General features: G+C 31.7%; 18 protein-coding genes and 2 non-coding genes across 25 annotated transcripts; 7 read left to right on the plus strand and 13 right to left on the minus strand.

Annotated features, from left to right (window-relative positions):
* Positions 1 to 505: 505 nt before the first annotated feature.
* On the minus strand, positions 506 to 3913 carry LOC124841241 (ras-related protein Rab7). The gene is made up of 7 exons (XM_047317480.2): positions 3668 to 3913; positions 3319 to 3345; positions 3091 to 3190; positions 1880 to 2026; positions 1695 to 1775; positions 1410 to 1555; positions 506 to 841 (listed from the first exon to the last, which is right to left on the minus strand). Exons 1-7 carry the CDS (start codon positions 3718 to 3720, stop codon positions 775 to 777), a joined length of 621 nt encoding a protein of 206 aa, XP_047173436.1. The 5' UTR covers positions 3721 to 3913; the 3' UTR covers positions 506 to 774.
* Positions 3914 to 10824: 6911 nt separating this feature from the next.
* Positions 10825 to 19996, plus strand: LOC124820357 (coatomer subunit gamma-2). The gene is made up of 18 exons (XM_047292026.2): positions 10825 to 11061; positions 11537 to 11634; positions 11736 to 11786; positions 11894 to 12007; positions 12109 to 12309; positions 12381 to 12482; positions 14682 to 14789; positions 14868 to 15101; positions 15360 to 15610; positions 15726 to 15897; positions 15982 to 16137; positions 16251 to 16301; positions 16402 to 16542; positions 16618 to 16815; positions 16909 to 17040; positions 17122 to 17295; positions 17490 to 17729; positions 19475 to 19996. Exons 1-18 carry the CDS (start codon positions 11016 to 11018, stop codon positions 19667 to 19669), a joined length of 2664 nt encoding a protein of 887 aa, XP_047147982.1. The 5' UTR covers positions 10825 to 11015; the 3' UTR covers positions 19670 to 19996.
* A 536-nt stretch (positions 19997 to 20532) lies between these two features.
* AGB1 (GTP binding protein beta 1) lies at positions 20533 to 24390 on the minus strand. The gene is made up of 6 exons (XM_047292028.2): positions 24121 to 24390; positions 23882 to 23976; positions 22827 to 23251; positions 21493 to 21850; positions 21267 to 21380; positions 20533 to 20771 (listed from the first exon to the last, which is right to left on the minus strand). Exons 1-6 carry the CDS (start codon positions 24224 to 24226, stop codon positions 20736 to 20738), a joined length of 1134 nt encoding a protein of 377 aa, XP_047147984.1. The 5' UTR covers positions 24227 to 24390; the 3' UTR covers positions 20533 to 20735.
* A 914-nt stretch (positions 24391 to 25304) lies between these two features.
* Positions 25305 to 25376, minus strand: TRNAE-UUC (transfer RNA glutamic acid (anticodon UUC)). The gene has a single exon. It is a non-coding gene; the product is annotated as a tRNA-Glu (tRNA).
* A 754-nt stretch (positions 25377 to 26130) lies between these two features.
* LOC124820356 (O-Glycosyl hydrolases family 17 protein) lies at positions 26131 to 29274 on the minus strand. Its single transcript, XM_047292025.2, has 5 exons — positions 29125 to 29274; positions 28087 to 28751; positions 26898 to 27230; positions 26513 to 26789; positions 26131 to 26424 (listed from the first exon to the last, which is right to left on the minus strand). The coding sequence occupies exons 1-5, from the start codon at positions 29228 to 29230 to the stop codon at positions 26387 to 26389; spliced, it is 1419 nt and encodes a 472-aa protein (XP_047147981.2). The 5' UTR covers positions 29231 to 29274; the 3' UTR covers positions 26131 to 26386.
* Positions 29275 to 31260: 1986 nt separating this feature from the next.
* Positions 31261 to 35421, minus strand: CAP1 (cyclase associated protein 1). Its single transcript, XM_088110412.1, has 10 exons — positions 35074 to 35421; positions 34397 to 34565; positions 34258 to 34322; positions 33542 to 33842; positions 33320 to 33467; positions 33102 to 33211; positions 32959 to 33014; positions 32805 to 32861; positions 32448 to 32591; positions 31261 to 31723 (listed from the first exon to the last, which is right to left on the minus strand). The coding sequence occupies exons 1-10, from the start codon at positions 35347 to 35349 to the stop codon at positions 31637 to 31639; spliced, it is 1413 nt and encodes a 470-aa protein (XP_087966538.1). The 5' UTR covers positions 35350 to 35421; the 3' UTR covers positions 31261 to 31636.
* Positions 35422 to 37325: 1904 nt separating this feature from the next.
* Positions 37326 to 41031, minus strand: LOC124847500 (Protein kinase superfamily protein). Its single transcript, XM_047325008.2, has 7 exons — positions 40140 to 41031; positions 38874 to 38978; positions 38642 to 38764; positions 38352 to 38522; positions 38132 to 38261; positions 37688 to 37897; positions 37326 to 37613 (listed from the first exon to the last, which is right to left on the minus strand). Exons 1-7 carry the CDS (start codon positions 40667 to 40669, stop codon positions 37497 to 37499), a joined length of 1386 nt encoding a protein of 461 aa, XP_047180964.1. The 5' UTR covers positions 40670 to 41031; the 3' UTR covers positions 37326 to 37496.
* An 8414-nt stretch (positions 41032 to 49445) lies between these two features.
* Positions 49446 to 52359, plus strand: LOC148201815 (BTB/POZ domain-containing protein At3g50780-like). Its single transcript, XM_088108978.1, has 2 exons — positions 49446 to 50813; positions 51859 to 52359. The coding sequence occupies exons 1-2, from the start codon at positions 49557 to 49559 to the stop codon at positions 52141 to 52143; spliced, it is 1542 nt and encodes a 513-aa protein (XP_087965104.1). The 5' UTR covers positions 49446 to 49556; the 3' UTR covers positions 52144 to 52359.
* Positions 52360 to 55190: 2831 nt separating this feature from the next.
* On the minus strand, positions 55191 to 58320 carry LOC148201816 (uncharacterized protein At1g01500-like). 2 transcript variants are annotated; one of them, XM_088110320.1, is made up of 3 exons: positions 57891 to 58320; positions 56257 to 57091; positions 55191 to 55765 (listed from the first exon to the last, which is right to left on the minus strand). In XM_088110320.1, the coding sequence occupies exons 2-3, from the start codon at positions 56950 to 56952 to the stop codon at positions 55538 to 55540; spliced, it is 924 nt and encodes a 307-aa protein (XP_087966446.1). In that variant the 5' UTR covers positions 56953 to 57091; positions 57891 to 58320; the 3' UTR covers positions 55191 to 55537. The 2 variants fall into 2 exon arrangements, with proteins under 2 accessions (XP_087966446.1, XP_087966447.1); XM_088110321.1 differs by lacking the exon at positions 57891 to 58320 and adding an exon at positions 57453 to 57851.
* Positions 58321 to 60629: 2309 nt separating this feature from the next.
* On the minus strand, positions 60630 to 63484 carry LOC124847503 (uncharacterized). 2 transcript variants are annotated; one of them, XM_047325012.2, is made up of 3 exons: positions 63329 to 63484; positions 63126 to 63244; positions 60630 to 61121 (listed from the first exon to the last, which is right to left on the minus strand). In XM_047325012.2, the coding sequence occupies exons 1-3, from the start codon at positions 63451 to 63453 to the stop codon at positions 61102 to 61104; spliced, it is 264 nt and encodes an 87-aa protein (XP_047180968.1). In that variant the 5' UTR covers positions 63454 to 63484; the 3' UTR covers positions 60630 to 61101. The 2 variants fall into 2 exon arrangements, with proteins under 2 accessions (XP_047180968.1, XP_047180967.1); XM_047325011.2 differs by lacking the exon at positions 60630 to 61121 and adding an exon at positions 61634 to 61949.
* A 134-nt stretch (positions 63485 to 63618) lies between these two features.
* LOC124847502 (phenylalanine--tRNA ligase alpha subunit, cytoplasmic) lies at positions 63619 to 68734 on the plus strand. Its single transcript, XM_047325010.2, has 17 exons — positions 63619 to 63924; positions 64001 to 64093; positions 64507 to 64563; positions 64981 to 65036; positions 65152 to 65244; positions 65358 to 65448; positions 65946 to 65983; positions 66089 to 66127; positions 66768 to 66844; positions 66928 to 67012; positions 67111 to 67207; positions 67456 to 67552; positions 67675 to 67746; positions 67857 to 67923; positions 68011 to 68136; positions 68299 to 68353; positions 68456 to 68734. The coding sequence occupies exons 1-17, from the start codon at positions 63655 to 63657 to the stop codon at positions 68507 to 68509; spliced, it is 1467 nt and encodes a 488-aa protein (XP_047180966.1). The 5' UTR covers positions 63619 to 63654; the 3' UTR covers positions 68510 to 68734.
* A 25-nt stretch (positions 68735 to 68759) lies between these two features.
* Positions 68760 to 72282, minus strand: LOC148201817 (transcription termination factor MTERF2, chloroplastic-like). 2 transcript variants are annotated; one of them, XM_088108980.1, is made up of 7 exons: positions 71467 to 72282; positions 70730 to 71138; positions 70305 to 70520; positions 70017 to 70124; positions 69595 to 69869; positions 69327 to 69502; positions 68760 to 69089 (listed from the first exon to the last, which is right to left on the minus strand). In XM_088108980.1, the coding sequence occupies exons 1-7, from the start codon at positions 72132 to 72134 to the stop codon at positions 69079 to 69081; spliced, it is 1863 nt and encodes a 620-aa protein (XP_087965106.1). In that variant the 5' UTR covers positions 72135 to 72282; the 3' UTR covers positions 68760 to 69078. The 2 variants fall into 2 exon arrangements, with proteins under 2 accessions (XP_087965106.1, XP_087965105.1); XM_088108979.1 differs by having other exon boundaries at positions 68760 to 69502; positions 71467 to 72280.
* An 82-nt stretch (positions 72283 to 72364) lies between these two features.
* Positions 72365 to 72436, minus strand: TRNAQ-CUG (transfer RNA glutamine (anticodon CUG)). Its single transcript has one exon. It is a non-coding gene; the product is annotated as a tRNA-Gln (tRNA).
* A 4639-nt stretch (positions 72437 to 77075) lies between these two features.
* On the plus strand, positions 77076 to 78089 carry LOC124847505 (small RNA binding protein 1-like). Its single transcript, XM_047325013.2, has 2 exons — positions 77076 to 77266; positions 77518 to 78089. The coding sequence occupies exons 1-2, from the start codon at positions 77153 to 77155 to the stop codon at positions 77932 to 77934; spliced, it is 531 nt and encodes a 176-aa protein (XP_047180969.1). The 5' UTR covers positions 77076 to 77152; the 3' UTR covers positions 77935 to 78089.
* A 9072-nt stretch (positions 78090 to 87161) lies between these two features.
* LOC124837002 (protein RADIALIS-like 4) lies at positions 87162 to 88664 on the minus strand. Its single transcript, XM_047312281.2, has 2 exons — positions 88204 to 88664; positions 87162 to 87344 (listed from the first exon to the last, which is right to left on the minus strand). The coding sequence occupies exons 1-2, from the start codon at positions 88482 to 88484 to the stop codon at positions 87317 to 87319; spliced, it is 309 nt and encodes a 102-aa protein (XP_047168237.1). The 5' UTR covers positions 88485 to 88664; the 3' UTR covers positions 87162 to 87316.
* A 13823-nt stretch (positions 88665 to 102487) lies between these two features.
* LOC148201819 (transcription factor bHLH63-like) lies at positions 102488 to 105069 on the plus strand. The gene is made up of 7 exons (XM_088108374.1): positions 102488 to 103031; positions 103128 to 103376; positions 103481 to 103615; positions 103761 to 103820; positions 104051 to 104281; positions 104360 to 104468; positions 104877 to 105069. The coding sequence occupies exons 1-7, from the start codon at positions 102669 to 102671 to the stop codon at positions 104912 to 104914; spliced, it is 1185 nt and encodes a 394-aa protein (XP_087964500.1). The 5' UTR covers positions 102488 to 102668; the 3' UTR covers positions 104915 to 105069.
* An 11880-nt stretch (positions 105070 to 116949) lies between these two features.
* Positions 116950 to 118907, plus strand: LOC124828158 (phenylcoumaran benzylic ether reductase Pyrc5-like). Its single transcript, XM_047301388.2, has 5 exons — positions 116950 to 117202; positions 117325 to 117459; positions 117549 to 117786; positions 118000 to 118203; positions 118391 to 118907. The coding sequence occupies exons 1-5, from the start codon at positions 117020 to 117022 to the stop codon at positions 118603 to 118605; spliced, it is 975 nt and encodes a 324-aa protein (XP_047157344.2). The 5' UTR covers positions 116950 to 117019; the 3' UTR covers positions 118606 to 118907.
* Positions 118908 to 121605: 2698 nt separating this feature from the next.
* Positions 121606 to 123508, plus strand: LOC124828154 (phenylcoumaran benzylic ether reductase Pyrc5-like). The gene is made up of 5 exons (XM_088109320.1): positions 121606 to 121854; positions 122037 to 122171; positions 122272 to 122509; positions 122721 to 122924; positions 123112 to 123508. The coding sequence occupies exons 1-5, from the start codon at positions 121672 to 121674 to the stop codon at positions 123324 to 123326; spliced, it is 975 nt and encodes a 324-aa protein (XP_087965446.1). The 5' UTR covers positions 121606 to 121671; the 3' UTR covers positions 123327 to 123508.
* A 325-nt stretch (positions 123509 to 123833) lies between these two features.
* LOC124828155 (putative pinoresinol-lariciresinol reductase 3) lies at positions 123834 to 126437 on the minus strand. 3 transcript variants are annotated; one of them, XM_088109321.1, is made up of 5 exons: positions 126186 to 126437; positions 125971 to 126105; positions 124706 to 124949; positions 124218 to 124433; positions 123834 to 124067 (listed from the first exon to the last, which is right to left on the minus strand). In XM_088109321.1, the coding sequence occupies exons 1-5, from the start codon at positions 126363 to 126365 to the stop codon at positions 123901 to 123903; spliced, it is 942 nt and encodes a 313-aa protein (XP_087965447.1). In that variant the 5' UTR covers positions 126366 to 126437; the 3' UTR covers positions 123834 to 123900. The 3 variants fall into 3 exon arrangements, with proteins under 3 accessions (XP_087965447.1, XP_047157342.2, XP_087965448.1); XM_047301386.2 differs by having other exon boundaries at positions 124218 to 124421; positions 126186 to 126434; XM_088109322.1 differs by having other exon boundaries at positions 126206 to 126346.
* An 867-nt stretch (positions 126438 to 127304) lies between these two features.
* Positions 127305 to 133033, minus strand: LOC148201820 (adoMet-dependent rRNA methyltransferase spb1-like). Its single transcript, XM_088110010.1, has 11 exons — positions 132477 to 133033; positions 132333 to 132380; positions 132075 to 132233; positions 131921 to 131967; positions 131310 to 131466; positions 131146 to 131207; positions 130847 to 131039; positions 130343 to 130432; positions 129206 to 129345; positions 128966 to 129092; positions 127305 to 128524 (listed from the first exon to the last, which is right to left on the minus strand). Exons 1-11 carry the CDS (start codon positions 132948 to 132950, stop codon positions 127523 to 127525), a joined length of 2499 nt encoding a protein of 832 aa, XP_087966136.1. The 5' UTR covers positions 132951 to 133033; the 3' UTR covers positions 127305 to 127522.
* Between the last annotated feature and the right edge of the window lie 4070 nt (positions 133034 to 137103).

Raw genomic sequence — 137103 nt, forward strand, 5'->3', positions numbered from 1 at the left:
TTATTTCAGAGGTAGTTATTCTTGTTTTCTTGCTTGTTTAGACATAAACGATTATGCTTTGACCAAAAGTCATGCATCATTAATTACTTCCAGTCTGCTATTCAGAAAGATCATTCCACACTGGCAGTTTGTTTTCTCAAACCAAGGAAAGTCCACGGCAAAAGTAATTTATAAAAGACATGAAAGCTTAAAATCTAAAATATAATGTTTTCAGGCTGTCATAATTTAAACTAAGGGGTCGGGAAATTCGCACACCATGATTATCATCAGACAAATTAAAGATATAAATTGTAAGGTCTGTAGCTTCCATTTCCTGTTATAGAAAATCACCATATCTTAAGGTTTCAATACCTCGAGAGATTTACCCAGCAACATCTGAATCCCAGCAAACCACTGCGTTGTGAGGTTGGTCCATCAACAAAAGCTCGAATCATGACCACGACAATCAATCATTGTTCACAAATTTGTGGAATAACGAAAACAGTCGTACAAAATACTGCCTATGTTGAGTACGAACAATGAGGAATGCAATACATAACTTCAAAAAGATCTTAAGCAGTTTTCTTTTACAATATCGGAATAGCATACATGTAGAACTAATATGATCAATTATATAACATACCAAACAAGTACCAAATATAGCATTGGATAAATTTGTTTCTTGAGCAAACACTAATGTACAATGACGCCTCTTCATAGACAGCAATGACTAAACACAGTGAAATCATTTTGAAGTAATGTACTTTATTTGTTTTGAAAAGAAAACCTATATATTCAGCACTCGCACCCTGTTGCCCGTGGCTGACTGCTGTTTCCAACATCAATTGTGTCTGGCAGGTATCTTCAATAAGCACGGACAGCAAAACCCAAAATTAATATTAATAACACATGAATGAATAAATGAAGTTTCAAATAATAAGAACCATAACCAAGAAATAGAAATACTGCAAACAAAATACACAACAAAAACCAATTGCAGGACTTAATCCTATTAAACAAACTAGCATCTCCAAAACTAAATCCCGAAGCAGTCGTGATTATGGTAAGCAACGATCTTTCAATATTACAAAAAAAATCCATTTTACCAACAAATTAAAAACAGAAACATGCACTTTACAAACAACAAGCTTAAAATTAATAATGTATGCCAATGACCAATTATTTTTTGGGTACAGTATAAAAAATGGTTTGTCTCAAATATCAATAAGGAAACATTAACCACAGATAGATCTTCCAATTTGAATATATGGACATTGTAAATTAAGACACTGATGGGACCAAACTGTGCTCCTCAAACAATGAATACAACTTCATAAACTAAGACATCTGGTTTAATGTGACTCTGGTGATAAGTTCAGTTGGTCAGTTGACAAATACGAAAGAAGAGATGCTCAGATATAGGAACTTACAATTCTTCTTCTTCTCCACTTTTCAGGGCATTCTTTGCTATGCATTGGAATGCTTCTTCAACATTAATGCCTTCTTTGGCAGATGTCTCAAAATATGGAATATTTCCTTTTGATGCACACCAAGCCCGAGCCTTCTTTTCTGACACCTGCACATAGGAACTTGTCGAGTTCATATCTTTAGCATTATGCATTTGGTGTTTTACGAGTCTAGGAGGGTCTGATGCGGGATATCTTTTTAAAAATAGAAAGTAAAATTGAAGACAGCAAACTTAAGGGGGGAAATACCACTCTGCTGTTCCCACCATCAATATCTATTTTGTTTCCTATGACAACAAAAGGAAAATTCTCGGGATCGGAAGGACTTGCCTGATAAAGTGATCACAAATATTAGAAGTTGCAAATTCTGTAAAATAGTGCTTGCCATAATAGATAAAAACAAGATTTACACATTTGAAGGAATATAAGCATACTTGAATCAGAAATTCCTCCCTCCAGTTGTTAAGGTTGTCAAATGATTTCATTGAATTAACATCATATACAAGAACACAACAATCAGCACCTCGATAGAAAGCAACTCCAAGGCTTTGGAATCTTTCTTGGCCAGCTGTATCCCAAATCTGTAAAGTTAAGAACAAACAATTAACAACAATAAAATTTTGACCGTCATAACTTGTTTAAAAGTACAGAAATAGAATGTGAGAAATAGAATAAATCCCCAAAATAATATCAACTAGGAACAAAGTTACATAGGCATCTCCGACACTGCAAGCGTGTGACTGTAGTACAACTACACTGGTCACTCACAAATCACAATCTTTAACTGGAAATCCTCCATAAAGGCTCTTAAGAAAGCAACAAAACAATTATCCTTTCATCATTAGTAATCTAGTAATCTTTAAAATAGTTTAGTTATCTATCCCATCAGATTCAATCCATACAACATCCCAAAGATGCTCAATCATATTAATAAAACCATTTTATTGTATACAATACTATGAAGTCCACGTTAAGGTCACAACTGTCACATGTACAAGACATACTACAATGACATGAAAAATAATGGGATGATTAGTTTCTCAGAAATTCAAGAAATTGGTACCCTGCACAACCTACATCCCATGTACAAGAGTATTTCCATAAAGTCCAAGAAACTAAATATTTCAAAATAACTTGAGTGTATCTGAAACCTACTGATTAGCGTTAAATGGAGGTTTACACGTTCTGATGCACAAAGTAAAAGTAATTCGAGCGTTGGATTGGCGTTACATTGAAAGTGGAATTCCGTACACACTTGAACATTCTAACATTATTAGGAGTAATAACCAGAGAAATTTAATCCAATAATCTAGAATAGACTAAGTACGATGTGAAAGTATATACGATGCCTCGGCAATTAGACAATTTGTTCCACAGGCTTTATAGCTTGCAAGATCAATACATGAAAACCATTATTAAGGAGGTTACAATCAACGAATTATTCCGCCAAATCAGTACATAACATGACACATAATAAGATAGGGAAATCTATGCAATAACATCAAAAAGGCGAGACTCCAACATAATCAGTATCTTCTACCCCCCTTCCTAGCATCCCCAAAACCCACCACTCACCCAAACTTAAGGCCCAAGCATGCATGCACTTCCACGCATAGCAAAAACAAGCTAAGCACTATCGACAAACCTGTAAGGTGAAAAGCCTATCTTCGAATTGCACTTCTTTTGTCAAAAAATCCGCTCCAATGGTTGCCTTGTACTGATTACTAAACTTCTTATTCACATATCTAAATTACATAGGTTAGGGGAAATACATAGTTTCCATACTGAACTGAGCACTAGAAAACAAATAGCATCGAAGATTAAAACAATAATAAACATAAACAAGGAGTATCTAGACAGAAACGAAGGATACTGGTTCATCAAAGACGTCTTCCCCACCCTGCGAAACATCAACAGAAGCATCATACAATGATTTCAAAAGAAATAAAGAACTAATAACCGGTAGGAATGGTAAAACTCTGTAACTAACAAATCGACTAAGCGCAATTGCAAATGCGAAAGAGATTTAAGTAACGGAAGCAACGGTTATTGTGATCCAAACATAAACACGAAAAATTCCACAATATAATCCAATCGGAAGTAAAACGAATTAACGTAACGAGATTATCGAAGGGAGATTGAAGAAAGAGGTTGAATAGCGCGAAAAATGAAGAGATCTGTGTAAAAGAAACCCTAGAAATGGAAAAGATGAAGCGACGAACCCACTGTCACCGAGAATGATGACCTTCAGGAGAGTTCTTCTTCGGGAAGGCATGGCGGTGGCGAGCGATGCGATCGGAGAAAGTAAGAATTGAAATAAAGTGTTACAGGGTGTTTGACTGAGTCGTTGCGATGCGCTACGATCTCTCTCTCTCTCTGTCTCTCTCTGCACCTCCAAACTCAACTTCTCTCTCGTCTCTCTCTACTCAATATTGCAAACGCCTTCGGCTCTCTCTTCGCGAATATTCCCTCGCTGACAGCTGGACTAGTACAAATGAAAATCAACAACTATTTCTCTGAAGTTTATTTATTCATTATTTATTGTGCACCATATTTATCCATATATATATATATATATATATATATATATATATATATATATATATATGGTATATGTGAATTTGTTAGATTTTTGTTTTTTAGTTGGTAAATTTTAGTAATGTGTATCGAGTTTTAATAGACAAAAATACTCTTATATATATATATATATATGGTATATGTGAATTTGTTATATATTCTAAGTTTTAAGGTTAAGATTTTAATAATTTTTATTCTCAAAATTAAAAAAAAAGAAACTCTCAAATCCTTACTTACCTCTCTCATTCATCTCTCTTCCTGTAACATTTTTCTCTCTCATCCTTACTGTAGCCCAATTGAAAAAATAAGAAACACTTGCCGTTAAACAATTTGTCTTTGTAAAGAGTTGAGTCATTGACATATTCACCTTCAAGCAAAGGTTCATTTAAGATCTCTTCAATTTCATCGTCTTCACTAATCTCTCTAATTTCATCATTTGCATATGTTGAATCATCATCTCTAAGAAAACCCTCCAGGCCTATTACCATGTCATTATGCTTGTGAAAATTAGATAAAATTATATACAACAAAAATTATAAAATGAAAACTCATTATAAAATCATTTTTTGTAAGAAATTGTTTAACGAGTCTTTCTGATTTTTTTCCATGCCAATTACCAATTTATTTGATTTTTGAAAATTAGATAAAATTAGATAAGACAAAAATTATAAAATGAAAACTCATTATAAAATCTTTTTTGTATGAAATTATTTAATAGCGAATATTTTTTATTTTTTCCAGGTTAATTACCAATTAACTTTATGCTTATGAAAATTGGTGAAAAATTAGATAAGACAAATTATTAAGGGTTTTAGGGTTTATTAAAATACCCTTAACCTTAAAACTTAGAATTTATGATAGGTATTTTTGTCTACTAAAACCCGATACACATTGCTAAAATGTACCAACTGAAAAACAAACATAGACTCATTAGCAAACCATATATATATATATATAAGAAAGAAGAAAATATTGGAAACAGAAAAAAAAAAAACTAGTTACAAAAATATGTTTTGAAAGACATACTTTTATTTATATTTTTTTCTTTTCATTCCTCAATTATCAAATTATTTTTACGGATTTGATCTGTGATAGTTCAATAGTACACTCTTAAACTATTAACTAATTATTGAACAAATAAATAATGACATGATAATGATAATGCGATAAATGAATCTAACTTATTAAGTTGATTTTGGTAAGCTATTGTGTGATATGATTTGATAGATACATTTCGTTATTACCGTGTTAATGAGATTTTATCACTCTTAACTTTTATTTTCTTATTTCGTGAAATTCACATCTTTATTCTTTTAAAACTGAAATATATATTTATTTTGATGAAATAAATGAGTTTGTATTATTTTTTTTGTGTGTGTGTGTGTATATATATATATATATATTGTCGTGAATTTAAAATTGTATTTTACTTTTTATAAAATGGATAAATTTTTATAATACTTTTTTAAAAATCAATTTCTAATACAATCGAGATATAACTCACGTTTGATGCAAATGAACTATACTTTGTTAATATTTTATTTTTCTTTAAATACGTAAAATTAATTGGTGGCCCATGGTATAAATTTAATTATTCTACTCAAGTGTCAAAAAAAATATACACAAACAAATTAAACTGTTGAGGTAGAAACATCTCTTACACAAAACTATTTTAACATCATCGTTGAATATCTCCAACCAACAAAATAATAATATAATAATATAAAGTTAATAATTTACCTCTTTAAAATTTGTTCGTTCAACACGTGTCATCACCGTAAAAGCACACTACACACAAAATTCCAACTCTCACCGTCTAAGAACTGAAATAATAATTGGAATATTTAAATAGTATTTCATAAACTAACCTCATAATTGGAACCCATGAAATATGTTTGACCGTCATATATCCCAAAACACACACACATACATATATTTGTATAATATTTTATTTTATAACTATTTCATTTTTAAATAACTTTATTTAATTATAAGAACAAGTATTTTTTAAGAGTTTTTGTAATAAATAATAATTATGTATAATAATATATTTTTATCCACATAATTGTATCTTAATTTTTAATGAATAAAAAACAAAACATATCACAGAGAAAAAATAACAAAAACAACAAATAACAAAAGCAACAAATAACAACAACAAAAAAATAAAATTAATTATTCTTTATGAAAATAACATGTAAAACAATGAGGTGTACAAAACAAAAACAAATAAGAGAGAAATAAGGAGTTATAAAAAACTTTTTAAGTGGGAAAGACATGAATGTGGATGAAAAAACAATAAGACCTAGTTGAGTAAAAACTTTCATTAATAAAAAATAATAGATACACCACAAGTTTTTTAGAATTTTGAATGATCAATAGAAAAATGTTTTCTTCACCAAGTATATAACAATACAAGAAAAACTCCTCGATGATAGTTCTCTTCTTCCATTATCTAGTGGATTATTTTCTCTTTCAACTAGACGCAAATCATTGTTACTTTGTTTTGAATAAAAACAAAATTCTTTTTATTTTGAATTTTTAAAAGAATTATGAATCCTTAATCTTTTAGGAATTTTTCGTTAATGATTGTAAATGGTATATCTTTTTAATATTTGATTTGTTCTTACAAAATCAAGATTGAAAACATTAAAAATAAGAAATAAAATCATTTAATTCGTTCTTAATAGCTATAAAATGATCATATTAGGCTGATCCTTTTGTTGACAAATGCCCATATTATACCTATAATGGAAGGATGAGAAGCCATTAGTGAGATACCACTTTGGGAATAGTTAGAATTCTAACCTTGTGTCAAGACTTATAGATTGGGGACACTTTCATGCTGTCAATTTGCATGGGGGGTGTAGATCTCCCTAAAGATAATAGAGGCATGCAAATGTTTCCTTATAAGGCAGAAGAAAGTTTAACTACAAGACCCACTCGTCGAGTAGGGACAGAAGTCAACCTTATTGATCTGACGATGTAGAATGAAAGGAGTCATCGCTCAACGGATAAAAGTTATTCTGGGGATATTAGGTTAACCTTCCCCTAATAACTCACATTGACAATAAGGTTTGATACCTTGATCTTGGCTCTTTTCCACCTGAGGTTGTAGTATATTCCAGAGGTTGGGTCGTTTGCCTATTAAAGCGGTACGTGAGTTGGGTTTAGAATATTGTGAGACAATTCGATCTGTATTTGATGTGGGTGTGAGAGCATTTAGAGGACCTTTTCCTAGTACGAGAGGACAAGAGAATGACACACATTTTTTGTGCTAGTTATTGTGCTCAAGGTAGATGTTAGGTGGCGACGAGAGAAAAGAGAGAAAAACTGCTATAAGTAATTAAGTAGGAAAGCCACCTAAGATTAATGTTATCCTATTACGACCTCCCCAAAGCCTTTAGTAGCACAATCAAAAAAGGGTTCTTCGTCCCAACGAGGATGAAGCAAAATAAGTTTTGAGAATTTTGAAAAAGGTCACAATGAGATAAGTCCTTTACCTCTGATGGATCTTTTGTAGGAAGATCACCAAGGAGATGCAATTGTGATATTAGAGTCGAGTCGAAAGTTTGTTTTGATGACCAACTCAAATAAGTTTTTGTATCAAAATCATATTGATGAAGGGTTGGGTTATTACATGAAACAAAATTGTTCATATTATAATATACTTTGACATGTTATATTAACACTTTAAAACACGATTACAACTTGTTATTACATTTTTTTATCAGCAAAATAATATATATAAATAATGAAGCATTTGTGGTTGATACAATTTGTATACAAGATAATACGCTCCAGAAAAGAGTACCATCGTTCTATATTTGAATTCTCACAAGACAAACAAAAATAAATAAGAAAAGAACGTGAAATAAGACAAAAATGAAAACACCACAATTTAGTAGAATGACAAGTCAATGAAAATTCACCATAAAGATTGTCTTCTTTGATAAAAACCAAAGTTAAAGACCTCTAACACATTAACAAGTTAAGGAAGATTTGTCACAAAGAATTCAACCTTACACAAGAACCAAAGTTCTATGATAAGAACCAAGATAATCTTTCTCTCTTAATGAAAAACCAATTTCATATATTGACCATCCAAGGTGTTTACAATTGTATTTGATGCTTCTATATATATAGAGCTGTCAAAACGGGTAATCCGGCCCAACCCAACCCGACCCACCACGGGTTGGTCACTTAGTGAGCCAACCCAACCCGGCTCATTTATTAGCGAGCCGAAAAAATTCGAACCTGACCCGACCCACCACGGGTTGGTGAGTTAAACGGGTTGGCTCATTGGCTCACTTAATTAACTTTTTTTTCACCATCTTCTTCTCAGATTCTTATAACATGTTACTTTGATCGATCAAATTGAAACACTAATAATTGGACCAATTGATATAAAAAAAATGAAACAAAAGAAATATATTATTATATATATTCTAAGCTATCAAGGATAAAATTTTGCCAATTTAGTTTAATGAGACATACACAATCGTTTGATCAAGAAACTACATATAGCCGTTAACAAAAATATACAGCACAAGATAAAACTGTCATACTTGTAGATAGGTCTGAAAACAAGATAAAACAAATGATATATTCCTGAATTATCCAATTTATAATATTATACATGTATTAAATTAGAATCTTGAATGGAGAAATCCACACTATTATGCTCTCCTGAAACATTTTTTTCTTTATCTCCATTTATAATATTATCAAATCTATAATCTTAGGGTTTTATTTGCAAAGGGGAACTTTTGGAAAGATAGCAACGTGAAAGACTCTATTACTAAGTAAAGGTTGTGCATTTTGAATAATTAATTTAATTAATTTGATTTTAATAAAAAAATAGAATTTGAATAATTAATTTAATTAATTTAATTTCATTAAAAAAATAGGTGGGTTGTTGAGCCAACCCAACCCACCACGAGTTTAACCCGTGTGAGCCGGATTCTTAGTGAGCCGGGTCAAAATTGGCTCGCATCAAAATTTTTGCATTTTTTTTCAAGCCAACCCGGCTCAAACTCATGATGAGTCGGATTGGCTCACGGGTTTCAACCCATTTTGACGACACTATATATATATATATATATATATATATATATATATATATATATATATATAGACACACACACACAAATGTTTAAGTTATTTCAAAATTTTAAAAGAAAGTTTAAAAACACCGTACTCAAAAAATAACTTGAAAATTCAAAAACAAAAATTAAAAAAAAATTATAATTACCTGTAATTACTTAAAACTATTGTATAATTGTGTTCCAAACCATAATTTTCATATCATATCCATTGAATTGCAAAAACTCCTCCTTAAGTTCTTTTCATATTAAATCAGGAGATAATCCTTTGTAAATATACTCCAAATCGTATATATAGGTAAAAAGAAACATAAAGACTAAACAAAAGAACCATTGGAACATTTGTACAGTTAAAACTTAGTTTTATAGATGTTACATCACAAGTGTCTTTATAAAAGTTCAAACCCCTTTCAAATTATTAACTTTGTGTGGCCTACTGTTAGTTCAAAAAATACAAGTTGTTGTACAGATGAAGAAAATAAATTGACGATAACAAGTTATCTCTAAGGGATGATTCAACTTTAGTATTATGTGTGCCTAGCATATTCATCAACTTAGTCTGGTGTTGTTTCTCCTTTGCCTTTTATACTCCTTTAGATATATGTAAGTTTCCAACCTATCTTCAGCTGCACTTTTTAGTGTCTTCTTCCAATTTCGTACTTTTGTATTCCTCCTCTCTGCACAGAAATAAATGAAACACACGTCTCTATTTTTATATAGATAATGATATTTTGACAACATTTTAACATCATTTACGTGTTATTCTGTGATTGATCCATGTTGGTGTTTATGATTATTATTATTGATTGTAGAGTAATTTTGGATCAATCATAGAATGACACTTGAATGATGTTAAAATGTTGTTAAAATATCATTATCCATTTTTATATTCCATGTCCCTGTTTACACTCAACATTATATATTAAACATATATTTAAGTACATTCAATATTCAAACGAGCAATTTAATATGGATGAGACAATTTTAAAAGACACCGAGTTACGTTCCTCAAAATCTACTTCATATTAATTTAATACATGATATAAATTGAATACATCATTAAAAAAATAAAAATCTTGCCTCTGAGTATGTGTTAATTATCAAACTCCACACTTTTACATGAGCTAAATTACTATTGCATTTATCCTAACATTTTTGAAGATGCAATATAATAACATTGAATTTTTTTATTAAAGAATAATACAAAAATAATGAATATAATAACATTGAAACCAAATCAAACTTATGAAAATAAAAATCGACAATTATGAACAGTGGTTGAAGAAGATTCATCCATATATAAAAGGAGTTTACGTGTTATATTATAGGTTTATTTATTTTTTATGTTTGCATTTTCCTTTTTTTTCTTCTAATTTATGCTTATTTTTCATCTTTAGTTTTTTCACCATTTTCATTTTCCATCTCTTTATGATGATGTGAAGCTATCCTTCGTGATATTAGAATGATGTCATACTTACACAATGCAATATCTCAAATTTAACATTCTTTAATAGAGTTTCACACACTAAGAATGGAAGTTTGAAACTAATAAGGTTGATTTTGAAAAGAAAAAATTACAAAAACAAATAATGAAAAAATCATAAATATATTTATTATTTTGAATGCATAATTAGTTATGTTTTATTACAAGTTATAAAAAATATAAATTTGACATATTTACGAAGAGGGAGAGGGTAACACGGTAGGAAGCAGTGGGTAGAATCCACTCAATCTCATACCACGACTACAAAGCCTTGTTTTCTGTTTTCTGTTCTGTTGACGATCCATTCTTCTTCTTCTTCTTCCTTCTTTGCAAACTTGAGTGGTGCACTCGCAGTGCAGGGGCAACTAAAAAGTTCCCTCTTTACAGATCTCGTAGATTTTGCTCATGGCGCAGCCTCTCGTGAAGAAGGACGATGACCGCGACGACGAAGGTGGTTATTTCATTCTTATGCTTTTCTATCTCGCAATTCGATCTGCTCTTTGTTTTCCTTGTGCTTTCCTTTTAGCTCTCTATTTGTTGCCACTGCCGGATCACTCTCTCGCTACCAGATCCAATGTTTAGTTTCCCTTTCCCATTGCGAATGAGGCAGGGTTTGTTCAGATCATGATGGTTGGATTGGATTTGAACTCTGACTCATCTTTCATATGTCGGCGTTTTAGAAACTTCAATTGATCCAGGCGTATAGGTTGCAATGCAGATCATTAATCATGTGCAAATTGCAATTGCTTGTTAGTAGGATTATGTGATGATACGAATTTATACTTGATATATAGTCTTTATTTTTGCAACTTTTCTCCCTAACCTTTTTTTCTCCACAAGTCAGGCTGGTTTATTGTGATTAGTCCTGAATATATTATAAATGACTCAATGCTCGTTTTTATTAATTAGTTTTGACTATTTAACAGCTGAGTATTCTCCCTTTGCGGGAATTGAAAAGGGAGCTGTTCTTCAGGAGGCCAGAGTTTTTAATGACCCACAACTAGATGCCAGGAGATGTTCGCAGGTTTTTCTTCGTTCTTTTTATTCAATTGTTATCTTTTAATTCTATAATTCAATGGCTGAGTTCGACATTGCATATGCTTGTTGTGTTTTGTTTTTTTCCAGGTTATCACGAAACTTTTATACCTACTAAACCAAGGAGATACATTTACAAAGGTCAAGACTTATTTCAAACATTTCTGGTTGATAGAATGACTTTGTTGTACTATGCTAGAGTTGTATGAACCACTTTTAAGTAGTATGTTCTTGTTGTAATCTCATAGGTAGAAGCCACAGAAGTTTTCTTTGCTGTGACTAAGCTTTTTCAGTCTCGAGATCTTGGGTTAAGGAGAATGGTCTACCTGATAATAAAGGAACTTTCCCCCTCTGCGGATGAGGTTCAAAATTCTCATAATTTTTATTAACAGTCAGATTCACATATATGGTCTGCATATGGCATACAGAGATTGTGACTGTTCTGTCTCCCTTGTTTTAATAGGTTATTATCGTTACAAGCTCCCTCATGAAGGACATGATTAGTAAGACTGATATGTACAGGGCTAATTCTATTCGTGTCCTTTGTCGCATCACAGATGGAACACTCCTCACCCAAATAGAGCGATATCTGAAACAAGGAATTGTAGATAAGAATCCAGTCGTTGCAAGTGCAGCCTTAGTTAGCGGCATTCATCTGCTTCAGGTATTAATAGAATCTATTCCTCGATTCAGTATATTTCATATATGCCCGCTTATTTTGCGACCCCTTATCAGACGTCTCCAGAGATTGTAAAAAGGTGGAGCAATGAGGTTCAGGAAGCAGTTCAATCAAGGGCAGCTCTTGTGCAATTTCATGCTCTGGCTTTGCTCCATCAGGTATGTTGCCTGAATGTGTTTTTGAATCTTACAACTCAAATGATGTGTCTGATACAAATGACGTATAATGCACAATGTAATAATTTTAAATTTAAAAATCACAAGTGTGGTCACAAAACAAAATCTCAAGTCATACATGAGCATGTCAAGCCTTTATTTAGAAGATTAAAAATAGAGCAATGGAAGAACCTAGTATAGTACATAAAACAAATGAGCGACCATGTGCAACCCAATTTTAGAAAAATAAAAAATGGAGATCTGAATAATGGAATAGGGTGATCAAAGGTGTTCCTTTTCATTCAACTGTTTAAGCTTTTATCAAACATTCAATTGCTTTGATTAGAAGTGGTAAAATTTAGCTTGAAATATATCATAAACTATGTGTAATGCTCATCATAATAAATTAAAACTAAAAAAATAGTCACGAGTTTCACAAAAACAAAGTCATATGTAACATTCTTATTTGAAAACATTATTTTAGAAGATTAAAAATAGAGCAATGAAACAACCAAATATGGTGCCTAATGTGTCCTTAGGTTTCTTTTCATTTAACAGTTTAAGCTTATCAACTCATTTGCTTTGATATGAAGTGGTAGAAGTAAAGTAAAGTAAACAAAAAAACAGCGAATTGTTGAGCTGCATCATTTATATTGTTGATGCAGAATCATTCCAATTCATTCATGTATTTAAGATTTATGGTTATGTGTGATTCTTCACAGGATATGAATGATGACTAGTCCAATTATGTGATTCACATCATGAATTGTAAGATTCTAATAATTATGTTTCTTGGTGTATTACTGTAAATTTCACTTGAAAACCAAAATCTTAGTTGCCCTGTCAGATAATTTTGTTAATCATTTGTAATAGAATTCATCAGCCACTGGGATATGTTGCAAGAGTACTTTTTTTTATGTTCTGCTTAAGCTTTTGGGATAATTGTTTCATGACAACCTTTCAATGATCTACCAATCAAATACATTTTTACTAGTAGTCAGTAGCGCAATAATGTTGCACCATGTGGCATGGCACCCTGCCATTCTTCCAATGGCTGTTGTTTGAGTTGTCCTTGGTCAGAGAAGTGCCTTTTACAGCTAAAATTCCGGCCCAAGCAGGTGCTACAAGAAGATGCATTAAAACTTGCTTTGTTTCTGAAAGCAGCATTGTTTCAGGAATTTTCTTGGGATCTTGATTCCTGAAACAAGTGTTGTTTTTGTGGCTGCAGCCCCTTCCTTCTCTTCCTTCATCTGCAATATACATACACTCCACAAATCTGTCTACATTTTTCCTCCATTTGCAATTTAATCTTCTAAGAAGGGGGAGATCATGCCTATCTGCTGGGGTCTTAGGGTTACTGTAAACAAAGTGTAGGGTTGGGGGGATTGTGCCAATGTTTTTTTTATTGGATTTTCTCCTCTTTTATTTCGGTTCACTGGGCCTCACGGAGTCTAGTTTGACTTTTTCATTTAAAGCATAACAGTAGGATATACTAAACTAAATAGTAATAATAGTAACGGACATCATGATCCATGATTTTTGTTGTTACTTATATGCTTTTCTTGAAACACATGAATTTTCAATATTTTTTATGATTGTCATAATTTGAGTAATTTTAATAATTTTTTAGAATTTATTTATTGTATATAAACTGAATTTTTTTTTTTTGGAATACTGGCCATCTAATTATTTGCCACCTTGATTTAGTGTTTTTGGGGTCAGCTGCTATGTACTACGATCATGCATTGGTAACTATCCGTTTTTATCTTAAGGATTTGACTTCTGTATAACCTCAATAAGTGATTAAAGGAAAGGCAATATTTCTTAAAACAGAACTAGAGTTTGTATTGATATTTTTTGGTTTCTCACCCATTGTATGGGTTTATACTGCCTCCTGTGACTGAGAGCTTGGCATACTCCTTTTCGTACACTTAGCTTCAACTACAGATGTAGTTTATAAGTGGCCCTATCATGAAAAGTTATGGTATCACTTAGGTTTATATGCTTTCAACCTCTAGTGTAAATTAGTGTAAACCTTTGCACATTGATTGTATATTGTCTTGTATACTGTTTGCACATGATTCTGGAGGAAATTATACATCTCATAATTTTGATTTTACCTTCAGAGGATCCTATTTCTATTATTGTAAAAATAAATAATTTAGTATTGACATTGACACGTGGCTGAATACAACATTACAGATACGGCAGAATGATCGACTAGCTGTTAGCAAACTGGTTACCAGCTTGACCAGGGGGAATGTTCGTTCTCCTTTGGCCCAAAGCCTTTTGATTCGCTATACAAGTCAGGTGTGTTTTCCTTAAAATTAGTAGCTCCAACTGATATGTTATTTTTTCCATAATCTTTATATGGCATAATAACTGCAGGTAATTCGGGAGTCAGGAAATATCACACAATCAGGAGATCGCCCCTTCTATGATTATCTTGAGAGTTGCCTTCGTCACAAGTCAGAGATGGTGATTTTTGAAGCAGCCAGGGCAATTACAGAGCTCAATGGAGTAACTAGCCGAGAATTAACTCCTGCAATTACAGTTCTTCAGCTCTTCTTAAGTTCGTCTAAGCCAGTCCTGAGATTTGCTGCTGTCCGCACCTTAAACAAGGTTAGCACTTTTTAATGACTTTAATTTCAATGAAAAAACCTTTTCATTCTGCTGTACAATTTGACAAAGCATATACGACAGCCTCCATTCTGATGTGAACATTTTGCATTTTTGCTTGCTTGATTTTGGGGAAGTTGATAGAAAATCATCAAATCTGCTCATTTCCCTTAACATATTGATGTAGCTAATTACATAAGATATGTTCAACTAGATTCATTGTTTTAGTTACATGGTTGAGTGTGGCTTTGAACTTTGCAGGTGGCAATGACACATGCAATGGCAGTGACTAACTGCAATATTGACATGGAAAGTTTAATCTCTGACCAGAACAGAAGCATTGCAACACTTGCCATCACTACTCTATTGAAGACAGGAAATGAATCTAGTGTGGACCGGCTTATGAAGCAGATTACAAATTTCATGTCTGATATTGCTGATGAGTTCAAAATTGTTGTTGTTGAAGCAATAAGATCACTGTGCTTAAAATTCCCTTTAAAATATAGATCTTTGTGAGTATATATCATTCTATATGTTTCTTTCCCCCTAGAAGTTACATTTTTTATTTGAATATTTTCCTAGATAAATAATCTAAATTACTGATTTATTTTCTCTTATTATTTTCAGGATGAATTTCCTAAGTAATATTCTTAGGGAAGAAGGTGGTTTTGATTACAAGAAAGCAATTGTAGATTCGATTGTGATTCTTATCAGAGATATCCCTGAGGCCAAGGAAAGTGGGTTGCTTCATCTTTGTGAGTTTATTGAAGATTGTGAATTCACTTATTTGTCCACACAGGTAGTAACTTTGGTTTTGTCCTTTGTCATTTAATCTGCATTTTTGGATTTTTATCTTGTGTTAATTTTTCTCTCTATCCTTTAGATTCTGCACTTCCTGGGAGTTGAAGGACCAAAAACATCCGACCCCAGCAAATATATTCGTTATATATATAACAGAGTACATCTTGAGAATGCCACTGTTAGGGCCAGTGCTGTTAGCACTATGGCAAAGTTTGGGGCTTCTGTTGATGCATTAAAGGTGTTACTCTCCTGTGTTTATCAATAATTTTCTCTACATTTCTTCTATGCTTTTTTGTTTTTTAGGTTAATATTTGTGATTAACTTAAATCCCAATATTATTACTCTTTGCAGCCTCACATATTTGTACTACTAAGGCGATGTCTTTTTGACAGCGATGATGAGGTGATTTTCAGTCATAACAATTGGTGACTCTGTAGGTGTTTAAACTTTAAAGCTATCCGTTGCTTTGATTTATATCTGAATGATTTCTATTTTTTTGCAGGTCCGTGACAGAGCAACTCTTTATTTGAACACCCTTGGAGGTGATGGCAGAGTGGTGGAGACAGATGAAGATGTGAAAGATTTCCTCTTCGGGTCATTTGATACCCCACTTGCCAATCTGGAGACTAGTTTGAAAAACTATGTAAGTTCTCCCTAGTATATTCCCTTTCATTGGTTAAGATCTCACTGTCATTTACATGTTTTTAATGTGATGCAGGAGCCTTCAGAAGAGGCTTTTGACATTGGTTCGGTGCCCAAGGAGGTTAAATCTCAACCTCTTGCAGAGAAGAAGGCCTCTGGTAAAAAGCCTACCGGTTTGGGTGCTCCTCCTCGTGGTCCCTCATCTACTACAGATTCCTATGAAAGGTTGCTTCTATCCATTCCCGAGTTTGCAAACTTTGGGAAACTTTTTAAGGTTGTTATACTCAATTATTCTCACAATCTTTATTTTATGTTTTCTTTTTCTTTCCATATGTATTAAGTATTCTTATGACGTTACTCTTACCAGTCTTCAGAACCTGTGGAGCTTACTGAGGCAGAGACAGAATATGCAGTTAATGTTGTTAAACACATTTTTGATAGGCATGTCGTGTTTCAATACAACTGCACAAACACGATACCAGAACAATTATTGGAAGATGTAATGACAAATACAGATACCGTACAATTTCATAATATGCTGCAAATCCGGTCTTCTGAATAATTTCTTCCTCTTTTCCAGGTTATTGTAATTGTGGATGCATCCGAAGCAGAAGAGTTCTCTGATGTGTGCTCAAAACCTCTTAGATCTCTTCCTTATGATTCACCTGGCCAGACATTTGTGGCTTTTGAGAAGCCTGAGGGATTACCAGTTGCTGGAAAATTTTCTAATGTTCTGAAATTTATTGTTAAAGAGGTACTTCACCTTTTATCTTTGGGAAGCATTGCGGTTTTTTTTTTCTAGACTTAAACCCTGGTGTATATCACGGCGTGTATACTTTTAAGCATGAAACATATTTGATTTTTCTCTCAGGTATTTTTGTGGAAAATAAAACCAATAATACTTTGTTTGGAAATCTAATCATGCTACATATATGGGATATTGACCAGGTTGACCCAGCCACTGGTGAGGCAGAAGATGATGGTGTAGAGGATGAATACCAGCTAGAGGATTTGGAGGTTGTTACAGCAGACTACATATTGAAAGTGGGGGTGTCTAATTTCAGGAGTGCATGGGAAAGCATGGGCCCTGAAAATGAGCGAGTGGACGAATATGGTCTTGGTCCCAGGGAGAGTTTGGCTGAAGCTGTAAATACTGTCATCAATCTTCTTGGTATGCAACCTTGTGAGGTAAGCCAATGATGTCAATAGCTGCTTTGGTAAACGTTTGTTTTTAGGAGATTGGTCCCATTACATTAAAATGGTCATGAGTCATTTGTACAATTTTTACTGCATCACGAGGTAATTCTTGCTAAATTAATTTTCTGCTTGACTTGTGATAGCATAGACCAAAAGTTGACATTTCATACACATTTGAGGTTTAATATTTGCTCAGATGTGGTTTTGCAGTGGATGCATCTGTTAATAAACCTAATTCCTTGAAAAAAATTAAAGTTGAACTTTGTCACATTGCTAAACTGAAGCCACACTAGCACCTGCATGCATGTGTATGCTATTGAGATGGCGAGCACACTCATGTAGACATGGACACGTGACCTTAACTAGAAGATGGTCTTTGGTGATTTTTGGATAGGGGGTAATTATATCAAATGGTTATTGAAAATTTGACTATATCCTTCATTAACCAGTTAATTGAAGATGGCCATCGAAAGTAGGCACACACACATAGGGGTTTGTTAACATGCGTACGCTTTTTTTTAGTTGGTACATTTTAGCAATGTGTACCGGGTGTTAGTAGACAAGAATACCCTTATATATTATGAATTCTAAGTTTTAAGATCAAGGGTATTTGGATACTTTTCATTCTCAACTAAAAAAACAAGAAACCCCAAACCTGCACTCACCTCCCTCATTCCTCTCAACCATTTCTCTTTCATCTCTTTCACTCAAACCTTTTCTCTGTCATTCTTACTGTAGTCCCAACTAAAAAAATTAGAAACACTCACCTAACCCTAATCTACCTTCCTCACTTATCCAATTTGTTTCTCTCTCATCTCCATACTCACTTAAACACCATACTTAGTGTTTGGATGTTTTCTTCATTTTCACGATGAGAGGTGGTTAGGTTAAGGATTGCAGACAATTCTAGGAGAAAAAAACTTGACATTAAGACATTGAAAAAAACACAATCAGTCAATCCATCAATTATTTTGTTATTAAAGTGGAAAACAAATGAACGAACAGAGTAAGAACAACAAATTGCGGTGTCACGGGTTGCTGTGTGTGAGTGAGTGAGAGTATAGAGATGAGAGAGAAACAAATTGGATAAGTGAGAAATGTGGATTAAGGTTAGGCGAGTGTTTCTGATTTTTTCAGTTGGGGCTATAATAGAGATGACAGAGAAATGATTGAGAGGAACCAGGGAGGTGAGTAAGAGTTTGGGGGTTTCTTGTCTTTTTTTTTAGTTTTGAGAATGAAAATTATTCAAATATTCTTGACCTTAAAACTTAGAATCCATAATATATGAAAATATTTTTGTCTATTAAAACCCGGTACACATTGTTAAAATGTACCAACTGAAAAAAGAGCAGAAGTTAACAAACTCCATATATATATATATATGTGTGTGTGTGTGTGTGTGTGTGTGTGTATATATATATATATATATATATATGTGTATATATATGTATGTATATATATGTATGTATGTATATGTATGTATGTATATATATGTATGTATGTCATGTGGATATTATAATCAAAAGATAACCGGTTTTGGTTTGGTAGAATATGTTTCCATTTCTAAAAAAGCAGTATTAATAATAAGAACTGGCTCTGACTTTTAAAATAATCAATTTTAAGCCTTTAATTAAGTAAACATTGTACGAATATTAAAGCATAGAACCGTTGTAAAAGTGTTCTGAATATAAATGAAAAAGAATAAACCATCTTGATTTGTTGTTCACTATTTGCAGGGAACCGAGGTAGTGCCACCCAATTCAAGGTCACACACATGCTTGTTGTCAGGAGTATTCATAGGGAATGTGAAGGTGCTTGTACGGTTGTCTTTTGGACTTGATGGTCCGAAGGATGTTGCGATGAAACTGTCTGTCAGATCCGAGGATGAAACTGTCAGCGATACCATCCATGAGATTGTGGCTAGCGGCTAGTGCACTTGACTCAACTCGGCCTTTTTTTGGTTACTGAGATTGGAGTTTAGCTTCCTTACAGATAGGCGTGTGTAAAGAATTCCAAAGCCGTACACATAGTAAATGCAATTTATTGGCCACCCACTGCATGCTTGTTAGACTAGCAATCATACTTGCAAGTCGGGTTTATTGGAGTAAACTTCCGTGGTCATATGATCATACTTCATTTATTTGTAGCAACTGTAATACGAATTTTGGTGATTTTCATAAATATTTGTTTCCTCGTGATTTGGATACGTTAAAACGGAAACTATTAGTGCATAAGAAATCTCACTATTTTATTGAATACTTGTGATATTTGGATACACTATTGTTCAATGATATATGTGTTTTCAGTAAGAGATTCAGTCACTATAATGATCCTTTTTTTTTTCTTTTTTGACGATTCCTTCAGCTAAAAAGGATTCAGAAATTCGCACACGATCAGGTTTTTCAATGCATGCTACAACTTTAATCCCCACACCCATATAAAACCAAAACTTGCATACAGATCACTGGTTACAAAAGTTTCATCTTATATGAGCATCGGGCATCGTATTTTGCTCTACAATTTTCTCTGGCTACAGCATAAGCGATTGAGTAGGTTTTAACGACTGCATTCAATGGATAACACCATTGAGTCGACAGACTACTCAATCTAATAATTGAAGAGGGATACCTCGTCGTAGTCTACATTATGGTTTTGCTGGACAAATACCATTTATATTCATTAAAACAACTAAAATATTTGATTGAATATAGTTTGGGACACTTTCAGGTCCTTTAAATAGAATACTCACAATCATCATAATTAAGAGGAATCGGTATGTATAGGCGTGCTACGCTGAGACCAGAAAACAAACAGTCCTTCATTTTGGTTTAAGGTATAGTTACCGAAGCGGGTAGTACAATGGAAAAAGTACTATTTAGATCACACGTTGACAAACAGATATGAGCATAAACAAACCGCTGCACTAGTTGCAAGCCTAAAATGAAGGGTTATGTGAGAGCACGCACTTCATCTCCAATTTTATCATCCCCTCAATGCTCAAGTTGTCTTCCTATGCCCTCCAAAAGCCCATATCTGCAAACGGACAAGTAGTTAGCAAATTTATCCAGTGAACCAAAGCTATCTACAATCAACAACCACTCTTACACTTCATATAAAATTAACCGTTAAGCTTTTCCACATTTTCATTGTGGGATACAATTGACAGAATGCATAATGGTTATCCATGCGTAGGTTAGACAATCCTAGAACATAATGTTCCCTTGACATTACTAATTAACCAATTCTTGTATGAGTATGTTAACTTTTGGAAATTACAGACTCCTCAAAATCTCCATAAAGTCATGCCCTTTATATTTCTAAAGGAATCATGTTTTGATGTTCCAACTTTCGGTTGTGGTTATTAAATCTCTAAAACCTCGTAAGGAATAATATCAACATGTTCTTTTTGGGTAGTGTTGGAGGTAATATCTAATTATTTAAAGTTTAAACCATGAAGGAATTAAGGCTTACATAACCGTGAATCACATAGCCTAAGATTTATTGAATGTGCACAAAATGCATGCTCACCTTTAAGTTTGTGTCCCAACTTCCTGTACACAAAGCACTCCCATCAGCTGACAAACCTAAACAGCTGATCCTGTCGTCATGAGAGTCTTGAAGAGATCCTAAATCCAAGACCACCTGCAAAGAAGCAAACAAATGTTCTTTTAAAATACTACACCGATTTCATTCATAGCGCAACCAGAAGAATGGAACCTAAAGTTGTTATATGTTTCACTAGAGTACCAAGTACCTTTGCCAGTAAAGTGTCCCAAACATAGCAATCTCCATTTGTGTATCCAGCAAAAAGAAGTCTTCCTGATGCAGAGAATGCAATGGAAGTCACAGGCGGAATGTCATTGTCACTGTGCTGCTGATAATATACTTGAAGTTGGTGTCCAGTCCTAATGTCAAACAATCTGCAGGTACCATCATCCGAGCCGGTTCCAAATCTATTTCCATCCGGAAAGAATTTAACTGCATTAACATCTCCCTCATGCCCATGAAATGTCCGCACTGCTCGACTTGCCACGCGAGTATCCCACAATCGAGCAGTTGCATCACAAGAACCGGATACAAACATTCTTGAGTTGGATGCATTAATGGAGATACTGAGAGGATAATGAAATAATATATTTCTCAGAAAAGATTTAATATTAACAAGTAATATTGGAAAGAAACACTAATTAATCAAGATTTCATAATTTGTGTGTAGAAAGAAAGTTATAATTTTATGTAGATGCCTTGCATTTTGAAGCAGCAGTGGTCATCCTTTTGTAGATTAATTTATTCAATAAAGTAAAAGCAACAAGAGTAAGTTACTACCGCCTCTCCTTTATTTTTAATTAATAGCACAGATTGCTAGGAGTTGAAACTGAAGTGAAGGTGAAATACGTTGGCAACAGATAAAGTAGTTAGTCCACAAAAGGGGATCAATTACTCAGATAGAGGAAAGAAGGTATGCAGGCAATTAGCAAGTTCCTAAGAAAGGGGAAAGCCTTGGTCCTTGGAGGAGAATTCTTTTTCCTTATTGCTATTTAATTTCATTCAATCAACAAATTCATTCTTTAGATCCCTAACACAGACATCCCTTCATTCTGAAAGCAGGCAAAGACCTCCATTGAATTCACATAAAGGCTGAAACTTATCCAATAAACTATTATGTCAAACAGATTCTTTAACTAACATATTATCATGAATGTGTTGTGGTCAAATCCTACTCTTACTCAAACTTATGTAACAAGAAAAAGGGAAGGGAAAAGATGCAAGATTGAACACTGATAACATTATCCACTGCACCACCAAATGAATGAACTCTTACCTTTTCTTCATCAACTGAAAGGTTGAACAGTGTATGAAAAATATTTGATCATAAAACAGACATTCATGATCTGACAAATTCGCTAGTCTTGCCAGTATTATGAAGTTAGTTGTACAGTTTCGTTTTGTACAGAGACAATAATTCCTTTTGTAGGTTTTCATAATAGATGGATGGTAGGCATATTAAAAATACAAAGGAAGAGATAATTAATTACTGAAACAACAAAATTTGGTTCACACTAATACAGTAAACAACTAATCAATCACCTGTATACATCTGCAGTGTGTCCAGACTGGAACTCCCCTCCAAAGACAGATGTTTTAAGGCCAGTAGTTATATCCCATAAAACACATGTCTGATCACCAGAACCAGTAATTAAATGAGTATCTTCATCTGGAACATACTGACAAGAGGAAACATAACCCTTATGTCCACTAAGCATCCGGGAAACAGGTAGATTCCCATCTTTGTCAGTGGGTGAATTAAGATGGAAAATAGAACACACACTGTCAAGACCACCACATGCAACAGACTGACCAGTTGGTGAAAAAGCACATGTCATGACCCATGCACAAGGCAGCTTTATGGCATGGATTTTCTGCCTAGTTAGGGCATTCCACACTATTAATCGTCCATCTTGAGATGCACTAACAATCTGACTTTTTTCAGAAGTCCAATCCAACGAATACACCTGCAAATTTGAAACAAATTCCAAGTCAACCTAAAATCTGCAAGTTTGATAATAAGAAGAAATCTACAATAATCACTAAGCATTATATCAAAAGCATGATGATTCCTCTATGTATACAGGAAAAGGCTATCTCTCCAGTCACAGCTGACGAGGAACAGGTAAAAACAAAGCTAGATAGCATTTGATTTCATACTGACCAATATCCATCACATTCTAGATATCATTCAGAACTAGAAACAAAATGCAAAGGATTAGTCTAATAAGTTATAGTCCTCATCTATGGTTGGATAAACCTCTCCACAAATGTTTACTGAAGAAAATAAAATAAGAAGAAATCGAAATAAACTTCTCTCAGAACTTAAAATTAACTTGGGGATGATCTAATGGTAAAAACCTCTCATTTTAACATTTCATATAAGTAATATCCTCTTCTACAATGCTTAGAGAGAAGTTTATTCAAGTATTGAGAGGTAATTGATTCCATAATCAGTCAAACAAGTAAAGAATTGTCTAGCGATAAGCAGCAACCATGATGTTCTTGAAACTAAGTCACCCAAATTTAACAACCAAAATCGAGGAACAAGCGAACTCATGCATAACATGTAAAAGAGAAAAGCATAAAAAAGGCACCTTTCCCGTGTGACCCTGCAAGGTTCTACAGCAAACCAGATCCGTAGGTCCAAAGGTCACAGGTGTTCTACCCTGAGACCTCGCATACTCACAGACTGAAAAATACCCATCAAACAAAGTATTCAATCAGCAAGATCTAAGACCAATTATTAGCACCAAGTTGTACAAGTTGAACCTCCACAAAAAATTATCAATAACCCCAACAAAAAAAATGAAAAAATGGAGAGAAAGGGTTATACTATCTGTGTCGAGCAAAGAAAGACGCTTCTGCTTCAATTGGTGCCTGAGATTGTTGACTGTGTCGATGGCAGAGGAGTGGCGCTCTTTGAGCTCCGCAACAGACATTTGGACTCCCTAAACAAGCACACCAATTAAGGAAGAAGGGAAGAGGTTGTTGTTGGGAAGACCATGTTTCTGAACATGCTTTTTATTTTAGTTTTACAACAAATTAATGGGAAAGGTTAATTATTTGTAAGATGAAGTTGGGTTGAGGATGTTGGAGTTAAGGGAGTGTTTGGTAGCCTTCAAAATAGAGACAGAAGAAGACAATGGAAATGACAGAATATTGTTAGATCGCGTGAGAAGTGAAAATAATTCATCTTTTTACAGAGACTGACGAGATCTGCACAGTGAAAATTTGGCACAAATGTAGATAAAATTGAATAAATTTAAAATCTTTTTATTATATTTATTTTATATTTTTTAAGTGTATTAATTATACTCTTTTTTTTAAGTTTTTCATTTATTTATTTTTTTCTTTCTTTCTAACTCGTTCTTGAGCCAGACATTGTTTTGCTTCATTGAAACTCTAACGTAAACATAAACATGTACATGTATGTCCAAGAACATTGATTATTTTTTATTTTTGTTGTTCTCAATCTTTGAATTTTAGTTTTAAATATGAATAACATTTCAATGATAAATTCCTGCCAATATTTGAAATTCGTTTAAAATGTCAATAATAGTTTTTGGTGACTGAGGTTTGTTAACTAATTGATATTTTTATTATTTAAAAATTAAGATATTTATTTTTACACCTTCTCCAATATGAAACATCAAAATTACCAGCTCAAAAGTAATATAAATAGGCCTAATATGGTCAAAAGATAAGAAATTTCTGTTCAATTTTAGAGTTCTCAATTTACATACTGTATAACTGTATCCTTCAAATTCAACCCGTGCAAATCTAAAAGGTTTCATTCCAATATTTGACTTGCACAAATTGGGGGCATAAAATATTATAGAGTGTTCAACTTGGTTTCAAACCTATGTTTTTGTTTTGAAACAAAGTAAGATGTGAGAAGGTTATACTCTATAATTGTCTTGTCTCATTCCAAAAGTCAAATGTGAAACCTACCCAATTAGGAGAGGAGGCTGTGTGAAAGTGCCCAAAATTTATATAACAAGGAAAAAATAAAAAAAATTCCGTTGCCGGGAATCGAACCCGGGTCTCCTGGGTGAAAGCCAGATATCCTAACCGCTGGACGACAACGGAATTGATGTTCATTAAATTGAAAATAGCATACTAATATAAACAAATTCCTAGTAATCCCAAATTCACTCCTCGGTTAATTACATTGGATTGAGTTTTATCTACATTTAATTAATTGATTGACTAATAAGTTATAAATTTGAGGTACATAATAGGGTCAACACGTTACTTTCTTTAGTTATTTTTATTTGCTTTCTTTAAATTTTTTTGAAAAACAAATTCTATATTATAATAAAATATTTGTGTACTTTTTCTATTTTACGTTCTCTTTTTATCACATGTAATACAAATGTACAAGCAAATTATTTAAAGGTTAAGAGACACATAAATATAATCAACTAAAGAAAAAATAACAGGATTTTAACTATATCAAATGAAAAATATATAGAAATAAAAATTCTTCACAAGTCGGACACTCAAGAAACAGGAAGGAATATTTTTCAAATAATATTGTATTTTATCATATGAATATTATAAATACTATTTTATTTTATATTCTTTAAAATAATTAATTTTGAGGTATTTTTTCTTATTGAATAATTATTAAAACCATTTAAGTCTATTTAATGATAATTAGGCTGCAATATATTTTTTACACCTACTTCACTTAATATAGTGAAATAATTTGAGAGATAAGTCAATCAGGATGGATATTTTGTAAAAAACATGTTAATGCATATTGCAGAATGTTACAGCCTATCTTAAATATAATTAAAAAAATGTATAAAAAGGCATAGATTATTGTGATATAAGATAATTGACAGGAACATAATTATGAACTGTAACTTTCATTAAGTTAATGTGCATCTTGCTTTCTAAACTCACATTTAGGTTACCAACACACTTGAGAGATATCAAGCACAAAGAAGGAAGATTGACATCCATTTAAATTGATTCATTGAAGCTATTTGAAATTGAAATGCCATGAATAAAAGAGGCCAAATGATTGACCCTTATTCCTTGATCCAATTCTAATGTTAATAAAACTTTTAGCAGACAAAGTTTAAGTCTTTTCAGATACTTCCACCAGGATAAACACAATCACTGTAACCTACAAGTTGGAGGAAAATGAAGTTAGATAGCTCAGACATAGATGTATAAGAACGGTTAGATTCCAGAGAAAAGGCAAGAAAACTTACTTGGATTTTGAGAAGTAAGCATTGCGGTTTGAGAGAAATCACAGTTCCATGGATTTCTTCCAAAGGTCTGGTAGTAGAGATTCATAGCAAAGGCAGCATGAGATAAGACAGTGTTTGGTTCATAACAAGCACCTCCTGACTGAATCGGTCCACAATCTATAACTTGGCTACCACATATATAATCAATATTTCTCTGCAACTCAGCCTCACCCACATCATCTTTTGATATGCACCATTGTGTTTCCCTTTCTGGAGTAACAGGACTAGTAGGTGGATTCTGGGAAAACACAAATTACCATGTTACTAAAAAAGAATTAAGATTGTAACATGTTTTTAGTCTTGTCGGAAACTTTGATACATCTTAATATCCAAATTGTTTGTTGACCTTATGGGTTGAAGCAGAGTTGTGTAGGCCAACATCATATGCCATGGTGAGATCAGTTTTGAAGAGGCCAAACGCTCTCTCAGATTGTGGACCAGGTTTGAGATCCTCATCATAGAGTGCAAAGATGAATGTGTCGACAGATTTGGCAGGCATGGAAGGAGTTCCAACCATTGATCTAAGGTGTGCAATGAGGTTTCCATTGTAGGCTCTGGCGTTTTCAACAGTAGCTCCTGCTTCATTTCTGTCCCCACGAGAGGGCCATCCTGTCTCGGCAATCACAATCTCCACCTCCTCAAACCCCATCCTGCTCAATGCACTATGCACAGCATCCACCTATGTTCATACTCCCAAACATCAATCAACAATACTTTTCTTATTTATTTATGCTATCTTAATTACCATTTCCTATTAGATGTCTTGTTAAACTTCAAATGTATTAATTAAAAATAAAAGTCACGCTTAAATTTCCAATAACTTGGAAGTTGAATCATAACTTATTGTCATTAAAACTAAATAATTTGTCATCATGTCAAATAATTTACATATTTCAAATTTTCACATCTAGACCGCCGAAAGTGAAGTGGCATGAGGTGGAGAATCTGATATATAAAAGTTAATTATATTCGCATTGGTGACGAAAGTTAAAAAAGGAATATTAAATTGAAATTGTGATATACCATATGGGATGCGTATGTAATTTTTTGTTAAAATATTAGAAAAAGAAAAAATAATAATTGACTAAAAAAGATCGTAGATGATGGAATAAAGGTAAACTGGAGGAATAATTTGTACAACCAAACCCTTTACACTTAAAAACCAATTGATAAAAAGATTTGAAATTTAAAAGTTGGTTAAGCATCTTACATTTTACGATTTTTTTTACAACCTAAATGAAAGTGAAGATTATCGGACACGTAGAATGCATGTAAGTGGGTACGCGGAGAACATGCCACAATTTACATCGTATTTCTTGCATGCTTGATGAAATTACACAAAATAATTTTCTTATCGTTGCATTACTTTAATCTATTTTAATTCATAAATGTTTTATTCCTATTATATTATATTTATGTAATTTAACAAATAGGAAAAAAAAGTTTAAATTTTTACTTGATAAGAGGTGGTGGGTGTGAGTATAGTTTGTGGTGTCAAATTTATTAAAATAAGAAAGGGAAAATAAGTTGCTGACCTGGGCGTCAAACATGTTGGAATAAACCTTCCCGCTAATCTGATCGACCCGACCCGAATTTGGTCGAAATAGACAGAATGCGAGTGTTTCGGGTCTCGGGTCGCTCCGGTAAGCGAAGAACGGGTATGGGTTGATGGCGAAAGGTGACTCGTTATTCTTCAAAAACGCTACCAACGGTTGGAGGATATCCATCAAACCTTGGTCGAACGACCCGGCCGAGGGAGGCTCCGACTGAGTCAACACAGCCATAGAATGCACCGTGGAAACTTTTATTTTGCCACCGAGTGAGGCCGAGTTGAGGGCGTTCTGGACATTTTGCATCGCCGGGAGTAGCTGCGAGACGAGGCCATCTTCGCCGGAGCTCATGATCTCGTTGCCGACGGCGATCATAGTAATGTTGCTTTCGGGGTAATGTGGCAACACGTTCGCGTTGACCCACCGAGTCGCCGAGTCGGGATCAGATGCCAAACTCGGAATGTCGCCGTTGGCCACGCCGATGACGATTCCAATGCCGGAGTTTGCCAGCACCTTTATGATTGCCGGATCCGCGCCGTAAAGACGTACTTTCCCGACCGTCGTAGACTTGAGAAGCTCCGCCGATGCCTCTGGCGCTGGAAGATTGTCGGCAACCTGGCCGTAGTTGACGCCGATGAAGGGTTGTGAAACTGCAGTAAGAAGAAGATTCAGTAAAAAGCCACTACTTAATGACACAATAATTTACACATATTTCTTTAAAAATGTATTTACTAATCAATAATGACTGTAATTGGGTGAAAGCAAAACTCATTTTCGTGGCTAATATTCACTGATACATTACATTCTTCAAGTGAGACCACTGACCATGAAGCCAAATCAACAAGAGAATTATAAAACAGTTTAAAAATGGAATCAAAATCCAACTTGAGTGAAGGGTCGTGGTGCTTGAAAAACGCTGAAGAAGTTGCACTTGAAAACATGTTGTTCATTCACAGATTTTCTCGAGAAGTTTGAAACATAAAATGGAATGGTTAGAATGGATATGGAATTGAGAGAATATACCAGCAATGTAGAGTGCATTGATGATGAAGGAAAGGTGCAGGAGGAATGAAGAGTTGGAATGTGTAGCCATGGTAGTTCGAGAATATGTTTTTATGAAAGACAACATGAAATTGAAAGCCAAAACGACTTTATATCATACATCACAGACATGCAGATAATGATGTAAAGAAGAATTTCTAACTATAGAAAGAAAGTGTTTTGAAAAACGACTTTAATACTGATGGGACCAAGGGTAAATATTAGGGTTAGGATGGTGATTAGTAAGACAGATAATTCCAAATTATTAACATGTAATAGTAATGTGTTTCTCTTTCATCTTATTTTCACTCTGTTTTTTTACTAAATTATAGTTTTTCTCTGTTCCTTTATTTTTGTTTTGTTTTCTGCCTAAGTATTTCTCCCACAATGAAAGAAAACAAGAAGAATAAGGAGATGAAATGTTTTGAGTTTTCAAACGTCAAAATTCTATGTTTAATGTTTGATGAAATGTTTTAGATGAAATGTTTTAGTATGCATGTATATACATTAAGAGGAACAGAACATAAATTCTTCGACAGAAGGACAAAGGCGAAAAGAGGGAAAAATATTCGGGATTTATGGTTTTAAGCTGGTTTTACACAAAGCTTCGAATCAGCACGCTCCTTCGAACCAGATAAAAGGTTCCTACAAAAGAAAGAAAAGACTAAAGAAAAATAAAGAAGAATAAACTGTGATGTTCATAAAGAAAAAAAAATACTTTTCTTAAGAAGATTATAGAAGACGCTTTAAAAAAATGTCTAAGACATTGATACAAATATGTTGCAACTGCATATAAAGTGTGTGAAAAAAACTTTGAGCAAATTTTACAGTTAGAGCATTAATTAATAATTGCCTCATACAAAACCAATAACACAAACAAGGATTATAGATATTTTTTTTACTTAAAAGCTGGCATAAATTTTTGTGATATTCATTAGTTTTATTAAAAGACATCATATTTTCTTTCGCAAGGACATTTCTTAGAGAGCAATTCAATTTTTAAGTAAATTTTAAATACTATTAATCAAACTGACTTGTTTAAATACCAAATCTAAAGACTTTTAAACAATGGAAACATTGATATAATAAGCAAATCGGATGAATTTAAATTATATCATAAAATGAAAATATAAATCATAGAACACGCAAAATAAAAAATAAATACATAAATTATATTACTTAAAAAGTATAAATTTATAAAAGTTATATTACTTAAAAAGTATACATTTATAAAAATTTTATATATATATATATATATATATATATATATATATATATATATATTATTTATAAAAATTGAATTCAAATACAACGGAATTTATATTTGACGTTCAACAAAACGACTACATTATTCTTCCAATTTTTTCTCTCACTATATTATGTTCTGACAACAAAAGTAGATTATCACTTATTTAAAATAAAAGGAAAACGAAATATGAGATATTGAACCATAACTGGCAATTACATATTTAACATGATAGGATAAAATTGCAAATGGGCAAGTGATGAAATGTAATAAAACTAAATGAAAAATGATCTAATTTGTTTCATGTATCAATTTAAGTGGACTTTGAAAGTGTAAGGAAACAAGGGATGTAAAAATGGAGAAAAAAAAATAATAACCGACATGAAAAGAAAAAACAAGTCATGAATTAATTAATGAATATGAAAGAAGAGTCAGAGTCAAAGAGGTCAACACTTATATATACTTAAAAATGAAAAGTTTGTGAGCCTTGAATTTGTAACTTCACTTCGTTTCTATTTGCCTTTAGAAACGTACGTATAAGTCATCTTGAAATCGTTACGAGCTCCGTATGTGTTTTCAAACTCAGTTCCAGGAATTATATTAAATCCTCGTCAGACAACAAAAATTCATTAATGTACCAATCAAAGCTAGTTAAAAAAAAGGAAACTAACAGCACTTTAAAATTGATAAAAATAACTTATTAAAGGTTGATAAAAATATCATGGTAAAATTATATAAAAAGATAATAAAAGAAAAAACAATTTGTTGAGTTTCATCTTCTTAGTTAAGACTCTCTCCAACAAATTTATGGTTCAAACAATTGAAACATTGAATATCTTAGATAATGACGAGCATTTAAGAAGCCAAGAACGTCCATAACTCTTCTTTTCTCATTACAAACTGAGAACAAAATACCTTTCTGAATGAACCGAGTACATCATCCTTGCTCTATCCTCAAATTACGCAAGACACCAGAACAAACCAAGATATTCAAATTGTAATGGTCCTCTGAAAGCTAAAAACCCGATTGCATGATGCAACTTAAGACAGAAACATGCTCAAGCAGAACCAAACTATCAAAACCAAAAATCACATGGAGGATTCCAATGGTTCAATAAACCCATGGAAAAACCGCTAGCATAAACCTAATTCATATGACTGTATTTGTAAATGAATTAACGAAACAACAAATTGAAGCCACTCCCACAGCATTCCAAAATAAATAGAAACTTCAACTTGCGAGTCAATTTAACCTCCAGAATGAGAAGCAGGTGTTGTTTCAAAATGTCCATCCTTGAACACATGAATGTATTGTTGTGGCAAAGAATGCTCCACCTGAAACAGAAGACGTCGTTACAATATGGGTGTCACTTGACTTAGTCCACACCTAATATCTAACCAAGATCACGCTGTTTAACAATTTTACAATTTTTAAATAAGATTCTAAATATAGACGGATTCATCCATCGCTGTGTGAAACGTGAGGATAGGTAAGCAAATTCAGATCGCCAAGTCCAGTTGAGGTGGGAGAAAAACAACTTCTAAAAGTAGTCAATATCACACGCTATAGTTTTGTTTTGTGTAAGCTGTTTCCTTCCTTCATACCCTAATTTTCATCTACTGCATTCTATGTTATTTTTCACCATCTTTAATTTTTAACTTTATTCATGTGTTCTTATTGCTCCTAGCTTGACGGTGATTGTGTATTGTAACCTATGACCTATATCATGAGATTATTTAATTTTGGTTTTTTGGAGTAAATATTTAAAAATTATTCAGTTCGAATAATAATATTTAAGCTGGTAATCATCCCACTTTCTACTATCCCACTAGAGCATTTTTGGGCCTGGCCGCCTCACCTTGCTATTTTCTAAGTTGTAGTAAACAGCATCTATAACAATCATAAAAACAGACTCTAGTATTTAATTTTCAATTATTAAGACATATAAATTATCTACAAGAAATTAGGGGGAATACAACTCTTTAACTAGTTTTTGCTCAGATGATGAGGAATCAAACTTTTAAACATCAAATATAGAAGAGGAAAACTAAAACATACCCAGTCACCATCGGTTTCAGCACTAGGAACCAAGACATTGATCTCGCTTGACTTTGCTGTAGTTATGGATGTTTGTAAAGAGTCTTTGCTCAGATATAGCTGGCAGCCAGAAGTGTTGTCCACTAAAATTGTAGGAGCTGCACCCTATGATTAGTAAAAGAGAGAAGAAGTATAACTAAATCAGTTTTGACATATGAAGTATTTATTTAGTATTAATTTTAAACTCTTATGATGTGCATCCTATCAGCTATTAAGATATTTACTGGGAAGAATAATATGATATTCAACCTAACACGCCAACAGCATTGGAAGACGTTATGGATTGAGGGAAAAAAATAGAAAATGAAGTCTAGGTACCTGGCATTGAACCTCAACCCCACTACTGTTTACAATCTCAAATGCTGCAACAACATCCTACATTTTAAGACAAAAAAAAAATGAATTTTCATCTCTCAATGAATTGATTCCGTTTCTAATATTATTAAATATCAAATTCTCATGTTTCACAGACCTTAAATACAACTCCCATCTTTGTGCATTTGTCAATAGTTATATTGTTGACCTTGCCTGCGAATTGTTTAGAAGTGATTACTTGCAATATTTTCACCAAGTGATAAGTTGGATACCAAATAGGAAAAGAAATGAAAAAACTACCTGGAATCTGCAAAACAGAGTTTTTGCATCCATAAACATATACAGACTGTTTTGCATCACAATCTCCAATGACCAAATCTTTCTTCTCAATTTGATTTTCAACAACCCATCTCCATTGGCAGGATAAGTAGGGTTCGGTTAGGGAGATTGAATAGTGAAATTATTGGCATTAACTTCTATACACATAGTAACTAAAACCCAAACACACATAAACTTACTTGCGGCCCATTTGAAGTTCAAATTTTGGAGGTCCTGCTTTAGAAGGCACACGTGAAGTTGCATGACTTTCTTTTTCAATAGTGCCAACAACTCCAGTTCTATCGGCGCGATTCTTAGTTTTCATATCAGCCGTAACCTTTCTCAAACCTATTAGATAAAACTTATAATTCATAGATGTTGACTGCTGAATGCTCAATCAATAATGTACAAGAATAAGCTACCTGAAGTGACGTTTCCTTCACTGATTTGCTGAAAAACAGCTGACATACCCTCTTTAGGTTTAGAAGATGAAGCCTGAGATGATTGAGAACTAAATAGAGAAGCAGATGGAGGGGGAGGGGCGGCAGGTGCAGCAGGAGCAGAAGCTTTTGATGGAGCATATACTTTTCCTTTTGGACTCCAAACAGGGCCCAAAGGATGAAAGCTCTTGACATAATCTCTCAATCCAGGTAGATACATCTCTTTAAGAGCTTTTGCCCATTCAACATGATTTGGGTCTTTGTTTCTGTACTCTACAAGCACCTAAATATTACAACCAAGAGTAGGGAAGATCATTATCTCAACCCATGAAATAGCAGGCAATATGAGATAGGAAGTGCAAAATAAGACTAATAGGCCAATGCCTGATCTAATACACACCCTTCCATACGTAATTGTTACCAAAACTAAATGGTAAGTCAGACGTTTAAAATCAAATTTCTGAGACTAAGCATACAAACATTAAGGTTGCTGATCGTAACTTATTTCCTTTCTCATCCATAAAGCTTACGTAACGCAGCGAGTGACTACACCTATACATTTGATTTCAAAGTAAAAATGAAACTTTTTAAATGGAAGGATATACTACAAATTACTAAAATTGTCAGGGAAGATCACTAACGGGGACTTCTTTATATGCAAGACAAGTTAATAAGATTCTGACAGGTATCAAGAATACCTTGTTGCAGTAAAACTCAGCCATTTGCCAACTTTCTTCCACATGCGCAATTGGCATACTCATGCCTTGAAAAAACAGAAGAAACATAAGACACTGAAGGATAAATATTCATCCAACAAAAGAATCATTTATCACTTACCACAATCCTTCCCTGTATATGCAATCCATGCTAGAGCTGAGAGACTGTCAGCAGCAGCCTTCAAGTGATTAAAAAAATCAGATCTCCTTCCCTCTGTCAATTTGGCAGCTTTCGTGATCACTTCATTCAATGGTTTGAGAAATGACCCCAACCCAGCAAGGTCAGGCTTCTGCACAGTAAATGATGACGAGAGATGCTAACTCAGCATTTGCAAATACAGGTGACATACAGTCCAAAAAACTAAAACATCACAGCACGAGCAACTGTATGCACTCCCTTCTCTACAAACTAAATTCGATCTCTCTTGGCGGTAAACCTCTTATTGCATGAGCAATTGCTTCTGAATTTCGCTTTACAAGCAATTGTATACTCAAATACCCCACGGAACATGGAACCTTCAACATTTGTCAAACATGACAGGTAAAACAAGCATCGAATCCACAACAACCACCAGAGATTTATATTTAAAAACATACGCAAGACTCCCATAAAAAACCACACAGAGAATGCCACCACATTTTGTTCAATCGGTATCAGACTCTATTCCATCAATATTCTCACTATTTTTTGGACATGACAATATTATCACACACGATGCAAACACACAAATTCTTCAATCCCGCGCCAAAACAAACAATCCTCGCGACACGCAAAAAAACGATAGAGCAATGACGAACCTGTGTTTGTTTGAGCTCAACCAAAAGTTCTTTCTGAACATTGAAAGCTTCCTGCACAAGTTTCGACACATCCAAGACCTGTCCTCCGATTACCTCCGCAGCGCGGGAAAACCTAGCGACGTGCTGGTCGATCAGATCGGCGAACGCAACGACGGACGGATCGCGCGCCACATCGTCGGCGGCGCTGGCCGGCGAGGCCGATGGGTGGAATCCGGAGGAGAGCGACTCTAAGCGCGACACCGCCGATTCTAACCGCTGTATGAGCTTCTCGTCCATGCCTCTGCGGTTGGAAGAAATGGCACAGATCTGATAGCACCCTATGAAGATGATGCTTGAACCGTTAACCTTTTTAAAAAGAAAAACTAAAATATATAATTATGGGAAATGAGAGGGATAAAATTAAAGGAGGGAATTATTGCCCCCACGTGTCATTTTCTTTAGTCCAATTCTTTTAGATAATTAGATAAGTAAAAGTGAATGAAAGCAAATTGGTTCTGCTTTCAAACACTTCCCATTTCTATCATTAACTAGTGAAATTTATTGAAAATTATAATATTGCAAAGATTCTAATTTCAATATAGAAAAATTAGAAGCTAACAATACATTTTAAGCATTATTAAAAAAATTAATTTGTTTTCATTGTATCTATTATCAAATAATAACTTATGCTTTAATTCTTTTTATACATTTTTTTTTCATTCTTAATTTTTCTTCTATAATTTCTATCATTTAATAAATTACTAAAAAATAAGTTATATTTAAACTGCTAACTTTCATATTACTTTCTCCTTTTTATGTTTTGAATTATTAATAAATTCAATTCTATGGTAAATCAATTTAAAGAAAAAACAAATGAATGAAAAAGTAAAATAATTCTTTAGAGATACAAATTTTTATATGAGAGTGTACATAATTTATATTATTAATAAATATATATTATTTTCTTAAATAATATATTTCAACTCTAACATTTAATATCTAATAAAGTATTATTTTAGTTCTTAAATAACATTGTTAGTTTCTCAAATTTAAAATTTACATATCAATCTTTAAATATCAATTAAGTCAAAAAATCTAAATTATATTATAAACCAAATTGATCCACATATTTCTAAAAATAATTATTTTTTCTGATGTGTCCTTAGACACATTTTAATGGTCAATAAAAGTTTTTTTTTCTAACGTGTTTTCAATATGTCTATTACTAAAGAATAGCTCATATTTATAGTACTATTTTTTTTCTATATATATTTTTTTAATTTTATCTTTTCATAATTTCTAATTATTTGATCATTTAATAAATTATTAAAAAATAACTTTTAACAAAACAAGTTTTAGCATTCAATGTAAAAATAAATTATTTCTGGAAGAAAACAAAATCATGCAAGTAAACATTTTTAACAGATAATGTTAATATCCATGAAATTAAAATAATATTTAAAAATATGAATATATGTTTTGATATTGTGTTCGGAAATTTCAAAGAACACTACAAACATAAAGAATGTTTGAACTTTCCTGACATGAATTATTATCCTAATAATAACTTTGAATGATTTTCTTGTTGAAAACAAGAGGCTAATGATGGCCTGATTTATTTACTTCAACTTGAGTTTTGAAGAAGTTTAAAGTTGTCAATGAAGTGTTGAATACAAATTGGGCCTGTGTTGTAATTCCTGAACCAGAGGCACAAATATAGGTAGCATCTGTCAATTCTCTCATCTAGGCAATGAAGCGTGTATGAGGAAAATGCGAACAAAACACAAGCTAACGAAAGTGTACCAACTCTTTGGTGGCGTTATGCTAATTATGCATATGATGTTCAGTACTGAAAGAAGATCAATACCTGCCCCGACAACTCATGCATCATGCAGGGGTAATAATTGGTATGAATCAGAAACACCGTTTTTTTACTTGCAAGAGCAACTTGCGGTGAATCGTGCTTGCAGTACGTAGGACCGTCGTGGAAGTTAAGGAAAACATCTGATTCGTAGATTCGGTTTCATATCAAACATGGCAGCAGCAGAGTCATCATTGTCGATAGTGTCGGAAGTATCATAAATAATTGCAAGTTAACATTTTAATTTTACGGTGCTGTGAGAAAATTGGATTCAGGCTGAATGTTTAAATGGGAAGCAACGTTAAAGACCAAACGAGTGGTTTTATGCCTAAAATCAGATTAAACAATGCTTCAAGGTTCTTGAAAACGTGCTCTAAGGTTCTTGAATGTGTCCACAAGCAGACAAACAAAATCGACAGATTGTGAAGTTCGTATTTACAATAATGCAATACAACAAAATGCATGGTTGAAACCCGAAGAAAATAACTAAACCGTATAAGATATGCACAGCGATTCATATAACTTGTTCATAACATCATGAAATCTGAATACAAATGAGTTGCTTGACCAACAATACAAAAAATCATCTCCATCTTGATTTTTCTACGGTTTCTGCATGCTTTGGTGGTGGATAAGGAACTTTAATGGAAACATCAGCGTGAGAAGGCAAAGGATCTTTCTCTCTAACTGTGCGTAGCTCCTATTCAACAAGTTAAAGTTAGTGATATAAGGAAGATGAAAAACTGAGAAAGAGTGGCTGAGTGTGGTGCTTACAGAACGAAAGGGGAAATCATCTGTCTCAAGCATATGAACAATTTGACCCATCTTTGGTCGTTTAACGACATCCAAGTCTATACACCGCAGACAAATCAGTAAAACTCGTTTCAAAGATCTTGGAGAGGGTGGAATCTCAACCAACGGATCAACTAGCTCCTCACTGCGACGGCTTGCTACCATTGCCTTGAACCAATCTACTAGATTCATCTGAAGCACATTTACAAAAACTATGTTAAGTCTTGACAGTCACTTCTAAGATAGAAAAATGAAATAACTATGGATTAAAATGAACTTATGCATGGACTAACTTGTAAAAATGATTTCTTGTTAGCTTAAAATATGATTTTAATTCATGTTCAAGTTAATTTTTGCTTATGGAGAAGTTTCCTCCAAACATGTCCGTAATATATTGATGAAAACATGAACAAAACCCAGAAGCACCTCTCCAGGTGGTCTTGAATAATCAATGGGGCTTCTTCCTGTGATTATCTCCATGAGTAGAACTCCAAAGCTATACACATCACTGCGCTCATTAAGCATACCTGAGCTTGCATACTCAGGTGCAACATATCTGCAGAAAATTAGTAGTAACAAATCATAAGATGATTACCATTTATGGAAGTTGAAAAACAACTCAGATTGTCCAGTAAGAAAAAATCACCCGAATGTTCCCATTACACGCGTCGTCACATGGGTTTTCTCAGATCCTAAGAGTTTGGCAAGTCCAAAATCTGATACTTTGGCATTCCAGTTTTTATCCAACAGAATGTTACTGGATTTTATATCCCGGTGCACAACTTTGGGTTCTAAGCCTTCATGCAAATAGGCTAGCCTGTTTCAAATGCAGAAACTTTAACTGTTGTGATGGAATGTTTAAGATAGCATAATCAAGGATAAAACTAAAGAGCATGATAGCATTAGTCAGAAAGAGTTTCAGCACATTAAACACACCCTTTTGCTGTCCCAATAGCAATTCTCATTCGAATCTCCCATGTCAAGGGGCTAACTGGTCCTACATCACCATGCAGCCACTGTTCTAAGTTTCCGTTGTCAACATACTCATAAACAAGCATCCTGAATGATAGTAAAATTGTTACTGAAGAAAATTCATAGGAATTCTGAACTTCTATGGTCTGAATGACATTGAATCAAAAGAATAGCAGCCATGTAAACAGAGCAATACCTTCGAGCACCTTCAGCGCAATATCCCACCAAACGAACCAAATTCTTATGCCTTACTTTCCCAATAGCTTCAACCTCTACCTTAAACTCCTTCTCTGCTTGACCCCTAATTAGGATACAACAACACACGAATTGTTTCAGTAAACTTAAGATTTTTATATGCACAACATTAAGATTGTGCAAGTATAAAACATACGAGTGTACTTGAATCTTTTACAAAATTAAAGTTGAAATCATGAAACAAGCCCTTCTCACATTGTTGTTTCTTAATTTATGATGGAAGTTTCAAGAATTTTGGTAAAGACAACTTCAATTTTTAGGTGACAGTGATTAACTTTAAAACATTTTTACCATAAATATAAGTTACCGATATTAATTGATAGTTATCTTTGAATTTGCGTTTAGAAATCCCAAAACACATAGAAGGTAATTATTCTTCCTATATCAATAAACTTGCAAAATTACTATAATAAACTAAAGTTTGGGGGGATTAAGCTAGTATTTCAAAAAAAGTAAAACAGAAATTATATACAGACAACATGATAATAAAGAAAAAAGTAAAAGTAAAGAGAAAAGTAACATACTAACATTATTACCCAACCAAAAATAACACTAGAAATAAAAACCAAGTAGAAGAGAGGCAAGTGACTATTATTATAGGTTAAGAACGCTTAAATTATGAGTAATCATGGTAGTAGTAGTGGTAATATTTTAACTCTCTCAAACAACGCGAAAAATAAAAAAGTAAACAATTGTTTCTCAAAAGCAAAACAATCAGCCACCAAACTCGCTTCACTTTTCTGAAGACAATTCAAAGCAAACAGACTGCATATTTCCCAGGCTAAGACAGTGTTTGGACGTTTGGAATGGGAATTGAGGAAGGTCAAAAGTATACTCATTTTCAAAGTAACAGATTCTTCTTTTTCGTTTCGTCTTGAACTTGGAGAATGTGTATTGGAATTCCAAAATCACGTCAGTGATATCTATCCAAACATGCAGTCATGCACTATACGTATCCGCTAGGATTAAGTTTGGGTTACAAAAGAAAAGTGGAAACCATTTCATAGACACAGAATAGGTAGAAAGTTAGAGAGAAAGAGTTTTTTAGGTTCAGTTGAAAGAAACAGAGGACTGTAAAAAATTGAGTAAGGAAAGACTAAAAATAGAGTAACATGCAGCAGAATAAGCATAAAAAAGGACACAGAGAAGTAAAATTAAGGTATAAAAAATAAAGTTCGGAGTTTAGACATGTGGGTGTGTGACATACTTGTTGTTTAGAAGATTCTTGACAGCAACGACGGAAGCATCGTGCAGAATTCCTCTGTACACAACACCGTACCCACCTTCCCCAATAACATTCCCTTCTGCGAAACCGCGCGTGGCGAGTTCCACTTCCTTCATGCTGTACCACCGACCCCACCCTATGTTCGGATCCTCCACCGACAACTCGCTGCGGTGGGCCCCACCACCGGAAACTTCGCTCTTCGTCACTGCTGTCACCGCTTCAATCTCGACCTTCATGCCCGCCTCCTTCTTCGGATCACCCTCCACGTCACCAATCTCGCTCGTCGTCGCAGGGGTGAGATCCGAGGTCTTAACCACCATGATCTCCTTCGACACCAGAGGGATGCTCCCGGAGCTGAGTTTCGCCGCCAACTTCCGCCGCTTCCAGCTCCGGCCGCCCCGCAAGCACAGGAAGAAGACGAGAACCAGAATCACCACCGCGAAGACGACCAAAACAGCCACCAAGACGAGAAGCTTCAAGCTGACACCCGTGGTTGTGGCGGCCTCAGTCATCGGTGTTACTTACTTACTTTTCCTTAACGTGGGAGGAGAAGGTTAAAGGTTGTTATTTGTTACGAGAGCTGGGTGGGTAAAGCTCTACGATGACATGGTTGAAAATGGGAAGAAAAAGCTATAATAAGCATTGAAAAGGGTAAGGGAATAGGGAGTGGTGTTGGCGTTGAGAAGAGTGGAAGTGGGGTTTCAACGGATACAAATGGGAAAAACAGACAGAAACGAAAGTAAGAAACGAAAGAGGTGTTGGGTTGTTGTTTTCTGGGAAGAGAGTGGGGTCATGATTACGAGAATGCCATTTGCTCTGTGCTGGATCCTCTTCCTAAGTTACTCTCACTCTCACTCTCACCACAAACCACAAACGAATGAAATCCAAAAAAGCGTTGAAAATACCCTCTCGAGTAAACACTGTTCGACGGTGGGGTCTGTTGGGTAATTAGGAGGCTTCATTATTGCATCATTTTTCTACTATGCTCCATTCCATCTTCTTATCACAAACGCCATTTAATATGATATTTTAATCTATTCCTTGTTTTAATACGTGGGACTTTGAATTGTAGCTTAACGAAGGACTCTCTTGGAGCATAATCACTTCCATTATATATGTCAAAACGAGTGGATGGTGATTCCACGTGAACGTGATTATCAAACGTAACCTAACCACCACCAAACCATTTGCTGATGAATGCAATATTCTCTTGCTTCACAATTAATTTCACCAGCATTTATGCTTCTCCACTACCCCTGCTTTTGGATTTTCCCCGTTTCTTAACTAAAGCTGTAAGATTTTAGTTTCGGAATATGACGTTTGTCAGAATCACTGCAACTGCCAACGTTTTATCAGTTTTTATTAACTTGTTCACGAAAGTCATATATAACGACAGCGTACAAAATTATACGTGTCAATGTCATAAAACTACGTATTTAAAGTAGTTGTACAAAAATAACTGTTAAGTAATATCCGAAACTCGTGAGACATCACATGTTTTAATCTTTGCAAAGCAACACATTAACCGCGATTATTACTTATATCTCACTTCAAAGTTTATATATGGTTAGATTGGATCCAACAAACCCTGTGTAAAACGTTGCCCGTTTGAATTTTAATTGAAAAGGTAAAACGGGAAATTATATTATCGATACAACGGACTAATTTGAATTCTTTTAGGCACTTTATTGAATAATTTATTCAACTTTTGACTTGGAATACTTTTCACAATTTTTGGGACTGAATATTTTATTTAACAGAAATAAAAATCACCGATCAGATATGTTATTGTTATCGTTATAATTAACATTATTAGATTTGAATGTTTTTTTACACATGGCAAGTGTAATGATTTCGCGCTTCGGTGCACTGTGCCAAATTGTTGTGCTCAAAATCATTGTCATTTTGACTATTGAAACAATACAATCAGTGACCACCCAAACACTGCCCAACGCGTCGAGTAAATTTCAAGAGGAGTTGACCAAAATTTATGTGGTGACAATGAGCACATGTTTAGTTTAAGATTGTTTCTTCTTTAAAAGTTTTCTTATGAAGAAGTTGTTCAGGGTAAAGGGAATTCAGTGACAAAGATAAATTAATTAAGGACTATTCTGAGTGAAATCTCATAAAATGATATTTGCAAGAGTTTATTTATAAATTTTGAAATATATGTCTATGAGAAAGGAGTTTATTTGAAATTTTTAAAATATGATTATTATGAGAAATGTATTATACTTAGGGTGGGACAAAACCACAGTTCGTTTAAACTTAATCTGGTTTATTAAAAATGGATGAAATTGATTTATTTGTTTTTTTATTTTTGACTTTTTATATGAAAATTATAAATGACAAGCGTTGGGTTGATTATGAGATTATCTTTTAAATTATTGTAGATTTTAGTCGAGTTATATCATAACTCGATCGAGTTGTATCAAACTTCGGTCGACCTATATCAGACTATGGTCAGGTTGTATCAGACCTCGATCGAACTATATCAGACTTTGGTTGAATTGTAACAAATTTATACCAAGTTATATCAAATTTTGAGTGAGTTGTATCAGACATCAACCAAGTTGTATCAAACATAGGCCAAGTTATATCAAACATAGGTCGAATTGTAACAAACCTCAGTTGAGTTATATCAAACATTAGTTGAACTGGTAAACTGACCTGCGAGATTGGTCCGTCAGACTAGATTAGACAAGTTTTTCATACTACTAAACTGGACATGATAGGCTGTATCAGGTTACTAGATTGAAAAAATTATTTTAACCTATTTCTTTTATTAAACGGATCCATAATCTATAATAAAATTACTTTAATGAAAAAAAGATTATAATATTATGTGTATGTATAAGTCATATAGTGTAAATATTATTTTAAACTCCTTAAAGTAAGTTGTATTAGATTTACGTTAATTTTGTATGAACATAATAATTATGTTAAACTTAATCCCAATTATATATTTTTGAAAATAAAGTTATGTTGACGGAGTTTGAGTACAAGTCAAAATATACCATGCCCACCCTACACAATTTCGATAAAATAAAAAATAAAAAAATTAAGGTTAATCAAAATGGTATTTGATCCGTACAATTTTTTTCATTCATATAGGAATCGTGTTAGTCTAACAATACAACTTGACTTTGAAGATTCTGAAATCGTGTTCAGATAATCATACAAATACAACTTACTCATATGCATAAAAAATTAAAATTTTGCCTGTTTCGATAATTTTGATGTAAATTACACTACCACGATAATTTTATCCTAATATATTTTAATGATGATCAGCCTTATAAGTAGAATATTACCTATTTCGGAAGTTTATCACATGGAATGAAATATCAATAAAAACTATGCATCTCTTGATTGGAAAAAAAGAATGTAAAGAAATCTAATCCTAGCTACTAAACTACCGACAAGGTAAATTATTCAAAGAGCAAGGTTTCTCAATTCCTTCTGCATCTGTTTGATTATACATTACAACATTTTAATATTATTTACGTATTGATTGATTCATAATAATATTTATGATTATTTTTATTAATTATAAAATCATTTTAGACTAATAATATAATCACACGTAAATATGTTAAAATATATATCATTATTTTTTTTTCTTAACAACTAAGTTAGATAATAAGAAACAGTAATACTTGTAACCTCAGGGAGATTGAAACCTCCTTATCATGCTACATCCAATCATTTTCTTCTTTGTTTGTCGCGACACAAAATCTTGCAAATATCTCAATAACTAATTAGTCATAGCACAACAGATAATTTCAAAAGATAATATATATATATATATATATATATATATATATATATATATATATAACAATTTAAAATGGACATTTCAAAATCGTAGAAAAATCTCCAAAACAGAGGATAAAGGATTCTCACAGGAAAAAAGAAAAATAATGAAAAGTTTATTTTATTTAGTTTGTATTTTAGATTGGTTTTACATGCAACTGTTGAATCTTTAGATGCACATAAATTCAATTGAAAATTATAAATATATCCGTTGTTCCAATAAAAACTGTAAGCCTTAAAAAAAACAAAAAATATAATGAACTATTTTGACTCCAAGTAATAATCACTAAACTTAAAATAGTTTTTTCTCTTGACCATTAATATTTTATTTATAAATAAAAGAGTTAAAAATCCCCTTTTCTCCAAATAATAAAAAAATATTTCAACTAAAATAAATAATGACGAAATACAAAGATGATTTTTATTTCTTTTGTTAAAATATTTCTTATACTATAGAATATATTAATTAAATCAAAAGCACTTATAATACAGGTTTAAATATAATTTCTGAGTGTATAAACTTTAGATCGATCTTTAAATGTTTCATTATCCCACACTGTCAGAATGGTACAATTTGGTATAAAACAATTGGCTTTTTACAACAAATACTTTATATAAAGTTTACTCTCTAGACTGATTTTTTTTTTCTTTTTTAAAAATGTGTTTAGTTTAGTGAATTATATACTAGTTTTTATTTTGGTATTATGATTACAGTGTTATTGATTTGATGAATATTTTCGCATTGCTAGAGTTCATTATGGAATTTTCTATTGAGTAGGTTATATTCACAATATACGTGTACAAAGTGGGATTTTTTAAAGTATATTTAAAGATAAAAAAATAAATAAATATGGTTATAGTTCAAAGAATGTGTTTATTTCCTTATGTGTAATTTTTATAAATTATTCTATTTTTTAAATTAATCGTTTAATTCTATAAAATAAAACATTTTGGTTTTGATTTTTAAAATATTAGTTATTTTGATTCGTAAATAATATAAAATTATTATTATTCATCCCCATTATATTAAGAGATTTATCCATTTCTTGTATATATGTTTTCGCAATTTTATCTTTTAACGAGTATTTTTTTAATTAAATTAATCATCTTACACTTTTATCTTTAAACTGTTTTTTTAAATATAACCATTTTAAATTAAAATAAATTTCTACAATAACAAAAATACTATAAAATAAATAAATTTTGTATATAATAAAATTATAAAAATTATTTATATACTTTTATAATTATAATTTTACTATTTTTTAAAAAATACACACATATAGTGATATGTTTTTAGTAGTTACAAAATGAACTAGTTTTGCAAGAGGTTTGGAACACTGACCAGTTTATCTATTCGTCATTTTTATTTTATTTTATAATTAATTACAATTGATTTTCTATTTTTAAATATATATATATATATATAAACATTTAATTTTACAATTTTTTTTAGATTTAATTGATTAGATAGTAAAGTAATAAATACTATAACAATTTTTTACAACATTATTATATTGCTTTATTATTTAATCAATTAAATCTAAAAAAAATTCTAAATTAAATGTTTATATATATATATATATATATATATATATATATATATATATATATATATATATATATAACTTTAAAAAATTGGTTTGCCAACTCTTTCATACTTGTTTTTAAGGTTAAAACAAGATAGAATGGAACATTTTGTCACCACTGTTTTTTTTTGTCACTAAAATTTATACTAAAATGGAAGAACTATTTTTAAAATACCTATGTAATATTTTCTATATATGAAATGATGATATCTTAGACAATGGATATAAAAATAGTTCTGATTAAGTGAACTTTTTTAAATAACTCACATAAGTTGGTTAGATTTACCTTTTTAAGCTAACGGTCAAATTCAACTAAATTTAATTATAATAGTTATAAAAAAAACTATGGAATTGAATAATTTATAAAATCATGATCAACTTTTAATAAAATGACGTAAAATATATATTTTCATATCTTTCCGTGTTTTAGAAAAATATTAATAGTGATAGTTGTATTAAAATAATATCACGGATTTCTGGTCGAGGATAGACGTGATTTAGAACTCGTTTTATATTTAAAAATTATGAACTTTTCTTTTAACATTTTATTTTTAATAGTTTTTATATTCTTATGGAATTTTACATATTAATAAACAAGATCTGTTCACTTAAAGTAAAACATAAGAGCATCACATTCGTTCCAGTATAACCATAACACAAAAATTATATACAAGAACCTCTACAACTAAAAAGTATTTAAACTATGAAAATTATTCATAAAGAATTAAAACTAGCTATAATCTCTGTATAACTTCCTAAACACGATTTTCTCTATTAGCCAATTCAAATTCAATTAAAATATCATCCTCTCATTTCATTTCAACAATTAAGCAATTATTGCAAAAGAAAAGATCAAACAAACACAAGCAGAAAAATAAACTAACTCTTATAAAAAAGCAATCACACAATTAAATAATTAAATCGAGTATACATGATAATTTTATTTTCAATTTAAACAATAATTTACACAAATCATAACATATAGACTTATCATTCGAATATGTATATTGATGTAAAAATATGACAAGTTTTGCATTTGTAATGGTTGAACACTCTGTCCACCTAAGCTATTATACAAGGTGAATACATCTATCATTTATAGTCAAATAATCAAACCATAGACTATGACCTCCTATTACTCCTCACCACATAACTCTTCTTTTTTACTTGAGATGAAGTGATTATCAGAATAACTTTCAAGACCGAGTCCATACATTAATAAAACACACTACTACACGTCACCATAGAATCTCACCACGAGATTCATGGAATTACGTTAAACATTGATACTATGCACATAATCAATAACATACTTGTCATCATCATCATATCACATGAATAACCACCATACATGCTCACAATCATATTATAAACCAATTATTGTTTTTAACATTCACATAATCACATACAAAACACATAATAAGAGGTATATAAAAAATTTGTTAAAATTCCGATATTTTCGCTTAGCCATTAGGTCTACTCGCTCAGTTAAAGCCCTTTCTCTTAGCCACCAGATTTGCTCGTTCAACAACTAAGTATACTTGCTTAGTGAGAAAACCATTGGAACTTACAGACATAAACTCTCCCAAAAGTCGTTGAACGAGTATATTCTCGCCCAACAACAATCAAGTCAGTGAACTCTTTGAATTTTGGTCTCACCTAACAAGATTTTGCTCACATAGTAACCACCAAGTCAATAATTTTTTTTTTACTTTGCTTATCAAGTATATGCTCGTCGAGCGAATCTATGTAATTTTGCTAAACAAAATTTCTGCAAAATTTACGTCATTCCAACCATACAAAACAGTTTAACACTAACTCTAAATGGCCAAAACAACCAACTAGTCACATTAAACACGAATCAATGACTCATTCCAAACATACAAAATAATCTAACACTACTCATCTCTTACCCAACCACTCATATTTATAATGGTGATGATGGACCTATACCCTTCCCTCATTTTAACAAATGTGAAATCATTACTTAATCATGATTTGTTGCTAAAATGGTATTTTAACGTGTTAATCACATCCTTAATCCAACATTACAAAGGTTTGGTCTTGTTGCATGTGTGTGGAGGTTTATCGAGATCTTTTGTTGTATATTGTTGAAAGATTTGAATACATGAGAAGTAGTCACTTCCAAGTATTATCAAGACTTTTTTTTATATATACTATCAATGTTGGGTTCCTAAATTCGTATTCTCAACCCTGATAATACACTATGTCCGTTCTTGTTCATGATATCGATTATGCAAATATTGCTTGTTTTGCAAAAGAGTGTTATATCTAAACAACAAATAAGAGTGATAATGAAAGAAAATAAAAGACAATTAAAATACCATGACTAAAAATACACATACTTTTTTACTATAATTTCTTTCAAAATAATACGTTTTATTGCTAAATTTCATAGTTTTAATTTTCTTTTGGTAATTTTGGTAAACTTGATGAAAAGGAACGAATACCATAAACATTAATAATTTTTTTCCTAAAATATCATATCAATAAATCATTCATACAAAATGTTTCGGTATAAAAGTATGGGACCGAGAGACTGACCTGTTGACGTGGTGAACAGCTCGCTTGCTTCCAAAACTCCTGCTATTGGCCGATTGGTATTGGCATCGACCGATCGGTCTTCTTCTTGACGAGGAAGGATGTACCTGCAAAAGGCACTCCGACGCTCTAGTTAGGCATGTGGTTGAAGATTATTTACTCTTAATAAGACAATCAATGCTTGATTAACACTGTTTGAATATTTGGAGAGTAGGGGAGAGTGAATAATGTGTAAGTGAAAACGTAACTGGCTTTCGGCCTTGACTTTGTATTTATAATTTACCTCATGGATCTTGAGTTGATATAAGCCCAATAAAATATAAACAGATTACATGAAAATCTGACTGGTTGTTTATAACCTGCTTTATTAATATCTTTAATTAGATATTCTTTGATTATTTTATCATCTGCTGGACTCTTGGCCCAACAATAGCTTAAGCTGGTTCAATTGCGGTTCGATCTTTGACCTGAGTGGATGGACCGAACAATGCTAAATGTTAACCGTTCAGCTTCCACTGGGTACGATACACAAAATATTTGTTTTGCTTAAACTGTAGCAATATGCAGCTCTTCAGTATATGAAAAGGGGGTACGTTGAGTAATTCAGATCGGTGTAATTAGTAATACTGTCTTGAGTATAGAGTGTTTGAGGTTGTGTGTTCAGCCAAGAAGCCTGGTTTGATCTTTTAAGCCCATTGGGTAAGGGTAGCGGAATCCATGTTAGAAGAAAGGCTATAATGCTATCCGAACCCATTGTCTTAATTTGTACACCTGCATTACTTGAAGCAACTGGTACCTTTTTTTTAATATAAAAAAAAAGAAAAGCAGAAGGAGAAGGGACCCAGCATCCTTGTCTTGATTTGAGACGTGGCGGCATGTGATTGTTTCATTTCTTTTATTTCTTAGAAAAGAAAACAACTCATGAGATGAGAGATACCGTCTAACTGCTGATGGTTTTGGATAAGATTGTTTTGATTAATAGAATTCACTAGGTGATCCTAGACAGGTGTTTTTTTATTTTTTATTAATAATAAAAATTAATATTTATAATTTCTGCATATTTACAATTTTATCATTACCTACTCATTTTGTGTGTTTTAGAAATTACTTGTAGTATTTCTGGACAATTAATTATGTTGTACATAAAAAATCTAAGATTATATTAAAAAATTACTAAATTCATCTGGTTATTATTAAAAAAAAGAAAGAAAAGAAAAGTAAAACATATCCACTCTCTCTTAATAAAGAAAAAGAAAATATATTTCATTTTTTTTAAAAATGATAAAAAAAAATGGACAGAAAGGGTTCTTTCTCACCTCCGTCCCCACTCTCCAGCACAATCGTGATCCATTACCTTCCTTTTCCCTCAATACACTAAAAAAAGAAAAACTCTAAAAAAGTATTTTCCTCCATTTCGTTCTAATCCATTCCGATGATTCCCAGCGCCGGAATCCCTAAAAAGCGGCAACGAACCGCCGCCCGCCGTTCCTCCTCCACTGTCGGCACCATCTCCTCCGTCTCAGACGTAACCCTAACCGAAATCTCCCAACAACAACACCGTCCCTCTTCCATGGCTGATGACCGTCCCGCTCCAATGGTGGATGACCGTCCCTCGCCCATGGCGGACGACCGTTCCACTTCCTCCACAGATGAAGCTTTCCATTTCAACGACGCTGTCACTGCTGACGTCTTCCTCCGCCTCTTCATGGATTCTCCCTCTCCACTTCAGTCCTCCCCCACCGCCACCGCCACCTCTGATTCTGTTTCCAATTCCGACTTCCACGTTTACCTCCACTCCGACATCCTCCGTCGCTCCAAATATTTCTCTGCTCTCCTATCCGACCGGTGGATTGGCCACGTCCAAGCATCAGATCACGCAACCTCAACCGACGGCGACCGCTTCCTCCTCAACCTCGGTGTTCCCCCCGCTACTGGCTCGATCCAATCTCATCTCACCGTCCTGGAGCTTCTCTACACTAACGACTTCTCTGCCGTGGTGGATAGCGCTTCAACGGCGCTAGATCTGTTGCCGGTGGCGCTGGAGCTTCTGTTCGAGGAGTGTGTGCGTTGGTGCGTGGATTTCCTGGAGGCGGTGCCATGGACGGAGGAGGAAGAGAAGCGAGTGGTGAGATTAATCCCGTTCCTGAGCGAGGAAGAGTCGAAGGAGCTCGTGGCTAGGGTTTCGCCATCGAGAGAGGACTCGTGCGAAGCGATGCTCGAGGGTCTGGTTTCGTCGGCGATGAACAGTTACGGCAACACGGCGTTCGTGAAGGCATTTGTAGGGAAGATACTGAGGGATTTGTCGTCGAGGGAGACGGCGAAGAGAGTGTTGGAGAAGGCGTTCGCTAGAAGCTTGAAGACGGTTAAGGAGTCGTTGGAGGATTATTCGAGTCCAGTGTTCAGAGGGGATCACAACGAAACGGAGGCCATTCAGAAGCTGAATCTGCACAAGGCTTCGACGAATGGGAAACATCTTCTGTGGCTTGTGGAAAGAATGATTGAGCTTAGGGTTGCGGATGTGGCCGTGAGGGAATGGAGCGAGCAAGCGTGTTTCACCGCAGATTTGCAGAGGGCGTTTCGTGATGATTCTTGGAGGAACATTGTGCCTGGCCTTCCTGCTGTTATTCTTAGATGTACCTGCAGGCTCGCCAATGCTGTTTCTGCTGGCACTATTCTCGCTTCTAGACAGGTAGGTTTAGTGTTCACTTTCCTTTGTTCATGAGTTTATTATTCTTTGATTACGCTGTTTACTCAAACATACTCTGGCCTTTGGTGAACAATTGTTGATGTTGTGGTGTGTGGAATCTGATTGCTTAGGTGCAGAAATAAGGGCAATTCAACTTTTGTTATTTCAAATTGTTATGTTGTGCTGTTTGTCTTTGTTGAAATTTAAAGGTTGAATTCGTGAGTTGAGGAGAATGTGGGATTGGAAACATTATGTTCGTACCTGGTATGTGGAATTCATTTACTCCGCTCCCTTCCAAAAGCATATTTGATGCTAAGTTCTCATATTTGGGTAGGAAATGCTGGCTATAGAATTTCTTTTTTTAATCGGAAAAAAAGTATTCTATTGGAGCCCCCCCAATTGTGCTGCTGCTGAGTTGCTCTAAAGGGATTCAGTACCCCTTGAGGGTTGAAGCATTTGATCATCGAACTTGCTAATTGCAATGCCAGATGTGTAAAACTAGATTGAATGGTAATAATAGGTAGTTCATTTTTGGCCTGTTAGACTGGCTTTTTAAATGGACCATTTTAAGCTTTAATTTTTACTATGAACATTTTTGCTGCAACATATAATATAACTTAATAGCAAATTAATGCAAAATAGTCAGATATTCACTGTTTTATTATTCTCTTTTTAATGCACTCTGGCACGTTTGAAGCCTTTAAAATTATCCTGTACAAACCTGGGATGTATTTCTTTACGTATTTTTGGTGGTGTTTTTTCACCAAAGTTAGAGTTTTACCATGATCATAGTGTTGACCTTAAATGTCAGCCTTTATTGTGTATGGAAAGTACTCAAAGAACTGTAATTAAGTTTGTCCAAGTGCTGCAGCACCTTTGTTATTTTGATTAGAAGATTTCACTGGCATTAAGTATGAGTCTCCCTCCATTTGAGATTGATTTTAATCACATTGCATACCTTCTTCACTGATATTATTGTTTGATATGTCAATATTAGATGTTCTAATTGATTGCTGCATATTGACGCTTACTTTTTTGGTATGTTAAGGTGAGAAGGAAGCTGGTAGAAGACTGGCTACCCGTTTTAGTGGTATGCAAAGATAATGTTTCCCCAATTTCACCGAGCAACAAATCGTTGTATCTGGAACTGGAAGAAACATTCTTACGTATCATCTCCACGTTGCCCATGTCCGATGCTCAAGAATTGCTGCAGCGGTGCCTCAGCTTTTCAACCCGAAACGTTGAAGATTGTCCTCATTTGGTCACTGCATTCAACACCTGGTTCCGCCGTGCAGCCCGACCCCTCAAACCAGATTCTCTCTTTGATCAATAAGTACTTGCTTCGCATGCTGTCAAATATTGTGCATATATGTAAATACTATGTTCAGAAACTTAAACTTTAACACCAACATTGTACATATAAATCCAAATTCCAAAGTAAACTGTCTTGTCTTTTTAGGACAAACCACAGCCAAATTACATAGACAATTTCCTGGTGCTAGTGACTAATGGCTTTCTTGGAAAACATGAGTTTAGTTCTGAAGTTGCATGTATTTTCCAGGGATGAAACGATGCTCGAGACTTTTTTTCACCAAAATCAATATACCTGTCTTGCTATAACTCGTTGCAAATAAAATTATCCCCCCATTTAAAACTCAATTAAAATATGTCGAATATACCAACTTAATATGGAATATGAATATTTTTAATTTGAATTTGACTTTGAAATTCTTACCTGATTCACTCTCTTTATCCTAAATCCGTTTTGGGGGCGAATGTGAACAAAATGGTAAACTAACACTCAATCATATTAATAGTCAAAAGTAAATTAAGTTGTACCATTTGTTACAAAGAAATAACAATATTTATATTTATATTATTATCTTTTAATATCTTATTCACATTTAAATGACATAATGAAGAAACGTGTAAAAAAAAAAATCACCTTTTAAATTATTCTTAAAATTAGGGAAAGTAGGGGTTTTATTTTTTACCAGAAACAAACATATATTGTTTTTCTTCCTATTTGTTCGATCCAATTGTCAGAGTCATCTGGAACAAAAGTCACAATAGGAATAGTCTCTCGAGGGGTATGATTAATACTTTCTGGAGGATTTGAAGAAACGGATCTTCAACCGCTACACCAATCCGCTACACCAAAAAGATATGTTTAATCGTGTTAAGAAATTACCTTTAAAAGTAATTCAATCGACTTGTAAAAGATATGTTTAATCGTGTTAAGAAATTAAAAGTAATTCAATCGACTTATAAGATAAGATAAGATTTGTAATTTACAAATAAAAATAAATCATCATAAAAATTTGAAGTATTTAATCATTTGAATTTAAGTAACAGAAATAATGTGTCAGATTAGTTTATTGGATTTGTCATATTTTATTTATAAATTAACAACATTGATTCATACAGCTGATGATATCATTCTCAATTAAAAGAGTAATTAAGATAACATCTAATTCTTTTAATTGTGCCTCTGCCAAAGCATTCTTAAGACCCTTTATTTAGTTACATCTTCTTCTCACCATTGTAGCAGAAGGTCTAACTTAGACTTACGAGGAAGTATGTCAGAAGGGCTGAAATTAGAGAGATTGGTATAAATTAAACTATCAAGGATATCTTCAGGAACTTTGAATTAGTTTGAATCTTAAAGTTAATTTTTTTAAAAGTAGATGTGAAACAATTGCAGTGGAAGACTCAAAAGTTGTAGCATTAACCTCATTATTAGACTGCAAGTTTATTTTTGGACGGTTTTTGTATTTGGGAATTCCTATAAAGACAAGTCCCACAAAATTGGATTCATGGAGTCCTATTACAAGGAAGTTCGAAAAGAAATTAACTCTACAGAAATATAAGTAGTTATCCTTAAGAGGTAGAGTTGATTTATCAACTCTATCTTAACTTCTTTACTTGTTTTCTTCCTATCAGTTTATAAGGCTCCAAGTGGAATAGCTAGGATGATTTAAAGTATTCAAACTAGATTGTTATTGGGAGACAGAGGAGAAGAGAGGAAGGTGACATGCATGAGTTAGAAAGATATTTGTTGTCTAAGGAACTATGGAGAATAAGAGTAAAAGAAGTTAAAATATTGAACCATGCACTGAATAATGGTCCATCTGGAATAATAAGCTTCGATCTTAAGACAGATACATGAAATATGATATATTTGGATATCAAAATTGGACTTGAATGAAAAAAACCTTACTGATCTTGTTTTACAAGATATATTTAAATATATAAATACCTTCACACATAATTATAGACAGGATACTGAATGTTTCCAACTTAAGTTTCATTCAATTTTGATATTCGGTTATGGACAAATACATACATTGAATGTTTCTAACTTAAGTTTCATTCAAAAACCATCTGTCATATGAAACTAGCTAAATGAAATTATGTTTAGGAATGTAGACTTTTTGTGAGGAGATTTGATACATCACATTAACTATATGGCTATATGGCTTTTTCTTGGATTAGATTGAAGAGTAAAACCTTTCATTACATTTTTTCTGGTTTGGAATCTTAATCCTGGTCTAGGCCTTTATGTTTGGGAGTTGTTGTTAGAGTTTATTTAGGCAGGGAATGATGTTTTCAAATTTCAGATGCAGGTTTACATACACAGACAACATAGGAGTGTAGCAGTAATTATGTTTCTATTGCTGCTATGCAGTAATTTAACATATGTAATTGGAGAGGGGTCACATGTTTATACTATTGCATTGATGGTTTCTATTCCATTTGTGATATGTCAATCTTGATACAACTTGTACTTTTTTAATGAAATGTCTTCTATTTGCTTCATACAAAATATCTACTTGTTTTCAAAAACACAAGTTTTGAAACTCAGCAAAAAATTAGTTGACAGTTGAGAGATAAGGTTGAATGTTTGATCTGCATAGCCAATCAACATGCATGCCTACTGCATGAAGATTGGTCACTATTATGCGTGAACCTCAAGCACATACAGAACCTCACTACCTTTAAATTATAAGGTACGCTATTAATTTGGACCAGGAAGGAGGAAGGTCACAATAATTCCATGAACAAACTTTGCACAACCATCCACCTAGGCAGACCTGTAAAGTTCTCTTTTACTTCACCTGTCTTAAACTTATCTCATTCCACATATCATTCTATCTTTTATTTTAAATTAAATTTCAATATAATAACTTTACTGATTTGAAGAACCAAAATAAATGAATATCAGACAGAATTGTCATGAAAGAAAATACATCTATGTATAAACACATATTTTTTTCCCATTTTTGAAGAGTATGGATCCTCATGTCACCTCTCTCCCATGGAATGCAACCTTCCTCTGCAATTTCTAATTACTCTGTTGAAGGAGGATTATTACTGTCATTAGGAAAATCAAAATTAAAATAATTCTCCCCTAAGTCAAATGGTGATATCACTACCTCATCAGTTCACCACCTTCATAAATAGATACAATATTGGAAAACTTTTTCCTGCTTTACTTTATGTCATCATATAACTGACACATTATGGCACTAAAAATGAACTATTTTACATACAACAACTCCAAAGAAAAAAATAAAAAATAAAAACTCCACTCAGTAGGACAAGATATTTAGCCTCTTGCCTCTGGACCAAGAGGGATATGGACAAAAATAAGGTTAGCTGTCTATGGATTAAGAGGGAGATGGACAAAAAGCAGAGAATTTTAAGCTTTAAAAATAAAACACCAATCAGAACAACCGTCTTCTAAAGTGGCTAGTGGTGCCTTGGTAGGTTTTAACAAGAAGGCCAACTCCAATGCCAATGCCAAGACAAACACTAAGTCCAATACCAACACCGACCCTAACACCAGCATTGAACCAAGAAAGCTCTCCATCTTCACCATCAGCATATGTTGTTCTTGAGTAGAGGCTGTTATAATCTTCATCTTCATATTTGTCGCAAAGGTAATCTGGAGCCTGCATGATTGACATGTAAAAATATTAAGATGGATGGTCTTTAATTTATGAAAAAGAAAAAGGATCTTCTTCAAATTACAATCTTGGTTATCAAATTTCCACATATTCAAGGGAGAAAATTCAACACTCATTATGTAATGCTGATTAGCTAATTGCATTTGTTACAGCGGGGACCAAATTTAAATGAAGAACTAGACATGAATGGTGTCCTTTTCTTGACAGCTAGCCATAAAAAAACAATACATAAGTGAACAAAATAATTTTAGGAAGCAAAGTAATACGATGAAAGCAGATCATAGGTTATTTTCAGGTCTGAAATCCATCAGATATAAATGCTGTGTTAAACCATCCTACTTTAAAATGACTCAACACAGGTGAATTAAGGCAGTAAAAGCAAAGTCATACATACATCAGTTAACTTATGAAATGGCAGACCAAAAGATGAAAATATAAGAAGATCGCTAATATATAACTGCACAGACACTACTTACCTCAAAAGCAAGTGTAGAAGAATGATGCTTCCCATTTTCACTGGCCTCATGCTCTGGAATTACATCCAACACCCCCTTCTTTGCATGCTTTTTCTGAGAAAGCTGCAAGGATTTTGTTAAGATAATTGGAGTACCCAAGAAGGAGCCTGTAATGTAGACCTCAATTGATGGGAGATTTGAGTCTGGTGATGGCAATTGTTTTCCCTTAAAGAAGCTAGTGCCTGGAATTATGTATGACTCACAGTTCATGCTCCACCTTTGTCCATTATAACTTTCCCTAACAACACCATTGGTATTCCATAATTCCAAGACACCAGAGAGCAGCAGAACATCTCTATCAAACACTTCAAACTTCACACTCCCACTCATCCTTATGCTATCGGTGCTTACAAAAGTCACTTCTTCAGATTTTCTATCTACCCTGTCTCTTTTGAGAAGTGTTGACATCCCATCAGAATATATGCTAGTTCGAACACCATTAACTTCAAGAAGAGTGTCGGGATTCAAAGGAACATGGTTCAATGTAAGAAACCCAGGAGTGGAATCATCAAGCTCACACTTGCACACTCTTACATAGAATACCTTTATGTCCAGCCAAGGTAATGACCCCTTCAAGGAGGGTTGATAAGAGTGCCTCGCAATAGAGTATCCATCCTCAGTTGATCCATTTCCGTTCGCCTTAGAAGAATTCTCCATAGCCAGACAGTCTAATTCTCCTCCTCACTCAAATTCTTAATTTCCATTGGGACAATAACTTGTGTCAACACTAATCCACATGAAGCACAGACGCCAGCAACGAAGTGAATTCAGTTCAGTTTCATTCACAGAAGAAAATCTGGACAATAGGAGCACAAAAAAGACAATCATCTATACATCAGTATGACAAAGGGAAGGGGAATTAAATCTAAAAATAAAGAACCAACCCCATTAACCTTATGAGACATCTAGATTTCTGAATGAAACAAAGCATAAGAAATAATAAACCGATAATAAAGATTAAAAGCAAACTAATACTAAAATCAAACAAGCACAGTTCCACTTAACACAAGACACAACCCAGTTGAGAAAGATAAAGAAGATGACAGCATCCCACCCAATCAGATAAGGTAACCGTAAAAAAGAAATTGATTCAGAAATCGATATAGTAGATGAATCGAAGAAAGAGAGAACAATAAAGCGAATGTAAAGGTTCGAACCTGAAGAAAGAATAACCAAAAAAGAGAGGATAAGAGGGAGTGAAGGAGATAAATCAATAAACTCCTCTAGTATGTACAAATTTGGAGGCTAAATCAGCAGAAAACAGTGTCTCTTTCTATAATTCCGTTGATACCCATTTTTTTTAACAGTGAATTATACCACAACAAGACAATCCACCAATTTGCCGAAGTAAAACCATAAATTCTAAGTGTTTAACCACACACGTACAGTGAAACAAAGAGGAAGAAACGGATCACACACAAAAATCACAAAGGAAATTAATTTCCTTTCTATAGAATTAGACAGAATAGCCGGCAAAAGACGACAGAGAAACACGACAAAAGTATCACTAGCAGGAACCACGCATTGGTGCGAATACATCACCAAAACCGGAAACGCATTATTTAACACCAACCACCACACCACAAGGCACTCACCAAAGGAAAAAGAAAGGAAATTTGTAATGGAGCAAAGGAAAGAAAGCTTTTTGGCTAACACCCAGAATCGGTGCCAGGCACGAACGCCGAGGAGAGAAGCGGAGGATCTATCCGAGCACGGAGATCAGACCCAAGTCCTCAAAACAAGGATTCTTCTCTGTTTGGTTGAACACGACAGAATGAATCCAGATTATATAGAAATATGGGAAGAATCCAGATTTCATGTTTTTTTTTGGTATTTTGAAGTGATGAATATAAAATAAAAATTGTTATTTTAATGGAGGAAGTGGGGTCCTTCGGTATCTGTTATTCTCAAGATCTTATCCACGGAAAATAATACATCCATAAGCACAAGGAGAGGGAGATGAGAGAATGCATTGTATGAAGTTTTAAGGGTTGGTGTGTGGGTGAATTGAAAAAGACGTAAATTCTGATCTGTTTGTGTTTCTCAAAGCCTCGTCCTAATAGCTGTTGAGAGATGTATTTGGATGGATACCTTGCAAAGTTAGAATTGCTAACAAACAAACATACTTTCCGTTTGTTTCTTAATTTTCATTAAAGACGTCAAACTTAGTCTAAATAAGTTTATTACATCTGTCTAATTTGCCCTTCGTTATCATAAATTATTTACATTTTAAAAATAATTACCAATAAATAAATAATTACCAATAAATAAAATTGAGGCGACTTTCCTTCGCTAGTGTGAATAACATGTGATATCACGAATGACTAATTATTAATTTGTTTGATGACATAAAGAAAATGAAAAAGTTGAAAATAAAGATGTTTCTGTTTTAAAAGTCATTTGTTCTAATCAAATAAGAATTATTGCTATTCATGTCTTTCTTTTGCTTTATTTTATTTTTCCTTTTCACCGTAAGAGACAAAGTCTATCATAATCTACTGTACAAAAACTTTAATCCACTGTTCAAGAGTAAATGAAATAAGTTTTTTATTTTGACCTTATTTACTCAATATTTAATAAATATATTAATTTAGTTTTCATGGTCACTCTGTCTATTTTGTTAATATTAAATATCAGTATTTTAAGATAATTATTTGTAAGCAATATTAATTTAAGAGTTAAATTCGTATGATAAAAATAACATATTTATTAAATATTTAGTATTAAAGTACTAGAAAAAAAATAAAAATACTAGTTTTAGCACATGATAATTTGAAAATTAAAAAAAGTCTTTAACCTTAGCTTCATCAATTTAAACGGACTTAGGTTTATGCATATCCTTTTTCTGGTCTTGGTTTTGGTTTAGTTGTTTTTTTTATAGTTTTGGTTTAGTTTCAGACAACTACATAATAAAACTGATGGAGAAGACCAATCTTTCTCTGTTCGTCTAACAAACATCTTCTAATAAAAAACCATTCACTTTCTTTGAAAAAACATTCACTTTCTTTATCCTAAATCCGCTTTGAGGACGAACGTGAACAAAATAGTAAACTAAACACCAAGTCATACTAATAGTCAAAAGTAAATTAAATTGTATCATTTGTTATAATTGAAAGTGTTACATCAACTAAAATAATATTAATTTTAAATATACAAATAAATACGAACCTTATTTTATAAGACTAAAAATAATATTAATTCAGAATATATATTCATATTATAAACTAATTTTATAAACTTAAATTAAATTTAAAATTCACTTCTTAATATAACATTAGTTAATCACCTATCATCAAACAATAAATATGCAAAAGTAACAATATTTATATTATTATATTTTAATATCTTATTCACATTTAAATAATATAACGAAGATTATGACTAAAATTTATTCTCATAAGATTGGTTAAACATTCATCATCAAACAATATATTAATATTACGTTCGAAATATAAAAAAATAACAATATTTATATTACTATGTTTTAATATCTTATTCACATTTACATAATATAACGAAGATAAATATATATTGAAGTCTTTAAATTTTCCATCAGGTTTAACGTTAATATGCAAACTTTAAAAGTTAATTAATTTTGAAAATTTAAAAATATTTGAATTTAAACATTTTATCAATTATGTGATGGTAAAAAAATGTTACTAAATATTATCTTTATAAATAAATAATAACTAATATCAGATATTAAGTTAAATTATTCATTCTATAAATTTTTTATTATAAAAACTGCCACTAAAATTTAAATTTAGAAATAAACAGACTAATATTTAATATTTTTAAATGTTTAAAAGACTAAAATCGTCTATTAAAAAAACAACTAAACCAAAACCAGAAATGGATTGAATGACAGCCAAGATAGTAGTAATGTTGGACTTCATTTTCCAAATTTAGGAATGTAAGGATGATAATTGTGCACATGCCTATATTGAATTTCCATTTTCCGCTAATCCCTCATTACAAAATTCAAATCTGGAAAATTGGACTACTTCATTCCCACAAAATTACATTAAATGTCTTTTTAGAATAAATGGTTCTAGTACCTCCTTCATTTAAGAAAAGAAGTGTCTTATAATACCTTGTAAATGAGAATTCAAATGGGAACTAGTCTCTGACCTAACTGAAATACCAAACGAATTTAATCAGCAAACCAAACCTTTTGCTAGAACCTCACCCCACCAAAATAGCATAACACTAAGTGCCCGGCATGCATGTGCAATTGGGAAAGTTCGACCCTAACATCATAAAAATAACACCTCCCCATTCCCATAACCTGGACAAAACGTTGAAAAAGAAGAGGGGGAGGATAAAAGCATGGCTCACATAAAAGTCTAGCAGGATGCTAAATACTATACTAACGAAAAAATAAATTCAGCTAAAACTGCCTCCAAATTCTTGGCCGACCATACATGTTTGTGTAATGAAAAAAATCTTCGAAAATAAAAAATCAAATTTTAAGAAAGTTACAGACAATGCTTTCTAGACCAACTGGAACTGGTAAAGAGTAGCTGGGCATTTTATGAAGCATAACTCGAATGGGAGGTGAAAGATTATTCAGCAATATTTGGAATCGTTACCTTATATCACAATCTGGAGGAAATTGATAGGAGGTTTAAATTAGTAATAGAACAGCATTGTTTTTCAAACTGGATTTTGATGCTCCAAGGTGGTATGAAGGGACTCCAATTCATGTGACAGCCACAAAGGAATTAAACCAGGAGTATGGTGTGAGGCAACATTAAGTCTATGGCAACCCCACTATAATTTGATATGATGGAAACCTTTAGTTTGTCACCGAGGAACTGCAAAGTCTAGGACAAATCAACGAAAAATATGGATTACAATCAGCAGGAGGGAATAAAATCCAGGGAATTAAGTTTGAAGCATTTCATTTTCCTTCCCAATAGACAAGACGAAGAAAGAAGTTTCAACATGAAAAAATAAGGACGGAAATATCTAACTCGTGAGAAAAAGACCACATATTATGTCCTCGGTCAAAAATCTAACAGCACAAACCATTGCTCTTCTTGACACCATGAACTTCAAAATTTAAATTTAATGTTACAACTATTATGAAATCACGAGATATTTTAGCTATTCACGTATAAGCAGCCCCAGATTAATTTCCGACAATTTTCTGTTGTCAACTTAGTTTCACTTCTCATTGAGGGCTAAATTGATAGTTAAATACAATGCCATTATAGCATTAAAGTGGCATATGTCGAGAGAAAATAATTGGACAGGTCATGACACTTTAACTAGGAACCAACATAAAATAGATTAAATGACTAAATACACCCCTTTGATCCCTAAAAGATATATCTGCAACAGAAACAACATTTTGACATCCTTAAAGAAGCTTGCATCATATAGTTAATCCTTCCAAAACCATTCAAGAAAATTTTCAGGAAAGAGTAATTATGAGCATGTTGGTCACCTATTTTCAGGCAATCACGAAATTCAATTATAATAATCTGCATTAGGAGAGATTACAATACAATTGACAAAAAAAATTAAAAGTTTGAAGTTCTATTCCCACACTATGGTGAGACAGAGAGAAACTTATGATTTTCTCTTTCTCATTTTTTTCTTTCATCTTGAATGGATCCAGCTGGCCTGTCACAATGTTTTTTCAAGTCCTAATGCAACAAAGTAAAAGAAGTTGTCAGGATGTGCACAAAGAAGACAGAGGTAATTACCACACTAGGTACCCATCTGACAGTGATACTACCACCAAAGAGGTATTTGGTATGTTCTTATTTTAGACCAGCATGTCAAAACATCTAGAATCTTGTACCCCCACATTCATAATGTAAACGATTAAAGGAAACTTAGGATATTCTGATAACCAAGAACTCCTTCTTGATATGTTACTATAAATGTTTTATAGCAAGGATGGTTCTCTATAATTCCAAAGACATTCACATGGTTTTGCAATAACAAGTTACCAACAACCCAAAAAATATTGCCCCCAGCTCACCAAAGTTGAACTCGTACCACAATCAACTTCAAATTTATGAATATGTAAATGGGACTAGTTTTGTCGAGAAACACTATTTGGTAATATACTACCCTGAACAATTGATTCTAATTATCCGTCAGATTCTTCTAATATGCTTTCATTAGAGGTGGGAACAAGGAATATTGCGGAGTAACACAGTTTATGTTACAAAATCAATGGGAATATATATAAAAAACAAAGACATTATATTGGCAGAATAGTAGCAATTTTCTAAGTTTCAAACTAATCATGGCTCATGTATTCTGCGCAAAATCCCTCATTTTCAAAACACTATCACACAGTCAATAATTAGGATTACAACATAAACAGCATATCTATCTCAAATCTCATTCCCTTTCCCGAAAATTTTGATATTTTCACACCAACTTTCTCTTATTGAACGTCTGATATGCCAACTGACAAATCAATGGAATCTGAAATACCATGGCCATGCCTTGTTTCATTCTTCTAAATTATAATCAAAGGCAGAGCTTGAAATAGAGGTGTGAAACGGGAACGTTAATTCCAAAGTCCATGTAATGAGATTTAATTTCATTTTTCCCCATATATTCCTTTGTTTTTAGACTTACAATTATCACTTTCAACAAAATTCCCGTCACAAATTGCGATAATATTTTGAACCTAAATCTAATGGACGCGTGTTATACTAGAACATAATTAGCTCCCGAAAACATCGCTGTTAGCTACAAGCATAGTGCAAAAACAGACAATACAACACCTATGGTACCATTATCGACTCAATTACGAGTAAAAGAACGCGTAGTGTACTTAAGAAGAAGCATAGAAGTAGTACCTCGAGAAAGCAAGCTCCAGCAGGAGGAATCCAGGGCGATATTGGACGTGAGCCTAGCGTTCGCGATAGCACTGTGAAGAGGCATGAACGACTCAACGCTTCTCACAACCGACAAAACCCTATCAAACGCGAAATTCATCCATAATGTCAACCGCAAAAGGCAATGCAGATCAATAAGAATTGTTGATTGAAGCATGCTGTACCTTAAAGCTCGAGGGATGCGTGTTAAGGAAGACGAAGAAAACACAAACTGCGTCGTTGAGCTCTGGACGAAGGTTCCGGAACGATTAGCGAAGGATCTTGACGCGACCCTTACCGCGGAAGCCATTATGCTAGAACCCCGTTAGCCTAACCGGAAGTGGTACTAAAACCCTACTATCACTTACTCAGTCTTGTTTTTTTTTATTGGGCCGGCCCAACACGAGTTATGCGGCCCAATAAGGGCGCCGTACGAAACCTATCTCTCTTATTCCGATTTTGTTTCTAAACGCAGTGTGGTCTGGTGTGCGGCGAAGCTAAGAGTGTGAGAATGGCGGAAGAAGCAGTTCTGGGCTATCTAGAGAAGAACGAGGAAATTACAGACTCGGGTGAGTTCGCAGCTGAACGCGGCATTGACCATAACGAGATCGTGAACGTGATTAAGAGCCTGCACGGTTTCAGATACGTGGATGCGCAAGACATTAAGAGAGAGGCATGGGTGCTAACTGATGAGGGTAAAACCTATGCCACTGTGGGATCACCGGAAGTTCAACTCTTTCTGGCCATTCCCCCGGAGGGTATCTCTAAAGAAGACCTTCAGGTTATTTATATGTCTGTTCACTCTCCTTTCTGTAAATTTATAGGTTTTGTTAATCGAATTTGTTTGCTGGTTGTAGAAAAAGTTGGATCCTTCGCTCTTCAAGATAGGTTGTGCCCAGGCTGCAAAGAACAAATGGGTTGATATGGGAAAACAATTGATTTCTAGAAAGGTACGTTGTGTCTCTTTATTAAGACATTAATATTTTTGTAAGGAAAATTGGGTTTTGCGTGCTTGGACTAGGTTATCAGATAGATGGAACGATTCTCTCTTTATCCGAGTTGAGTCGCCTGAGTCCATATAGTGAATTCATTAGGAAAATCGGTTTTGACCCTTTTTCTTCTCTCTCGAGTTAGCTTGTATTGTGTGCCAGTACATTTGCTATAGGTTGCAGAGAGAGAGTGTGTGTGTGTGTCTGTGTGTGATTATTTTCATTATTGCTTTTCTGCAATTCTAGTTTTAGATTTTCTTTACTTCGTTTTTTGTGCATTTGCCTGTAGTAGAAGTATACCACATTTTGTGCAGCCTGTGGGGATGACTTCATGATTTACCGAGTATTTTAGAGAAGTCTGTTTCTTGTCGCAGGTTCAACATGTGGATGACAAGGTCAAAGATCTTCTTATTCAAATACAACAAGGGCGGGTATGTGTACTAATATGAATATTTTTTACTGAGAACTTTTTAAGTACTTTTAAATGTTGTGATATACGAGCTATGTTAAATCACTAGCTGGGTACACTACAAGGTAATGTCTTTTGTTGGTACCAACCATTTTTTAAATGGAGTTGTTTTTGGGTATATGCACTCAAGGTAGGACTTATGTGTGGAATAATACTTTGGGGGAAATGGCAAGGTTTTATAGAGCATCATACTCAACTCAACATATGAGACAATTACAAGAAGTGGAAAGGGGGGATTTGTTTTGAACTATTATTATTGTTGAACTTTTCTGCTTCCTCCTTTTAGAGTTTTTTAGAGAATCTTATAGTTTTCTTCAGCAGTTTTCCCTGATAAATTGTCATGTCTGATTAGAAATTTTACCATATGTTGCAAATGCAGAACATTGGTTCAGATGAGATCAAAGCACTCAAAGCAAGAAAGCTCATTGTCCCACAGTAATAATAATTTGTCTTGGTTGTGTTGAATAGTTTTTTGGATATACTTAATGTGCTCTAAATGACTTAAGTATTCTTTCATTATTAAAGTTCTTCTTGGTGTCTTGTGATCTAGAACGTGGAAGGGTTACTCCTTGAAAAAAGGTCCAAATTATGCGCCCAAAAGAAAGAAGGTCGTCACTGACCTGACTCGTGATAATTTTCAGAGGTATTTTTTTTCTTAAACTGAAAGTGAATGGTTATAACCTCCGGATTCAAATGCCTACTTTGTGCAAGACATTATTTGCGTATCTTATGAACTGACTTTATTTTTTATGTCAGTGGTGAGTGGAAGGAACTAGAGTTCAAGGAGTACAATTATAGTGCTAAAGGTCAGCCTCTTGAGGGTGGCAATCTTCATCCATTGCTGAAGGCAAGGAGATATATCCTGTTCTTTTTCCCCCCAACCTTTATTTGATATTTAGATTAAACTAATATTAAAATAGTATATGTTATAGAAACTTTGTTCACAATAAATAACATTTATATTCTGGAAAACAAATAAGAATATAGTTTATTTTTACATATTTAAATTTTATACTGAGAAATTTTAGAACTTATTTATGTTATAATGGAGGCGATCTCTTCCTTGTGTTGTGTTATTTGCCTGTCCCTAGCCCAAAAAATTGTGGATGATTGTGCTTGGCTGTTATTGGCAACATAAAACTTCGTCAAATCCGAATGATGTGTAGATAGACAATTTCATTATGACATTTCAGCTTTTTATAGAGCACAATGACAATGGTTAACATACTTAGCCGACCTATGGGGAGAAGAATTTTGTTATTAATAATGGCAATACTATGCCCAAAAAAATACTTTTGACAATATTTAATGTGTTTAATACTTCTGAAATTTCTCTGCTTTCAGGTACGATCTCAGTTGAAACAGATTTTCCTCTGCATGGGGTGAGTTCTATATTTGTTATTTTGGAAGTACGAAGTTTTTTGTGTTAAATATTCACTTCAAATTAAAAGTTTAACAGTTTTTAATCTTAATTTTTCGTACTGCAGGTTTGAGGAGATGCCAACAAATAATTTTGTTGAGAGCAGGTAATTGTTTGAAAAAATTTATATATTAAGCTCCTTGTATGTACCCTTTCAACTAAAACAAGATATCCGGTGTTAACCAAGGTTTTCAAGCAAGCAGGTGAAACAAATGTTCCAAGTGTTTGAAGGCAGGTGCCTCTTTAGCAAATCTTCAGTATAACTGAAAATCAAAGAAATGTCCTAGACTTTGGACATCTCAACTGTTAGAGATTTTAATTCAGAAAATAAAATTCTCCCCTTCCAAGAATGAATGTAGCTTTTGTTTTGTTGGAGTATTCAAAGATGATATTATCTTCTGTAAACTGTTTCATTGGACCTTTGAATGACATCAAAGTAACTAGTGGAGCTATTTCTCTTTTGTTATCATAGAGAAATGACTTGGAAAGGTTATTTTTGTAGTAACTCGAGACCTGGAGAAGAAACTCTTGTTCTATATTGTGAACAATGCATTGCAACATCATAATAGAAGTTGCATTTATATATTTTCTAAATCTAGATTCATTTTGTTAAATCTGTGCCCTTGACTCTTATATGTCTTATGTAGATAATAGATTTTATCTTTAAAAGTATTAAATCTAACAGGCTATATAATGTTATAAGTTTTTTCTCATCATAAATTTTACATCTGAATGAAAATCTGCAGCTTCTGGAACTTTGATGCCCTGTTCCAGCCCCAACAACACCCAGCTCGTGACTCACATGATACGTTCTTTTTGGAAAGTTAGTAAAACCTTAGTTGTTTTCGTCATGCTAATCTTGTATCATCTGTTTCTATTCTGAGAACGTGAAACACATGTCTGCAGCTCCTTCAACAACAAAGGAATTGCCAGAAGATTATGTTCTGAGAGTGAAGCAAGTTCATGAATCTGGTGGTTATGGGTCTAGAGGGTATGACCTTGACCGAACTCAGAACTTATAGCATTGGCTATTTACTATCAATAGAGGGATATGCTTTCTGTAAAACATTGCAATTTCTTTCTTGGTAGATATACATATGACTGGAAGAGAGAGGAAGCAAATAAAAACCTCCTGCGAACCCATACAACTGCTGTTTCCTCCAGGATGCTTTACCAACTAGCACAGGTATCTGTATGAACTTGCTGGTGCCATGTGCTTGTGGATGCATATCATTACATACTGTTTGGTGCCGTTCAGGCCCCCTACTATTCTTACTCTTCCTGATGATTTTAGATGAAATATCTTAATAATGTCGACATATTGGTTTCAGCTGGACTAATGACACATAATACGTGATTATCTTCCAAGTTTCTAGCTCTGAATTGTATATTGCATGATTCCTTATTTTGCTCTGCATTTTGATATATATGCAGAAACCATTTGCCCCCAAAAAATATTTCTCTATCGATCGTGTATTCAGAAATGAAGCAGTTGATCGGACACATCTTGCGGAATTCCACCAAATAGAAGGTATTTTGGAGCTATCCTGACCCTGTGATTTTAACTCTGCAAATTGTTCATGCACAAACGAAAACAGATTACCTTTGGTGGTCCTATTTTTATGCATGTTACAATTTTATGTTTTAATTCAGGTCTTGTATGTGATCGGGGACTCACTCTGTCCGACTTAATAGGAGTCCTGCATGATTTTTTCTCACGCTTAGGTAATGTTCTCCTGTACTGAAAAAGATTCAAATGTTAATGAACGATTGAAAGGCTTTAGTAGATTGAAAGGCTTTAGTAGTAAGTACGATTATTCTGTTATTGAGTTTAGGCATGACCAAACTGAAGTTCAAACCAGCTTACAATCCATACACTGAACCTAGCATGGAGATCTTTAGGTGAGTCTTTCTGTAATGATTACTTGGCATGTCCTTATCTGATTTTGGATATCCTGAGATAACTTATTGATCAAGTACTTTCAACAGTTATCATGAAGGTTTTAAAAAATGGGTAGAGGTGGGAAACTCCGGCATGTTCAGACCTGAAATGTTGCAGCCGATGGGACTTCCTGAAGATGTCCAAGTTATTGCGTGGGGGCTTTCCCTTGAAAGGTGAGAAGAGCCATACAACACTATTACCATTACTGAGAATAAAAAGAATTAATTTCTAAAATTTAAATTCTCATTATAATATTGCCGCACCAAAACGACAAATAACGGAGCTTATAAAATGTAGTGCAACATGTTGATTTAACTTGTTTTACCTGGAAACAGGCCAACGATGATACTATACGGGATCGATAACATCAGAGATCTCTTCGGACACAAGGTATTTTTAAGGGATAAATGCAATCTGGTTATTTCTGTCCATGTAGTTTAAATTAAATATTTTTTAAACATACCCAGTGATGTTTTTTTTTTGTTTTCGCAGGTGGATCTTGGGCTCATAAAGAAAAATCCTATATGTCGTCTTGGAATTGATTAAAGTGATTCATGTGTATCTCTTGTATTTCTTATGAGTTATAGATTGCAATTTATTTTGCCCCTTAGGTTAAACACTTCCTGTAGATTATTAGTTCGATTTTGTATAAGAATTTTGATACGGGAGAAAGTTAGGCCTTTTTGTGTTTATTTTTTCTCGTGTTCTGAAAAATAATTGACGGAAAAGCTGCTAAATTTAAATTTCTTGTAGTTGAGATTTTACGATGAAGTTATTACATTGCAACGACAGGGCGTATCACTACAAGTGGTTTGCTTTTGTTTATTTACCAATTGAACACATTGTCCAATAAAAACTATTGGAATAATTTCAATCATTTTTTGTGTAAAAGCATATACCTCAAACCATCGTAACTCTGCTGATAAAAAAAAAATACTCAAACCATCCTCACGAATAATTGCAAACTGTACACAGGTCAGGTCTTCTCAATTGGAGGTAGTGTCATAGCCTCACTCTGCAGAAATTCTATATTTTCATACGAGACAGCGCTTGCCAAATTGCAGGCTTCTTTTTCTTTTTAAAGACGTAGGAGCCCATTCTCGCCCACTAAGTCTTCAACATTTTTCTGCACTCAGTTTAAACCAAATGTTATCATGTCATTTAGCACCTTCTCTGTGAAGAAAAATTATGATTATATGGCAATCACTTCTCAGACTATTGAAGTTAAGGGACTAAAGTTACTATATACAGCTTTAATTTCTAAAATTCAACCACCATTCTATTTTCTGCAGAGCCATCAATTTTTCTTATGCCTGAGGTGTAGAAATATCTTCAGTGATAACAGATTGGGGATGGGTAGTACCCTCATTCGTGACAGCAGATTCAAATCTTCTGCGCTTTCCAATCAAGTCCTTAACCATTTTGTGGAATTCTTCGTCAGTGCTAGCCAACATATATCTCAGCTTAATATTAATATGGTTCTCCACTAGAACCTTGTGCCTTGGGATAATTCGACCCTCAAGAGAATAACTGAAAAACCTGACAATGGCAAGGGTAAAAAAAAGGAGTAAGAATCAAACACGATTTTTTTTCAAATAATCTACTTCAGGTTAAATATAATTATGTGATACCTTGGAAACTCAATGACATCTTCCAAAGGCCTGACCATGGATTTTCGCAGATAAATATACTTGGGACGAAGGACATCTGGATTGTATCGGAGGAGCAACGGGAAATCAGCAATCATCTCACCCAATTGCCGAAGACGTATGCCAAGAGATAAAAAATATTTTACATTCACATCAAGCTTATGTACTATATTGCATCCCAAGAGCTCAGGTCCAAGAGCCATAACCTTGCCAATATCTTTCTCTGTGACTCCAGCTTTGGTCATCAAGAATATAACCTATACAATGTTCACATTTCAGCAACATATTCAATTAATGTTTCTAGAAGAGCCACACATTTAATTATGGCGATTAGCTTATCATGTTCATGCAGCAATGTCTTTTACATGAAGGAACTAACATGGTTGCTGAAGAAAAGAACAAACCACTGGTCTAATTTTCTTGTGCAGGCTGTAAGTGAGTAGAGGTGGAAACTTCACAAGCATGCTGCCAATCCCTTCATTGTGAACCCCTATGTCCTCAAAAAATTTTACCTTGACAATAAAATAACAAATGTCTCATTGTCCTCAAGAAACAATACAAAAATCATTGGAAACTTTACTTTTTATTCTACTAAACTTTAATAATGACAGCAAAACCAATCCTATGTACAAAGTAGCACTACTAAATCGTACCAGCTGCCACCTTAATCTAAAAAACCACTGTTTGCATACCTTTGGAACAATAGTCTTCTCCAAGTTAGCACAAAACACCATTGGTTTAATGATAAGCATCCTCTTCATGCCATCTCGAGTGATCCCATAATAATACAGATACTTTACAAGAGGCTTCCAATGTTCCTCGATACTACACGCCATCAATTGTGGCCTAAATGCAAGCAATTTGCCCACATCCTCAAGTTGAAGCCCAAATTCTTTTAAGTAATTAACCTGAAAATACATTAGAAGGTTCCCACTGGACATCAAACAACCATCAACTTGCACATCAAAGTAAACTTTATACATAAACCTTTAAACTTCCTTTGTGTTTTATTTGGATGATACTAAAACTAAATAAACTAACAAAGCATGAAAGAAGACGGTGAGGATGCATTGCAAGACAGCTTTATTACTTTACAGTATGCTAAAATCTAATGTACCTTTTCATTCATTTCTTCCAGAGAATAGTAACCAAGAACTTTAGGAAAATCAAAAACCATTGTCCCAAAATCCTTCTCATTTAAACCCATATCTAGGAAGAAATGAGCACGAATCTTCACTTCTTCTAAGCTGTAAGACAATAACTGAGGACAACGACTAATGACATAACCTATCCAATCCCTCCTAACTCCATTGGACTCCAAATATTGAACAATCTCATCCAGCTCCTCATGTCTGCGCTGCAAAATATTATCTCCGGCCTTCAACATTACAACACCGAGAAACTCACCTTTCACACGTACCGATTTCAACCACATGACAAAACTTCTTATGGCCTCAGGTTTTCCTCTTGACATCAAAATGACCTTCGCTATCCGAGGATATGACAGTGCATTGTGCTTCAACCATCTGCACAATCAAGCACAACCTTTTGAATTTGAAATCTCACACTGAAAACACTCGAAAGAAATAACTAATAAGGATGATCATCCCCAAGGTTTTAAAAAACTATCCTTGCCAGCAATTTAGCATCAAGGTTTTTTGGAGTAACTACAATCGTATCACCACTACAATTGCAGCCACATTGGCCGCATTTTGTCTGCAATTTCCCACAGCACCAAAGTTCGTGACAGCATTGTCACGGTTACCGAAGTTTAGAACTTTCATTACCCCATTTGGTTTCACACAGACAACAGAACAAACAGCTTACGAACAACTTGTCAACCTCAGTTCTCACCTAATAAGTGGCACAACTTTAGAGTCGTCAATAACAGTTTTGGCGCGTAAATTGAAGGAGGAGTTTGAAAACCCGGGCAATCTTTTCAAGTTAGCAGCTTCAATCATGATATGATCCAGAAAACCGGATAACCTGCCAATCAAATTAGTAGAGTAGGTGATTCCAAACTTTCCCTTCCGCATGGCTTCTTTGAAAACCTCTTCGGTGACCTTTCTTCGAATCTCGAGAGCGCGCATAATCATCTCCTCCTCCTCCTCTTCCTTCTCATCTTTATCATCAAAGTCCACACCTGATTGAAAGAGAGTGCGGATAGGGGGCAGAGAAGAACCCACATCAGGGTCGCCGGGAGATTGAGCGTAGATGGAACCGGGAAACTGAGGGGTCCTTTTTCTGACGAGGGAAAGCTCCAAAACCTTCACTTTCTCATCGTGGGGCATTGGGTCTAGAAGCTCGCTGGGTTTGGGAATGGAAGTGGAAATGGGTACCCCATCTTTGAGAGCGAGATGCTGAAGGAGATAGGCAGTGGATTTGGAATTGTGCTTCCGGAGAATGGAGTGATGCTCCTTTGGGTTTTGGCAATTGAAAATGGTGCATGTTGTTGTTGGGTTGTGCAGTGGAAACGAGGAACAGGGAAAGTAGGGGTTGTATTTTTGACAAGAAACAAACATCTATTGATTTTTCTTCTTATTTGGTCGATCCGGCACAAAAGAACTCAATGTGAAGATGGAGGTGCAATCAACAATGGATAAGAGGTAACAGTTATCACTCTTATTTGGTTAGAAGCACTGGTTAAGGAAGAACACTGACTGAGCTTTTTGTCAAAAATTATCCTTTTGTTTTAAGATCATGATCTGTTTCAAAAGAAGAAAAACACAAAAATAAAAAAAAAATTGTGATAAGGTCCTACCGAGATTTGAACTCGGGTTACTGGATTCAGAGTCCAATGTCCTAACCACTAGACCATAGGACCTTATTGATAAATCATTGTCTACATTGCAATTTATTAATATCATAATATTATTAAATTATTCATGTTTATAAATTATTAACAAATATAATTTTATCCTAAAGAGTGTTTATATTTTCGCTCTTTATTAATATACTAATTTTAGTTTTTTTTTTTTAATTTAAGTTTTTATTTACATTTTGTCAAAAAATATTTAATCACAAATGTTTTTTTTAATTAAAAAAATCAACCAGGACCGTAATATATTTTAACCACGAGTAGGCTTTTAATATAAAAAATAATATACAATTATATATATTTTTTAGATGGACATTTGTTTATCATAAACACTGACTGTTGCACATCTTAATAAAGTCCAGGGCTAAAAACAAGTATACTAATACACTTCTCCCTTTTAAAAATAATCAAGTATAGTAACAATTTTATTAAGGCCAATTTCTCTAAAAAATAATAATACAAAATTAGACCTAACCTAAATGAAGCATGTCTAAAGTAGAAGACTATTTTTCCAAAATTAAGATTACTTATGTAGATTTATATTAAACAATAAAAATAAAGTATTAATGGTTATAAATAAAATGTGACATTGAAAGTATAAATTAGCATAATCTGCAGTTTTAAATTTGATGTACAAGGATAAAAACGTAGTTTCAAACATGAGATATTTTGTGATAGCGATGTGTGATATTTTGATTTGTCTCGACAACAGCATCATCATCATGTGATGATGGGTCCCATGATGATAGTCCTTTACAGCATACGTCATCTTCATGCCTTCAATTTGTTTCCCAATTTACACCTCAACATAAATTCTTTGAAAGTTGATATTTAGAGATATAAGAAAAACATTCTCTAGAACTCAATAAATTAATATTTTAATTGTTTATTCATTTTTATTTAAAATACTAATTAATATATATATATATATATATATATATATATATATATATATATAATATTATAATAATAGAGGTTTGTCATAGGAATGTTTTTATTTAGAGTATCATTGTTAAATTTATTTTTTCTTTTTTAATAAAATTACCTGAAAAACTATTTTTAAAATTAAGTCAAATTAGTAATATTTTTTTGTAATAAATTATGCATATAAAAAGTCAAAGGAAATAAATCCATCAATTTAAGAAAACAAAAACACTTATTCAAAAAAAATTATCAATCAATACTGTTTTATTATTTATTATTACATAAATATATAATTTGATTTTGACAAAAAGAAGAGAGATTATTTCAGAAAATTAAACAGAAGGTACATCATGAAGAAGAAAAAGTATAAAAGTAAGAGAGAAAGAAGATCGAGAATGAAAAGAAGAAAAAGGACATGGGATTTAGGAATTCTCTAATTAACATTTTGTGCACTTGAAATTTCATGTACCAATAAAAATATCAAGACAGGCATATCTCATCTCTTCTTCCAATTTTGAATACGAGTTTCTATATTCTTCTATTTTATAATTTTTACATGGTGACTTTAATTTTTCAAGTATCTAATTTTGTAAAATACTTATTAAAAGTCTTTTTCTTTAGTATATAAGAAAACAACTTGGATTTAATATTAATTTTTTAATTGATCTATTTGGATTTTTTCAAATAAAAGTTAATGGTCAAACACGACTTTCTTCTTATTTTAAATTTTATGCTTTTTTATTTTGGATTGTTATTTTAATTTAATCTCTCCAAGTTCACCCTCACTAAAAATTATTTTGTCTTTTATGGTAATAATTTTGTTTTTGTTTAAAATCATGGAACAAACAATTATTTTTATATTAATTTGTCACAATCAGTTGTTTGTATCTTTACTACATCTCAAACTCTTTGACATAAATGTTTAGATCAGCTTAATCTTGTCAATAAGTGTCTCATATTTTTCAATTTGTCTCACAATTCGTCTTTTTAACATTAGTTTTGACAGTTAGGAAAACACACTCATCATAAATATGGTACTCGAGTTAATAAACGTGTTTTTTCATCTTTTGCTTCAGTTCTATGATATTTTGTGTATGTTCTACTTTGGATTTTTCTTACTTTATTATTTTCATTGACGATTTATCCTGATGTACTTGGTTTCTTAATGAAAATTTGTTTTGATATTTTTTTTATATTACAAGGTTTCTCAATCAAAATTCAAAATCAATTTGGTATCTCTATTAAAATTTTATGCCCTGACAATACTCGTGAATATATGTCTTCCCAATTTTAGTCTTTTTTAAGTTCGCAAGGTATCCTCCTTCAAACATCTTGCTCTCACACACTCTATCAGAATGGTGTTGTCAAAAGAAAAAATTGACACTTTGTTGAAAGTGCTCTTACTCCTCTTCTTCACCACAATATCCCTTTTTCACTTTGGGGAGATGTCATTCTAACATAAGAGTCGTGAAATTACGTTTATCTACCATGCATTTGATCAATACATACTCATCCTGGTCATACATCACACAGTTCAATATATAATACCAAACAAGCATCAAAGTACCGATACAACTTAAACCTAGCAAGGAATAAGAGAAAACAAGACATAAACCAAAATTGTACACATGACGCCCAATGATAGCATCCTAGCGCCCAACGCTGCACTCACTGGGCAAGAATATCCCTTTGCCCAACACTTGAACTCCATTGGAAAAGTTGCGTTCAGCATAAAAAATGAGCGCTCAACGCTTTGAAGCTCAGTGGCTTGCTATTTTGGCAACACCGAGTGTCATACTGACCACTCATTACTATAACATATGATGGCAAACTCGAAACTAGATTTGGTTGTCCCCAGTAGTACCTATCCAAATGATCAAGATGGAAATGTAGACACTCAAAATGATTCAGAAACAGGTATATAACTTAAATTAAATACCAGTTTGGTGATTTAGTGAGTAATCAAGGTTCAATCGATCAACCTACAACTCACAGCTCAAGAATAAGAATTCTAATGCTTTAAACAAGATTTTTCAATGCATTAACTAGCCAACTAAGTCCTAAATAACCTCAAGGTAAACACCAAACAATAAATTTACTTAAAAAACATTCCTTTAAGATTTCACCTGTTAAAAACCCCTAAAATAGAGTGAAAGTAACCTAAAACTACACATATTAATTACTTACCATCAGAACATTAGATTTATGATTAATAAGGTTCTAGATAAGTTTAAAATGATCTAAAAAACTACATCAAACATTAGTTATATTCTGAAGCTCTTCCTCTAAAAATTCATCTATCAAAACCTCAATTTAGACTAAAAATTAATCCAATGACACAAAATCAAAATATACCGTTAGGATCATTAATAGTCGTATACAAGATCTAAATGATACACGTAACCACATATGATACTGATGTAAGGGAGAAGAAAACAAACTAAAGAAAAATAATATAAATCATTTTTTTTTTGTAAAAACTAATGGATTAGACTTAAAGATCTCGTTGTGATAATCACTTAGACGATATTCGATATTCTAACAAATGAACACTTAGACGATATCCGATCTCGTTGTGAGGATCACACACTTTATTTAGGAGTTAAATTTCTTAAACATTTTTTCTTTTACTAAATTTTAATTAAATTTAATTATAAAACAACATTGTTAATGATGAATTCTAAAATTGTGCTTGGCAAATGGGCACAATTTTCTAATAAATTTACCTATCTGGGTCATTTTAAAAAACTAAGTAAAATAGATAAATAAATACGAATTTAATTATTAAAGATTTTTATCTTTGAAACTCAATAACGAAATATCTTATTTTGAGACACGATTTCAATGTTATAACGTAAATTAATCTAAATGGAATGAAATATATGGATTTTTGAAGGTACGGATATTAATACTCAGATTTTATATATAAAAATAATCTTATTAGAATATATAGTATAATATGATATGACGAAATCTTAAATTTAAGAAGTTTTAAAACTAAAAGATATTTAATTATATAATAAATGAATTTTAAAATTTAAAATATTTGAGACCTACTTAACATATCTTCCATGAATAAAATAAGATTTTCTAAAAATTAAAGTATTTATAAATTGACTTTTTTTATCACTTAAATTTTTATAAAAATAATAATAAGATAAGATTCGTTTACATGTTCATTTAAGTTCATTTTTGATATACATTATAAAAATAAAATAATTATAAAAAATAAATTTTGATATTTTTAAAATAAAAAGAAAAAATAATATCAAATAAATTTAAAAATATTTATGTGTGTAAAAATATATTTTTGTTTTCACTTGATATTTTTTTATGATCCAATTATTGTAAACAATTATGTTGTGGGAACTAGAGAAAATATGGATACTGTGGTTATGATCCAACCCCTCTTTTTGTAAAACAATACAAGACGCGTGATTTTGGCTAAAGAAACACGAAAGAGCTCACTCCAAGCACAATTCTGGTTAAAAATATTGAGATAGTGGTTTTTGGAAAAAAATTGGGTGTAGGAATAATTTATAGGGATTGGGAAAGGGTGGGGTAGGAGTAGCAATGCCCAAGAAAGAAATGAATAAAAAATTGGGCCCAAAATTTGTGATGACCTAATTTGAACCATGATTGATTTAGCTGTAACCCTGGTCTAGGTTCAACTCATAACCTGTAACCCTGGTTAACAGTCCAGCTGCTATAAAACAATCCCTTGGGGTTCACCATTTCATCGTGCAACTCTTATCTCTTCACAATAATCTCAAATTTCTAGGGTTTATAATATTTTCCATGGCTGCAGCTGATGTTGAGTTCAGATGTTTCATCGGTGGCCTAGCATGGGCCACCGACAGTGATTCCTTGGAGAAAGCCTTCTCTGTATACGGCGAAGTCCTTGAATCGAAGGTCTGTTTGTCGCAGGCACCGCATCTGATCCGGATTCGGAATTTGTCGATCCCGTTCTGATCTGTGATCTGATATTTTTTGCGTTACTTGATCTATGATACTTGTGTTACTATATGATTCTTTTTTTACTCACGCCAATAGGTACGTTCATCTTCATCCTTTAATCAAAGGCGAAGATCGATCGGGTTCTATTCGGTTTTGTTTTCGTTTTTTTTCTTAGATCTGATTTTTCATTGTGTTTCATTTTGCAGATTATCAATGATCGTGAGACTGGAAGGTCTAGGGGCTTCGGATTCGTGACTTTTTCTTCGGAGCAGGCCATGAGAGACGCGATCCAAGGAATGAACGGTCAGAATCTTGACGGTCGTAACATCACAGTGAATGAAGCTCAGTCTCGTGGTTCTGGCGGAGGAGGCGGTGGCCGTGGAGGTGGCGGATATGGCGGCGGTGGTGGATACAATCGTGGTGGAGGAGGTGGATACGGTGGGGGTGGCGGCTACGGTGGCGGTGGCGGCGGTGGATATGGTGGCCGGCGTGAAGGAGGGTACAGCCGTAATAGCGGTGGTTATGGTGGAGGAGGTGGTTATGGCGGTGGTAGAGATCGTAGTTATGGTGATGGTGGATCCCGCTCTCGTGGCGGTGATGGAGGAGACGGTAGCTGGAACTAGGTCTTGATGTTGTAGAATAGGGTTTATGATTAAGTCGATTGAAATTAGGTGTTCTGTTTTGCGTGTTGATGTTTGTAGTGGTGTTGTTCGTGGTTTTGACCTTTATATCTGGTTGTTTACAGTTCTTCTGAATGAAATTAAAGTATTGACTCCCAGTGTTAATTTCTGTCAGCTAAGTTGTTTTACTAATTTTTTTTATATTAAGCGAAACAAGATATAATCTTGAAATAAATAGATGTTAATCTTTAGGCCTTACACAAGCGTTATTGCTTTGAAAATCAATAAACTACTTATATGCAGTCGACATATAAAGAACCGAGACCATTATGTAAATATAATATTGTTATTAGTAGCGGTTTAATAGTGAGTAACAAATGTTGCATAATGATTTTAAGAAGACAATTGAGTAGTATATTTCTACTATTTTCATGTATATATTAATCATTCAAATAAAATTATCTCTGACTCTTTTCAGTAACAGTCTTTTAAATCAATAATTTCAACTTGAATTTCTAAATAATTAATTAAAATGTAAAATATTTTAATTTGAACAATTAAATTTAATGTGAGCAGATCTAGTATGACTATACATGTCTAAGTAATTAAAACGCTAAAATTTTGTCCCACATCACTTGAGTTATTTCTTTTCATTTTACTAAGCTATATAAAAAGGCATTTTTCTTCCGATTATGAATTTACAGATGATTTTGATTATAGTTTAAAGATATTTATTTTCTATGTCCAGGTATTTTATTATTTGTTTCTGTTTTTCTTTATGATAGTTGGAAATGTTTATGTTTAATTTTTTAAGAAATCATTTTTATAATATTTGGTATTGATTTAGATTTACATAAACATAGAAATATGATTTAACATGATTTTCTTAATGACATCCGATAATGTTTTATTTCTTGTTAAATTTTTAAATTATGTATTTACCATTTTTATAATATTTGGTATTGATTTACATTTATACCAAATATTATAAACAAAGAAATATGTTTTAACATAATTTATTATTTATATTTAAATTAGATGTCTTGAATAGATTATATAAAAAAGTTATCTATGATATTTATGTATAGTCTACCAGACATTATAAAATATTAACTTATAACAAGAACAATGCATATAGTAATCTCACTGAATTCTCAACAATACTGCAGAAGAGATATAGCTCAAATAAGGAAGAAAAAATTCTGAACATATATGTACATTAAAAATACATGGTTACACTTTGCTGTAGTATTTATTAGAATTTGGGATTAAACATCTCCATGTCATAAGTCACAAAATTTATCTTTTGTTGAGGTACACCTTCATTGGTATTTAATCCAAAAGACTTTCTTTTCTATCAAACTATTCTCAATATCATCAATTTCTGCCTACCAACATGAATGCAGAAATGGTCAGAGAAACTTGAAAATTTGGCACATAAGGTTTCTTTCATAATCAAATGCCTTCTTTGCCAATAAGTTACAAAGGAATTTCCTCATGGGAAGGACAAGAGAACCCAAAGTTGTGATGTAGTCTTGGCTTCATCAACAATAGCTAAAGGTTTTTTGATAAACAAACACCCCCAAGTTTACCAACCGAATCATGCTCTTATTGAAAACATTTCAATGACTTGTCATGTGTATCATTTTAAGTTCTCATAAAATGAACAAGCTGGTACTTTTACAAAAGTTTCTATGAAACTTTTTGAAAGCAGAGAACAGTTTGGTATGAACATTGTTCCCCAAGTACCAGTTCAGGATGATGTTTTCCTTGCTGACCACCACTGTGTAACTGTTCCACTAACTGAAACAAGTCTTTTGCAATGTTTTCTTGATTGATATTGAATGTTTGAACCATGATGATGATGTAATGGATGAGTGGAATCAAGGAGAGTGTAGACAGAGTTTCGAAGTAATGATAAGCTACTTTCAGAAGTAACCAAGGTTTAAATTACACATGATTAAGAACACTTAAAGAGAAAGTGTTCTGTGTAACTGCAATGTAAATGAATTATGATTATGATGCGTCTGCTACATAGTTTTCAAATGCATCCTGCCAAACAAGTGCTGAAGTTAAATATGCCATCATGATGCTGAATTTTGCTAATTTGATCATGTCACACATGAATCAGCAAATGATTCAAACTTTGCACAACTCAACATGACAAACTTTCGAAAGTTCATTCATGGCTAGGAGAATGAACTTGAATATGGAGGACATGTGTATTGAGTGTTGTTGAAAGATGTTGAACAAGATGGAAACACTTTTTTTCTGTCAAATAATTCTTAAACAAACATTGATTTGAGCATACCGTGTTTCTCCTGTCATCACTTTCTAAATGAGGTATTTGGTCAATTCCATGGAAGTTGCTAGATTATTATGTGTAAAATAATGAGTTTTGACTGAAAACTTAAGAATTAATGAAACAATATTAAAATTAACTTCAAAAATAGGATAAAATGAAAAATTAAACCACAAAAAAACTTATAAGAGTTTTAAAAATAAATCATTAGGATTTTTCTTTTAAATTTCATACAAAGTATTTTTGTTTACAAAATTAAGATCATGTTTGAAAATTTATTCTTCTTCCAAAGTCATTCATAAAAAATATAGCATTTAGGTCTAAAATATATTTTCTATATTTTTTTTTCTCACTTGATTTCCAATCTTTCCGTACTCAACTTTCTCTTTTGTAAATGTAAGGCTTAATTTTTACTGGTTAAATATTTTATGTTTATAGTTAAATTAAATGCATAACTTTTCATAGGTAGTTTAAGTGCAACACTATAGATATTTTTATATAATTCATCAACTAATACTAATTGTACTTCAATAACTAAAGTAGTTAAAAAAAAATTAAAACGATACCATTTCATTAATATATATATTTTTTTAAAATAATATCCTTAAATATAATAAATTAATTTAAATTGAAGAAAAGTATACCCACATTATAATTATAATAGTTTTCCTTTTATTTTGTCAAGTGTCTAATCCACGTGTCAGAATAACTTTAGAAAATAGTCAATCTTCTCCTGACTTGATATGTTTGATGTGCAATTTTATTTTTGGAAAAAAAAGGTATTAAACTGAGGCCCAAAGTGATGTGCACTGTGATGAAGCCCAATATTGGGCGGCCCATGGAAAGATTAAAGCCATCAGATGAATGGCTAATGTAGACGTGGCCAGCGCTTCTTCACAAGTCAGGAGAGAGAACGGAGAGCTTCCAGAGGGTTCCGTCTCAGAGAGTGGCGATCTCACGGTGGTCCGGCAGCCTTAGAGGCTTCAGATGGCAGTGGTGAAAGAGGAGAAAATGATCAGGACAAAGAGACAAGTAAGTATTTCTTGGTTCCCATTTCTTTCTGTGTATTAAAGTGTTATTGCTTTTCATTGATTGTAAAACAGAACACATACAAAACATAAAACAGAAAACAGAGCTCTATATATAGTGCTCTGATGAACAGAAAACAATAAAGACCTAAAACAGAAAACATTAAAACAAAGCCCCAAAATGAACTTCGGTTCATCTTGTATTTATGTATCTAATAACAGATTCTTAATAGCCTCCCCTCAAGCTGGATGATGGATATTCATCATTCCAAGCTTGGGAATAATGGATTTGAACCTAGTCCGGTGAGGAAATTTAGTAAATACATCTGCAAGTTGCCCTTCTGATCGAATGGGAAGCAAATGTAAGAGCTTGGCTTGTATTTTCTCACGAACAACGTGACAATCTAACTCTATGTGCTTGGTTCGCTCATGATAGCTTTGATTGTGAGCAATATGCCTTGCTGAGTTGTTATCACAATAGAGGACAGCAGTAGCTGTTGGCTCAATGTGTAAATCTTGAAGAAGATAGTGTAACCACTGCATCTCACACACGGTGGCTGCAAGAGCCCTGTATTCAGCCTCCGTGGAAGACCTTGACACCGTACTCTGTTTCTTTGACCTCCATGAGATAAGAGAGTTGCCTAAGAAAATGCAGTATCCAGTAGTAGACCTTCTTGTATTAGGACATGTGGCCCAATCTGAATCACTGAATCCCTTTATCTGAGGATTAGAATCAGCAGCAAAGAAAAGTCCTTCAGCTGGACTTGATTTGACATACCTAAGTACGTGTTGTAAGGCTTGATAGTGGTGCTTAGTTGGTTCCTGCATGAACTGACTTAAAAGATTGACAGTGAAGCATAAATCAGGCCTAGTGTTAGTAAGATAGAATAATTTTCCTATTAATTTCCTATAATCACTAGGGTTTTCCATATAATCCTCCTTTTTGTACATACTGCTAGTATTGCTCAAATAAGGTGTAGAACTAGGTTTACTCCCTAGCATTCCTGTTTCTTCTAGGATATCCAAGGCATATTTCCTTTGGCACAAGTGTATCCCTTTCTTCGATCTAGCCACTTCAAATCCAAGGAAATACTTGAGTTCTCCTAAATCTTTAATCTGAAATTGATTATCCAAAAGAGTTTTCATGAGATTGATTTCTTTCATTGAATTCCCTGTCAAGACAATGTCATCAACATATATAAGTAAGGCTGTGAAATCCGAAAGGTTTCTTTTAACAAATAGGGAATGGTCGGATTTAGATTGGGTATATCCTGTAGAAATAAGAAAAGATGAAAGCTTGTCAAACCACTGTCTGCTAGCTTGTTTCAGCCCATATAAGGATTTGGTTAGTTTACAGACCAGCCCTTTATTGTCAACATTTAATCCTGGAGGAAGATCCATATAAACATCTTCATTCAAATCTCCATGAAGGAAGGCATTGTCTACATCAAGTTGATGTAGGAACCAGCCTTTAGAGGCTGCAAGAGCCAACAAAAGTCTAACAGAGGTGAGTTTAGCAACTGGGGAAAAAGTATCCAAAAAATCTATTCCCTCTTGTTGAGTGTAGCCTTTGGCTACCAATCTGGCTTTATATCTCTCAATTGTGCCATCAGCCTTATGCTTCACCTTATAGACCCATCTGCATCCGATAGACCTCTTTCCTGGAGGAAGTTGGGTCAAATACCAGGTTTTATTCATCTGTAGAGCATGTATTTCTTTCCTCATAGCATCAACCCATTCAGGGCTGTTCTTAGCTTCTTCATAGGAATTGGGCTCTTTGTTCACAGTCACAGCAAGAGTGTATCTCAAATGCTTATCTGAAAGAGATTTATAGGACATAAAATTTTTAATGGGATAGGGAGTAATCAAACCATTTTTGGCACACAGTTGAGTGGATGGAGAGTGATCACTTTGCTGTATGTAATCTTTTAAGTATTCTGGAGTCCTTCTCATTCTGCTGGATTTCCTCTGTACATTCTCAAGTTCTTGGTCTATAGGATTGTCATTATCGGTGGCAGCTTCCTCTCTAGTAGATCTCTCATTCTCAGTAGAACTTTGTTCATGGCTGCAAGTAATGTCACCAAGAAAAAATAGGTCTCCTTTATCTTTATCATGATTACTGTTTCCTGCTTGTTTGTTTTTATATGGGAAAATATTTTCATAGAAGATAACATTCCTACTTATGAATATTTCTCTACTATTAATGTCAAGGACTATATATCCTTTTATCCCACTCTTGTATCCTAGAAAAATACCCTTTCTAGCTCTAGGATCAAGCTTACTTCTGTTACCTTCTAAGGTAGATGCAAAACATAGGCAACCAAAAATTTTTAAGTCAAGATAGGTGGGTGATTTACCCTGTAAAAGTTCGTAAGGGGTTCTGTCTTTAATGATAGGAGAGGGAAGTCTATTGATCAGATAAACAGCTTGGGATAGAGCATAGGACCAATATATGTGAGGGATATTAGATTGGAAGATCAAGCTGCGGGTTACATTCAATATATGTTGGTGTTTCCTCTCCACAACAGAATTTTGTTGTGGAGTCTCAACACAACTTCTTTGATGTTCAATTCCATACGAATTATAGACACTAGAGCAATTAAATTCAGGTCCATTATCGGTTCTTATCACCTTAACAGCCTTATTATGTTGTGTCTTAACCTTAGCAATAAAGCTCTGCAGCAGCTCTCTAGTTTGGCCCTTATTATGCATAAGAAAAATCCAAGTATGCCTACTGTAGTCATCAACAACAGTTAAAAAATATCTATGACCATGTACAGAGGGGGTAGATATGGGACCCCAAATGTCACAGTGAATCATGTCAAAACAGTCATCAGATAAAGAAGTGCTTTTAGGAAAGGGCAATTTGTGCTGTTTGGCAAAGTGACAGATATCACAAGCATCATTATCACTAGCAGTTTGAATATAAGGGAAAAATTTACACATCTTATCAAGAGTTTTATGTCCAGGATGACCAAGTCTAAAGTGCCAAATATTTACATTGTCATGTTCATACGAAAAAGCAAAACTAGGAGCTAAATTCCTTCCAAAAGATTGTAAATGGTAGAGTCCCTTGCACACACTAGCATACCCAATCATCTTCAATGTTGAGTTGTCCTGAATTTCACACATCTTAGAAGAGAAAGTTAGTGTACAGTTTATATCCCTAGTAAGACTTTGAACAGATATGAGATTAAAAGTGAATTCTGGTATATATAAAACATTAAAAATCACAAATTCTTTAGAGAAATGTATGGTTCCAGCATAGTGAGCAGTGACAGTAGAACTATTGGGTAGTTTTACTGATATAGGATTGATTTTATAGAAAGTTGTAAACTGGTTTTTATCATGGGTTACATGATCTGTTGCCCCTGTGTCTATGATCCAAGAAAATATACCTGGTGCATTTTCTGTGTTGTCTTTCTGGATTTGACTGATGCTGTGAGATGGGGTGTCAACTTTCTCCAGCATTTGCAGTATCTTTTGCATCTGTTCATGAGTGAAAGAATTTTGAGTGATATTTTGCTGACTTGTCTGCACTCCAGTAGATGTTGAACAGACATTAGCTGCCCCCCATTCACTCTGTCCAGTGTTGTTTTCACCACTGTTGTCATTCTTTTTGTACCAAGGTGGGTATCCATGCTTGGAATAACACTCATCAATGGTGTGGTTCATCTTATGACAGTAGGAACACTGTTTTCCGTAGTTGGGGTTTCTCCCTCTCCCTCTTCCTTGATTTCTGGGAGGATTTCCACGTCCATAATTCTTCCAACCTTGATTGTTCTTCCATTGATTTTGCTTTTCAGTGGTACTAGCAAGGACCTTGCTGTCATTCTGATTAGAATCATTTTTCCCTTGTCTTTCTTGCTGTATGATGAGGGAAAACACACGATTAATGTTGGGTAGAGGCTCCATAAGCAATATCTGGGTTTTAACAGTATCATAGCATTCATTTAGGCCCTTTAGGAAACATATGACATGCTCCATGTCCCTGTATTTCTGTGATGCTTTGGACAGATCACATTTGCATGGAATTTTGCAACTGCAAATGGGAATGGGTCTTAGAAATTCAAGTTCTTCCCACAAGATTTTCAAATCTGTAAAATACTGGGTCACACTCCTTTCACCTTGCTTGATGGAGTGAATTTCTTGGAGTAAATCTGAGAATTTGAAGTGATCTCCTTTAGAAAATCTTTCCTTCAATTCTTCCCACAATTCTTGTGCATTCTCTACGTATATCACACTCTCAGCTATTTGGGGTGATAGGGTTTTAATGATCCAAGACAGCACCATCATGTTGTTTCTTTCCCAAGAATCAAACAAACTGTCACTTCTTTCGGGTCTTGTGATGCCTCCATCTATGAATTTTAGTTTGTTCTTGGATAAGAGAGCCCTTCTCATGTTTCTACTCCAAGAAGTATAGTTGGTTTCATTCAAGACCTGAGATATGAGGGAGGTGCCTGGGTTCTCCCCTGGGTGTAAGTAGTAGGGGCTGACTGGGTTATTGGTCTGGTCCAGTTTTTCCATAGTTAGCAAGAAAATTTCAAAGAACCAAAGAAAGATCAAGAAAAAGAAGAAAATGCAGCGGAATCAGTGGCAGAACAGGTCCAAGACCTGCTCTGGTACCATATTAAACTGAGGCCCAAAGTGATGTGCACTGTGATGAAGCCCAATATTGGGCGGCCCATGGAAAGATTAAAGCCATCAGATGAATGGCTAATGTAGACGTGGCCAGCGCTTCTTCACAAGTCAGGAGAGAGAACGGAGAGCTTCCAGAGGGTTCCGTCTCAGAGAGTGGCGATCTCACGGTGGTCCGGCAGCCTTAGAGGCTTCAGATGGCAGTGGTGAAAGAGGAGAAAATGATCAGGACAAAGAGACAAGTAAGTATTTCTTGGTTCCCATTTCTTTCTGTGTATTAAAGTGTTATTGCTTTTCATTGATTGTAAAACAGAACACATACAAAACATAAAACAGAAAACAGAGCTCTATATATAGTGCTCTGATGAACAGAAAACAATAAAGACCTAAAACAGAAAACATTAAAACAAAGCCCCAAAATGAACTTCGGTTCATCTTGTATTTATGTATCTAATAACAGATTCTTAATAAAAGGATTACCTATATTTATAAATAGTAATTTTTTTTAATCCCATAAGCAAATTTCTATCAAAAACCCAAATCCCAATTTCTAACAAGATTTGAAATATTGTAAAAGAAATTGCAAGTTGCAATTGTTGTTTTAAAAATTGATTTGGTATCTTTAAGTCTTAAAAAAAATAAATTACTAACATGAACGGACAGAAAGTTACCCAAATTAATTAAAAATGAGTGAAAATTAAGACAATATTACTTAGACCCATTTTTTTCTTATTTGATGTGAATAGTAGAAAAAACCTTAAACTAAACAGAAAACATATTTAAAGATTTTAACGTATACAACTTGTTTTGTCAATTATTATTATTATTATTATTATATTTATCTTGTAAAATATGCAATTTTAACTAATGGAAATTGAATAATTTGTTTGAAAAATAGGACAAAAAAAGCTCAAATCCAAGTTGAAGTCATCTAAATCTTGGACTACACAGATGTTTCACATGATGATTAGGTAATGTTGCACTCAGTTTGATTTATACGAGGGAATATTAATGGGCTCGGTACTGTTGTACTAAGCTGCAAAATCAAGTTACTTTTCACTTTTCTCTTTTTACCTTCTTTCTGATAAACTTTACAAACTCAAACAGTTTGTTTATTTATTTTTATTCTTCTGATCAGTTATGAATTATATAATCTCAATGTGATTATAATAAAAAAACAACATTTGTTAATCCTTTTTAAAGGGTGTACGAGAATATCCTGATTGAGATTCTGGTATGGTTTTCTGAAACAGGACAATTCATTGAAAATTGAAACAATCTAAATTGCAATGGTAGAAAAGAGAACACAGAAGAACAAAGTAGAAAGACATAGAAAGAAAGATATTTCTGCAAATTTAAGGAACACCACATAAATGCTGCGAAGAGCCGAGGATACCACGAACATCATCTTTTTCCATCAATTCAGCTTAAGATACTTCAGAAGCCTGAGACAATAAAATAGTTAAAATAAAATTAAACTTGTGCATCCTAGAAAATATCGAAATGACACGGAAAACACGACAAAAATTACTGCAGAATGCAAGAGAAGACTTATGGCATTACTCTCTCAATTTGCTGTCACAAAATGACCACGTTGTGTATTTGAGAAAGACTAATCACTGTTTTTGTTCTGTTCAAGTGTTCAAGTATTTGGAAGCTATTGCAATGTGGCATAATATTCTCCAATCAAGGAAGGTAAGATTATTGCCACGGAATCTTTAGCTATCACTTTTCGCAAACACTTAAATCTCGAGACAGTCAAATTTTTTTGTGCACAGTAAATTCGGTTCACAAGAATTCTGCTATCTGGCTTCCATCACTGCAAGGCTTCTACCACAGATTCAAATAATATTTTGACATAAAAAAGCTACGGTGAAAGCAGTTATACCTAATTTCATTAGTTAGGTAGCTAGATAATTGAGTTTAGAAATTTGAGCCTGAAAACTTAGAGTGTATAACAAGTAATTATTCTGTTCAATGGCACAAGAAAACGGAAAAGAAATGTTTGTGATTTCTTCTTTGTTTTCTTGCATTAGAGTGACCCAATTGCAGAACAATGCCGCAGAAATCATCATCGGCTGCTACTTTTTATTCTGGCTAGTGATTGTGAAGTATCAAATGGTTTTGCAACCATTTCTGTGATGCTGTTGGAGTAGTCAACCCAAGAGGGACAAACAATGGAACATGCATGAGAAGGATTAAAACTAAGAAGGCTAATGTGAGAAAAGTTGTTAGATAATGACATGCAAATGATTGAGCAGACGAAAAAGATTGAAAAGAGAGATTTGGAATTGGATGCATTACTTGTCTTCATCATCAACATTGGTGGTGGTGGTGGTTGCGGTGGACCTGTATTTGGGGAGAGGAACACGGCCAGACTCTATGTGTCTGAGATCCTCCAAGAGAATCTCATAGTGTTTCTTAACTTCATCAGGGGATTTGTCACCAACTGCTGCAGCCACATTCTGCCAGCGATCAGGGGTATCCTTGTCATATTTTGCAAGTGCTTTTTCAAACAGCTTGTTCTGCTTTGGAGTCCAGGAGGAATCAGAAGGCTTTTGCTTGCTGAGAGAGCTTGAAGCCATGAGTGAAAAACTTGATGGAAAAGAGAGAGAAAAGATGAACGATGAAAGAAAAAAGAACAACAAGTTTGTGTGAGAATATGCAGCTGGTGCTGTGCTTATATATTGGTGAAGCTAGTGGGTTATAGCTGATTAGGGAATCTGAGTAAGCAAAAGTTACAAAGTCTCGTGACCCGTTCGCATTGGAACCACGAAATGATGCAGTACAAGAAGATTTTATTGGCCATAGCTCACATTCAGTGAAGGGAATCAGTTTAAAAAGAATATGGTTCCAAAAAGAAGACTTGATTTAGCTTATGGTACCATTTTGTGAACCTTATTAATGCATAGGAATTTTCCCAACACAGCTTTTGTACTTTCTGTATCCTATACAACCATTAATGAACTTGTTATAATCAAAATCAAAGCCTAACTAAACTTATAGGTAACAGATAATCTTGCTCTGTTTAAAGCTTAATGTTGATTAATTAAAGTATCTGAATAAAATACAATAAAACTTTCTTTATTAGTTCCGGTTTGAATTTGAGTTTCATCTCACTTTCATTTCAGTCCAAGGTCACTGTTACCTCTTTATTTGTATGTATTTGAAAGTGCAGTGTTTTTGTATTCAACACCTTTCTAATAGCGCACTGAATAATTAAGCAACATAGGATTGAGAAAACCAACATAACATTTAATAAATATGATGAAAAATTGTTAATAACAAACCCTTTTAAAATTTAATAGGATTCTGATTAGTTTCACGACTCTTTCTACTTTCTGTCCAATGGAGATAATAACACCAGAAAATTTGAGATTATATAATTCAAAATTCAACGTACTAGATAAAAATGAAAAAGTTAAGTAATATATAAAAACAAATGAATCTAAACCTTAAGTTGGGATAAAAATAATGTCAATGTTTTATATCGACTGAGTTTAAATTGTGTTGAGTCTCTTTGTGATTCCCTTTTTATAAAGATCTATATTAGATTATGTACATTAGTAAGCGTATTGCAAATATTTTCCGTAAGAAATAACATATTTTAAATATAAGAGGATCTCGATATTTTAATAATCTTTTTAATAATTTTTTTATCATGAATTACGTGTTATTATTTTATTAGTTCGTCACGAATTATGTTATCACATATTGTTGTAAAAAAATTGTTAAAATTTTTTTTCATTCTAATATGTCAATTTACTAGTTGAACTGCCATGTTTAATTTGACTTTCCCTTTAACTTGCATTTGATAGAAAATTACTACGACAAAACATTGCTATGTTTTATAACAGTTCCAAGTTTCCAAATTTAGGTTAGGTGGGTTGAATATTTGAAAATTTGTTAGAATTTGAGACTTATTTGATGAGATTCTTGTTATCATTTATTGTTTTTTAATCAAAATAAATTATGAGTATAAGAAAATGTGTCATTTAGTCATTTTTTTTATCAACATACCATCTATTGAGTAAATGTAAGTACTTGCAGTAAGTCTAAAGAAGTAATTCTCTTTGGGATTATCTATGTTAAGTTTGTTGCTTCAGTCTTGTTCTCATCAGATTGATTCCGTATTTATTCTGATAATCTCCTCCGTTTTAACACTTTAACAAAACACTTTCTGTCATCTAGTACTAGTATTATAAAATTGACAGAAGAACAACGTTTGAAACATAAAATGTTGATTGGTTAAACTTGATGGAAAATTTTAACTTTCCTACTTTGAACATAGTGCACACAAAGATAACGAAAAATAAAAATCGAGTAATAATAGAATGACACACGTTCACATTCATTTTATATACTAACAAAAAAATAAAATAATCATATAAAAAAATGAACTTTTGGTTTTTCAAAAAAAATAAATAAAAGATAAGAAATTACAAAGTAAAAAAATTACGCGCATCAAAGTATAATTTTCCAAGAAATCTTGTAACTGCAAATGACCACCTTTATCTCGATCATAAATATAAATCCCAAATATGAGTAAAATGGATTTTAACTGAAGTGATCTATGTTTTGATAAGAATATTACTGCAAAACTGACTGTATATTTTTCAATTCAAGAAAAACTACCCTTTATCACTTTCTAATCAAACCGAAGCTTTGAATCTAAAACAATTTGACCTTTACAAAACAGTTACTTTTCCTAAACAAAATCAATTCTCATCGTTCGTCCAAGAAAACCAAAAATGATATGTACGGCTTAGCAGTGGAATGATGTTACCTTCGGTACGAAATTTGAAAAGATAATCTTTTTGCTTTGAAGTCACACTGAGATCAAACACCATCAAAAATTATAGAAACGAGATCTTTTATGTAACATTTAGAAGATCATATTATAAGAAGAGATTTTCACACTTATATATTATACATCACATATCTGAAATTTACACCCACTTGTATATTAATTATATACGATAAGATTACAAGCATTTATATGGTTTATGAATCTCCACATGTTAACAGTAAAGTAATAGTTTTTCACCCTTCCAAATGCATGACATGATGTAAGACAAGGTGGCAGAAATAGTTAAATTTGAAAGTTGGCAATGATGCAATCAGTGTGCATGAAGAAAGTTTATTGGATGAAGAGGGTGATTTCTTGATGGGGTTTTGGGTATTCCATCCAAGTTAGACTCAAAAATTTGGAGTTAGAGATAAGTATTCACAGGTATCTAAAAAAGCAGTGGTCATCACTTATCACTGACGTAATCTGTAAGACTGAGAAGAATCTGGCAAGAAGGGGAAAGAGTTAAAATTTCCGTGTCTCAGCAAAAATTATTTTATTGCATTGAGTTCGTGAGATAATCAGAGTTGGGTTTTCCCAACCTTTGCTCAGAGCAACATTCCAAAAGGTTGTAAGGCTACCTGAAACCCGTACTACGATAACACCATACCACATTGTTTTTTTCTGCATGTTTTGGTAGGATTTAAATAGGTTCTACTGTTTTCATATATCTTTTTTCTTGTTGGGTTTGAAGGATCGTGTGTCGTCTGATTGGTGGAACAGTGAAGTACCGTTTTCTTACTCCATAACCAGGATAAGCTCGTACATCTCTACCCTCTTCCACTTTGGTTTTCTTTATAAACTAAGCCCAATTCTGCAAAATGCATAACGTACGTGTTAATCGATGGAGTAATGCAGTAACGTGAAAGGATATTATTCTTTTGTATCTCATGATATCATAGAGGATTAAAGATACTTTAAATATATTTTTTTTAAATTTTCAAAATATTATTTAAAAACAGAAGAACTATGAAAAAATGTTTAATTTCTAATTCAGAAAGTATCTCAACCGATTCGAATTGGAAGATTTTAAATCATTTATGCAGGTATACGAGGGACTTAAAATCTACTTGTTTATTTTTTTTGATTGTTTACACAACATTAGTATTAATTAGGACACCAGAAAAAGAATTTTACACTCAATTGACAATTTTTTTTAAATGTAGTTGAAACTATTTTATCCTTAAAGTAAAAGTTGTTAAATTGTAGTTATAGGTTTCAAAATACTTTTTCTATTAAACAAGACTATGTAGTCATGTATACCTTTTCTTAATAAGAAAACAATTCATTTTAACTTTACTTGTATGAAAAAAATGAATTGAATTGGGCATGCTAGCCCATCTTTTTTAAATCAAGAAAAAAAAATGATTCTTTGAAATATCAACTTAGAAAGTTATGTATGTGTTGTTCAAAATCTTTTTTACTTAGCAAACTCTTCATTATATAATACTTATTCTCTAAGTCTTTTTTTTTTCTACTAAGTAGAGGGTGCCTAAACAAGATTCTCTAATGCTTAAAGTTAGTATTTTGTCAAAGATTCTAGTCAAATTTAGTTAATGTCAAAAATGAAGTCAAAGTATGATTAAAATAATATTTTTAAGTATATTTCGTTGACCATGAATCTCCATCTGAATGAGCCACAATTATGGGCTAATTGGCCCAAAAGTTCAATGACCAACTTACTTGTGGGCACCTCCACGTGTTTTTGGCTAAGTTATCCAACATGGGAGTGTCTCCAACAGGCATCAAGAGGTACCAGTATGCGATACTTGACTCAGTGAGCAACTCAGTAGTCGACCTATCAATTATATCAACCTCGTATTGTACACCACTATACTCGTAGGGTTATGGCCAAAGATAACAATGACATGATATCGTTTACCGAACATCTAACATCAGGTAACCTATAACTAGTATAATTGATAGGTCGACTACCAAGTACTCTATGAAAGATGGATCACCTACCTAAATGGGCAAGTTCAACTATCATTAGAGGTATCGAATATCGGGTACCGAGTATTATGCTTCCCACGCCAAAGCTTGTGTTTATTATTTGACAACCAAGTTGTTCACTAAGTTAGGGTACCCCTACCAGTACCTCGTTGTGTCTATTGAAAACACTCTCGTGTGGGATAACTTAGCCAAAAACATGTGGCGTTACTCACAAGTAAGTTGGTCATTGGACCTCTAGGCTAATGAGTCCATAATTGTGGTCCATTCAAATAGGGACCCATGATCAACAAAATATACTTACGAAAATTATTTTATTCATACTTTGACTTCATTTTTAACATTAATATGAATTTGACTATCTCTGACTAGATATTAACTTCAGCATTGAAAAAACTTCTGCAAACAACCTCCATTAAACAGAGGAAAATTTAGAAAAAGGAGAATTGAGTAAGGAAGAGTTTGTTCAATGAAAAGAAACTTCATAAAATACGTTCATATGCAAAAACAATATATTAAAATATTAAGAAGACAAAGATATGAATTTTTTTGTAAAATAAAATATATTATCTATTAAAATAAATTAATTCGAGTGTTTAATGTTTATTGGCGACGTAAAAAATCAAGTTAGTTTTTAAAACGTAACTCGTGAATTGTTATTCATTTAAAATGTTGAAAAGAAGAGGATAAAGAATAAAGTATTAAATCAAATAGAAATGTGAAAAATATTGAAGATGTAATAGATTGATGGATTCCTTCAAAAGTTGTTGAAATGCAGCATGGCAATAGATTACCCATTCAAATTCAATGAACTAAGTCATATATAGTATCTTTCATAGCACATAGCTGACTCATCAGCTATGTGTTTTTGCCTTCAAATATTTTTGGCTTGCTCTATTCTATTCTCAGCATTCATCATGCTTCATACAACTTCTTCCTTTAACACTCATCCAAACACAATTTTACATATATAGTTTTTAACTCATAAGCACTTTTACTATCAAGATATATAACATTCTTTGTCCTTTGTGCATTACAATTTGTAAATAAACATTGAAATTTGCCAAACAAAAAGGAAGTTGCAGCTTTTATACAAAGATAACCATAATGTTTTGGTGATGAAGGAGTCAAAAAAGGTAATTCACTAACCTTTTATTTTCTGGTGTTCTCTAAATCCTCTGGTCATAGCCAACCCACGAAGCACTTTTTGTGACGTAAACCTTGGAAAAGTTATATCCAAGAATCATTAATTCCCTTTAATGGAACTATATACACTAATACAGTGGAGAGAGTGGTCCTGAAGGTCTAATTTTTGTAGAATGTAGGTTGAGTTAAGTGAATCGTGAGAGTTTACGTTGCTAGGCAAAAGCCATGGTCCAAGATTATTGGGGTATTTAATGTCACAAAAAGGAACTTGGTAGTTCACCACTCACACTGGTCCCTGAAATCTCAAGCTAAATTTCAGAGAATCTTAAAGAGATAGAGCAATTGAAAAAGAGAGATGGATGTTCTTTATACCTTGAGGGCGTAATGGAGATAAGTAGATAAAGGTTTTTCAATTTTGGGAACCAACCAATTAGAATCATATTGGTTCACATACCTTTTCCTTCATAGGTTAAAATTGTTTTTTGTAAAGAAAAGTTGGTTATATGAACGGTGACACTAGAAATTAACAGTCCATCTAATAAATAATAAATTTTAGTTTATTTTGATGTTATTTAAAAAAAAATATTTTAAATGTAACACAAACTTATAAAATTAACATGTAAAATAATATTTAAATATATTATTTCAAATATAATATAATAGATTTTAAGTATAACTTATACTTATAAATTTATTCTAATTTTATTTGAATTTTGAACATGAACTTATCGATAGATGGTAAGATTTTAATGGTGACTTAAGAGTTCTTGTTGGTCAGAATAAAATTCTTTGCTGCTTAGAGAGAAAGATCAATCTTTGAAAGACTCTCTGCCAATTACTAAAAGAGTTTAAGATATTAATAAATATAATGAGAATGAATGATTATTAAGTAAGTATTGTTTGAAAAATAATAATGTATTCACAAGATCAACATAGACAATAAATCTATGTTTTCATTGAAATAATATTTACTTCAAACATATATAATAATTATAATATCAAACTAATTGTTTATATTAGTTATGATGTAAGAATATTGTACTAATAGATGTAAGTTTGAATTGTTTATTATAAAAATACTTAATCATGTTGTTTAGTTTGTTTATCGGATAGAATAAGAACATTTATATATAAATATGTAATATCTTTAAATTGATGTGTTCTTATTCTAATATATTATAACTTTTTAATATATTTTGAAGAAATAATAGAAGAATAAGACAAGAACATAAACAATGTAGTAAGAATCCGAATTTGAAACTAAGATAGTGAAAAAAGAGGAAGGAGGTGGGTGTGAAATAAAAAGATATAGAAAAGTGTGAAGGTTTGATAATGTATCGAAGGTTCAAATTGATTCCTCGAGATATGGTGCTTTTCCAGAAGATGCGAAGGTTGAGACATGAAAGTTCAGTCATGCCACTTGATTTTGGTGCAAACAATAGGTGTTGACACTTCAATGCAAGGGGCAGGGATTGATTCTACACTACAAAGCTAACATTTTCCCCCCTTTTTTTATTGTTCCAATTAAAATATGCTATTTACAAAAGTTAATATAAATAATAATCAATTTTAATTCAATGTCTTTAACATCACTTTTCTTTAAAATATTGAATGAAAGCCATAGCAGTACAATAAAAAAACTGAATTTTAGAGACATGGTATTGCCACAGCTTCATAGGATTCGATGTTTTCTTATAATTACTGCTTGATGAAAAGAATCTTTGTTATAGCTTCATTTGTTTTAGTGGGCCAGACATGGTTTCCAGGCCCATAAAAAATTGGGTTTAAGCCCAAACTTTTTCTGTCCATGAACAACTTCACCACTCATCACAAGATGGGATTTTATATTTATATCCCTAGATTTACTGTGTACCCTCCTTTCTGTATCTCTTTTCCAAAATTACACACCTTCCGGAAGTTAATTTAGGAAGTCAATCTTAATATAAATTTGATCCCATTAAATTAATCTAAACTTCAAATTCAATTTGTTTTAATATTTTTGGGTTGGATATACGTAACATGAATAATCTAAGCTTGTATTTTAGACGCTTAATTAATAATGACAAACATTATGTGTAAGCTACATTTGATCTTTTCTTGGTGTTTCCCAATCTGAATAAAATCTAATGTGATATTGGAGCAACTTGACATATTGTCAAAAATCCAATTTTCAATAAAAAAAATTCACAGGTAAGTCCATTGGCATCTTCTATGAGATGTTAATACTTCAAGATGATCCAATTTCATGTTTCCTCTTATGAATGAAGATTTTTTTTATTAATTATTTTTATTGTGCTGTCTTTAAAATAAATCGATTTTGAAATATTTATAATATTAAAATAATACGTCTTAAAAAATATAACAAAGAAATAATATAAAAATTTACTAAAAAAATTTAAATTAGGGTAAACTTGTTTCATGGTGATCACAATCTATTTCTTTTTTATTTAACAAATTTAACATTCATAATTTATTTACTAATACGAAGACAATGAGGTGAGTAAATTATTAACTCATGCAAGTAAGATATGTAATATTCCAATGAATGGTGTTAAATTATGATATAAGATATTATATATTTGCTATCAAATAAACATAAATAGTGTATAAAATTACTTCATTACAATTTTTTTCGTAACGTAATGTTGTAACTAAAATAAATTCATATACAACCTAAAACATTTCATACAAAAAAAAATTAGAATAACATAATTTTTCAAGAAGGTATGAAAAAATGAAAAACTAATCTAAAACTAATCTAAAACTAGATAGCCACATCATTGTCTTCATTTTAAGATCAATGACTATTTTCTCATCTGCTCACACCAAAGATTGATTAACATTGCAAAATAATAACAACAAAACACAAGAAGCATAAACACGAGAGAGAGTAAGCCAATGTATAAAAAGAACATACTTATAGCAAGTAAAACATATTTCAAATATAGGCATATAATTCAACTAGTCATGAAGAATGAAACACATTACAAACATTCTACACTCAATTATCTAAATACGTGGTTGATATCAAATTCACTAGAGATATGCACTTGGTGGCCTCCAATGCTATGTAAAGTCATTGCCAATGCGTTTTATTCTGTGAGTATGAATGATTATTAGAGTGTCAAGACATATCCTTACTTGAATCCATACATTACATTAAAGAAACACTACATTAGAATTTCACTCATAGAATTCCCTTTACATCATAACAACTATATATATATATATATACTACAACCTTTACATTATCAATTATATAGCTTTCCTTATAATCATGAACATCAATAATATTAACAAGTAAAACAAAAATATGAAGCACATAATATATTAGAACACACCACATACTATCACTCAATAATAAGGAGAATCACTTAACACTACACTTTCAGGGGTCTTTTCCAACTACACAAATTGACACTCAACGGTAAAAACTACCGCTTAATGCTCTGTCAAGAGAATGCTTTCTAACTTTGAGATTTTAGACTAGTACTTAGTTGTACAAAGTTACTACTTGGTGAGTTTTGTGAAATTATATTTTCAATGCTTGCACAATTGTTCAATTTAGCTCGCTCTATCAATTTGAAAACATTAACCCAATTATACTAAATTGGTCAATTATCCAAGTAGAAATCTCTAATTTCATCATACTCCCAAATCATAATTCAAGCTTCAAACAAAACTTGAGCACATATTCAATTAACAAATTAGTACAAAACAAACCACTTAAAAATATTCATTATACATCATACGATTGTTACTCATGACATAATAAACATACATACAAACCAAAATAATAGAAAATCAACATGCAAGTTTCTCAAAACCCTATCTTCCCTCACTTACTTGAACTCAACAAAAATATACTCTTATCAATATGTTATAAGTTCTCAACTTCAAGATACCTCTTGGAGTTAATATGAGGTGAATGGAGTTGAGAAGCTCTTCTTGTATTAATTCTTGTATTTTAATAAGAAGCTCTTCTCTTCTCTTCTTGTATTTTAAATCCTAGTCAAAATGGAAAGAAAAAAGATAAAATTGAACTATATATAGAAAAATCTATTCTTTTTTAACTAGAACAAAGAAAAGGAGTTTGAAGAATAATTACAAGAGAATTCTGCTCTGGCTTTTAGAAAAAAGAAACAAATTTTACACCATAGTTTTTCACATTTGTATTAATTATTTTGTAATTGTTAAGTACAAAAAAGAAAAAGAAGTAAGGTGAAACAATTATATAAGAAAGGACATTCTACTAAAAATATATATAAATAATTTAGATACATTTTTACAATAAAAATAATAATAAAATTATCATTTAATTTAAAATATACCGTTATATGAAATTCTTATTATATATTGATAAATATATTTTATTTTTTAAAAAAGTAAAGATACTAGTTTACTCACAGTTGGCAGCAACTATATTATGGTGTTTGAATTGGTGGGCATTGTTCATTTTATATATTCCATGTGTAATGGGTCCAAAGGAAAAAAGATGGAGAATAGAATAGAATGTAATGGTTACAGGCAAGCGCGTATGCAGATGCTATTATATTCGTTTAATGTACATTATATAAGGAATAAGTAATATTTTTTAAATTAAAATAATTAATTTTATAATTTTATTTTAATAGATTTAACTGTTTTTTTTTAATTTATTTATTTTTAAATTAAAACAACTATTTATTATAAAAATTTATATATTAAATAAATAAATAATAATGTTATAATAAATTTTATTAATATTTATCTTATTTTTATTATTATTAAAAAAGCGAACGTGTCCATAGTATATATATTTTCACTAATAAAAAATAAAACGGATAAGACTTACTTCAACATTTTCAACTTCCATTCATAAGAAGAAGAAAAAAATCTAAAAAATTATATGTTTATGAGTTAATTTGTTGAAAGTATTTAATCTAAATTTTAAAAAAATTTATATTACTGATGCAAAAAAGTATTAGTATTTACATATCAATTTATTTAAATTATTCATTAAAAATAGTTAAAGGTAATGTGATAATAAATTAATGATTGTATTAATGATAGTTTTACATATCATTAATACAATTAGTATTTCGAATGATAGTAATGTGATATGTAATGTGATAATAAATTGATATGTAATGTGATAATAAATTAAAAATACTAATTATTTTCTATTAAAAATTAAAAATGTAATGTGATAATAAATTGATATGTAAATACTAATTATTCATCAAAAATAGTTAAAGTAAGGTATTTTTTCTATTTTCTTTAAATAAATTTTTTACTTAAATTAGTTTATAAATTATCTATTCATAATTTTTGTAACTTGTAGAATTGTTTTACATAATTTTGTTGCTTTGAAAAAGTTTTCATCAGTATTTTTTGCTATTAATTCTTAGAAAAAATATCAATTTAGTTTATTTTTCGATAATTCTTTTGTATATCATGGAGCAAATATGAACTAACTCAAGAAAGAACAGTCCTGAATATATGCTATTTTTTTATATATTTTTTTAAATAAATTTGCTGCTTGAAATAATTTATTTATTCATAATTCTCTAACCCAAAGAATTTGTATTTCTTTTTATAGTTTTGTTAATTGGAAGAATTTTCAATTTATATAATTTTTTGAATTCTTTTTCATCATGAAGAAGAGATAAGTTAAATAGTGGCCATAACCATGAAGCCTTTAAAAATACTTCATCTTTTTATCCTCTTCACACCAGCAGAAAAAGCTCAATTCATATGTCTATTTACTCGAAATTTATATATATATATATATATATATATATATATATATATATATATATGATAGTTTTATTATAGTGAAGAATTTCTAATTTATTTGACCTTTTTAAGCATTCTTTTGCATTATGTTGTGCAAAGAACTAAATCAAATCAAGTCACAATAATTAGAAATACTTTAAAGTAGTCATATTTTCTACTTCATTCTATTTATAAACTTTTTACTCAAAATTATTTATAATTTATTTCAAGTTATGTAACTCTTGGAGTATTATTTTGTATTATGTTAAAACAAATTAACTCAACAAAGAAGAGGCAACAACCAGCTATTCTACAAAGATGCATTGCCTTTTTTACTTCTTTTCATCCATAAATTTCTTGCTTGTAATATTCAATAAATTTTTTACTCTCATAACTTTGTTAATTATAGAATTTATATTTTTTCAAACAATATTTTTTATGATTAAAAAAGTCTATAAAAAAAAGTCTATAGAGAGAGCTTGTTTGGCAAAGGAGTTGAACATGTCTCTCATTAAATAAGAGAAGGAAGCCCATAGCATCTACCTGTATGATCATCATTTTAAGCTTGCAAGTGGCCAAGTTCATCAATGCATAGCAACATAAATAGTCTCAAAAATTCACCCTCTCTCTTACTTTCTGGCCTATATTTATATTTTTATGAATACTTTCCAACAAATTAAATGGAAAAAACATATTTACTTTCTTTAAAATATGAAAAAAAAATAGTAAAATAAATTGACAAGGAATAGGGATTGGAGAAAGAACAAGGATTCCATATACATCGGATCTGCTGCTCTCTTTCAATGCTTCCTCATATGCCATCTCTCCTTTTCCCAATTATTGTTTTCGAACACATATAACTTGGATAAGATAAGAATCCTTTCCAATCATTTTCCCAATTTATTAGTAGGTGCCAGCAATGAGATCTTGTGAATTTTAAGTCAGTCAAAAAGATTTTTAAGTGTTTGTCTTAAAACATTTTAGGTTCAAGATTATTTATCTTGTGATAATAATTATTTATCTAAAATTCTTCTCATATTTTTTTGTTCCATCCATTAAAAAAACATTAAGGATTTATTTTTATTTTGACTCGTAATAATTAAAACTTTGGAATTTATTTGTTTTATGTGAATGAAAATTTAGATTAAGGAAACTTGTGTTGATAATTCAAATCTTATTTTTGATAAAAAAATGACAAAGATACAATATATAAAGGTAAAAATCATTAATTGTTGTCTTAAGATTTTGAACAGAGGATGATGTCAATTACTTATGTGATTGAACTCATATCTTATTAGTGTTGTATCTTCAGTGAACATCCTTCTTTATAAATCTAATTACTTATTCAAACTTTCAGATCACAATAACTCGCATACTAAATAATTTTAAATTATTGAAAACATGGATTAAGAAGTGAATTTGGCGGAATGCAAGGAAGTGTGTGGTGGTAGAACTTTTGTTGCATGAAAAACAAGTTAAGGTAGTGATGTTTTTCATCATCGACACATTAGTTGGAGAAAGAAAACTCTAATGAGGTGTGATGAAACCAAAACATTTGAAGCTATAGAGAGTGTAATAAGGTTGGGTTGATGATATAAATGCAGTGTGTATGGGGAGAGTTAGTGAAAGAGAATAGAGAATATAAAAAAGATGGAAAGCACTTGAGGAACTAAAAAAAGAAAGAGTGAGTATAGAAAAACAATAGTATTGTGTTGATGTAAACCACAAAAAAAGGTGATATGATAGAGGAAATGAGATTGAGATGGAGGACCCATTTTGAAGTGTATGTATGCAAATGGTACATAGGTAGAGAGATAGAGATGAAAGAGACATGAACCAAAAATAAAGTTAGAGAGATTTTCAAAAGAGGACCCATTTCGTCATAATGGAAGTTGCCTTCATCCTCTCTGGACTTGTTCCTCACCTTTACCTTCCGCTATTGCTTCAAGCTTCAAATCGCAGCATAAATTTGCAAGCAAAGCATGATTTAGACAATGCTGTTAATGTCAACTGCCTGCTTCGAAATGACACTCTTGCTAAACATTCTCCTCACATTTTACCAACAACTCGCCTATCCTTAACATTATTTTCACTGCTTAATTTGTCCCATTACAATAACTAAACATCCTCAAAACCCACTAAAACAAAAAAATCTCTCATGTTTAACAACTAAGCATGTGCTCAATTATGCAGACACCCATCAATCCCTTTCCTTAAAGTGGAACCTCAAATATTATTAGATTATATGGTTTTGTTTATCAAACATAAGTAACTGGTTCGAATAGACCTCTATGACCTATCCATAATTCAACATGCTAGAACTTTCTCTCATCTATTGCTTTTTTTTTAGGTACATTCTTATCCACCGGAATAAACTAAAAACGATAGTTTATTTACTGTTTCTATATCCAATTTAAATAACATGAAGACACATAATTCTGTGTAATTTATGCTTGAATTCAATTTTTTATTTGCTTGTATGTTTGAAGCGAGATGCAAATCATACATTCTTTGACCATACAACCACCAGAAGTACTAATAGAAGAGATTAGAAAGAAACCATCATTATGAAAGTACTGTTATTGTACAGTTTAATTAATTAGAAAGTTGATTAGTTGAGAGAAGAAAGGGAAAAAAGAAAAGAAAAAACACTGCCGTTTCGAAGCGTTGGACACGCCCACGTGGCGGTCATATCAGTGGACCCCAAGGCCACAGCCTCGGTTATGGTTACATCAATAGACCTTATGTCCCACTCTCTCTATCTTAATTATTCCGGTCATATTTTTATTTCCTTGTATTAGTTATTAGTATTATTGAAATAAAATAAATAAATAGAGAAATTAATTTCCCTCCGTTTATATATACCCACCCTATCTCTCTGCACTTCCTTAACACTATTCCAGTGTTTCTCCCACACCGTGTACTCAACTTCCCCGTGACCCTACGTCGTTTTTTCTTTTTGTTTTCCACACACACCGCGTGGCGCGTACTTTCGGATCCACTCCTAGCCCAACAACGTAGCGGTGCCTAATCCTTAGGAATAACGAATAACCTTAACAACCTCAACATGTTGCATTGTCTGAACGGTTCGGGGAATCTAGGAGCCAGTTGTTCGGACATGACAGTGTTGGAAAGACAAAGGGAAGCAACCACGAAGTGGCAACACCACCATCACGACAATCACCCACCTTACTATTCCGCAACGGAGTTTCACGTTAACCTCGTTTTCTCTTCTTCTTCCAGCAATCTTCCTCAGAGCCAGGGCTTGGTCATGGCGCGTGAACGTGATGATTCCGCGCTCTCTCAGGTGTTGGCTCATTCTCTCAAACCCGACCCGGGTCTCTGCCCCGAATTGGACACCGGATTCGGATCCTCTTCCGGTTTTTTACCCAAGGAAAACGATAAGAAGAGGAAGGCGCTGAACTACAAGGTACTAGGGAATGCTGATAGAGGATTATATATGATTCGGTGTGGTGTGGACTATGGTAAGGCAACCGTGACGTTTTTTTTTTTCGATTTTGTTTAGGTTGCTTCGGAGAGTGATAACAAGGACAAGAGAGTCAAAGTAAGTGGTGAGGAAGGAGAATCCCGAGTGACAAACCAAACCAGCAACAGAAACGGCAAATCCAACGCAAATAAGAACAACAGAGAAACATCTGCGGATTCTTCGAAGAATAATTCGAAAGGCTCCGAGGTTCAGAACCAGAAGCGGGAGTACATTCATGTCCGAGCGCGTCGTGGTCAAGCCACTGATAGTCATAGCTTAGCTGAAAGAGTGAGTGAAAAAAAGAAGAAGCAAAACCAACTACCATATTAAACGACGCGTTTTGATTCTATTTGTGCTTGTTTAATGCGAGCGTTTTGTTTTGTTTGATGCAGGTCAGAAGGGAGAAAATTAGTGAGAGAATGAAGTATTTGCAAGATTTGGTTCCGGGTTGCAACAAAATTGCAGGGAAAGCTGGAATGCTTGATGAAATCATTAATTATGTTCAGTCTCTTCAACGACAAGTCGAGGTTAGAGTTTGTCGGTCCCTCTGAAATTAATTAGGCTATTCACTGTTCATGTTGGAATATGTTGAATTTTTTATGCTTCCAAGTCTAAGGACACTTGAATTAAAGTCCGCGTGACTTATTTTATAATGTTTATCACTGCATGCAGTTCCTATCAATGAAATTAGCGGCTGTAAATCCAAGCATTGACGAACTGTTTGCCAGAGAGGTATGCACATGACTCAACTTTTTTCTCCTTTTAGCTGGATTCAATATGGTAACAGCTATTCTTGACATATGTTTTGATATTCGGAAAATGACAAATAATCACAAATACAGCATATATACTAGGAGACTTTACTTGAAAACCTTGGATTATGTCCAGAATATTGGAATTTAATTAGAACTTGCATAAGAAATTATGTTTATGACATAACTCTCTATGTTTGATTCCCACAGGCGTTTCCTTCATGTGGTCAAGGTTTACCCAACATTGGGATGGTATCAGATATGAGTATGTGTAACAATCCCTCGTATGTTCAGTTGAATTCGACACAGCAACTTGTATCATGTTGTGGTGGATTAATAAATAACGTGGGGATGAGCCCTTCTAATATGGGACTTCGAAGGAACATCAGTACTACACATGTACCTTTGCCCGAAGCGTTTATTGACTCGTCCTGTTTCACTGTAGGTTTCCCTTATGTAGTGTTGTTCTTGTTCTGTAATGATTACTCTTGTAGTGTCTAATAACTACGTGCACTGCAGCAAATTCTACCCTCTTCCAATTGGGATGGTGATTTTCAAAGCCTTTACAACGTTGCTTTTGATCAAGGGAGAGCGGGAGCAGCATCTTTTCCTTCTCAGCCATTTACAGGTAGCTACAAATTTATGACTTGTCAAATCACTGTTTTTTTTCTAAGCCTGATATCCTTAAAGTAGAAAGTAGAAGCACAGCAGAGTGGATTTTAATGGGTGATCGAGACACGAGAGTCCCACAGACATTGATAAGTCCTTTTTTTTTATCAAAATGAAGAAATTTTTTAAAAGGGTATTTTAATCATTCAGCCATCAAGCCAGTTGTCTCTTTTATTTGTTTCTTACATCACTTTCCCACAACATTCACACCTACAGAGTGGTGGCAAAGTTCTTTGCAGCCTGCTCAATAACATTTCATAGATCAATGCTAATTGCTATATATAACAAGTTGTTTTGATACTTTTCGAGATTGTTCTTAGTTGTTTGGACGATGAATTGTTTTAAAGATGGTTTTATGTATCTGCAGGTGTAGTCGAAACTTGCAATCCGAAGATGGAGATGTAAACGAGATTATCCATTTGATTTTGTTGGATTGGCTCAGGCCGAAGAACTTTATGGAGATTTTTTCTAAGTACATAACATATATTTGTTGTATACTACTCCGTAGAATAAATAACATCATATTAGTGGCTGTTAACTTCAGTCACTTGCACGTTTAATGTAGTGTGTGTGTGTGTGTATATATATATATATATATATATATATATATATATATATATATATATATATATATATATATATAACTGATTACAAAAAATGAAAAAGAGCTTGATCGCGATGTCACGTGTGTGACCAGGCACCTAATCCATTATACATTTAGGCTTGATGGCAACCTTCCACTGTTTTTTAAACCTTTCTTTCTGCCAAACTAAGCCAAACATTATTATTATTAATAATAATAATAATAATAATAATAATAATAATAATAATAATAATAATAATAATAGTAAATCTAGTTAAAAGAATACTCACACAAGGATGTGGAATTTGTAAAAAACATGTTGGGGAGTCATTTATGCACAGGGGGTTGAATGGTATTTAAACCTTTACGAGGAAAATGCATACCATTACCACTTTTAATAAGAATATACATAGTGCTATTTATTCTTGGATTATTGTAAAAAACAAAAAAAAAAACGAATAATATATCTATATATGGTCGGTAGATTTATATTATACAATTTTTACTTTAACCAAATTTCGTATTCTATTGTATAGTGAATCTTTTTGACAACTGGTTAGGAAAAATATAAAGATTAATTGAAATGAAATGTGAAAATAGAGATTAAATAAAGAAAGTGTTATGAACTTTTTTGGGTATATGTTTAGTTATTATGATGACAAATTTATTCTAAATTATATTAAAAAAAATAATATTACAAAATAAATTTTATTCATTCTTAATTTTTTAATTTCTTAAAGTAACTAAAATTTAATCTCAGCATTTTTAATTAATTATTTTAAACTATTTTTAGTTTTTTTAATTTGTAATGGTTATTTTTTTTTCATTTTCAAGAAAATAATTCTTACCATTCACTTTCATTACACGTCAAAATATGGTAGAAAAACACTTCCAACAATTTAACATATCAATGACTTATGAATAAGATTTTCCATGAAAAGATAAACAATTGTATGGAGGTGTGTGTTGAGAATATAATAGTCTATCAGATAGCATATGGACGATCTTAAGGAAGTATTTAGCTAGATACGTTGATACAACATGCGACTAAATTCATCAAAATGTGACTTTGGCGTGATAGCAATAGAGACCAATCCCAATAAGATGTATCTACAAATTAATATAATGTATAATATTTTTCATAGTTTAGTGTCATTTTTTCCTATTTAACTATTTATATAACATTTTATATAAGGGATATATAAAATAATAATAATAATAACATTAAATAAAAATAACTTTTAATAAGGGATATATTAAATTTTAAAATATTAATAATAGCAAATAAAATGTTATAAAAGTTTAACAAAATCTTAAAATCTATAGAATTAAACATTTATAGACACAACAACAAAACATTAATTAAAATCTAATATATTTAACAATGTACAAAAATTCAAAATATGCATAATGAGTTAAAAATAAGCAAATATTCATACAATTTTAAAATAAAAAAATCAGAATTTTTAGAATAAGATTTTTATAATATGATTTTCAGAAAACATGAAACGTATCATGAAATAAGTTTTCTATAATAGTACTTTTGAAATAAGCTTTTCAAACTATATACAGCACTTTTTGAAATAAGTTTTTTAGAAAAATTTTATTCTCTCTTCTTCCGCTGCAGTGACAACGAAAATGATAATGACAGTGGTCGTATGATATATGTAAAAAGGTAGTTTAGTCTTTTCAACTAATATAGGGTGCATTTAGTAATAATTGATACAGGGAATTACAGGATATTTGTGGAAATTGGGGGTGTAGGATGAAATTCTTGGAAGTGCAGACCGAAAACTATTGGACCTAGGAAAAACAGATCTTTTAACATGGGTCAAACTCTGGACTCAATTTTATTGGTTGAAGTATGATTGGTACTGTTTCTTCCTACACTTCCCTTTTTTGTTCCTGCACCGCCATTTAATGCATGAAATGTTAAAATTGCCTTTATGGATTTCTAATTTTGACCTAATTTTTTCTCTCTGCCTTCCTCCACCATGCAACGCCAATTTCTTTCCCTGTATCTCTCTTCTAACTCAACCTTCGACAACATCGCCTCAGCCACTTTTATGGAGTGCAAACATAGGATTATGTTTTACACAAATGTATTTTATTTTCTATAACAATAACAATTAAATCAAGAAGTTAAAAATAAATATTATACTTTAAATAATAATGATAAGTATGATTTTAAATAAGTGACATTAACTTATTATGTTTCTTTTCAATACAACAATATTAAACATCTAAAATGTTCAAAGCATTAATGGCAGTAATGATTCTTTGTCTAATATGAAGGTCAAGTTTTTCGAATATCTATGCACAATTGCTTTTTTAAATTCATTGAACAGAAGTCCACTATCATACGCATATATAGAAGAGATAAACCTTATTATTTAAAATGGGATTTGAAAAACACAAAAATGGGATTTGTAAATCACATTTGTAATTGTTTGGTTATATTTCTATTTTCATTTAGAAATTACTATATAGAGTTCTTCATATATGAATATTGGACAAAGAAGATAACGTTTAACTTTAGAGAGAGTTTAGAGAGAATTTATCCTTGACTTTTGTTTATTATCATAACTCCAATTATGTAATATTTTAATATAAATTAACAAAATCAGGAAGTGAAAAATTGTACACATGTATGAAATATCTTAAATGTAAATATTTATCACAAAATTTGTTACAATTTTTGGACAAGTATATGTATATCAACTAAAAGACTAAAATGTAGAAAATGAGATAAATAAATAGTAAAAAAAATAAAAATAAAAATATATAGCATCAAATGACATATTTTTTGAAATTTAGGAAACTCAATCCGATTTAGGATTGGCTTGAGTGCTCCTTGCAAAAATTCCAGTAACTTTCATACATAAAACGTCTCAATTCAACCTATAAAAATTTACAAGTCTTTGAAAAAAAAATTCTACCAATTTTTTGTATATCAAAATTTAAGATTATTCTATTAAATATACAAAAAAATTAATTATTAATTGTTTTTAATGCTTTATCGAAAATGAATTATATAAACAATTGAATCAGGTTAATAATACTCTACCACAAAGAAAATTAAAAAACAAAAAATAAAACTGAGTTAAAAAAAGTGATATTAAGTTGTGGTAATTTCACAGTAGAAAAAGTCACACGACTTCCTTTTGAGTGCTTCTCTCCTCCACCTAACTAATCTCACCCTACACCTTCATATTTTTCTATTATTCTAATTGTATCCTTGTTAGAATTACAGTAATGCTCCTTGCATCTCACCTGTTTCCTCTTGCACCTCCCATTTTATATATTTATCTTTCATTTGATTAAAGTCAAATAAAAAATAATGATGAGTTAATGATTTCGTAATTACCAACAAACCTAAATCTCATATGCTCTCATAGCACCCTTTCCCTCTTCTTATTTTTTAACTTTAAAATAAAATAACAAACAAATCAAAAAATGAAAAGATATTCCAAAAATATTAAATATTATTTAATCATAAAATATAACATAAAAATAAAATGTACAGAATATATAATATTATAAAAAACTATATAAAATATTAACCAAAATAAATTAAATATACTAACATAATATTTCATACATATATTTTTTAAAGAAATTTAATACTATAAAAAAATATCAAAAATACTAAACAATAAATAATATAAGGAAATACAATTTATAAATTTAAAACAAATTAAATACAAATTTAATTAAATATAATAAAAGAAAATAAAGTAATAAAAGAAACCCTGAAAACGCAAGCAGTAGCTCCAAGTGCGGCCACCGCGCTGGTCGAAGTGCGGCTAGCCTCATCCGCAATTCCAAGTGCGACTACATGCAAAAGTGCCGCCAACCGCAGGTCCAACTGCGGCGACCCGTCAACCACAGCTCCAAGTGCGGTTCCCATCCCTCCCAGCCGTACTTCCACGTGCGACGACCGCAGTTCCATGTGCGGCGGAGCCTGATTCGCAATTCCAAGTGCGGTTAAGGCCCCAATTTCTTCCCTCAGATAAAAAACAAAACAGAGAGATTCAAAACGAAACAAGCACAGATCAACGCATCATACACTCTGATATATCATACAATGACCTTAAGGAAATTTGTCCAAAGCTTGAAGTTAACTCTCTAAGAAGAAGAAGATCTACACGGTTGCACTAAACACCACACAGCCACACAACCACCAAATCAGATAGTAAGGGAGGAAGTGAAAACCACTAAAAACAAATGAAGTTGGTGATGAGGGAGGAGGGGAGGAGTGTGAGAGGAAAAAGAAATGTGAGTTTGAAATAAAATGCGCCAAGGAGGAGGAAGGAAGGAAGGAAGGGGTGTAGGGTTTACAAAATAATCAGAAATACGGTAAGGTTGAACTCTGTGAAGAAGGGGTGTAGAGCTACTGTTCCAATTTAATCATTAAATGGATCAGCTTTTTCAAAATAAAAGAATTTTTCTGAGAAGGATAAAGTCGTAAATAAAAAAAAAAAGATGCAGGATGATATCGATGAGGTGCAGGAAGAATCGCTCGTTCCCTTTTCATAATTTTTATGAAATTTGCCGGGTAATTAAAAAGTATGCACTATTTTGATAATTGCACAAGGACCAAAAACAAAATAAACATTACTTCTGCTGGATTGCTCCAAAAAAATTCAAGCAGGTTACATATTTAGTAATAAATTGGTTAAACTTATAATTGAGTGTTGCTTTTCTTTTTGACCAAATTTCGAAAATATTTTCTAAAATATTTCAACGTCAAATTTAGAACATGGACTAAAAAGCTGGTGGAAAGAAATTTGACGCAGACATGTATGGTCACAAAATCCATTTTCAAGGATTAAAATAATAATATTTGAACAGGCAAAAAGTCATGTGTTCTATAAATATAGATCTTTATCAAATATAAATTATAAATTTAAATAGGAAAGACAATTTTTTTCTGATCAAATTTAACATTTCAATTTATTATTTTTAAAGAAAGGATAAGTTGTTATGTTTAATTTATATATTTTTTGAGCAAAAATAAAATTTTGTAATTTTAATACAACTAATAAATAAAATATTAACAAATATAAACAGAAGCTCACCCGATAAAACACACGTGCTTTTTCAAAATATTAGACGACGGCCAAGGTTGGCGAAGACATCGAAGTTGTTTTTCTACATCTTATGACAACGACGCAAGTATAATCAATATACACAAACTTTTTATATTTATTTAATATTACTCTTTTTCACTTTTTTTTAATATAAAAGTTCATTCTTTTATAATTATTTTAGTCTTAATGTAAAATATAAATTATTTTACTTCAAGTTGATATCCACATAAGTTTGTTTATTCGTAAAAATAAGTTAGTAAAATGTGATTTTAATTCCTATATTAGATGATTAACTTAGACAGAGTTTTCGAACTTTCCTATTAAACAATTTAAAATGTGATTTGAATTACTTTTGTAATTCAACTCTTCTGAATTTTAAAAGACACTGTTGAGGGGTCTTTAAAATGTATTTATCAAATTTATCTGTATAAAAGAGTACAGAATAAAGATAAATTTATTTCAAATAACTACTTTAAAAATTCTGTTTAAAATTGTTTTAAATTACTTTATGGTATAAAAATATTTGAATCGACAGTAGATTAAAACTAAACTATAGTTATTATATATATATATATATATATATATATATATATATATATATATATATATATATGAGAGGTAATATTTTTCTTGTCTTGATCATATTTAGTATAAATTTTTTCAATTTTACTTTAGTCCTATAAATATACTTGATTTTAATTAAGTAAATTGTGATTATTATATGAGATAAATTAGAAGACACTAATATAAGATTATCAAGTTGAATTCCATTGCAATTGTAGATAATTTGTCATACATTTGTGGGTTTACTCTTCGTATCATAAACATCTATTACTTTATGTTTTAAAAGTATTCATAACTTCACGTATGTAACATGATGATCAAAAAATTCAATTAAGAAAAGTCATGTTAAAAAAATAAAGATCCTACATATAATAAAACATTTTGTAAACACTAACATGTAACAAAGTTATATATCTAATTACTTTGTGTTTGCATAGTCAGCATGAAATAATTGCATATATACTTGGGTTTAAGAACAAATTTATTATCTTCTTTTACCATAAAGGTGAAACTAGCAAATATGGAGATGGAAGAAGAAAAAACCTAATTTTGAAGGTTGATTTTTTTTTTTACTATATAAGATTTAATCTTTGTACATTTTTCTATATAATATTTAATTATTTTTATTTTAATTTAATATAAAATTTTCATTGCATACTTGGATTCTCATCAGAACTATAACTAGATTGCATATGCACCAAAAATAACAAACACTTTTTACTTAGTTGGTCTCTAAGAAAGAATCAACCATGTTCTGTATTAGAACAGTTTTCATCACAATAATCATTTTGTGGAGTTTCGGTTTACCTTTTATGGATCAACTATATTAATGTTACTTTGAGGACATTGTTTAGATTAAGAGATAAAATTGAACGAGTTAAAAAGAAGAAAATGGGAGTGGAAAATGAGGTTAATTAAATTAAAAATAAAAGGAAAAGAATTGAAAAAATTTATGAAAATTTATAAAAGTTTGTGAATATAATAATTTTTTTAAAATTATAAAATTAGATTATAAATTATTTTTAGTTAAATAATAAGTTATAACTTTATTATTATTATTATCATTATTTAAGAATTATCTTTTATTATTATTATTATTATTTTAATTTTATTATTTTTATGATTTAAGTTAATAATTATCTTACTATTCTTAATTTTATTGTTACTATTTTAATAGTAATTTATATTTTAATATTTGTATTATATTATACTATTTTATTAGTTATATTTATTTTATTACACTTACATATTAATAAATTAATAATAACTAATTATATAGAATATAGTGTGTAAATAGAAAATATATTTACAAAATCAATTTTTTTATATTTATTATATTTTAAGGTGTTTCTTTGTAAAATTTTATTATTATTGAAAAAAAATTATGACCAAAATGTTTTTCTTATTTTTTATTAGTAATTACTTTTTTGTTTTTATTTTATTTTTTTATTTTATTACTTTTATTCAATTTCACAAATCATTAGTTTGAAAATTTGAGATAATCTTGAATTTTATGTCCAAACTCACATTAACATGTTCATCAAATACTCAAGCATTTAAGATCATCTCAAACTATTATAAGTACATATTTGATATCATTTTGATTATGTCGTGTATGATTACGATCTTCTCAAACAAAATTACATTATGTCGATAAGGATAATTTAACTAAAATTAAAGGGGGTCAACTATAATTAGAAAAAAATTAAAACATAAATAAATTAGTAGAATACGAAACAAATTAACAAAATAAAATTATCTATACAGCTCAAACCTAACTAATTAAAAATCTATAAACCTAATATAGATAACATTATTATTTTCATACTTAAGTTACATATTTATTATTATCTTCATATATATTTTGGAGTATCTTTTGACACACCTTTTCTTAATTGAAACAAAATCTTGATTTGATAATGCATTTATTTGAAGGTTAAAGAAAAAAAAAATCTTATTCTGAAATCTTTTGTCATATAAACAAATAAATCCTCATATTTTTGTTTTTATAATTTTTACTTCCAAGTATATTATGAGATTCACATTCTTATTTAATCTGATAAAAAATATTATAAATTTTAAATTTTGTTCTTATCGTTCAACGTATATTCACAATCTTTTTATTTTTTAGTAAAATTCAGCATCTTCTCGTAACATCGAACGCCAAATATGATCTAGAAGTTATTGGCATTGACGCAGACGAGGGTCACGAATAATAGTATTAGAGCAGTAAAAGTCATGTTCTATAAATATAAATAGTTATCAAACATGAAATTAAAATTAGAATGAACGATAAATCACTATTTTAATTCATTAAAATTTCGAGTAAAAGTGAAATTTTATAATTTTAATAGAACCAATAAATAAATAAAATATTATTTTCAAATATAAAGTAACTTAATTAGGGATGATGGATCTAAATAGAACATTATCCGGTAAAACATGTTTTCGATCCAACCACTTAGTTTGACAAAAGACACGTAGTTTTTCAAATATTAGAAAAGTATGGCACGTGCCAATGACACCACGGTTGTCTTTGTACATCTTATTGAGACAACTATGACCTGACATTAAATATTAGTTACTTTTTGTGCTCATCTCATCCATATTTTTTTTTTCTCAATGTTTAATTCCATGTTGATATTAACATAGTTTTGTTTATTAGAAAAAATAATTAAGTAAAGTGTCATTTTAATTCCTCCATGATAAAAGCTTGGAAAGAGTTTTCGAACTTTTATATTGAATGATTAAGTACGATTTTTTTTAAAATTATATAAATTTAAGTTGACTAACTTTAAAAAACACTGTTGATGTGTTTTTTAAAATTTGCTTATAATATTTGTCTATAAAAAAGAGTACAGATTTAAAAATAAATATTTTTCTAATGATTACTTTAAAATTTACCTTTAGAATAATTTTAAATTACTTTATAGCATAAAAATCTTTGAATTGTCAGTATATAAAAATTAAACTATAGTTCCTTTGTAAAAATATATTTTTAATTTTTTTAAAACTGAGATGCGAATCTTCGTCTTAACTTATGCTTTAGTCTCTTTAACATGAAGGTTTTCAATTTTATTTGAATCTCAACCAAAGGTGTCGGTTTTCGTCACTCTAGAACATAAAATGTCATTATTTTCTATTTTACTATTTGACTTTAGCCTCTATATCATATTTGAATTATACTTGTCGTTGAATTTTTCATTTTCTTCAAGGTATTTACAAATCAAATAAATTAATATTTCCTTTATTCAAAATTCACACACCATTTCATAAAACTTCAGAATGAATATAAAAGAATTTTAAAAAAAATTGATTGTAAGTTTCTTTAGACTTGATCAGGTTTTCACACGGTTCTTAGAATAGTCTTAATAAACTTTTAAAATGATATAATATAACAAATTCATAGTAAACCACTAATTATTTAAATAAAAAAATCAGTTGAAGAAAATAAATAATATAAATAATTTTATTTTTTAAAATAAAAATATTTAGCAGTCAATATATAAATAAATAATTGATTCAAATAAGAAAAAAAAATATTACAATTTTAATAAAAAACTTTAATTTTATTTTTTTTGTTTAAATTCCACTAATAATTAAGATAAATTAATTCATATTTGATTTATTTTCAATTATTAATACGAGTGTTTATTTTTGACGACGCAATTAAAACAATAAAGATTTTAAATGTATAAAGGCAACAAACAAAAGTTTACCATAAAAAAAACATAAATTTACAAAAAGAAAAAAAACAAATGTTCATTTAATTTAATTACATATCATTAATTTTTCCGTCAATAACATCTATTATAATTATTAAAGATTAAGTGCTTAATAAAAAATAATAAAACTAAAGTTTTTTTAACTAAAATTGTAATTTTTTTTATTATACTAAAAATTAAATATATCAATATCTATTTCGCTAAATCGATTAATTATCTTGTATATAAAGAGTAAAAATTAAAATTTTCATCAAAATGCTTATTTTAATTATGAACTAAGAAAATTGTGTATTTTGTTCCTATCACACGACTATAGACGTAATGAATGCATCATGCATTTGAAAAAGTTGAGTCAACGTGTTCATGTGTAACTTGGTTTGTAAAATCGAAGTTTAAGGTTAATACTCTTCTGGGAAGAACATTCCAAATTCTAGATCCAGCACAATTAATTCAAACCTATATACATGTATTTCTTACGTTCAAATGAGAAGATATTTAAAAATGAGAAAAAGCTTACATATACAATCATTGATATTGGAGAAAATAATAAGATGTTTTGATATGGGTGTTTTAAAAACAAGATACATCTAAAAAATAACTATTCAATATTTATTTGAACCAGATTTATGATATTATCTATTTTAGAATTTGAAATCTTATATGATATAATTGTTAAAATTATGTTAAAAAATTAAAAAAAAAGTTATATTAATTTTATCTTGGGTGTAACTCTTTAAACAAAATTTTTAGTTTAATTTTTTTTATAAAGAATAAGAATTTAACGATAATTTAATTGTTTTCTTTAAGTGTGGAGGACTTTATAGTTTGTTAATAAAAAAGTTAAGATTTATGAATAAAAAGTAAAAGTCATTACGAAACGAGTATTATCTGAAAAGTATTAATTATATTTATAAAATTAGTATAAACTGTAAATCTATATTTTTCTTAAAATAATATTAACTTGAAAATAATTAAACAATATAATAAATAATAAAAAATAACAAAAAATAAGAATATAATAAATAATTAAATAATATAATTAAGTCAATAGAAAATAATATTACACATTAAATATATACCCAAAAAGAATTTTCATTCCACTAACCATAAATGTTCAAACTTTAAATTTAAGATAACGTTCTTAAAATTAATTACTACTTCTGGATATTGTGCTTTAAAACTAAAATTCTTATCAGGATTTTATTCTTTAAATATATCTCTTAAAATTAATACTGTCAATGACGTGGACGTCTTCAATTGGTGTCTAGATGCATACATTATTTGGCCGCCATCATCACCAATAGTCAGAACTGAACAACATGAATAATGTTGACTCATACGTAATAAATGCTTTTTAAGTGGTGTTCATTAAAAATAAATAATACGCAACTATATATGAGAATCAATATTAAAATAATGTTAATTGTTTCAAAATATAAAGTAATTTTCATATAAAGTACGAGGTTTAACGCGAAAAGTTAATAGTAATAATATGTCAACGGTTAAATGTTTAAAAAATTTGATATAAACTAGAAGTTTAATTAGATTTTAAATTGTTCTGTTTGAGCATTTCTAATTTAGTTTCAATATTTTTTTTATATAAAGATTACTCAAATTTTTAATATTTTTTAATTGAGTAGTTGTGATTAAACGTTTTTCAGCGACGCGATTGTTAAATTGTTTATTTATTTTATTGTTTTTACGTATTAATTTTGTTTTATTAATATAAAACGATAAATTATTTTTATTATTTTAATTAATAGTATATGAAATGAAAGAATATTGGGTTGTTTTTTGACAGCTTTCGCATTATTTCTTTCTTATAATGGTTAAAGGATCGTTATCATCACTCTTAATATAAGTGACGGAGCATTGTATCTTATCATCGAGATGTTTTAAATTAAAATAATAAAAATTATTTGGTGTCTTACATTAATTCTAATAATTTTTTATATTAATCATAAAAAACTATATATTTTAACGAGTAAAAAAACAATAATTATATCATCTAATTAAAATAAATAATTAAGAAAGAATTAAAAAATGATAATAGAATTAAGGTATTATCAAGTTAGACGTCGTCATCAAATTTTTTATATAAGAAATAATGCTTGATAAATATAAATTTTTTATATCGATTATTTATCTTTAATTTTTACTTTTTTTTAAATATATATATATTTATATTTTTATGATCAAATGAATTGAAATACTTGTTACCATACTATTATTATTAGGGAAAAAGTTTTTCAACAATTTTTTTTTATAATTTTTTTACAGCCTTACATGGTAGCTTGTGCTTGAAGCATTTAAAATGTACAAATCAACAAGACAGTGACCCATAATTTATTATAAAAAAAAATTGTTAAAATATGATGTTATATTTAAAAGAAGAAACATGATAAGGGAGCAAGGCAACCTATTTATATATAAAGACTCCATTTGCCCGCTCTTCATAACAAATTAAGTTTGCCATATCTATTCCTTCTTCTCTAATCTTCTAGTCTTTCCTAATCTTTCTCTGCTGAGACATTGTTCATTTTCAATGGAGAACAATAGTAAGATTCTGATAATTGGAGCAACAGGGTTCGTCGGAAAATTCATGGTGGAAGCAAGTGTTAAAGCTGGTCACTCCACCTTTGCCCTGGTTCGAGAGTCCACTCTTTCTGATTCATCAAAATCATCCATCATTCAAACATTCAAAACCTTGGGTGTCAACCTGCTTTTGGTACGCTAATATGTTTTCTAGGAAAATGCTACATCTTCTTTTTCAGAGGTTGTTCTCCTATGTTTTTTTTTTGGCAAACTTCTCTCATTAATTAGTTGTTGAACGTGTTCTTCTATACACAGGGAGATATTAATGACCACCAGAGTTTGGTTAAGGCGATAAAGAAGGTGGATGTGGTGATATCTATGGTGAGTCACAGGCAGTTACAAGATCAATATAACATCATTTCTGCTATTAAGGAAGCCGGAAATGTTAAGGTACCTCCAAATTTACTGTTGTTTTTTTCATGCAACTATTGTTGTTAAAGAAACTATTGTTGTATTCTGATATAATTATACGTTTGCAGAGGTTCTTTCCTTCGGAGTTTGGAAATGATGTGGATCAAACTCATACTGTAAATGAAGGACAAGAGCTGTTTGACAGAAAAGCTAAACTTCGTCGAACCATCGAGGCTGAAGGAATTCCTCATACCTATGTTGCGGCTAACTTTTTCACTGGACACTTCCTACCCACTTTGTCAGAACTTCATAGGATAAAAACACCACTTGATAAGGTTGTTATTCTTGGGGACGGAAACATCAAAGGTACGTAAAACACAGCTGTTGCATGGATGGAGCAGTCTATGTTTGTATAGAAATTATGTAATTCATGTTTTTCTTTTAAGTAGTTTAACTTTAAGTTCAATTTGATTTTTTCCAATTTCATGTTGTTATACGAAGAGTTTGATTCACCTTTTTCTTTATTTCTCACGGTTTATCTATCATAAATCTTCCTAGTAACTTTTGTTTGATTTACAGTTGTTCTTAATACGGAAGAAGATGTTGCCACTTACACCATTAGAAGTGTTGATGATCCAAGAACCTTGAACAAAATTCTCTATGTCGGACCACCAGGTAACACCTTGTCGTACAATGATCTGGTATCTCTCTGGGAGAAGCATCACTATGAAACTCTTAAAAGAGTCTATGTCTCGGAAGAGAAAGTTTTGAAGTATATTGAAGGTTTGTGAATCGTATTTAATTAATTGATAATTATTAATTATGTGCATGTTCAAGGTGAAAAAGAAATGTGTGGTGAACTTGTTTCTTGTACTTCTGAAATCAAGTTTTTTGGTTGACTTGAAATTATTGCACAAAGGGCCTCTAAATGTGTGTTTGTGCTGATAATTGCAATTTCTTGATCTTGCAGAATCTTCATATCCCATCAACATGGGTCTGTCAATTTGCCACTCTGCGTATGTGAAGGGAGATCACACTAACTATGAAATTAAGCCTTCATTTGGATTTGAAGCTTCAATGCTCTACCCTGACGTGAAGTACACATCTTTAGACGAGTTCTTCCACCATAATGATGCTTGCACACCATTTTACTTGAACCAACTTATAACCGTTAATGATGTGTAGAGTCTTACTTCTAGTATATTTATCTGCAAGTGTTGGTTTTGCTTAAAGATGCATAAAACAGAGTTAGGATAATTTTTTCTTCTTGTCAAACTTAGCCGTCCAAATAAAGAAACGTGTGGAGATGCTAAAGATATTCTAGTTCTGTCACATGTCGTGTAATAAAATTACTGTTTGTAATTTTTTATTGTTGCCTTTTTTTGGAGGCAAGAGATTACATATTTTCCTCTATAAATAATTCATCGGTTGAAGCATGGATTTATGGATTTGAAAACAACCAAGACCTGAAAACAACTCGAAGGAAAATTTTCTATCATGATCCACGGTTGTACAATGTAACTTTCTATCTAATTTTATGCCAATTATTTAGAAACTTCTAGCCAATTTCAGAGTATTAACGCTATTGAGAGCAGACAAGAAACGGAGCAAAGCATTGCCCTTTTAGTTGGTTCAACACATTTATATACATTTTCAACTTATCCTTATAAAGAAGTCAAATAAATGAACATAACATGTCGAAAGATGAAAATTTTCTAAGTAAAAATATGTCCACTGCATAACCAGGTCTGAGTTATCTTTGTAGGTATAATAGGATTTAGTTATCTTTGTTTGTGCTGTTTTCTTGAAATGTAGGGTGATTGTTTTCTCAAGAGTGCCCTAAAGAGGGTATATTCTTACAAAACCCTTCTTTGACTACGTAATCTTCGTTACGTGTCTTACATTGTTTGTTCAACTTTTCAAAATTAATGTTTATTAAGATTTTAATTCACTATTGTTTAGAATAATTTTGAGTGATTTATATTTTGGGAAACAAGACTTTAATAAAGAATGAAAATGTTTGAGTAAAAAAATAGTTGGTTAAATTACTTTAAAAAATGATTAAATACATTATGAAATTGGTTAAATGATATAAAAAGACATTTGGACTTCAAAATCAATATTTAGTAAGCTTTTATTTTCTTATTTTTTGAATAATGTTGAGCGGTTCATAATTTGGAAAATAAAATTTTAATGAGAAATGCATACATTTAAATGAAAAAATAATTGGGTTAAATATGTTTTTCGTCCCTTAAGTATCACACGATTTTGGTTTTAGTCCCTACTCAAAAATTTGATCGTTTTTAGTCCTCATAGTTTTGAAACTCTTACTATTAGTCCTTAAAATTGGATGACGTTAACTTTTGTTTGACATGGCTAACGACCAGCCCACTTGTCATGCCACCTGACTATTTTTAATTGATGTGATAGTAAAGGTCTGGTAGTCGGTCGGCCTGGTGGATGGTCGGCCACTAGGTCTGGTGGTCGGCATAGTGGTCTTTGCCCATAATCGTTCGGCCTTTTCCCAACATCGTTCGGTCTTTCATGTATTGCATTCCACCCGTCACCATAATCGTTCGGTCTGTGCCCAACATCGTTCGGTCTGTGCCCAACATCGTTCGGTCTTTGCCCAATACCGTTCTGTCTTTCATATATTGCACTCCATCCGTCACCATAACCGATCGGTCTTTGACCAACACCTCTCGGTATTTGCGGAACACCGTTCAGTCTTTGCTTGTAACCGTTTGGTCTTTGCCCAATACCGTTCGGTCTTTTATATAGTCCACTCCACACGTCACCATAACCGTTCAGTCTTTGCCCAATACCCACCAGGCCGACCGACCATCAGACATTGTAACCGACCACCAACCAGGCCGACCGACCACCACACCTTTACTGCCACGTCAATTAAAAGTAGTCAGGGAAGGTGACATCACACGTGGGCTAGCCGTTAGCCACATCTAATAAAAGTTAACATCGTCCAATTTTAAGGACTAATAGTAAGAGTTTCAAAACTATAAGGACTAAAAACTATCAAAATTTTGAGTAGGGACTAAAACCAAAATCGTATGACACTTAATGGACGAAAAACATATTTAACCCAAAATAATTTATTAAATTACTTAAAAAATTAAATATGTTATAAAATTTGTTAAATGTTCATATAATCTGAAACAAACACTTAAACTTCAAAATTGCTTCTGAATTTCCTAATTTTAAAATAATTTTGATTCACATTTTTAAAATAAGCTAAACTCGTTCACTATCACCAAAATCTAAACTTGTAAGCATACCCAATACCAAAAGTCAACAAAATACCAAATCCCATAAATTAAATGTAAAACCCTAACGGACTCTTTCTTTCCAAACGACTATTTCCATAATCATTTCGATTACATTTCTACCCTTCCCAATACATCTTCATTTTACAAACCTTTAATGGAACCTAAAAAAAACCACTGCCTCATTTTCATCAAAATTAATTATAGATAAATTTATATTTTGATCTTCTAATTCTCATAAAAAAATTCAATTAAATTTCTAATTTTTACTTAGTTTAATTTAGTTTTATAATTTTTAAGAATGGTTTAATTAAGGCATTTTTTTATATTAATAATAAAATTTTATTAAAATTTATATATCAAATTTTAAAAACTTAAATATTTAAATAATTTTATTTTTTAGGTGAAATTATTTTATATATAAATTTCAACAAAAATTTAACCTTAATTTGAAAAATGATTTAATTGAATCATTTTAAAAAATTAGAAAACTAGATCAAACCAAATAAAAATTAAGAATTAAATTAGATTTTTTAAAAGATTTAAAGAATTAAAATAGATTTTTAGTCTTAAATTATTTTTGGACGATGATATTTTGATAATATTTTTATGACAACATTTTAACATCGTGTCATTACGTGATTGGTCCAAAATTAGTCCATAATCAATAATAATCATAAACACCAACATGGACTAATCACATAATAATGACACGTAGATAATGTTAAAATGTTGTTAAAAAATGTTGTTAAAAAAATGTTGTTAAAAAAATGTTGTGAAGATATATTATACTTATTATTTTTTCTACTGGTGTTGATTGACGCTGACTCCACATCTGTCAGTGATTTGTTTACAAAGGTCCATTTGTCCACTCGGCATAGAAAATTAAGTATGCAATATCTATTCCTTCCTCTCTAATCTTCTACTCTTCCATAATCTTTTTCTACTGAAACATTATTGTTCATTTTCAATGGAGAACAGTAGTAAGATTCTGATAATTGGAGCAACAGGGTTTGTGGGAAAATTCATGGTGGAAGCAAGTGCTAAAGCTGGTCACCCCACCTTCGCCCTGGTTCGAGAGTCCACTCTTTCCGATCCATCAAAATCATCCATCATTCAAACATTCAAAACCTTGGGTGTCAACCTACTTAAGGTAATATATTTTTTAGAGATTACTGTCTGTTAACAAAAATAGATTATGTATAATTATTTTATTGATCCGTATATTTTCCTAAAGTGGAAAATGTTTCATCTTCTTTTTCAGAGATTGTTCTCCTATTCTTTTTTTTGGCAAACTACTCTCATTAGTTGTTTAACGTGTTCTTCTATACACAGGGAGATATTCATGACCATCAGAGTTTGGTTAAGGCGATAAAGAAGGTGGATGTGGTAATATCTACAGTGAATCACAGGCATTTACAAGATCAATATAAGATCATTTCTGCTATTAAGGAAGCCGGAAATGTTAAGGTACCTACAAATTTACTGTTGTTTTTTTTCATGCAGACCAAGATCATGACTGCTGTTAAAGAAACTATTGTTGTATTCTGATATAATTATTTGTTTGCAGAGGTTCTTTCCTTCGGAGTTTGGAAATGATGTGGATCGAACTCATGCTGTAAATGAAGGATACGAGCTATTGGACAAAAAAGTTAAACTTCGTCGAGCCATTGAGGCTGAAGGAATTCCTCGTACCTATGTTGTGGCTAACTTTTCCACTGGACACTTCCTACCTACTTTGTCAGAACTTCGTTCGATAAAAACACCACTTGATAAGGTTGTTATTCTTGGGGATGGAAACACCAATGGTACGTAAACACAGCTGTTGTATGGAAGTAGCAGTCTATGTTTGTATAGAAATTATGTAATTCATGTTTTCTTTTTAGTAGTTTAACTTTAAGTTCAATTTGATTTTGTCCAATTTCATGTTGTCATACGAAGAGTTTCATTCACTTTTTTCTTTATTTCTCACGGTTTATGTATCACAAATCTTCCTAGTAACTTTTGTTTCATTTACAGTTGTTCTTAACACGGAAGAAGATGTTGCCACTTACACTATTAGAAGTGTTGATGATCCAAGAACCTTGAACAAAATTCTCTATGTCCGACCACCGGGTAACACCTTGTCGTACAATGATCTGGTATCTCTCTGGGAGAAGCATCACTGTGAAACTCTTAAAAGAGTCTATGTCTCGGAAGAGAAAGTTTTGAAGTATATTGAAGGTTTGTGAATCGTATTTAATTAATTGATAATTATTAATTATGTGCATGTTCAAGGTGAAAAAGAAATGTGTGGTGAACTTGTTTCTTGTACTTCACAAATCAAGATTTTTGGTTAACTGGAAATTATTGCACAAAGGGCCTCTAAATGTGTGTTTGTGCTGATAATTGCAATTTCTTGATCTTGCAGAATCTTCATATCCCATCAACATGGGTCTGTCAATTTGCCACTCTGCATATGTGAAGGGAGATCACACTAACTATGAGATTAAGCCATCATTTGGATTTGAAGCTTCAATGCTCTACCCTGACGTTAAGTACACAACATTAGACGAGTTCTTCCATCATAATGATTCCTGCACGCCATTTTACTTGAACCAACTTATAACTGTTAATGATGTATAGAGTCTTACTTCTAGTATATTTATCTGCAAGTGTTGGTTTTGCTTAAAGATGCATAAAACAGAGTTAGAATCTCTTTTTCTTCTTGTCAAACTTAGTTATCTAAATAAAGAAACGTGTGGAGATGCTAAAGATATTCTACTTCTGTCACATGTCTTGTAATAAAATCAGTGTTTGTAATTGTATATCATTGTCCTTTTTATTTTGAGGCAAGAGATTACTTATTTTCCTCTATAAATAATTACCGGTTGAAGCATGGATTTTTGGATTTGAAAGAGTTTTCATTTTGTATCTTAACAACCAAGACCTGAAAATAACTCCAAAACAAGTTTCTATCCTTATCCACTGTTGTACAATGTAACTTTCTGTTTAATTTTATGCCAATTTTCTAGCCAATTTCAGAGTATTAACGAAATTGAGAGCAAGCATTGCCCTTTTAGTTGGCTCAACACAGTTATATACATTTTCAACTTATCCTTAGAAAGAAGTCAAATAAATAAACATAACATGTCGAAAAATGAAAATTTGTAAGTAAAAATATGTCCACTGCACACTTCCCAGAATTCTCAAATAAAGCCTAAACTAGTGTGTCTAAGAATTCACTGATTGTGGTATATTTCACATGTGGATATAGTTGTGTACCATTCACACCAGAGGGTGGCTCAATATCAAAGTATGTGTGATCTCCATTTATGAAAGCAGAATATATGAAGAGCAATTCATAGTTGGCAGGGTAAGAAGTTCCTGCAATGCCAAAAAGGAAATAAAGGCGTTTGTTAGAATTTTCTTCGCCCTTTTCCTTTTAGAATAAGATTTTGTATGCATATATATATAAGAAAAGACTTCCATATCCAATGAAATTAATATATTCCAGAACTAGGTCTACTGTAAAACCTTTTATTTTCTGGAGCAACTCTCCTTCAGAGACATGCAATCTCTCAAGCTTCTTGCCAATCTTAATCTCCCACATTTCAACCAGCTCATTCAAAGAACAAACGTTTTCTGGGGGTCTCAAATACAACACTTTATTTAAGGTACGAGGATCATCAACTGTACTGATAGTGAAGGCAGCAACATCACTTTCCTTCATGAAGACACCTGCAAAGAAACCTTAGTAAATAATGATCTGTTATCTAAGTGTAAGTCGGTATCACATTACTCTCAGCAACTATTAGGATTTCAAATAAATCTCTAAATTTTCTAGTTTTGATCCATGTATATATATCCTTTAAGTAAAGTTTCTTTAAACTAAATACACTACTTGATGAAGTGTACTTGCACGAAGTTTGTAAAAGTTCTTTGATTTTAAAAACTATTACAATACTATACATTTCAAAGATTAAAAAAGGGCAAGAATGGTCTTTGATTAATGGAACATATACCTTTTGTATTCCCATTACCATATACTGTGACCTTGTCCCTTGGAGGAGCATCTAAGCCTGGCTGAGCAAGAGAAGGAAGCAAAATCTTCATGAAAAAATTGCATGAGATGACAGTGTATGGAATGCCTTCAGCCTCCACAAGTCGACGGATTTCAACTTTGGGTGCATAGAAATTATACAAATCATCAAGCTCTGACACGTGAGCCCTGGTAGGATCTGATCCAAATTCAGATGGGATGAATCTCTGAGACCCAAAATCAATTAACAACAGTTTATTTAACACATTTAACAACTCAAATAACGTAAGAAAACTATGCTTCACCAATCAAAAGATGGATATTGAGAACTCTGGCTGCATACATGAAAGAACAAGATTCCTATACTTCAATATCTATAAATTGGTTTTCTTTAAGTGATAAATTTGATACTTCAAATTTTAAAAACACGTGGATTTAGGTTTTTAAGAATGATTCAAAGTAGAGAATGACCCACAACATAATGTCGTTATGCAAATTCTTGAGTTATAGTATAAAATAAATAACACGTTTATTACAAAATACATCACTGAAAATAATTCCCCTAACTTTACACTTAAAAAAAATAAAAATAAAAACTATTCTGAAAATCGGACTAAACTGGTAAGAAATTAAAAAAGCAGTTAAAAGCAAATCAACAAATATACTTAATACAACACTGTTTCATTCTTTAAAATAAAAAATAAATAAACTTAAAATATTCATTATTTTTAAATTTTAAATATAAATGTTATCATTAATAATATAGATAAATATTATTGAAAGTTTCACTTGACTGCTATAATATATTTATAATAATGTTTTGTACATAAGTTAAATGCTAAGACCCTATAAAGCTCTGTTTTACTTTCAATTCCTATTATAAAGTTACGATAATATATTATTATAATAATTATTATTATTTATTACTATCAATTTAACTATGATCGAAATTAGTCGTAATTATTAAATCATTCAACCATAAGCAATTAAAAGCATATCCCTAAGAAACTATTCTCCCAAACTAAAAATATAGACTAAATGATCACTTTCCTACTGACAGTATAAACTGATGACAATTTAATTTATGATTTAGCATAAATTTGTTGTTCTAAATGGTGAAAAGAATAGCATAGAAGGAACTCGTTCCCATTTGATATTTATGAAACCCATTTTCAAGCACTTAACAAAATTAAAGCAAAAGAAGAAAAAGAATAGAAAAGAAAATTCAGCTTATATTATAAGCATAACCTTAACAGAGCCAAGTTGTTTGATAACTCGGATAAGGAGCTTTTGATGCAGACATTGTTGGGCTGAAACGGCGCAAATGACCACATCTACAAGCCTCACAGCCTCCGCAAGGGCGGTTTCATCTTCCATCGAACCCTGGCCATAACAATCTCCAATTTCAATCATGAGAATGAGAAATTGAAAGAGAAAAATGAAACAAATAAGATGAGAGAGACTGTGAGAAGGGTGGCTCCGCCTTGAGAGAGGGAGTGAAGTTTCTGGGCTTTGATTGGGTGAGAGAATGCAGAGTGTCTGACGAGAGCAAACGTTGGATGACAAAATTTCAGACTTGCTTCTGCTAAATGATATCCCAAACTTCCTGTTACCCCAATTATCAATATTTTGCTCTTTTCCATGCTAACTTCTTCCTTTGCTCCTTGTAACAATCTCAATTATCTATATCTCTCTATTTAGGCTTTTAGGGTTCACTCCTTTCTCATTTCTCTTTGTATTGATTAATTAAAGTATTACTGAAAACATTAATTTCTCTTTGTATTGATTAATTAAAGTATTACTGAAAACATTAATGAAAACGCATGTGATGATAAAAAAAATTATTATTATAATTACAAAATTTATATCACATTCATTCACTTTAATATTTAAATTCATATCATATTATATTTATCTAATTTTATAAATTAAAACATTTCTTTTAATTTATCATACATAAACTTTCATTTTAAATTCACAAATCTAGTCAAATTTCAGTATTTTTTTTTTTTTTAATTCAAACAATCTCACTTTTATCTATTTTTTTTCCTCTCAAATTCAGAAAATCCGCTCCTTTCAAATTCAAACACATCCTAAAAGTTACGTATATTTGTCTTTAATTCTGTTTGTTCTTAAGTTTTAGGGTTTTTTACAAAATAGGATAATTTTACGTCAATTTTATCATATAAGACAAATTTTGAAAATATTAACAGTTCTAGGTAAGTTGTGCTTCTTAAACACTTAAAAGTTGTGTTCTTCCTACACGGCTTCAAACTTCAAATTGAATTTTTATATTATGATTGTGAATGCGTTAAATTTACTTTTGGAATCAGTCCTTATAAATTGTTGGGTTAATACTTCAAAAAATTGAAATAATTGTTTTTAATTTTTATTATTATTTGACACTGACCCATTACTTTCATCTCTATATTATATATAGAAAAGAAAACGGGTCAAGATAATTAAAGAAACAAATGACTAGACTAAAAAGAAACAAAACGACTCAGTCACTAAGATACCCTTTTGAGTAAGGATAATTTACTTTCAACATTTACAGCCACTGTCAAAGACTTGATCCATAATTAATTTCGAAACTAAGAACTTCAATAGTTGCTAATTAAGACAAGTTTTCAATACATTATCGTTTTCCTTTATGAAGGACAAAATTCTCCATTCTTTAATTTATAATATCAAATGCACAATAACACGAAGGAAGCAAATGAAAAACAAAATTTGGGCCTAGAAAACAAGGCAAAGCAATTAATTTGAACTCTGAAGATTGTCACGTATCAATCTATTTTCATTTAGTCCTCTGTTTTCCCTTTTTGGCAGAGGAGGCCTTCGAAGCTCCTTTGCCCTTCGAAGCCTTATCCTTCTTCCCCTTGGAACCTCCTTTTCCTGCCCTACCCATTCCATGTTTCCTAGCATCCTTCTTCATTCTTCGATCAACAAGGACTTTTCCTTTGCCAGTCTTTACTTGTACACCTTTCTTTGCAACTACATATTCCTTTTTAGGCCTCTTCGGAACAGCCTTTTTATAGAGTTGTTCAATTTGCTTCCTCTTCGAACGATCAGAAATCTCTGTCTGATCTGATATGGCATTCGCCTTCTTCCGTACCTTCTCAAGCTTCTTCATTGCAGCACGCTTCTTCCGTGCTTTGGCCTCCGCCACCTTCTTTGCAGGCCGGGCATCAATTTCTTTAAATTGCGCTTTCATGGCAGCAATTTCCTCTTTCGTAAGAGGCTTCACTGGTTGCCGGTGTTTCTTCTCTTCATCTAGAAACCACTTCGGCAATCCCTCGTCATCAAACATGTACTTGTTATATGCATCATCCAATATCTGCTCCCGTTGCTTTTTCCTCATCATCTTCTTTGCATAAGCCAGTATCTCAGCTTTGGTTTCAACATCTTCCTCCGATTCATCAGAGGATGAATCGTCACTTGAATCAGTGCCAGGCGCAGGAACTATTTCAAAATCATCTACTGTCTTGGATGCTTGAGGTTGAGGGTGATCTACCACTGCTTGAGCTGCTGTTTTATTTTCTTTGACCTTTTTGGCAACGGATGTCTTCTCCTTAGGCTCATCATCTATATCCATTTCATCTTTACTCTCATCCTTCTCAAAGTCACCTTCCTCTGCAGCTTCAGCAAATATATCCTGACTAAACCACTTTTTCATTATCTCCTCTTGGGTCGGTTCTGCCCCTTCATTAAGTGGCACCATCAATGGATTTGCTTCTTGATCACCCTTGTCTTCATCGGAATCATACTTGGATTCAACAATATCATCATCCTCACCGCCCTACACAGCCAAAAAGTCATGATCTACACGTAAAAGAATTTAATGGTTTCTAAACAAAAAGAAGCAGCATTCCATGTTTCTAAACAATAAACTAGAGATTCAACTAGAAACTAGGGGGCAGTATACAAAAAACATATGTTTATATTAGGAGTGAGCTTGATAGTGGATCCTGAAGGTTTGTTTGGATGTAAGAAAGGGGCGGAAATAAATTAATGGATACAGGAAATAAAAGAGTGTGGATAATATACTGATGTTCCCTAGCTCCAGGTGTTTAAATATTACAATCCAAAATATTTTGGGAGAGATCCAAAGGGTTCAGAAAAGTAAATATGGCGGGATTTTCAAGAATCGCATATAATATCAGTTCTCAATCTCGGACTATATAAACCTCTAACAGAGTGAACGTTTAACTACACAAAAATCACGAAGAATAATGCCTACCTCCAAAAGTTGGGCATCTGCCTCATAGGATTTCTTAATTCGCTTACGTTGCTTTGAACTTCCTTCCTTTCTGATGACAAACTTCTCATAAGCTTTATCCAACAAATCTTCCATTTGTTCATTGTATCTGATATCAGTGTAATATTGATTAAAAATCATCACAGATTATTAAGGAAGATTTAAAATGTAAATGCTAACATAACAGAGTATGAGCAACTATCAAAAGAACCTGCCATTCACCTTTTCCGTTCCTCATCAGAATCTTCCAAGTCACTGGATGAATGCTCTGGGCTTTGATGAATTTCTTCATTCTCACTATCTTCTACTTCACCCTCACCCTCGTCACCTTCATTGTCAACAGCTACCAGATCTTTCTTACCCTAAAACCCCAATAAAGAAAAAATCCATTAAAAAAGGAAAGAGGCTGTCCTCAATCTGTTTTTTCACTTCGAAGGAAGTGATACAGATTACATTTTCACAAAAAAATAAATATGTAACTCAAAAAGTTTGTTTTCTGTGCATGTGCCCATATACAGGTGAAGGATTGGTAAAGTACTCCGTAAATGTTGCCCAACAAGAGTGATCTGACACTATTCTAGACCTCCCAGTTGCAAATAAAAGGTATATATCAAGCAAACATCCTGTCTTTTCACTTCGAAGGAAGTGATACAGATTACATTTTCACAAAAAAATAAATATGTAACTCAAAAAGTTTGTTTTCTGTGCATGTGCCCATATACAGGTGAAGGATTGGTAAAGTACTCCGTAAATGTTGCCCAACAAGAGTGATCTGTGACTATTCTAGACCTCCCAGTTGCAAATAAAAGGTATATATCAAGCAAACATCCTGTTTTTTCACTTCGAAGGAAGTGATACAGATTACATTTTCACAAAAAAATAAATATGTAACTCAAAAAGTTTGTTTTCTGTGCATGTGCCCATATACAGGTGAAGGATTCGTAAAGTACTCCTTAAATGTTGCCCAACAAGAGTGATCTGACACTATTCTAGACCTCCCAGTTGCAAATAAAAGGTATATATCAAGCAAACATCCTGTTTTTTCACTTCGAAGGAAGTGATACAGATTACATTTTCGCAAAAAAATAAATATGTAACTCAAAAAGTTTGTTTTCTGTGCATGTGCCCATATACAGGTGAAGGATTGGTAAAGTACTCCTTAAATGTTGCCCAACAAGAGTAATCTGACACTATTCTAGACCTCCCAGTTGCAAATAAAAGGTATATATCAAGCAAACATCCTGTACTTTTCGGGAGTTTTAAAGAAGAGAAGGAGTTTAACGAGAAAAAACAGTTGATGCACTTCAACAGGTTGTATAACTTTTCAAACCAAGAGAAGTGAAAAAGAATAGAACAAACCTTTATAGAGGAAAGGGAAAACAGCTCCTGATCTACATAACCATCTTCTACTGCATCCATTTGCATCCCTGTTGCTTTCCGTGCCTTGTCCTGTAAGATTCAAATCATTAAAGCAATGAATCAACTTGATCTCATCCACTTCAAAAAGAAATGAACAGAAAAACAGAGGTTTAAATTTCGTGATATGGGATTAATGAATTTATGTCAGACTAAACATCATTTATTACTTTGTAAAACCCGTCATTATTCTCCAAACAAACATTAACCAAAGTGATGAATGGAAGAAGGCAGAAATTCCACCATAAAAACACACACCATTGCGACCAAAGGCAGGACTCCCTTCACAAATTGCCGATAAAAGGGTAAAAAAACACCACATTGTGGCGGTATAGGGGTGCAATAATGGCTATTTAACAACATTGATACTAACAACATAGTTTCCAAAAGTCATTCATGCACATATCCAATGACAAGAAAAATCAGTGGAAGTTAAGAGCTAAAAACCTTGGCTCTTCTTTTAGCAAGAAGCTTTTTTGCACGTTTCTTCTTGCGGTCCATCACATTAGTCAGTTCCTCCATTTCATTGAGTAATCTATCTTCTTCATCCACCTTCTGCTCATTTCCAGTCTCTTCTTTAGTGGTAGGAGGATCATGCTTCTGAGTTGGTGAAAGAGCTTTTCTAATGTGAATCCTCCACCTAAATGTGACAAATAACAGTCACCACGCATAACGGGAAGAATAGTATTGAACTTTTTTTATAAAATCAACCAAATATCAGAGTGATATTCAAATCAGGTAGTTACTTTAGAAGATGCTTGAAATCTTGCTTCCCCAAAACCCTTAAATCATCGCATAGAGATTTGACCTGAAAAACAACCGCATTAAAATTAACAATATTGATTTCATCTAATTCTCCACTGATTACAAAAAATGTATAATCACATCTCAGATAATTTAAACAAAATACCTCTTCAGTTGTTAGATCATGATCCTTGATTGGTAAATCAGCTGCATCAGTAAAGGTTATAGAAGTGACTGAACCAAGGATCTCCAGAGGAGAATCTGACCAAATGAAATTTGAAGCTGAAGATATCTTCCTTAAAGTTGTGTTTCCATCTTCATAGCTGCAGTCGGGAAGAAGTTAGCAAACAAGTCTACAGTAAGTAGCAGACTATGTTTGGAGCACAAAACAAAAATTAAAAGCGTGAAATTAAGAGGAATGGGGCACAATAAGTGTGCTATTTGTATAAAAAATCAGTTCAAGTAGGTAATAAACTGCAAAGTTTTTCACATTCCTAGTGTTCTCTGTTTATCAGGATGCCTTAACAATCCTTCAAAAATATTTTTTTATGCAAGACCAAGCCTGGCAATGAATTTAAAAAGGTAACTCACAAAAAAGCAAACATATTAAAAGTTGAACCAAGCCTTGGAATGGAGTAGCAAATAAACTGTCAAGTATTTCACATTCCTTGTGCTCTCTGTTATGCAAGACCAAGCCTTGCAATGAATTTAAAAATGTATTTCACAAAAGCAAAAAAAAAAAAGTCAAACCAATTCTTGCAATGAAGCAGTAGTTACCCGTCACGATGCCTTTTCTGCTTAGTATCTCTAAGTACATCCACCACCTGCACAGATGATTCACCAATCACCAACAGAGAAAACCAAATCTAACCAAAGAGGAACAAAAGAAAACGGCCAATCCAGTATGCATAAAAACAAACAGAATGATTACCTTAGGCTGCGGTTCCACAGACCCCTGAAAAAGATGCTTCACATCAAGAAGTCGCGGATCAATCTTGGCAGGTGCCTTGTACTTAAGCCCCAAAACATATATCTCAGCAGATTCAGATCGACTAGCCGCAGGTTTATCCACCTCAACCTTCTCAAACAACTGAGACACAAAAATCCACAAACAGATATCAACAACTCCCCCGAACCGCCCAAAATCACAAACAAAATTGTTATTCAATCATAAAAACCATCACATTACCTGCTTCAAGCAATACACCACAGAGCTGTAATCTTGCGACCTAAAAATCTACGACGCAACAAAGCAGCAATAAATAATAATTACAATAACAATAATTATAATAATCGGAATAAGAAAAAGAATAAGAAAGTTATGCAAGATTACTTTGGTGACAAAGATACCCTTGGGCGCCAAGAACTGAGTGGCTAATTTGACAGCATCAATGACGAGGGAGTTCTGGCTCATGGCTTCCTGAGCCCAGGCTCCGCCGACATTAGGAGAGCCGTCGTGCAGAATGACGTCAAAGGCGCGGCATCCGTGCTGGTTCATGAGCTTCTTGATGCGGGACTTGCATTCTGTTTTCGTAATGTCTTCCTGGATGGCGATTGCACCGCGGATGGGGGCGATGGGCGCCAGGTCCACGCCGATGACGAGGTGGTCTACGGGGACGCGCTGCACCGCCACCTGCATCCAGCCTCCGGGGGCGGCGCAGAGGTCGAGGACGGCGCGTGCGGACTCGAGGAACTGGTATTTGGAATTGAGCTGGACCAGCTTCCATGAAGCTCGAGACCTGTAACCGTGTTCTTTGGCCAAGTGATAGTACTTATCCAAACGGTGCTTCCCCTTCGCTTTACCCATTGATGCACCGCACTGCAACTACGGGTTTTTGTTAGGGTTTTGGGACACACAGTAGAAGAACGAACACTCTTCCAATGTATTAACTTCGTCCGACCGAGTAAGTCTTGTTTTTTATTATTGGGCTGAGATTCGCTAGGCGAATTTTTGGCCCGCTAGAAATGATTTAGTCTATATTTCATGTTGGGCCGAAAGTGCTGTTTGGTAATTGAGTGTTTCATTCTACACCTCCAAGATCTAATCCTGCACCTCCAAAAATTTCATTTTTAACCTTCTAACATCTGATCATCATTCTACACTTTCAACTTTTTTAAAACTTTATTTTTAACTTTAATAAATACTTTTCCATTTTCTTTTCTTTTTTATTAAAAATAATCTTCACTACCTTAATAATAATTTAATTTAATTTATTTTAAAATTTAAATATTATTTAAAATAATTTTGTACTTTAATAATTATTAAAATATAATTTATGTTATAATAATAGTTATATTAAAAACACAAAAATAAAATAATAATAATAATAATAATAATAATAAATAATAATAAAAATAAATTTGATTTAATATATTCCAATATATTAAACTATAATAAAATATTAAAATAAATTAAATAATTATTAAATTTTAAATAAAAATTAAAATTTTAAAAAGCTTATTTATATATTAAAATCTATAAAATATGTTAATACTTTGATTTTTATTTAAAATTTAATAAATATTAAACTTAAATAAAAATTATAAGTACTTATTATATTTTTATATTTTAATAATTAATAAAATATAATTTATATTTTTAAAATATTTCTATTAAGAAAATTGAAAAATAATAACTAAAATAAAAATAAAAACAAAAATAAAAATAATACTTAAAATCATATTTAATATATTTAATATATTAAATTATATTAAAATATTAAATTAAATTTAATAATTATTAAAATATTAAAAAAACAAAATTTTAAAAAATTTCTTAATCGGATATCGATATCCAATAAGTTATAAATCGGATATCCATATCCGATAAAGAATGATTTTTAAAATTTTATTTTATAAATAAATTTTAATAATTATTTAATTTATTTTAATATTTTAATATATTTAAATATTTTATTTAATATAATTTTATTTGTTATTTGATATATAACTGTTTTAAAATTTTATTTATTATTTAAATTTTAATAATTATTTAATTTAATTTAATATTTTAATATAATTTAATATATTTAAATATATTAAATATTTTATTTAATATAATTTATTTTTTTGTTATTATTTTTATTTTTAATTATTTTATTTTTTATTTTTAATATAATAATTATTATAATATAAATCATATTATAATAATTATTAAAATATAAAATTATATTAAATAATATTTGAATTTTAAATTTAGTTATTATTAAGGTAATATAGAATCTTTTTAACAAGAAAAAGAAGAAAATAAAAATATATTTATTAAAATTAAAAATAAAATTTTCTATAAAGTTAAAAGTGTAGGATAATAATGAGATGTCAGAAGGTTAAAAATGGAATTTTTGGAGGTGCAGGATGTGATCTTGGAGATGTAGGATGAAACACTCTTGATAATTTTCTTTTTCTTAATGGATCTCGTAATATAATATCTTACAAATATTTACCATATTGATTATTTAATATTTTATTAACTAATAATTGATTATTTAATATTTTAAAGATAAAATAGTTTAAATTTGTTTAAAGTAATATAAAACAGTCATAAAGAATGAATTTTTATATATTTTTTTAAAATAAGAGTAAAAAGTAAGAAATTATATACCAAATTATGTAAAAATTTGTGTACATCAAAATATATTTTTCCATTTATTTAATATAATCCGGTTTAATAAATATGTTAGAGTACATCTCAAAGAGACTCATTTAAGGTTATTAGTAGCGATAACAAAAATATCTATGTCGGTTGGTATTGACGAATAAAATTTTCGATAAATAATTGATACTAACGGGTATTTATTATCCGTGAGTAGCATATATTTTAATGCTTATAAACAGATAGTATATAGGTATTATATTATTCCTAGAGTATATGATATCCATAAAAAATAAAAATAAAAAATTGATTTATATTTATTAAGCTAAATTTAATTAAAATTAAAATTAATTTAATTAAAAAAAATTAAATTATATTTTATTTATTTATATTATATTATATATTTTTCTATAATTTTATTTTAAAATTTATAAAATATAATTTTTTAAATATCCATAAATATTCACATAGTTTTAAAATACTAATATTTTTTATTTTATTTTTCTTAATTTGACACTGTCTTACCACTCCGTTATCCTCTGCCGATACAAACAACATCTTATATTGCAAGCAAAAAAACTAGAACACCCTGCGTTGCACCACATTGTCACGGGAACTGTTTTATATTTTAAAAATATTAGATTGAAGTAAAAAAATGATTTAAATATTCACATTGGGTAAAACTAATTTTGGTTTCAGTATTTTTTTCAATTAATAAATTTAATTTGAAAATATTGAGTCATTTATCTTTATTTATAAAGATAGAGTATCTTTTATTACAAGAGCAATACTTATCACCATTCTTATCATTAACAATGAATCATAAAGATAATGATTGGTGAAAATTATTAAAATCTACTTTATTAGTTATATATATATATATATATATATATATATATATATATATATATATATATATAACTAAATATATGATTGTGAATTTGAAATCTGAATTTGAGGAATAAATCCCCTTTATAATGGTAATTTTTTAATCATTTTCCGAACTAACCTACCGTATTATAAGGAATCTAAAATTCTCAAATAATTAAAAACTAAAATAATTATTGTACGGTCTAAATATGCAGTTTTGATTGAATTAAAGCAGTTACCGTAAGATCCAGAAAATATACATACACATATTATAATAAGAAAATAATAATAATTTCAAAATCAGTATAATAAACTGGGGAAATTCTATTAATATCATAAAAGTTAATTTATGATTAAATAGGATTGTAGGTGAATTCGTTAGAACCTCTTGGCAAAAGAAGTAAATAGGTTAAACTTTCATTAAAATACTTTTTTTTATTAAAGATTTAATAAGGATTAAAACTGTTATGTAGCTCAATTTATAAAAGTACGAGAATGATTTAGGGTTTTTGGGTTCAACTTTGAAATAGTGCAAATATTGAAATATTTACTTTTGTATGCTATTAAAATTATTTAAGTGGAAAGTTGAATAATTAAAAATGTATATTTGAATGTTGAATCAATTGTTAAAGTTGGATTAAAATTCAGGTAGTGGCTTGTTTATAGCTATGCTCTAGGAAAGTTAATTGTGTTGGGAATCAAAGGTATGTATTTAAAGCAATTTACTTTTGTTATTTTGATGGTGTTAAATGTCACCTTATTTGTGTTTATTAACTGTTTCGGTAAAATTGATATGTATGATCTGTGGTAGGTGTAATTAGGTTGGATTTATCCGTTTTGTCAACCGTATTTGACAGCCATAATAACTGAGTAACAACAACACATAAAAACATATAGGGTAAATTAGAGATAATATAAACATTATTTGTTTTAAGTAATAAAAAGAAAATATCCTATCAATTCAGAAAATAACTGCATAATCTTAACAAATCATATTCAAACATATTTATTCTTATAGTTCATTCATATACCAACAAACATAGATGTAATTAACCTCTAGAAGACCATATTATTAACTAATATCTTGAAACTTTGCACCTATTATTAATCACTTATGTCTTTTTATAGCTGTAAATATAATTTAAAAAAATATATATAATTTTATAAAAACGATGTTACAAAATTATATAGTGTTTATTTTAAAAAGGAAAAAGTATTTAGTTATTTAAAAAAAATGTTCAATGACTAATTTTATTAAATTAATATCTAAATTCTTTTTATTTATCAAAGAATAAAATTGTTTAATTAAAAGATCAACCAATACATATTCCTTATATGATATAAGTGCAACTACACATGTGTATTCACAAATATTTTTATGATAATAAAAAATAATAAAATTATTATTATTTATAATATTATTGTAAATAGTTTTTATTTATTTTGTAATAAATTGTTGAAAATTTAAAAAATTCATAAAAAAACAGTTAAATTTCAT

The sequence above is a fragment of the Vigna umbellata genome, chromosome 3 (assembly GCF_029865625.1).
Source record: "Vigna umbellata cultivar VRB3 chromosome 3, Vumbellata_1.0, whole genome shotgun sequence".
NCBI classification, from domain to species: domain Eukaryota; kingdom Viridiplantae; phylum Streptophyta; class Magnoliopsida; order Fabales; family Fabaceae; genus Vigna; species Vigna umbellata.

Bases quoted from the DNA above. Each gene is read 5' to 3' on its own strand.
- LOC148201816 (XM_088110320.1), bottom strand. From the start codon at position 56,952: ATGGAGAATTCTTCTAAGGCGAACGGAAATGGATCAACTGAGGATGGA. The intron at 55,766-56,256 runs GTAAGTAGTGTC...TCAATCATGCAG, and splicing joins CTTCTACACTTGCTTTTGAG to GCTCCAGATTACCTTTGCGA.
- LOC124837002 (XM_047312281.2), bottom strand. From the start codon at position 88,484: ATGGCTTCAAGCTCTCTCAGCAAGCAAAAGCCTTCTGATTCCTCCTGG. The intron at 87,345-88,203 runs GTAATGCATCCA...TTATTGTCTCAG, and splicing joins AATGTTGATGATGAAGACAA to GCTTCTGAAGTATCTTAAGC.
- LOC124820357 (XM_047292026.2), top strand. From the start codon at position 11,016: ATGGCGCAGCCTCTCGTGAAGAAGGACGATGACCGCGACGACGAAG. The intron at 11,787-11,893 runs GTCAAGACTTAT...GTAATCTCATAG, and splicing joins AAGGAGATACATTTACAAAG to GTAGAAGCCACAGAAGTTTT. The intron at 15,898-15,981 runs GTAGTAACTTTG...TCTATCCTTTAG, and splicing joins TCACTTATTTGTCCACACAG to ATTCTGCACTTCCTGGGAGT.
- LOC124820356 (XM_047292025.2), bottom strand. From the start codon at position 29,230: ATGTTGTCTTTCATAAAAACATATTCTCGAACTACCATGGCTACACAT. The intron at 27,231-28,086 runs GTCAGCAACTTA...GTATGAACATAG, and splicing joins CCAACATGTTTGACGCCCAG to GTGGATGCTGTGCATAGTGC. The intron at 26,790-26,897 runs GTCAACAAACAA...GTGTTTTCCCAG, and splicing joins ACTCTGCTTCAACCCATAAG to AATCCACCTACTAGTCCTGT.
- LOC124847502 (XM_047325010.2), top strand. From the start codon at position 63,655: ATGGCGGAAGAAGCAGTTCTGGGCTATCTAGAGAAGAACGAGGAAATT. The intron at 66,845-66,927 runs GTTAGTAAAACC...ACATGTCTGCAG, and splicing joins TGATACGTTCTTTTTGGAAA to CTCCTTCAACAACAAAGGAA. The intron at 68,137-68,298 runs GTGAGAAGAGCC...ACCTGGAAACAG, and splicing joins TGGGGGCTTTCCCTTGAAAG to GCCAACGATGATACTATACG.
- LOC148201815 (XM_088108978.1), top strand. From the start codon at position 49,557: ATGATTCCCAGCGCCGGAATCCCTAAAAAGCGGCAACGAACCGCCGCC. The intron at 50,814-51,858 runs GTAGGTTTAGTG...TGGTATGTTAAG, and splicing joins CTATTCTCGCTTCTAGACAG to GTGAGAAGGAAGCTGGTAGA.
- LOC124828155 (XM_088109321.1), bottom strand. From the start codon at position 126,365: ATGGAAAAGAGCAAAATATTGATAATTGGGGTAACAGGAAGTTTGGGA. The intron at 124,950-125,970 runs GTTATGCTTATA...TTTGGGTCTCAG, and splicing joins AACAACTTGGCTCTGTTAAG to AGATTCATCCCATCTGAATT. The intron at 124,068-124,217 runs GTTTTACAGTAG...TTGGCATTGCAG, and splicing joins GTTGCTCCAGAAAATAAAAG to GAACTTCTTACCCTGCCAAC.
- LOC124847500 (XM_047325008.2), bottom strand. From the start codon at position 40,669: ATGACTGAGGCCGCCACAACCACGGGTGTCAGCTTGAAGCTTCTCGTC. The intron at 38,979-40,139 runs GTATGTCACACA...TATCCTAATTAG, and splicing joins AAGAATCTTCTAAACAACAA to GGGTCAAGCAGAGAAGGAGT. The intron at 38,765-38,873 runs GTATTGCTCTGT...ACTATCATTCAG, and splicing joins TGCGCTGAAGGTGCTCGAAG to GATGCTTGTTTATGAGTATG.
- LOC148201820 (XM_088110010.1), bottom strand. From the start codon at position 132,950: ATGGGTAAAGCGAAGGGGAAGCACCGTTTGGATAAGTACTATCACTTG. The intron at 131,467-131,920 runs GTAACTACTGCT...TCCCGACTGCAG, and splicing joins CAGAAAAGGCATCGTGACGG to CTATGAAGATGGAAACACAA. The intron at 131,208-131,309 runs GTATTTTGTTTA...GTTGTTTTTCAG, and splicing joins ATGATCTAACAACTGAAGAG to GTCAAATCTCTATGCGATGA.
- LOC124828158 (XM_047301388.2), top strand. From the start codon at position 117,020: ATGGAGAACAATAGTAAGATTCTGATAATTGGAGCAACAGGGTTCGTC. The intron at 117,460-117,548 runs GTACCTCCAAAT...ATACGTTTGCAG, and splicing joins AGGAAGCCGGAAATGTTAAG to AGGTTCTTTCCTTCGGAGTT. The intron at 117,787-117,999 runs GTACGTAAAACA...TTTGATTTACAG, and splicing joins TGGGGACGGAAACATCAAAG to TTGTTCTTAATACGGAAGAA.
- AGB1 (XM_047292028.2), bottom strand. From the start codon at position 24,226: ATGTCTGTTGCGGAGCTCAAAGAGCGCCACTCCTCTGCCATCGACACA. The intron at 23,977-24,120 runs GTATAACCCTTT...GGTATTTTTCAG, and splicing joins TTCTTTGCTCGACACAGATA to TCTGTGAGTATGCGAGGTCT. The intron at 20,772-21,266 runs GTGAGCATGCAT...GTCCGTTTGCAG, and splicing joins GTTGGGACACAAACTTAAAG to ATATGGGCTTTTGGAGGGCA.
- LOC148201819 (XM_088108374.1), top strand. From the start codon at position 102,669: ATGTTGCATTGTCTGAACGGTTCGGGGAATCTAGGAGCCAGTTGTTCG. The intron at 104,282-104,359 runs GTAGGTTTCCCT...CGTGCACTGCAG, and splicing joins TTGACTCGTCCTGTTTCACT to CAAATTCTACCCTCTTCCAA. The intron at 104,469-104,876 runs GTAGCTACAAAT...ATGTATCTGCAG, and splicing joins TCCTTCTCAGCCATTTACAG to GTGTAGTCGAAACTTGCAAT.
- CAP1 (XM_088110412.1), bottom strand. From the start codon at position 35,349: ATGGACGAGAAGCTCATACAGCGGTTAGAATCGGCGGTGTCGCGCTTA. The intron at 33,015-33,101 runs GTAGTTTTTTCA...AACAATTCGCAG, and splicing joins CTCTGTTTTGCAGATTCCAG to GCAAGGTCAACAATATAACT. The intron at 31,724-32,447 runs GTATGTTTTAGT...CTTCTGTTTCAG, and splicing joins CTGAAACCGATGGTGACTGG to GTGGAGCATTCTTTGCCACA.
- LOC124847505 (XM_047325013.2), top strand. From the start codon at position 77,153: ATGGCTGCAGCTGATGTTGAGTTCAGATGTTTCATCGGTGGCCTAGCA. The intron at 77,267-77,517 runs GTCTGTTTGTCG...TTCATTTTGCAG, and splicing joins GCGAAGTCCTTGAATCGAAG to ATTATCAATGATCGTGAGAC.
- LOC124841241 (XM_047317480.2), bottom strand. From the start codon at position 3,720: ATGCCTTCCCGAAGAAGAACTCTCCTGAAGGTCATCATTCTCGGTGAC. The intron at 3,346-3,667 runs GTTCGTCGCTTC...GATGTTTCGCAG, and splicing joins ATCATTCTCGGTGACAGTGG to GGTGGGGAAGACGTCTTTGA. The intron at 1,556-1,694 runs GTATTTCCCCCC...TCCTATGTGCAG, and splicing joins ATGGTGGGAACAGCAGAGTG to GTGTCAGAAAAGAAGGCTCG.
- LOC124828154 (XM_088109320.1), top strand. From the start codon at position 121,672: ATGGAGAACAGTAGTAAGATTCTGATAATTGGAGCAACAGGGTTTGTG. The intron at 121,855-122,036 runs GTAATATATTTT...TTCTATACACAG, and splicing joins TGGGTGTCAACCTACTTAAG to GGAGATATTCATGACCATCA. The intron at 122,510-122,720 runs GTACGTAAACAC...TTTCATTTACAG, and splicing joins TGGGGATGGAAACACCAATG to TTGTTCTTAACACGGAAGAA.
- LOC124847503 (XM_047325012.2), bottom strand. From the start codon at position 63,453: ATGGCTTCCGCGGTAAGGGTCGCGTCAAGATCCTTCGCTAATCGTTCC. The intron at 63,245-63,328 runs GTACAGCATGCT...CGCGTTTGATAG, and splicing joins CGCATCCCTCGAGCTTTAAG to GGTTTTGTCGGTTGTGAGAA. The intron at 61,122-63,125 runs GTACTACTTCTA...GATTTGTCCTAG, and splicing joins CTGGAGCTTGCTTTCTCGAG to ACTTTGCAGTTCCTCGGTGA.
- LOC148201817 (XM_088108979.1), bottom strand. From the start codon at position 72,134: ATGTTTGTTTCTTGTCAAAAATACAACCCCTACTTTCCCTGTTCCTCG. The intron at 70,125-70,304 runs GTATGCAAACAG...TTTATTGTCAAG, and splicing joins AGAAGACTATTGTTCCAAAG to GTAAAATTTTTTGAGGACAT. The intron at 69,503-69,594 runs GTATCACATAAT...TGCCATTGTCAG, and splicing joins GATGTCATTGAGTTTCCAAG to GTTTTTCAGTTATTCTCTTG.